At 38.9% G+C, this 136,790-nt stretch overlaps 1 protein-coding gene across 11 annotated transcripts; it reads left to right on the forward strand.

Moving 5' to 3' along the window:
- The first annotated feature begins 11,474 nt into the window (after nt 1–11,474).
- On the forward strand, nt 11,475–112,828 carry pcbp4 (poly(rC) binding protein 4). Of its 11 annotated transcripts, none has more exons than XM_079808400.1 (16): nt 11,475–11,600; nt 65,035–65,215; nt 69,763–69,786; nt 75,470–75,502; nt 79,536–79,652; nt 86,996–87,127; nt 88,751–88,879; nt 90,143–90,217; nt 95,235–95,306; nt 99,555–99,602; nt 100,559–100,600; nt 100,794–100,872; nt 101,471–101,548; nt 102,335–102,390; nt 108,754–108,923; nt 110,366–112,827. In XM_079808400.1, the coding sequence occupies exons 2-16, from the start codon at nt 65,108–65,110 to the stop codon at nt 110,472–110,474; spliced, it is 1,272 nt and encodes a 423-aa protein (XP_079664526.1). In that variant the 5' UTR covers nt 11,475–11,600; nt 65,035–65,107; the 3' UTR covers nt 110,475–112,827. The 11 variants fall into 11 exon arrangements, with proteins under 11 accessions (XP_079664526.1, XP_079664525.1, XP_079664529.1 ...); XM_079808399.1 differs by having other exon boundaries at nt 110,632–112,827; XM_079808403.1 differs by lacking the exon at nt 99,555–99,602 and having other exon boundaries at nt 110,632–112,828.
- The last annotated feature ends 23,962 nt before the right edge of the window (nt 112,829–136,790 follow it).

Below are 136,790 nucleotides of genomic sequence, written 5' to 3' on the forward strand. Positions count from 1 at the left end.
AAAACGTCAAACGACTTCTTTAATTATGTGATATTTTTTTCTTCATCTCATTCAGAAATGTAGCTACGTATTTTTCACTGCAAGTGTTCAGTGTCACAGTAGTTGCGATGTGTGATGGTCAAATCGGTATTCTTGCAACGATTTTTCATCGCTAAGATGGTCCAAAGGGTTCTCCCTATTATATCTCCCTAAAATTATTCTTGGCACATAATGATCTTCAGCTGGTTCCATAAATTCAGCCATGTCATCTTATTTTTGTCCGCGTTACTCTTAAGGTTACGATTTCCAAACCTTAAGTTATACTTAGGGAAATGACTGTTAAGGGGGTTTATGCAACACAAAAAACAGCATTTAAGAGGAATTCTAAGTGTTTATGACGTTTCACTTAAAGAAACCCTTAAGCAACACAAGGGTTTTTTTCTGCAACACCCTTAGGTTTAAGGGAAACATAAGGGCGAACTTAAGGGAAAATTACACTTAAGGTGCTTTATGCAACCGGGCACAGGCTCAGTCAGGGTGCCAGTTCTCCTCTGGCCAATGAACAAACCGTGTATGATTATGATTCAGGCAAACATTACAAGTCAGAAGTCAGATTAGATTGGAACATTCAGAATATTTGTCCAGTTCCATCTAGTTGAAGATCAGAGTCATCACACTGGAGACTGGTTTGTTGAGGATCAGTGCCGCTGGATGTCCTGACGATGAGGCCTTCACAGGGCAGAGTCTAGTTGTCGCTGCAGACACTTCAGGGCTGCGTTGGTCTTGGCTAGGCACAGGTCCACCATCTGATCTGGATACGGCTGACTACAGTAAATCCTCTGAATAAACAGAGAAACTAATATTAGTGTAGACGGCGTTCTTCTTATGATGTAACGAGTACATCAGAGTAAAGCAGTCTAAAACAATCATTTAACTGATTTGAATAATAGACATTGATAATGTTCTATGTGTATGCCATAGTAAAGAGATGTGTTTAGTCTAGATTTAAACTGACAGAGTGTGTCTGCTTTCCGAACAATGCTAGGAAGACTGTTCCAGAGTTTAGGTGCTAAATAGGATTTTGATTTTGATATTCTAGGTATTATCAACTGGCCGGAGTTTTGAGACCACAATAGACGTGATGGAGTATAATGCGTTAAGAGCTTGCTCAAGTACTGGGGAGCTAAACTATTTAGTGCTTTGTAAGTATTAAGCAAGATTTTAAAATGTATACAATGTTTAATAGGGAGCCAATGCAGTGTTGACAGAACCGGACTAATATGGTCATACTTCCTGGTTCTAGTAAGAACTCGACCAGCTGGAGTTTGTTTATTAAGCGAGCAGAGCAACCACCGAGTAGAGCATTACAATAATCTAGCCTTGAGGTCATGAACGCATGAACTAACTGTTCAGCATTTTGCATTGAGAGCATATGTCGTAGTTTAAATATATTTTTAAGATGGAAGAATGCGTTTCATTAGTATCAGTCTCTTGCATCATTCGGAAGGAATTTTGGCCTGCTCTTCTTTACAGCGTTGCTTTAGTTCATTGAGGTTTGTGGGCATTTGCTCATGCACAGTTCTCTTAAGGTCCCACCTCAACACTTCAGTTGAGTTAAGGTCTGGACTTTGACTGGGCCATTACAACACCATGATTATTTTCTTTTTCAGCCATTCTGGTGTAGATTTGCTGGTGTGCTTGGAATCATTGTCCTGTTGCATGACCCAATATCGGCCAAGCTTTAGCTGTCGGACAAATGGTCTCACATTTGACTCTAGAATACTTTGGTATACAGAGGAGTTCATGGTCGACTGCAAGGTGCCCAGGTCCTGTGGCTGCAAAACAAGCCCAAATCATCACCCCTCCATCAGTGTGATGGACAGTTGGTATGAGGTGTTTGTGCTGATATGCTCTTTTGGTTTTCACCAAATATGGTGCTGTGTATTGTGCCCATACATACATCTCACTTTGGTCTTGTCTGTCTATACGACATTGTTCCAGAAGTCTTGAGGTTTGTTCAGATGCAACTTTGCAAACCTAAGCCATGTGTTATTTTTAGAGAGAAGTAGCTTTCTCCTGGCAACCCATCCAAACAGCCTCTGAGCATTGTACGGTCTGACCTTGGGGTGAATTTGCTGGGACGTCCACTCCTGGGACTGTCTTGAATGTTTTCCACTTGTGAATAATCTTCCTCACTGTAGTAGAATAATGGACTTCAAATTGTTGTATAACCCTTCCCAGATTGATGGCAGTACCAATTGCTTCTCTAAGATCATTGTTGATGTCTTTCCTCCTTGGCATTGTGTTAACACTCACCTGAATGCTCCAGACCAGCAAACTGCCAAAACTTCTGCTTTTATAGAGGTGATCACACTTGCTTATGATCAATTAATCAAAGACATTTGATTAGCGCCTGACTGCTACTTAATTTCTATGGAAGCAATAAGGGTGTACTAGCTTGTCACTAGAGATGCACCAATACTAAGTTTCTCAGCTGATAGCCAATTATTCAGAATGATATCAGTAGTTTGATTTTTCTTATGGGAAGGAAACCCCTCCCAATTCAGGGCTCGACATTAACGCTTGTCCGCTTGTCCGGGACAAGTGGATTTTTTGAAGGGGCAAGTGAAAGAGAATTTTACTTGCCCGACGGACAAGTAGCCTGATAAAACGTCATTAACAAAAATACTTAGGGAATCACCCAAATGCAAGAATGATTCTGCATTCATTACTGTAAGTGGCGATTGACAGTAAATGATAATAATGTATAACTGACGGTAACTAACGTTGCACTGTTGACAATGGCGCAGCCTCTTGAGGAGAAATCGAGACAAATGTGCGCCGCTCACACAGAGAAACTCAGTTAACACACTGCCGTAAAAATGTAGAAATGTGGAGTGTATTTATATTTATAACATGATACAGTTGCAATGTCACATTACCAAGAGTGCTGTTTTCCTGAATAACATCACGACTGAAAATGACACTGATTTCATATGACAGTTCCATAAACAATTATTAGCATTAAGTCACTTACATTTTAGATGCAATATTGAGTGTTTTTGCTCTATTTCAGCAGCGAAAATAGTTCCAAAAGATCAAAGCGTGTCACAACAACAGCGTGTTAGTGAATGATTCAGCGTTTTGAATGAATCGATAGAATCAAAGATTCAATGAACTTCGTAAACGACTGCCTCATTCTTGAATGAATCAGCGTTTGAACGAATCGACTCAATGACTCACTCATTCAGACGGTCACCTGCTGCCATCTACTGATGGTTTAGTTTCATCTTTCCAACATTTCTTATTTGTATATTCAAAAAATATTTAAAACAATCTCATAACATTATTTAATGCAGTTGTAATTTTTCAGTGTAAATTATTTAATTTGACTGGTAACAGCCAGTGTCGTCTTCTAATTTAATTTATTGATCCAATTTAAGAATATAAAAGGAAATCTGAATCATAGCCTATATTTAATAAGATTAGGGGAAAAATGCCCTTTATAAAAGGTAAAAATTAGTGCTGTCAGTTAAACGCGTTATTAACGGCGTTAACGCAAACCTATTTTAACGGCGTCATTTTTTTTATCGCGAGATTAACGTTCTTTTTGGTCTAACAAACTTTGTAGTTTTTTCACATGCTGTTGCAACAACTAGTAACGTTAGAAAAACTACAACACCACTCCGGATGTAGCTAGACCGGAAACAAAACATCAGGCACGCTGCGGCTGCCCGCACTCGTTTGGGCCATTAAAAGAGTAGACGTGGATGGCAGGCGTGAGACGCCGAAATGAGAAACGTATTAAGCCATGGTTTAACTCAGGGGTCTTCAACTAAAAGTGCTTGTCTTGAGCGCTGCTTTCTGCTCTGATGGTGCGTAGCCTACACACCAGACGCGAATGAAGCGTTTTGCGCGAGTGATTTAAGTCAATGCAAAGACGCAAATAGACATTCTGCGGCGCGGATTAAGCGGTGTGCATGTCGCGTCATTCGCGTCCGGTGTGAGCGCACCATCAGTCTCTTCTTCACTGCATGCTTGACCGCGCGTCTGGGTCTGAACGTAGTAACAGTGAGCATTGCAACGTTAACTGTTTCATTATGTCAAAAGGCTTCGCGGTCCGGATGGACGCATCTCGCGGTCCGGATTCGGACCGGAGTTCACTAGTTGGCGACCCCTGGTTTAACTGCACTATAGGCGGAGTCCTAGTTTACCTTGCATGTGCACTTTGTAATTTTATTTTGTATCACCCTGTTTTGATCCCTTAGAAAGGGCTGTTGAAGGGGCTGTTTGTGCAACAAAGTATTTGTTTCACCCTTTTATTGATGGGCAGTGTTACATTGTGTGAGATTATTTGCTCCAAGTGAGAATGTTGGTGTGAAATCGAACACTAAAGTATGCCAATGTTGTTTTCAATAAAACAAACATTTGAACAAAGCAAGCCGATCCACTTTTCTATGTTGATAAGAGCATTAAAATAAGAAAAAATAATGGGACAAAAAGAAATCAAGGGACATTTAGAATAAATAAAAATGTGCGATTAATTGTGATTAATTGTGAGTTAACTATGACATTAATGCGATTAATCGCGATTAAATATTTTAATCGTTTGACAGCACTAGTAAAAATTAGTGCTGTCAGTTAAACGCGTTATTAACGGCGTTAACGCAAACCTATTTTAACGGCGTCAATTTTTTTATCGCGAGATTAACGTTCTTTTTGGTCTAACAAACTTTGTAGTTTTTTCACATGCTGTTGCAACAACTAGTAACGTTAGAAAAACTACAACACCACTCCGGATGTAGCTAGACCGGAAACAAAACATCAGGCACGCTGCGGCTGCCCGCACTCGTTTGGGCCATTAAAAGAGTAGACGTGGATGGCAAGCGTGAGATGCCGAAATGAGAAACGTATTAAGCCATGGTTTAACTCAGGGGTCTTCAACTAAAAGTGCTTGTCTTGAGCGCAGTGCTTTCTGCTCTGATGGTGCGTAGCCTACACACCAGACGCGAATGAAGCGTTTTGCGCGAGTGATTTAAGTCAATGCAAAGACGCAAATAGACATTCTGCGGCGCGGATTAAGCGGTGTGCATGTCGCGTCATTCGCGTCCGGTGTGAGCGCACCATCAGTCTCTTCTTCACTGCATGCTTGACCGCGCGTCTGGGTCTGAACGTAGTAACAGTGAGCATTGCAACGTTAACTGTTTCATTATGTCAAAAGGCTTCGCGGTCCGGATGGACGCATCTCGCGGTCCGGATTCGGACCGGAGTCCACTAGTTGGCGACCCCTGGTTTAACTGCACTATAGGCGGAGTCCTAGTTTACCTTGCATGTGCACTTTGTAATTTTATTTTGTATCACCCTGTTTTGATCCCTTAGAAAGGGCTGTTGAAGGGGCTGTTTGTGCAACAAAGTATTTGTTTCACCCTTTTATTGATGGGCAGTGTTACATTGTGTGAGATTATTTGCTCCAAGTGAGAATGTTGGTGTGAAATCGAACACTAAAGTATGCCAATGTTGTTTTCAATAAAACAAACATTTGAACAAAGCAAGCCGATCCACTTTTCTATGTTGATAAGAGCATTAAAATAAGAAAAAATAATGGGACAAAAAGAAATCAAGGGACATTTAGAATAAATAAAAATGTGCGATTAATTGTGATTAATTGTGAGTTAACTATGACATTAATGCGATTAATCGCGATTAAATATTTTAATCGTTTGACAGCACTAGTAAAAATATCACAAATATGCATATGTCAAAGCTAATTGAACACTGGTGAGAATATTGCTTCAGAATAAATTTTATTTACAACACACACACACAAAAAAAAAACATTTTTTTTCCGGACAAGCACATTTTTTACTCGGACAAGTGGATGACAGATTTACTTGTCCGAAGGACAAGCACGTGAACATGCGTAATGTCAAGCCCTGCAATTAATGCTGCAAACTATACAGAAAACCCTCTCATTTGGTACACAATAATACTGGTTGCAATTGACAACAAAAGCCGCGTTTCCACCGCAGGAACTTTACCCCGGAACCAGGAACTTTGGGGGGGAACTCGGTGTGTTTCGACCGCAGGAACCAGGGTCTAAATGAAGTTCCGGGTAAATATTTCCCCCTCCAAACGGCCCTGCTTGCGAGGTGGGACTTTTCAAAAGTTCCCGAACTTTCGGGGGTGGGACTTGGGCGCTGAACATGCTGATTGGTTGAGCTCTCGCAGCTATTTTTTTTTTCCACCGCCATATTTACAAGTCTTTTGCGAGGTTCGTTCCGTGGGTTTTGCGTTCAGTAAATATTTTTTTTGCAACAATGGAGTTCAACAAAAAATTCGACCGATGGACCGACGACGAGGTTCAGGCTTTATTGAGCATATAAGCGGAGGAGGACATCCAGCGGGAACTGGAAACGGCGACCCGCAATGAAAAGGTATAACTGAAGATATCGACTCGGTTCCAGTCACACTGGAAAACAGTGCAGAGAGAAGTTGAAGAAATTAGACAAGATTACAAGAAATTAAAGGATCATAACAACCGGAGCGGTTCCGACCGGCGTACCAACAAGTGGCATGACCGCCTGGACGCGTTGCTGGGACACAGACCGTCCTTTTCTGGCGCAGCGGTAACGAAAGACTCGGCTAGTGCGTTGTTGGAAACCATCCAGGAATCCGAGTGGGTTGAAGGTAAATATATCATCTTGGTATCATCTATTAAACTCGTTGCAGTGTTTAAACACGTTGCAGTAACTCTTTTCAACGTGCTTTTCCAGACGTAACGAGTGGCCCTGATGAATCGCAGGCAACGGAGACCAGCGTGTTTTCCCCCGCGGTCACCAGTACGTTATAAAGCTGACAAAAATGTGTATATATTTTAAAACTGATGTGTAATCCTTAATGGTTTTGTTGTTTTTAATTGTAAACTTAAATTGCCCATGATAAAAATTGCACACTGGGCATTGTTCAAGCTGGGCAAACAATTGTTCATTATTTGTAGTGAAAACACTTTAAATAATTAATTGATGGTTTCTATTGTTTCATGGTTGCCTTGTGTATTAATTTCCATGTGTTTCTGTGTAATTTTCTACTTAGGGAAAAGGAAAAGGGACTGTGACTTTCTTGATGCACTGAGGGACATGGATCGGATGCTAACCGGGCTGTCCTGCAGCATGGACAAGAACAGCCTGACCAATATATGCAGCTGTTACTGGATAGCCAGGCCGAGGAGAGATGAGGAGGCAAGAGCTGGCATTCCACCAGTCAGAAGCGGAAGAAAGCAGACGGCAGCAGAGGGACAGTTTGTCCAGTTGTTCAAGAAGTAGCCACAATGACCAGCCGCTTGAATGAAGCATTTGCACTACCACATTTGTACTTTATATATTGTACGTGTTGGCACAGCTCTTGGAAAGGTTACTGAAAAATACACTTTTTTTATATTGTTGTTTTCACATTTTATATTTTCATTTTATTGTTCTAGTAATTTATTTGTCTTTGCACACTTTTATTTTAATTTTGTAAGAACTAATCTGTCTAAAATAAAGTCAAATGTGTAAAATGTCACTGTGTCTTTAATTTCCACATTTTAACTATATAACCACATTCTAATTGTATTCATATAGTGTAGGAAGCAAATAAAAGGGCTGCTGCTCGCAAGTCTTTCTGAATATGCACATAAACATATCTAGAAAACCCAAATATTATATTTTTAAATGTATAACTATGTGAATGTAGTATAATAACTTATAACCACAACTTAAGTGAAGCCATAAGTGTGGTCCTGCTTCATTTCAAATTTGAGGAAGAAGTCTCTAAAATTATGCATTTAATGAAGCATATTGTAATACTAGTCATGTGGTTTATTTATTTTTTTGTGAATGTTAAGAGATGTTATTGTGATAAAAAAATAAAATACTTGCAGTCTAGTACCTAATCTTTCAACTGCTTAATTCAGTCTATTGTTTTCATTCAATTAACTTTTCACACATCTGTCATGAATGACTGAAACCTCATTATCCTTTTATAGAAAATGTTTTGTTTTGGAATTGAGCTATTACAACACATTCAGATTTTGGATTGCCCATCATCCCATTTTGCATTAAAATGGTCAAACCAGGTGAAAGTGCACGTTTAAATAAGCAGTGTTGGTAATGTGTTTACATAATCAGCAAAAGCAGCGCTGCTTGCATCACCTACACTTGTTATTGTTGCAGACAGCTTCGCGCAAAAGTGATTACTGTCCGTCGGTGACTGGGAGGAGCAGCCGCGCGCATTCCCACGTCACCGGACTAATTTGCCTAATCTCCCCGGTACTTTAGACCGCGGTGGAAACGCAGATTGTAGCAGATCTGGGGGAGAAAAAGTTCCTGGGAAAAAAGTTCCTGGTACAAATAGTTCCGGGTAATTTCGGTGGAAACGCGGCTAAAGGTATTATATTAAACTGCTATTTATTTTCAGATATAAAAGGCTAATTACACCCAAATAAAAAACTGAAATGTTTGTATACAACGCAAATGGACATATACTATATTGCCAAAAGTTGTGGGACACCTGCCTTTAAATGCACAAAAACTTTAATGACATCACATTCTTAATCCTATGGTTTAATATGGAGTTAGCCCAACCACCCTTTGCAGCTATTATAGCTTCAACTCTTCTGGGAAGGCTTTCCACAAGGTTTAGGGGTGTGTTTATGGGAATTTTCGACCATTCTTCTAGAAGCGCATTTGTGAGGTCAGGCATATTAGACGAGAATGCCGGGCTCGCCGTCTCCGCTCTAATTCATCCCAAAGGTGTTTTATCGGGTTGAGGTCAGGACTCTGTGCAGGCCAGTCAAGTTCCTCCACACCAAACTCGCTCATCCATGCCTCAATCATGCCTTTCACTGGAAGTAACGCTAGTACCACGCTTGAATTCACTAAGCTCCTGAGAGCGACCCATTCTTTCACAAATGTTTGTAGAAGCAGTCTGCATGCCGAGGTGCTTGATTTTATCCACTTTTGGCCATGGAAGTGATTGGAACACCTGAATTCAATGATTTGGAGGGGTGTCCCAATACTTTTGGCAATATAGAGTACCATTTGATATTCATGCATGTTTTTTGAGATATTATATTAAATAAAGATATATTAAAGTGGAAGAGATGACTTGCACTGCCGCTGAAATGAGGCACTACAGCGTTCTGTCACGTCACATTTAGGAGCATCAAAACGGCATTTATCGTTTGAATTTCATGATAAAATGGACAGAATTCGAAAGATCACAATTTGTTTCTTTTTATTAGTAACAACGCACAAATCAATTATTGGATGAGAGACGCGCTACAAATAATATTTTAATATAGGGAAAAACGTCTGACCTGGAAACCCTGGCTTGAGCTACGGGTGATTCATAGGGTCAAATAGAGCCTGATTTTATGTAGGGTTTTTTTTTTTCGCTATTGTAGCGTTAACATGCCCTAAATTCAACATGAGACATTTTCACACACAGTATGAGTTGCAGTCAGACTCTTTTTTTTCTGCACCCTTTTGATTGACTACCTTCAGGATCATCGGCTGTTTTTAAACAATTGGCCGATTTTAAGACCTGCCAAGGACCAGATGATTTCTTATTATGTCCTGATACATAAAACCATAGAATTCAATAGGGTGTCCTTTCTTTTTCACATGACTCTATATTCATTGAGCTTCTCTTTAGCGGCACAAATATGGCAGCAGACTTCTGTGATCATTAGTAATCAACAGGAAGTCACGTCTAGTGTTTAAATCCTCTCTCTCTGGCTGAAATGAAAGATTTCTGTGACTCAGAGTGGCCCTCCGCTGCTCGTTACAAGGCCGCAGAATATTGAGAAAGGCAGCTTCAGGCTCCCGCTGACTTTATATCATTTTTACAGCAGGAAAATTAATTAAAACACCCAGAGACTAAAGACTGCCAGTAACACATAAGATAGCAAGAGACTGTCTGTCTCTCTGTCTACAATCACCTGTGGGGAGAAAGTGGAGTTACGTGACATGACCAAAGCAAGTTCAAAATTACAGGTACATCTATTTGATTATGGGTATTAATGTGTTTTGAGTTTGCACTTTAATATAAGAAGTAATTTACATTTTAATAAAATCAAACTTTTGACAAAAAATCTCGCTAGATTTATCTTTATTTGACCTAGTCAATTTATTTGCATTGCACCAAAGACTAAAATTAAGTTGAATTAAATTCTTTGAAAATTATTTATCATGTAGCTGGGCCTGTGCAGTTCATAATAATAATAATAATAATAATAATACATTTTAGTGTTGGTATACAGACAATGTATTGTCACTAGATGGCAGTATTTCTCAGGACATGCCAGTTTGCCCTGTTTACCATAAATTTATTCATTCATCTATTTATTGTTGATCAATATAATGCATAATGCAGTGTCTTCAGTCTGGATTGTAAGCAGCTGAACTGATGAGTCTGTCCACAGTAGCCAAATGGATTTCATTGTGCAAATGGATTTTATAATGTCTATAAAATCAGGGCTACTCTGCAAGCAAATGAGCTGTAAAGTTGATCAACTCGATCACAAAATGAGATGACTTTCATTATCATATTTTTACCATAAAAATAAAGTTAACCATCGTATGTCCTTAATTTAAATCAATAGCACTATGAATAACATTAACAATTACATTATAAAATGCTTAATTACATGATAAAATAGTGGTTAATGTACATCCAAATAAGCACGTTCTGAAGCTGCAATATTTTTCAATGCACTTGAACCACCATTTTGAGGTGTGTTAAGTTAAGTCAGTAATTAAGTTATTTAAAAATGTTGATACTTGGGTTACAAACTAAATACATCTATAAATGCAATTGACCATACCAAGTTTTTTGTTCTTCTTTCATTACATTTCCCGATTTATGATGCAGGAACTTGGATGATTTGAATCAAGTGTTTGTATGGATTTGTTTCTTCTTCTGTCAATGACAAAATGTCAAATCAAATGCTCATGCAGAATCAGAATCACCCCCAACCCCCCTTAGCCCTTCACTGTATAATCAATTTGCAATGTATCGTCTAATATAATTCGTATGGATTAAAATCTCTTTCGAACGGAATCGAATGATTTGTTTTCAGAGAAATGTCGAATCAATCCCCGTGAGGGATCGAATCGAATCTTTTCACTCGGGCACTGTGGAATCGAATATTTCTCATTCTGTCACTGTCAAAAGACTTCATAATAACTTGACCACTTGCGCGAAGGATAGTCAAATATTATATATGTCGAGAAATTTTTTGTTGTTGTATGAAATAACCGAGTGGTCGAATAGACGAAACCAACGCAGTGGGTTTTGCCCTCGGCATATGGTTGTGCATTGTTGTTCTTTTTAACCCTCGTTTGTCTTTTGTAATTGGATAGGATGGTCCTATCTCCTTTAGCCCCCCCCCTCCTCTCTCTCTCTCTCTCTCTCTCTCTCTCTCTCTCTCTCTCTCTCTCTCTCTCTCTCTCTCTGACATCGGGGTTTTCTCTCTTACAGTAAGCGCCTGCCACTGACAATGTGGACATCAGCGGGGAATATATAGTGTATCATCTAAATTCGCGTCGTGTTCACAGCGCATTCAACTTCATTATTACCAGGTAAGACGAAATGATGCTGTAAGATACCTTTTTATGTATCCATATCGTATCTGTATGGTTTTTGGTTAATGCATCCGATCCGGTCAGAAGTGAGAGATGGTTCGGACTCGCGCTGGTATCCCGTAGGAAACCGCTGCTGTTGTTATGGCAATAAAAGCGGAGCGCGTTGCGTATGCCGGTGTGTTTCAGCACTAGTTAATACAAGTTGAACCACTAACCGATCGGAACGGTGAAGTTTACAGTTTTATGAACGTTTAATGGAACAATAACTCGCAGCTGTCTGAATATAACACTTAAAAGCATAACGAGTGCAATATATTGCGTCTGTAAAAGGGGGGACCAAGTTGACTTGTGAATTTAGATTTGTTAATCTGATTTAAAAAGAGCTGAACCAACCCAACCATGAGTGATTGAAATCTCCTCTACACTTTTGGTTGTAGACTTGTTTAGATCATCATTGATTCAATTCATTATTTAATACAGAGGTTAAAAAGTTAAATGTCTTCATTTGGCACCAGGCTTTTGGTTCTGGAGCCTTAATAAACATGTGTGGTTTGGATGATATGTCTGTGCTCTGGACTGAAGTTCATAGATACAAATAATGTCCGGATGCCAGGGGTTTGGGTGATCACTCTTCTGATTTGAATCTGATTTGATTTTAGATGCTGTAATTGATTTTGTTGACCGGGAGCCGAACCCTCGCAATTAGTGCAAATACCAATTAGCTTGGGCCAGTGACTGAATGACTGGGCATCTTTGTAATTGAACTTATCTAGGAGGGTGTAGGCCTATTGGCTGTTTGTGCTCCAGAAATGGCAGCAATCCTCCAACTTAGGCTTGGAACTAATTTTCATATGGAATTCTCAATCGGTGTCTAATCAAACAGATTTTTTTTCTTGTACAGAATACAGTCTTTATTATTCTGTCATTCACATACTGTAAAGACTAACTAGACCACTTCTACTATCATGCACATATCAGGGCGAGCGATTGAATGACTTGGCATGATTGTAATTGAAACCATGTAGAGAATATATTGGTTGTTTGGTCCACAAAATGCTGCTGTTTCTGATTCAACAGGCCTTGAATGAATCTTTGTTTGGAATCAAATTGGTTTTGCACCGTCATTGTCAAAATCAGAATTAAGTCTTTAAGCCTTAAGCCTTAGTGAATCACTGTCTGTTTTATCTATCTATCTATCTATCTATCTATCTATCTATCTATCTATCTATCTATCTATCTATCTATCTATCTATCTATCTATCTATCTATCTATCTATCTATCGTTCTATCGTTCTATCGTTCTATCTATCGTTCTATCGTTCTATCGTTCTTTTGTTCTATCTGCCTGTCCGTCTGTCCACATTATATAATGCATTTCTAAATATTAAGCCATTTGTAGAATTGGCTTAATACAGTCGCTTAGTTGTTTTAATTGTTCTCCATCACCCAGAAATTAAGTAAAAGCTTGACTGCACCAGCTGAACTGACGTAGAATGAAAAACCTCATTGTGTTCATGGCATTTTCTCTGCTAAACTGTTTGGCATGTGAGCAGCTAATTCTTGTTCTCCGAATCACTGAATAGAGATCTTTGTTGCCGTTCTTTTGCCTCTCCGTACAAACTAGCTTTGAAGTTAACTTTGGATATTAATAGGGTGTACTGGGACATGTTCGTAGCTCTGTCCTTATTGCCTGTTGAAGAACATTTCCCAGAGATGTCCTTCAAAATATGTGCATATGATTCCAACCTCAAAGTGCCTCAAAGCTATCTATCTATCTATCTATCTATCTATCTATCTATCTATCTATCTATCTATCTATCTATCTATCTATCTATCTATCTATCTATCTATCTATCTATCTATCTATCTATCTATCTATCTATCTATCTATCTATCTATCTATCTATCTATCTATCTATCTTTTTCTACTTCAGAATTTCACATTTAATTCAGTGTTACTTTCTGTTTCTTTGTAATTGTTTGTGGAATTTACTAGCAATTTCTGAGTGAAAATTGTTTCTACACCATTTTTTTAAGTGTACTCTTAAAAATGAAGGTTCTTTATTGGCACTGATGGTTCCTCGAATAAACTTTAACATCCATGGAACCTTTCCATTCCACAAAAGGTTCTTTATAGTGGAAAAATGTTCTTTAGGTCCTGTTTACACTAGTGTATTTTCATTTTAAAACACATAACTTTTTGCTACAGTTATGCCTCCAGAGTTTTTGACACTTGAAAACAGAGACTTTTGGATATGCTGCAGACCCTGTTTTAGTTAGAAAACTCTGGGGTTGCATTTCAGTGTAAACAAACCAAAACTGAGCATTTTGAAAACGAAGGTGTGGCTGCCTACATTCGCTCCCTGATTGGGTCTTCTGAATCATTGCATATCCTTCCGAGTCGTCAAACCCCTATCATTTATTTGACCATTACGCTATCAGAACATGACAATAACAGACCAGCCTCGACGAGCGTGTAAACAATAACATGGAGTCAGAACTGCAAGCTATTATTATTAGAGCAATCGGCAACAATCGGCAACTGTTTACACTGCGCACATGCCCAGTGTGCATGAATGGTCATGTGACATGGTCGTGTAGTGTGGATGGAGATCTTTTCTAATGCATAAACGCCAGTACACTGTAAACCCTAATAAGCTGACAAAACTTAACAGATTTGATCAACATTTTTAATAATTTTTTTAAGCTTAAGAAAAATTTAAGTAAGCAGAACTTGCATATATTTATTTTGTACTAAGAACTAATTGTTCTTAACATTAAATATTTGAGTAAACTAATTCATTCATTCATTTAACTTAAAATTATCATGTAATCTCAATTTAAATATTTTTAGTAGAGGAAACTTGGCTAGCTTTAACTATCCAATTCAGTAAATGCTAAAATCCCAGGCCAGTTTGAGTTTAATTTTAAGTTTGTCTAAAAGAAAATAAACCAGTTCATAAAACTCAAAACAATAAAACAATTCAGATTACTTAAAAAGTGTCAGTTTTGTGAACTCAGTAGTAAAAGAAAGTTCTAAAAACTTAAAAAAGGGAATTTGATTGAACTAATTTGTTTAATTTAAGTTTACTCTATTCAAACCAATTAAATATTTTGAGCATTTTTGAGTTAAGGGTTTACAGTGTATGGACAAGGATTGTTTTTATTTTCAGAAGCTGTGTTAAAACGAAAACACACTAGATTCTGTTCTTCACATTACAAAAAATATGGTTCTTTTAAGAACTGTTGACTTAAAGGTTCTTTGGGGAACCAAGAAATGGTTCTTCTATGGCATCAACCCACCTTTATTTTTACCTCGAAATGTCTATTACAAAATAAGAGGTAGCGATGTAATTGTTGTCATTACATTTTTGACAAATCTGCACCAAAGCACATTAGTTTTGGCTCTTTGATTAAGTCCCTTGTCAACTCAATACCCCTCAAACTGATATTCCCTCAAAGCGAGTTTATAGGAAAACAAATTGCTTCTCTGGTTGAGGAAATGAGAGGCAAAAAAGTGATGAATGACTTAAGGAGAAAAAAGAGGGTGAAGTGTAAACATCCTTCTGAAACAAAGTTGAAGAGCAGATCTCCGAGACCTCGTTGAAGTTCACCATGTACGAGGCATCTAACACACAATGGCATTACGGTCCCGCTTCAGTTTGCCGTGGCAGACAGGCGATTAACTGCAGTTTAATCTGCACGAGGCCTTATTCTCCTCAACATTCTGATCTACGACACTATTTTTAGCCCCACAAAACAACCCAGCTTCCCCAACCCCCTAAAAACACTGCAGGCGTCTGTGAGGAATCCAGCATTTAAGATAAGAGCGCAGGCTCTGCGTGAGGATGTTAAGTTTTTCAGCATGACATGCATGTGATTCATGCAAATTCTCCCTTGTCTTTACTGTTTATTTGTTTCGAGTGAGTTTGGGGTAGTTTAGCATGGCGCGTGGTGCATCACGAGGTCCTCAGGCAGTTGATCATACATGGATTCTCTGTTTAAAAAAAGATCGGAGAAGATAATGACTGCTAGTGCAAGTACATCGGTGTCTACAAACCTGGCCCTTGCCCTGCAATGTGACTTCTGACTGTCAAAACTATTATGACTTTTAGTTGAAGGCACGTTTTGTCATTATTTGCTCACCCTGGTGTCCTTCCAAACCCTTATGACTTTCTTTCATCTTTGGAACATGAAAGGAGACATTTTGATTATTTCCCAAAAATCATCATGGAGGAAATTGTTTCTATATCCAATTACTTGATGCTTTTATTAGAGTAGCCAAAAGAGCTTTTATTTCTCTCTGGCTGATTTTCAAATCAATGACTATATCTATAAACTACTGTAACAATTTTAACAAAAAATATACTTCTCTTTTACGTACACTACTTTATAAAATAATACAAATTTGTCATAACTAACTATAATTAATTTATTAGTTACTTTAAGTAATAATAAGTAAATTAAAGAAAAATTCTTTTTTTAGTCACACTTGACCAAAGAACCAAAAAATACATCAATATCAGTTTTCGATCAATATAAGAGATGTTTTTAATGTACTTGTTACAGCCTGTATTGCCTGTATATTGTTCAATATTGTATATTTTCTGCCTATTTCCTCCTTTCCGCCTAATTTTACATTTAAAACAACAATTATTTTTCATGTAAATCATTATACATCAAGCACTGACTTAATTTGTCGTAGTATCAAAGCATTAATTTTATTTATATTATGGGTCTAATTATGTTTTATTTACCTTATGCTATATATTTTTTGAGAAAATATTTGATTTCATATCAGCCATTTATTGATTATCGGCAATGACATGAAAATAATTATTGACTCAGTATCAGAGTTATTTTTATTTATTTATTTTAATAGCTGTGCATCCATAGTTAGTTATTCATTCATTCATTCATTAATTCATTCATTCATTCACGACAGTCACTGTGCTGCCATATTGAAAAGAGCAGCATGAACATTCTTCAAAAATTCTCCTTTTGTGTTTCACAGAAAAAAATAACAATATACAGGTTTGGAATGGATTGAGGGTAAATAAATAATGACAGAACTGTATTTTGGGTGAGCTACCTCTTTAAGTAAAGAAAAAGCTCCTCATTGACAACTGTCATATGAGGTTAACAAATTTGATCCATTGACTCTCGCAGAAAGAGAAGAAACTTGCTGTCACAGTGCTTTTGGTGCTGATGCCATGTTCCACCACACTATAGCAGTTCCTCCAGCTAAATTTGTTAACTTGCATGAGTATATTTTTCCTGTCTGGTACATTTATAGGTAATGCTATGACTTTTATTTTTGACAGACAGGATTTTCAAGACTGTTTTTCATCTTGTTGGGCCATATCTCTTTTTGTACAATACAAAGCTTTATTTGATATTTTAGATCTTGCTGTATTTTATTTTATTTTATAAGATTATGGACTGTTATACATTTTATTGGAGTAAGAAAATGCTATTTCTGTCATTCTACTTGCCTATTATTGTTAAATTTACTAACAATTTCTTTTTTTTTTCTTGAGTTAAAGTTATTCCTACAGCATTTTCTTATTCAGTATGGTATCATCTTAAGGCTGTCTTAGACTTGGTTGCAATTCTTTTTTTTAAAACTAACAATTGTACAATCCCAACACAAATATATTCTAGGAATGTTTTTTGCTAACATTCTCATTAAGTGTTAACAAACTTTTGTGTTAGACGTGATTAATCGATTTGACAGCACTACATTTATACGTATAAATAACGTTTCGAGAACATAATTAAAGACCACATAACTTTGAACGAACGTTCTATTAACGTTACTTGAAGAACTTTGAGAGAACCTTGCTAGAACGTTAGCTAAAGTTGACTGTTCCATGTTAGCTGAGATGGTTTCAGGCAAAAAGGGTTGAAAACAATGGACATTAATTTGAAACACATACCATATCTCACTATTTTGCCAACGTATATCGGCAAGGTTGTTGCTTTTGTCTAGAGACTGTATCTAAACTTAGAAGATTCTCCGTTGTGCATGTTGTTTGACACTCATATCTGCTTCAGTCGAAGTTTTCTCCCATCAATGTCACAACACCACCCCCCCTTCTCGCCCACTGTCAATGTTGTGCTTCCAACTTTTTCAGAGCATCTTTGATATATTTCTTTGGAAGAGAGGTGTTGCAATTTAGAGCTCTGAGAATTTTTAGATCAAGACGTGCTTTTCTCTATCTCTCCAATTCCCATCGGTATCAAAGCCAGCTGGCAAGGTTGCAATCAAAAAGCTGAAAATGACTTTCGGAAAACGCGACGCGTTTGACCTGCTCATGAAAAGTGAGGTAGCATTGTCGTTTTGATAAAAGAACGCATAGATATTTGCGGTTTACTGCTATTGATAACGACTGTTAGAGTTAGCGAGGATTGTGTAATTGTTCAGTCAGTTTATACAGGCCTCTTCTGAATAATTTCCAACAGAATGCTCCGTTCATAGATAGAGAATACATATATTGTTTCATGTGTTCTAGCAGGCAGAATGCGCAGAACGCAGCCCACTCTTCCGAACAAGCTTCCCCTTATTTTCCTGCTTTCTGAGAGATTGAGGTCATTGTTAATTGAAACACAGACACATGTTAATTAGTGTGAGATATTTTTCCCCTGAATCTCTCCAACTAACGATGTCCTTCAATTAATTACTGGGTGCATGTCTCTGCTGCAAGCTAGTGCTAGTCAAGAGAAAAATAAATTAAAGGAATGGTTCAGCCACAAATGAACATTTGCTCACCCTCATGCCGTTTCCCAGATGACTTTCTTTTTTCCATGGAGCACAAAAGATGTTTAGCAGAATGTTCGCGCTGCTCTTTTCCATACAATGAAAGCAGTGACCACAGAATGTTACAGAAGGTTTATATGTACTTCTGCATATTCACACCCAATGCCATTTGGTGTTGTTGATATGTTGATACCTTATGCAACCCAGTGAGTGAAGTTAATTCAAATAATGATTCATTTAGATCTGTTCCTCACACAAAGCTTACTCACAGTCATATGAACTACTGTTATGATACTTTTATGGCCCCTTTTGTCATTTTTACAGAAGTGTTGTTACTGTAAACTAAAATTAAAACTATTAAAAATAGTTTTTGTTAAAATGTTAAAAATATAAATATTATATTAAAAACAAAAAAACTACTAAAACGCTATAATTAAAAAATGACTGTTAATGCATAAGAGCAGCCTGAACATTCTACTAAACATCTCCTTTTGTTTTCTATAGAGAGGCATATTTATTCATTTTTATATTAAGGATACACCTATATTAAAATTCTAGCCAACACTGATAAGCCGATCATTTATTTTCCCTGGCAACCACCCAGAATACCCTAGCAATCACATAGAAACACCCTAGCAACCACCTAAGTGCCCTAACAACTGCATAGCAACACCCTAGCAACCACCTAAGTACCCTAGCAACCACATAGCAACACCCTTGCAACCACTTAGAATACCCTAGTAATTGCATACCAAATAATTTAAGAGACTTAAAACCTTCAAACTTTGAGCTTTTAAAACATATAAAAAATAAAAAAAATAATAAACTTCAAGGTTTTAAAACGGCTTCATGATTTTTTAAAACACTCTCTCTTTCTCGACTATTTCAGACTTTTATAACATATAAATATTGTATGAAAAAACTTTAAAATGACAAGATGAATGACTTAAAAATTCATCTTTAGCACATAAAAATTTAACTAAAATTAAAATTAAAATATAAAAATAAAAGTTAATTCAAACTGTTATAGGTATACTATAATAGTATATAAATAATGCAAAAAAAAAAAAAAAACTATTCCATAGAGACGTATTTATTATTTTATATTAGGATAACCAATAGGCTACTGATATGCTGATAATTTATACCCCTAGCAACCATCCCAATTAATTACTTCAAACTTTCAAGCTAGGCTTTCTCAAGCCAACATCAAAGTTTGTTCATAAACTTTACTCATCAAGTTTCCATATTGTGAACTATAACTAATGAATACGGATATTCTATACTGTTTTGTCTAAATAAATAAAAAATAAACACTAAAAGCTAAAATCAGTTGTTTTAAAGTGAATGTAGGCATTGTGTACATTGTTTTTAAAGATTTTCTAATGATTACATTTAACTTTAATACTAATTATAATACAATAATTACCCTCTAAAAATGCTGGGTTGTTTCAACCCATGTTTGTGTCAAATATGGACAAAACCAACCTTTGTTTTTAATTTTAAAATTATTGTCCATATTTAACTCAAACATGGGTTGAAACAACCCAGCATTTGCATATTTCTTAGTATATATTTGTGTAATGGATATGATGTTATTGCATTTGATTTATTAGTGTTTTATTAGTGTAAATGTTCAATAAAATATCCAATAATGATAAATTACAAATATCAGCCTAAATGCTATATTGTGCATCCCTATTATTTATTATATAAGTTAAAATGTATTCATTTTATAGTCAATTAAATGCCTTAAGTAAAATAAATTATTTAGTTGAATTGTTAGTACTGGCATCAACTTAAATGTTGACCTGAGAGAAATAAAAATAAAAGCTCACTAGGATACTCTAAAGCTTAAGTAATTAATTTCAGACCAGGAGGATTTCCTGACGACTAACGAGTTTTTCCATGGTGTTTTTTTGGGAATATAATCAATCTGACATGTGTATCAAACACCTGTTTTCCCCAAACAGAATGGCTGCCACCTTCCATTTTAATCAGCCACAGGAAAACTGCCGTGTGCTTGACATAGCTCTTATCCACCCCAAAAAAACAAGAAGGAATCTATCGCCACTCCGCAGAGAGATCACCCCCAAGTAATATTTATGAGATGCACTATCCACCTCCTACAGGCGCAAATGCTGTCCTTTCCGGAAAGGCATGCGTGTACCTGAGTGTTGTGGGCGCCTTCCCATGGCATGTTGCCTTTACATTAAGAGAAACGCTCTACTACAATGCTATTTTCTGAAGTAGTACTTAAGAGAAGGGGAGGGACCTCTGGATTTTCCGCCGCTCGTTGGGAGTCTTGATAGTGGGAAAGAGGGGTGAAAAAAAAGATTGTTCATTTGAAAGCACTCTGTATCCTCAGAGGGACAGCAAAGCACATAGGGAAGAGTTGAAATCCTCCATTAGAGTGAAAGGTTACAGGCTAATAACTGACTGCGGAAATAGGATAGGAGAATGAACGCTTTTTGGCATTCAAGCTAAGTGAAAATTGTGTCTTGCAAACATGAGCATATAGCGGAAGGTCTTGCCTGTAATAGCAGGATGTTAGTGGACATCAACTCAAAATTGACCTTATTTATTAATGTGTTCCTGATCCCATTGTGATTTATTTGGAGCATCATGTCAGGAAAAACATGTCTTTGCAACATTTCATCACCATTGTTCTGCATGCCTATGATATAACAAGGTCTAGATTATTTTGCAGGACCATAATATTTTTAGTGCTGGCAAATCAATTAATCGCGATTAATCGCATCTAACATAAAATATATATACACATATGTTAGGGGTGTAACGGTACACGTATTCGTACCGAACCGTTTTGGTACAGGGCTCTCGGTTCGGTGCGCGTGTGTACCGAACGGTTACGAATGCAATCTTTAACAGTTAACAGTCGGCTTGTTTTATGCGCGGAACACACTTCAGTCCTAGTTCCCACACGAACATTAAGTATTCAGTCCATTTTATCATGAAATTCAAACGATAAATGCTGTTTTGGCGCTCTTTAATGTGACGACTGATCACTGTAGACACGTCAGCTCAAGCGGCCGCGGAGCGCGCGTCTGCGTGTGAACGCGATCATCTGTGAACGCGATCATCTCTTCCTAAAGAATAAACATGAATTAATATCTTAAGGTATGTTGAGGATACATTAACACTGAAACGTATCATATGTGGTGTCATCGCTCAATCAGTGTTTCAACCGCGGAAAGACGTCAATATTAAAACAGCTTGTAAACAATGTCATGTTGCATCACATTTACATCAGGCAGTCAATCTGTGTCCACGGCTGTTAGTTCACTGGAGAAATCAACTATTTCGCTAAATATATGCACTATATTAGCCTATATATTCATTATATTCTACTTAACCTGTTAGTGATGTCTTGATTATTTCATGTATGTTTAAATAAACCTGTCATGAAAATGACACTCACTAAATTATTATATTTCAACAACGAATTGGAGAAAAAAACATAATTTTATAAATTAGATTTAGAAATCAATGCAAAAACAGCCTTATGTGAAGCTTATGAGTGTTGATTATTATACCTAAAAATAAATAGCAACTGAATTTAGGCTAATAGTTTTGGTTCTGTTGTTAACCTTTAATATTAATGTGCAAGTAAGGGCTCCCTATATAGTTTATGCAGCAATATCTTCAATAAACTTTTAGTTATAATTTAATTAATTTAAGGACAGACACTATTTTTTCAGTAAACCACTGTTTAATAAAAATAGGTAAAAAGCAATTTTGTAAAACTGCTGTACCGAACCCGTACCGAACCGTGACTTCAAAACCGAGGTACGTACCGAACCGTCAGTTTTGTGTACCGTTACACCCCTAATATATATATATATATATACTATAATATATATATACATATAATATAATATATTAACATAATATTATTGATAATAAAATACAAAAATATTAATGTATTATTATATTGTTAATAAATCTAACAATATATAAAATATATTTATAATAAATATATAATATCATTAATATTAACAGACATGGTCACAATGAGCCGTTTTTGTATGGAAAAAGTTGCATGATTTTTTTAAAAATTCTGCCCTTGTGCACACAGGAAAAAATAGATACATACTGGTTTGACATGAAGGTAAATAAAATGACAAAAAATTTATTTTGGGCAGTGTACTCTATATAATATGCAGACCTCTTGTTCGATTGTCCATTGCAAATGTGAATGACAGGTCGAATTACTCCGAGCGACCGAAGCGAAAGACGTCGCAATCGAGCAGCCATGGAAGAAGCTCTTCCGCGTAATCAAGTTGTACAAGAGCATGCTCCACTAATTCACATCTAATGCAGAATTTTAAAGTAAGATCTAGGTCAAATAGTATGTCTCATTGAGAGAAAGAAAACTTCCAGCCTGCCTTTTATTTGAAATGAGTCAGCCCCCCCCCCCCAACATGCATTATTCGGCTTCTCCCGCTCAAGCATGGGTGCACAATTATGTCAAGCAATGCCTTGGCTTGAACAAGCGCCTGAATGATTCACTTGGTCGTAAAGAAAATCGCAGAAGCACTCAACTACTTTATTATTTAAAACCCATCATATGCTCATTTCCGAGACTTGAGCTCTGCCGCATCTCCTGGGTTTAGATGAGGTGGATTTGTTTGTGTAATCCCTGTCGACCCTCATTGGTATAGTCGACACAGGAAATGTAGATGTTCGTGTCCTGTGAATACAACCAATCCTAGGAAATTGTCACCTATCTCATGTCCTAAGCGTGGAACCCCAGGTGATTTTAGGAAAATGTCAAGTTTTTCTTCTCACAAGCTGGGTGGGTTGGCATCATGAATGAGTTCAAACTGATATGACAAACACACGCTCGACAATTTCCCTTGATTGTTGGATGTTGAAGGCATATGTAATGATGTGAAAAGATCTGTGAGCAGTGAAAACTGGAAAGCTTTTTAATGGAATTTGAATGGTATCATGTTAAAAAAAATATTTGTAATAATATGGTGGTCTTTGAAGATAACCATATTTAAAGACAGTCAGTAATAAAATAAGTCATCAAATTACGAGAAGTAGCACAAATAAATATAATGGAACAAACATATACAACTGAAATAAACAGTTCTTTTCAGGTTTTTCATGTAGGTCTAAACTAGATTGTCAGGTACAAAAATAGTAACCAAATGTTAAATAACGCGATCCTCAACATTAATTTAAAACAGCATGTAAATCAAAACTGCCTAATGTTACTGAATGAAATGTCGACCCAGGACAAGCTCTAGGACTGTGAAGTTTTAGGGGTGTTGATGGATTTGCTCTGAATCTCATCCGGATGTAACTTTAGTATTTTACAAAAATGTGATTTTCTCAGCTTTATGCTCAAAATGTTAGCCTAGAAATCTAGACGCACCCTAGCGGCAGAAAATGTATTTTGCCGCGAGTGTAGTCTAGCAACTCTCGGTAGACCTGAGAGCTGGAAAAACCAAACTCTGGTCAGGCCAATCACAGCGTGAGTAGAGTCGGTGGGCGGTCTTAACATAATGACGGCACGTCACATCACGGCAGAGTTGCGGAGGTTCTGCGTGCTACTCGTAAACAAAGAAGCTGATGAACAGCGGTCTTTTGAATCGGCTTTGGCCGCGACTCTGAAAGACTTGGAGTTAAGCTTTTCTTTGAGAAAAGAACAAAGAACGGCACTGAAGTAATTCTTAAGAAAAGAAAATATGTTTGAAGTTTTGCCTACCGGATACGGCGAAAGTCTATCAACTAACGTTAGCTCGGCTTCACTTTCTTCTTTGCTCTGGTTGGTTGTGGCACTCATGGTGCTATCCAATTGCATGCAGAGGGAATTTGAAAGACAACCGTTTATCCCGCCCCTCGGATTGAGCCCTGTCAATGGTGAGTTTCCAGACCCAACATCTTGATGTTGGTCTGGCTTGTCAGGCTATCAAAATGTAGCTTTTTTTCATGAAACTTTGGATTTTTGAAAAATAATTCATGAAGTTAGAATAAACTCTGTTCTTTCTTTTGATATATTTGCATGTTCAGATATTCTGTGGGTCATGAAACTTGTGAAAATGACTAAAAACGCTGGCGGTGACTGGCAAATTTCATGTTTACGTTCACTTAAGACATAACCGACTATGTTTAAGACGGTATTCGACAAGACTGATATTTTGACATAATTTTGTGCGAATATTCGCGCGCTGTGAGACGCGTGGGCACGCTTAGGATGTGTGCTGCTGTGCTTTGTGAGAACCAAACTGACTGATAGACACTTTCTCGTCTATGTACGCTTGAATATTTAAATTGGCCAGGCTTAAAAATGCGCACATTATTAACTTCATTATTAACCAAAACCACACTGCGTTTCCACTGTCGGGCCAGAAGCTCCGCACTGCTTCACTAAAACCCGCCCATAACACGCCTCTCTGGAACAACATCACACAAACCCATCATCTCATCAACAAATGGAAGTTTGATCAGAAAACGAATTAGACAGAAACCACTGGAAACAGAGATAGCAAAACCAACATGATAAAACGTCCGTTTGTTGGAATTTTTGTTGTTTACTTAAAGATTAAACCCAAGCATCGATGTTTTACCACAGTTTTACAGTAATAAGTGATACATTGATCATAATAAATTATTTTGTCAAAATCACATTAGTCATATAAATAAAGTGGTATTTTGCGTTATTTCACCAAAGAAAGGGGACACACGTACTTACTGAGTCATGTCTGTTTATTTGTAGAAATAGGACAGTTTATCACATTTAGAAAGAACAATCACTTCTGTATATTTTCCAACAAAAATACAACCTGAGGAGCTTTAGCTCTCTCTCCAGTGACAGTACTTATACAGTTATATTTTCAGTCAGAGAAACAGAGGAAGCTCCCGAAAACCGGAGTTGCTTTTTTATGATATGCGTAGCTAAATATGGATATCAGACAGTCCGGTATAAAGAGACAAGTTGCACTGATGATAAAATATAAATAAAATATAGATAAAATAAATACACTATTGTGATTTATGATATGTGAGATTTCTTCAAGCGGTCGTATTTACCATGTTTACTATGGTAATGGTTTTAGCGCAAATAGTCTTTTGCATCACTATTTCTGCCTTATACGGTGATCTGAATCCACATCGGATCACAAACAAAAGTTTTTCAAACACTTGCTGCTGCCTGAAAGTGAGTTTTGATCTGAAATAATTTTAAGTCTTTAATGTTGATAGCTGCTATATGAAATAATCCGCGCCCACGGTGCTGCCGTCTCCAGTCTCAGATAAACTCTGCCTTTGTTCATAACCACTCCTCAAGCCTGAGCTGGCCCGCTTTGGACCAAGGTATTCTGTGGGCCAAAAAACCCTGGCCGGTGGTCCCGATCAAGCCCCAGAAAGTGGAAACACGCACTAGCACGCCCGCTTTTGGCCTGACAGTGGAAACGCGGCTATTTTTGACTGTAATGACACATTATTTTTGTCAAATAATTGACCAAATTAATTGGGGTGCAGGCCGCCCCCCAAAACAATGGTAGGGGAAAGACTGTATGCCATTGTACATCCAGAGTACTTTTTATAAGTGATGGTACTCCAAGGTTTTGCCATGGTACAAAGAATATGGTATTACCATCCTAACATATCTTTTGTATTATCTTTTGGTATCTTTTGTATTTCCTGACTTGCAGAGTTAAATATTCCCATCATCATTTTATACGCATATACCAATTTCTTCGTTAGTTCTTGCTATGAACATGACTGATACCTCAAATCATGTAGTCTAAAAGTTCAGACTTTGGGATTTTTGTCTAGCAGACAAAAAAGCAGAGGAAAAACCTTGTCCAAAAAAGATTTGCATTGAAGGAAGGCCTCGAGCCATATCTGGGGACCATATTTGGGGTGCGCCTTTGAATTGCACCAGTAAGCATCTACCAGCAACCAACCAGAATACCTTAGCAACAGTGGAGCAAGCATCCAGAATGCACTGTGGCAGCGAGTTTTGCACAGAAAATGCAACAATTTTGTTAGTTTAACAGCATGGTTTATTTTTTCACCTTTATCTTTATGTGTTTTGCCCAACAACAACTGTCTGGCGTCTCTCCAGAAAGCAAGAAAAATACACCCTTGTTTGTGAAACAGTTTCCCCTAAGTCAAATAAATAACAATGGTGAAGGAGCTGCCATAATGGAAGCTCACATGTCATGAGGAATGCTCCTAAGGCGGCGCGAGAGGGGGTTGTTATGCTGTGTGGGCGCATGCATGCACGTCTTTATCCTCGAACACGTCAGAATGATTCATACGATGACAGAGCAGCCACTGTGCTGGCCCCGCCATCGCTTCCCGCTCACAAGTGGCTGCTTTGTGCCTTCGTCAACCTCGGTACAGAGAGATGGCAGGACACGACGAGCAGGACCAATTCAGCAAGAGATGCCCACTCTCTGGATTTGACCTATCCAAAACCGACGAGGAGGAGAGGGAGCGAGGTTAGGCAGCAATGGGGAGTCTTGCCAAGTCGACAGGCAGCATCCATTCCCATCCTGAATTTAATATCCTAATGCGCTCTTGGAATCGCAGATCTAATAAGATGGAGAGGGAGGGAAGGAGGGAGGGAGAGAAAGAGGGTGGCCCTTTTCAATAATGAAAACTGGGCAGAAATCTCTCAAGCAGTGAGAGAGAGCGAGAGAGGCCTACCATAAATTACAGAGTCAGGAAGTGACATGCACGTCTCCAAAAGCTCTTGGAAATGCCAATATCTGGACTTATTTGTAGTGCAAAGATGCGGCTGTTGCAATACCGAGCAGTAAAAGGGCTTTGCAGTGTGGAAAATTCAAGACTGAAGCATTGCTGACTGTGAACCCCAATCCAGCCAGTGTGAAAGAAACAGCCGACTGCTTAACTATATCTCCCTCTCCATCACCCTTTCTTTAGTCCTACCTTTTCGTAGAGTTCAAGGTTTTGATTATTGCTCCACAGCACATATTTGTCCATTTAAAAACACATTTTGGACTGTTGTAGCCAAGACCAGCTTATTCTGAGAAGGGTGTGTCAGAGTAAAGACTGGGCCAGATTTACTAAACAGGGCAAATTAGCGTGAGAGCGCAATCCCAAAAAAGCGGAGTGGAAACTTATGCACATAATCTACTGACGACGTACAAATTAAAGAACACGGACACAGCCGGATCATTTCCATAAGGACCAATGTGATCTACCAAGAGCAGCGCAAATCAGTGCCTGGTTTAAGACATGCTTTTTTTAGGCAGTTAATAATGGCACAAACACCAGTAAATTGACGAGCACAAACCTTTAAATCACCTTGCATGATTAATTTAAATACTCTCCTCCTATACATTTTGTGTCTGAAAGGGAAACTCCTACAAATGCATGCAATAAGGTCAGCCACAAAAACAGCCTTTTCAGTCCTGAAAAGGGTCGAGTCCGAGACCAAGACTTGAATCGGATCAAGTCTATGTCGATATTGAGACCAGAACAGGGTTGAGTCCGAGTTGAGACGAGGCCTGAAGAGGGTCGAGTCCAAGTTGAGATGAGACCTGTAGAGGGTCAAGTCACAGTCTTTATTGAGACCAGAAGAGGGTCAAGTACGAGTTGAGACGAGACCTGAAGAGGGTCATGTCACAGTCTTTATTGAGACCAGAAGAGAGTCAAGTCCAAGTTGAGACGAGACTTGAATCGGGTCAAGTCTAAGTCTTTATTTTGACCAGAAGAGGGTCAAGTCCAAGTTGAGACGAGACCTGAAGAGGGTCAAGTCACAGTCTTTATTGAGACCAGAAGAGAGTCAAGTCCGAGTTGAGACAAGACTTGAATCAGGTCAAGTCTGAGTCTTTATTGAGACCAGAAGAGGGTCAAGTCCAAGTTGAGACGAGACCTGAACAGGGTCAAGTCAGAGTCGATATTGAGACCAGAAAAGGGTTGAGTCCGAGTAAAGACATAGACCAGAAGAGGGTTGAGTCAGAGTCCAAAGTGAAAACTCTATCACATGAGTCCAGTCTTGAGCACTACAACACTGATTTTTAAGGTCATCAGAATTTCTTTCTGTTTTGGGAAATATAAAGTGGTTTGGAGGATAAATTATATTGATGGCCAATCAAATGCCCTCTAAAATTTGAATGGCCCTCCCCATAATATCACTTGTCATATATTAGCATTAGCAGTTAGCAATCAGGTATAAATGTGGTGTAAACTAAACTTCAGTAGTCATGTTATTCCTTCTGTAGGAAAGAAAAATCACAAATGATATCTCTTTTATATTACAATTGTTTCTTTTAGATAGCAGAGCGATTAAATGTTGAGCTAATTTCTTCTGTTGGAACACGAAAAATTGATTTTGAAAAACATCTCTGCTTGTATTTGTCCATACAATAAAAGTACAAAAAAAGTGTTTTTTAACTATTGTTTGTACAGAAACAGTTGAAACATTCTTCGAAATATCATCTTTTATGTGCCACAGTAGAAAGTCATACAGGTTTGGAATGACATGGTGAGTAAATTATGTATTAAGACTGTAAACATGGTCAATTTTCAATATAAAGTTGGTTTAAAAGAACATAATTAGGAACTAATACCACTCCTGAGCTATAAAGGAACAGCCTTTGAGCAATAAAATCTTTTTTCGGCTTATTGCGCTCCTTATTCTTTCTCTCTCTCCCGATCACCTCCTTGTTTTCTCTTGAATATAAATGTCTGCGCTGGTAATTACTGCACAGATCTCTCTGTTATGTAGCGCAGAGGATGTGGTGTCAGTATGAATTAGGGATGAGACAGCCCTGCAGCTGACGTCTGCACTCGTTTTGAAGATATAATCATCCACCCTCGTGGCTCCACCAGCTCTCACTTCCGTCCCCACCTTCTCTTTATGCTAAAACAAGCTAATCGCTATTATTAGCCCGCTAGGTTTCAGCAAAATAAATCGATTAGGCTGACCTAGTTGATTTGAGGTTTATAAACAGGACGAGGTTTAGTGTCTCCCATGCTGGTGGGATGATAAGATGGTTGTGATGCTCCAGCTTAGCTTTAGCAGCAGGTATCTAGTCGTTCCAGGATCAAGGCCGTACCCTGTACAGTCCATGGAAATAGTCTAATTCTCTATCTGATTCTCGGAAATAGTGTAAATCTCACTACTAGTCAGACACAAGCATGTGATCCAGTTGACAGAACGGGACAGTTATATCCTCATTACGCCCAGTTGTCTCTAGCTTTGTCTCTCTTTTAGTGACATTTTGGTGATGCATAGTAGCAGGTCGGAAGGTTTATAAGGGAGATTTGCTAACAACATCATTACAGCATTTCTGCAATGTAGACAAACAAAGCGTAAGGATATAGGACACAAACAAAATTACTTCTCAGGATTTAAAAAAAATAAAATAAATGCCTGCTAGGCGATGTGACTGCATGGGTTTTCATGCAGCATTGATTGCTTTGTGAGAGGCAAACAGTGCCAGTATAACTCTGAGTAAAGGAGTTGGTACACTTGCATTTGAGCATGCACTTTTATTTTTACACACTATTCGCTCCAGTGTTTGTGTTCCTCTGCGGCATGCAGCATTTTTTTTAACTCGGCACTGAGCTGCTTATCATTCTAGAGGCTGGTTACCTCTCACTGGCTTTGATCAAACCCTGTTTCTAGACACCCCTCCGCTCCGCCTTTACTCGGCTTGCCATGAAAGAACCTGACGCCCATTACCTCTGCATCTATCCCAGAAATCCTCTCTGCTATTTCCTGATGGCCTATGGGGGGTTTTGATGGAATGTCATAGGTTGTTATGAGTGGGTGAGAAGTGCCAAGCTCTCAGAGGTTCCCCCAGCCCTGTCCTCCCACCCCGCACTAAGCCGTTTGTTGCTGGCGTGACGGTAGCAACCACTAACCGTTGCTAAAAGTGGCCCGCTTTTCCTAGCACTGGCTAATCTCACTTTGTTTTGTCCAAGCTCCTAGTTTCCACAAAGCTTGCACTTAAATAACAGCGCTGGCTTTTAAGAGTCGGGCCAGGCCGAGGTGGAGGGAATTACGGAGGTGAGAACGGCGCACGCTTCATCGCTGTAGATAAATCGACGCCGTTCAGTCGCGACACGATGTGGCCTGCTAAATGTATTCATTCACTTATAATGGAAGACAGGATCTTAATCATTCAACGCTAGAGTGTTTTTGTTTGTGGCTAGGTTTTTTTTTCTTCTTTCTGTCTGCCGAGTGCCTAAAATATTTAACAAGTCTTGTTCTATTTTTGGATGGAAGCTCATTCTCCCCCACTGTGTGTGTTCCTTTTTTTTTTCTCTTTTCTAACCATGATACAACGACTTCTGAAATTCAGTTGGATGCCGTTTTTAGCTTTGCCAAGAATCAGCAGAGAGTATGGCTTCAGGATATCACAGTATTTACCTGCCGAGAGTTGAAATGTGTTACTTGGTAGAGATTCGGCTATAAAATTTATACCACAGTATTTCAGTGACGCTATTCTAAAACTCTTCTAGTCAAGATGAAAAACACCAACTAGAGCTTATTATCTGATAATGGTGGTTTGTTTGTGAATCTTTTTTTTAGCAAATATTTTAAAAAGTTATTGTCGTCTTTGTTTGTTTGTTTTTTTTGTCTGTTTGATTGATTGATTGATTTTTAGATTTTTTATTATTATTATTATTATTATGTAATAGTGTAAAATGATTAGAAATACAAACAAACATTTATTTGTTTATCATGTGATTTATTGTTAACTAATAATACTAATACTAATAATCTAAAATATATACAATACAAATAAAAAATTATGGAGTTTTACATTATAAAAATAATAATAATAACAATACAATTATATAAATAAATATAACTAAGAACAAATTAGTAATAATAATAATAATAGTTTTTATGATATAAAATATATAAAACAAAAAAAATAAGAATTTTTGGATGATGTGGATAATAATAATAATATTAATGATAATGTAACTAACAATTATTAATTATTATTATTATTATTTAAAAAATAAATAACACAATAAATATACTATAATACAATCTATGTATGTATTATGTAATGGTGTAAAAAAATGTATAAAAATACAAATAAAATATTTATTTGTTTATCATGTGATTCATTTTTAATTTTTTTTAAAGTAATTATAATAAAAGTAATGATAATTAGCAGTCTAAAATATAAAAATAGCAGTAGTAGTAATAATAATAATGATAGTTTATTATTTATTATAATAATAATAATAATAATAATAACAAGTTTTAAAATAGCTCCATAAATACGCAAATAAATAACAACTAATTATTATTATTATTATTATTATTATTAGTTTAAAATAAATAACACACTAAAAAAATAATAGTAATAAGTCTAAAAATAAAACACTATAAATAGCAGTACTAATAATATTTGTTTATTATTATTATTATTATTATTATTATTATTATTATTATTATTATTATTATTATTATTATGTTTAAAAATTGCAATAAATAAATAATTAGTATTTTGATTATTATTAGTAGAAGTTTAACAATGAATTACACAATAATAATAACAATAATAATAAAAACATGAAAATATTTTTTAGCATTTTAACATTAGTGCATCTCCAAATCATATCACAAATTTGACAATTGCACTAGATAGCTAGACTTTTTTCAGGGAATATATTTTGAATAATTTTTCTTAGCAAATTTCTTGTTTAAGTTAAAAACCTCACTAAATTCTGTTTCATTTATTTTATTTATTTTTGGTCTTACCACCAGTATATGGAGGCCAAAACAACTTGATTTCCACAGTGGCTGGTTCTTTGAAGATATTCTTCATGCAAATTGAAGAAGTTGGCAGGTGTCACCATTCACTAAGGACACGTAGGCTATGAGAGTGCATGTTAATCACTTTCAATGCATCCTAGATCTGTCTGTTTTCACCTTTTTCTTCCTTCCTCCCCTCCCCTCCTCTCCCTGCTGTGCATCTGTCCATCACAATGACAGACAGATGGGATGCGCCCTGGAAAAAAAAAAATCTACATGGAAATCTGCTGTTGTGACAGACAGAAAGACCAAAGTCCTGTATTTGTAGACAAATCTTACCTAGAAAAGGCTAATCTGGGAGCAGATTCTGTTCGTAATGCTCTTAGCCTCTGTGCCCCGACCAATCAGAACATATCCGAGTACAGTTTGTCTCTGGTATGATTTCCCACAGGGCAAAAGGTTGGATGCACGTTGGCTCGCTGTCAGTTGTCCACATGGGATTTAATGTGAAGTCATTACTTCTTGAAGGACTGTCGTAAGTCTTGACGGATGTCATGAGTATTAATTGAAAGGTTTGAAGTGTCATTCTCAATATCAATGATGAATGCTAAACACTAATTAACATTTGGTTATCGGTTGGCGACACCAGCATAGCAGCCAGAACCCAAAATATGCTGTTGACCAGCCACGGTAGGCATCCCTAATATTCAGAACTGCTTGTCTTTTCTAATTACCTTCACTACATGTCTTAAAGCACGTCACCCAACTGTAATAAGGTTTATGGCGACACATTCGCAGGTCCTACAAACCAATCCTCTTGGTTGCATATCACCTCAAGCGTGACCACCAAACATGCTGTCTGGGATTAGACTCAAAGGTCATATGTCCCAGTAAGCGTGCCATTTATGGGGAGATGAAAGCGAGCGGTTTGAGGAATAGCTTTGAATACCTGCCATGACATGTGCCTCTCCACTGAAGAGCAGCATGTAGGATTTTCCTCATGTCTCAAGTACACAAGTGGCTTCAAATGAGGTTTTTCCACACATGGCTTCCCAGAGCCAAACACAAAAGACCTTGTTGTAGCTGTGAGATGGTTTCTCATTAGAGAGCTGGCTGCTTTTATCCAGTTCTCTGACTTTAGCCCTAGCGCTAAGATGTTGTACATTTTAAGATTACCGCCGTGATAGATTATACGACTGGCGGTCGAGACATTTTAGATTGCTTGCTGCTTAGTGTCCTAGTTTATTTTACTTACAAAAGTCAAAACAAGACCTCCAGACTTTTGTGCGGGTTAAAACCAGTGCTGGGCAGATAACTTGCACATTGTAGTCTCCTACAGTTTACAGATTACATGACGAAAATTGTAGTTAGTAACGTAATCTAGATCACTCAGTTCAGGTAATTGATTCTGACTACTTTTAGATTACTTTTAGTTTACTTTCAGACTTTTGACCAAGTCAATAATTAGTTAAGGTCACTGGATTTGATAAAGACAGTGTTTCACAGCTATATATCAGCAATGTTTAGTAACTTTCATAATTATTAATCTCATTCATGGTATAAATGATCATTTTGTCCCTAAATTTAGAAGCATCACTTATTTATTTACATGAAATTCATTTACTTGGCCATTCTTTTTTGTGAATAATAGTCAAAATTAAATGGAATGAAATTGAATAAGAATAAAATAATAAAAATTCTGAAAAATGTACTGCCATTGTGTGAATATGTAATCATGTAATCCATAAAAAAGTAACAGTAATCTGATAATGAGCATTTTAAAATGTAATATAATCCAGTTACAAGTACTACATTTTTGAAATCTGATTAAGTAATCCAGATTACATGTAATCAGTTACTACCCAGCATGGGTTAAAACATTGTTTTCTAGTAAGCAACCCATTAAATAGAGCATTTTCGCTTTTCTAAAGACAGCGGCTCATGAGAGTAACTTGTGGGACAGGAACTGAAGGTCACAGCCCAGACTGGCAGAATCAGACAGATGACAGACGTGACGTTGGAATCATGCATATCAATTATTTTTATTTATTGTTTTTGCCTGACTCTTGGAGTTGCCAAATTTGGGTGCCCGTTTTAGACCGCTGGCATTCCGGGCAAGGTAAGCGCCCCACATTTAACCACCGCTTCTGCTGTTTTATTGCTGTGGCTTCACTCCAGCATAAATGAATAGGTGTTGCAGTGCATTGCTCTGTCTCTGCTCAGCACAATGTGTACATTTTTGTTTAAAGAATGTTGAAAGAGGAATAACCATAACATAAGTTAAGTATAGAGAAAATATACACAAATATACATGCATGCCGTGAGTGAGTGAATGAAGTGAGTGAGTGAAGTGTGTGAGTGGGCGAGTGAGAGTGAAATGTGTGAGTGAGTGAATTTGTGAGTGAGTGAGTGAGTGAGTGAGTAAGAGGGAAAAGGCTAGGTGAGTGAGTGAGTGAGTGAGTGGGTGAATGAGAGTGAAAAGGCTGGGTGAGTGAGTGGGCGAGTGAGAGTGAAAAGGCAGGGTCATTGAGTGAGTGGGTGTAAGAGTGAGTCTGAGTGAGTGTGTGAGTGAAAATGAGTGAGTGAGTGAGTGAGTGAAAGGGAATGAAATGAGAGAGTGTTATTATTATTAGTATTGAGCCGTTTAGCAGTGTCCTGTGATGTGATATACACAGAGAGTGAAATGAGTGAGTGGGTGGGTGGGTGAAGAGAGTAAGTGAGTGAGTGAGTGGGCGAGTGAGAGTGAAATGTGTGGGTGAGTGAGTGAGTGAGTGGGCGAGTGAGAGTGAAATGGCTGGGTGAGTGAGTGGGTAAATAAGTGAGTGAGTGTGAGTGAGTAAAATAAATGAGAGTGAAATGTGTGAGAGAGTGAGTGGGTGAGTGAGTGGGCGGGCGAGTGATTGGGGGAGTGAGTGGGCGAGTGAGAGTGAAATGTGTGAATGAGTGAGTGGGCAAGTGAGAGTGAAATGTGTGAGTGAGTGGGTGAGAGGGTGGGTGGGTGAGTGAGTGAGTGAGTGAGTGAGTGAGTGAGTGAGTGAGTGAGTGGGTGAGTGGGCGAGTGTGAGTGAAATGTGTGAATGAGTGAGTGGGCAAGTGAGAGTGAAATGTGTGAGTGAGTGGGTGAGAGAGTGGGTGGGTGAGTGAGTGAGTGAGTGAGTGAGTGAGTGAGTGAGTGAGTGAGTGGGTGGGTGAGTGAGTGAGTGAGTGAGTGAGTGAGTGAGTGAGTGGGTGGGTGAGTGAGTGAGTGAGTGAGTGGGCGAGTGGGTGAGTGAGTGAGTGAGTGAGTGAGTGAGTGAGTGAGTGAGTGAGTGAGTGAGTGGGTGAGTGAGTGAGTGAGTGAGTGAGTGGGTGGGTGAGTGGGTGAGTGAGTGAGTGAGTGAGTGAGTGAGTGAGTGAGTGAGTGAGTGGGTGGGTGAGTGAGTGAGTGAGTGAGTGAGTGAGTGAGTGAGTGAGTGAGTGGGCGAGTGGGTGAGTGAGTGAGTGAGTGAGTGAGTGGGTGAGTGGGTGAGTGAGTGAGTGAGTGAGTGAGTGGGTGGGTGAGTGAGTGAGTGAGTGAGTGAGTGAGTGGGCGAGTGTGAGTGAAATGTGTGAATGAGTGAGTGGGCAAGTGAGAGTGAAATGTGTGGGTGGGTGAGTGAGTGGGTGAGTGAGTGGGCGAGTGTGAGTGAAATGGCTGGGTGAGTGAGTGGGTGAATAAGTGAGTGAGTGGGTGAATAAGTGAGTGAGTGAAATGTTTGAGAGTGAGTGAGTTTTAAAACTGTATTTGTCGTGCTGCAAATTTGCAATAAATAGGCATTTAAGTTAAACAAATGAAGGAAAGGGTCTTTAAAAATATATGTTACATATATTAATATATATATATATATATATATATATATATATATATATATATATATATATATATATATATATATATATATATATATATATATATATATAACAATTTCTCTTTTTAAAACATACAATTTTGAAGATAAATGCAAAAAATCTCTTCTCAATGGCAATTCCCAGTAATAATAGTTAGACAGTAATGAGAATGGGGTGTGATAGAAAAAAGTGCTTAATGGTGCTTAAATAGGCCCATAATTTTCTATATTTTATCAAATTCCTTCCTTTTGATTTTTGGGATGAAATAAAATGGGTTGTTAAAAGGTTTAGAGAGATTCGGTTAAGCAACAGCTCCTCTGTGTGACACCAAATTCAAATAGAACAAAATGAAGACAATAAAATACAGTCGCTCCTCTGGCTGCATATTCTGAAGAGAGGGATCTTGACATCCGTGCACCTGCATTTTTAATTTCCACCCTGACCACTCCACAGGGCTCTAGTTCCTCCACGAGAGATCAGTCAGAGCCAGATGGAGATGTCTTTTCCCGCAAGTCATATATTACTCTTTCATTCCCCTATCTCTCTCTGTCATGAAGCAAAGTACTTTACTGAAGACGTCTCCTGCCAGTGCTCCGCCATCACAGGGTCTCAGGCAAGCCGAAGTGCTTCAAATGTAAAAATAGCATGACGTACTGTCTGCCGATTGGCAAAAAATGCTTTGTTAGCCGTCTCACTCTTTAGTGACTGGTAAAACACAGGAGCCAAAAAAACAGAGAATTGCAGATGTAATTGAATGAAGAATCACTCGGCTCAAATTATGGCCAATTTAGACGCAAGGACAAAACGTACATGTCCGTAATGTGTCCTCATTACATTTTCTGGTTAGTGAAGCCATTCAGAGATCAGGTGACGGACAAATCAAGGGAAAGCAGAAAGAAAGAAAGGGCCCAGGACTCTGGTTTACATTTTGCTAAGGCACTATTTGCTCATACTTGCGTTGGGATTTGAACATTTGGACAATAAATTAAAACAAAAAAGATGTAAAATCCCATAAATTTATGGTTTAAGTTTTAATAAGTGGTATTTTATATTAATTAAGAGACTACATTAAATATTTGGTAACATTTTAATTATATGCATCAAGTATTGCATTTCTTATTTCCAAAAAAGTTCCTCAAAAGTACGAAAGGAACCGTTAAGGATCTTAAGATCATGAATTAAAAAGAACAAAAATTCTAATTTATTTTTTGCACTCTTCACATCCTCTACCTTTAATCCTATGCAAAGTTTATTTCACTAAAATGATCAGAGTCAAAGTTCAGTAAAGGATTAGTTTATCAGTTACGCTGAGATTATCGGGAGCGAGCCACTGTAGAAAAATCTTTCTTTCTTTATTTTTGAACTCTTTGAAAGTCTTATCCCAATCCACCGGAGTTCTTTATCCATTCTTATCCTGCTCTTAACCTTTGAATCTCGACAGACTGTCATCAGGCATCTCTGCAGGTTACAAAGCGCCCTGACAGGACTATGTGACGACTATTACAGATGAGAAACGCCATGCTTCTAATTTACACATTTATCTTGCTTAGGGATATTCTGAAATCTGTATGCTAATTAACAGGTTTATCTTTCCGCCCAAGTCTCACAGTGTCCCGTTATAAAAGATTCCAAAACGCCTTCTGGCACTTTCAGCGAGTACCGGTACAGTTTGATGTCATGTTACATTTTTGTAAAGCATTAGAGGCACAAGATGTATTTTTTGCTTTTGTTGTGACATCTGTTTTATTAGATGTTAGATACTATTGTCTACAGTTAACCCATTACGAGTAATAATAATAATAATAATAATAATAATAATAATAATGAGAACAAGAACATAAGAAATGTCCCAAATTTGTAAACACTGGCAAACATTAAAAACCATTTGTTTGTTTGTTTTAGATATAAAAACTATTGTCTTCCCTGTTATTTACAACACTGTTACTCATTCTAATAGCAGTATTTTATTTATACATCTGTTTATAAATTCATACCTGCAAATGTATGTATTTATTTATTCATAATATTAATAATAATAATGAAAGAAGAATATTAAAACATAAGAAATGTCCAAAATTTGGTTTGCAAAAAACTGCAAACCACATTTATTTATTTATTCATTTATATTTAGATAAAATGTTGTCTTCCCTGCTATTTACAACTCTGTTACTTATTCTAATAGCAGTATTTTATTTATACATCTGTTTATTCAGCAGTAATTTTATTAATTAATTAATAATTATTATAATAGCAAAACATAAGAAATGTCCCAAATTTGTAAACAGGTTTGCAAAAAACTGCAAACCACATTTATTTATTTACTTATTTATTTATTTATTATAAACTATTGACTTCCCTGTTATTTACAACTGTTACTCATTCTAATAGCAGCATTTTATTTTATTTATACAACTGTTTATAAATGTATATCTGTAATTGTATTTCAATAATAATAATAATAATAATAATAATGAGAACATTAGAACATAAGAAATGTCCCAAATTTGTAAACAGGTTCGCAAAACGGCAAACAATATTTATTTATTTATTTAGATAAACTGTTGTCTTCCCTGCTATATTTACAACACTGTTACTCATTCTAATAGCAGTATTTTATGTATACATCTGTTTATAAATGTATATCTTTAATTTTATTTCTTTAATAATACACATACTGTAAAATAAAGTGCAACCAATAATAAAGTATTATTAATTAGTATTATTATCATTATTACCATTGCTTGAATGTACACACAACATTTTAAACTGTATTTAGAAATGTATTTCCAGTTTTGTTAACAGAGTTGCAAAAATTGCAATGAACATAAATACAAAAGTAGAAATGTAATTATCTAATTAGAGAAAATATTCTATAATAATTTGTTTGGCTTACAAACTCCAAGAATTAAAATTTCATATATTTAATGTATTATATTCAAGATATTTTATCTCATTTTATACCCTAGGACTTCTGCTCTCTGTGATCCTTTTGTCTTCTCTACAGTATCAAGTCTATATTTAAACACCATGTCATTTATTTTATCCTTTGCATGTTTATGGGAAGAAAAAAAATATATCCATGCCAGTTCCCGTAAGCAAGCAGCAAGTAATGTGAGTATCCATAACCTGAACCGCCTGACAATTCTAAAACTATTGATCATTGGGCTCGACACCCCCATCCCAGCATCTCTAGTGGGTTCTCGGGTTTCTTGCATCATCGTCATTGTGTGGAACCAGAGTAAAGCGACAGATTGATAGAACGACCTTCAACCCAGACAGAGGTCAAAGGTCCAAATAGGCGTTTCTCCTAAATGACAGGCCATATATAGTCATTATGCCTTAAGGTCAGAGCTGGAACAAGGACTAGAGAAGGATGAACATACTCAACTGTATAAGTGAATAAATGAAAACAAGGGAGGTAAGAAATTCATTTTCTATAGTTTAAGAGAGTGTAAGGTAAAACATGCTTAAGTTTTTGTGTATCAAGGGACTCCAATTACAACTGCAAGATATTTTTTATTATCACATTTGAAAGTACCTGTATTTTTGTCCTACTTTTTAATTCTATATCTTTAGCCATAAAAAAAACAGAACATAAGTTATGCCTTTAAAAAAAAAATGAATTCAGTGGAGGGAAAAAAAACATTAAGCTAGAAATAGCCTGTAGTATTTTACAGAAGGGTAAGAAACAAATGCACGCAAAATAATTCCCAACAGGACTGCATCGCATATATTTTTAGATGCGCTTTCGCTATGATGTGTCTGTCGGCAATGTAACCGAATGTATCCAGAAAATTGGTTGTAATCTGAGAGAATCTGCAGCATATGTAGGGTTCTCGCCTGAGGGGCTAATGTGTCCCGTGAGAACAAAGTGGTCCCCGCTGCAGAGCGCCCATTTACTCTTGCATGAAGAGGATTTTAACTGATGATTGCTCGATCTGAAGAGGGCTGTGTTGGTAGCGAGCCTTGAAAACTCAGTTTAGATGCTTGGCCTTGTAAGGTTGGATTTCATCAGTGAAAAGCACATTATCACTCTTAGGTCAAAAATATAATTTGCACAAGTATCCAAATGTGAGATAAATGTTCTAAAAACATTATCCATATAAAACAGCAATTTACAGATAAATTATTATTAAATTATTTACTTACGGTTTGTGATGCAGCTGCTGTCAGATCCAATACAGTTGCTGCTTCATCTTTCAGGAAAAGTTTCTTTGCAAACTCTCCATTTTACAAAAAAATGCTCAGAACAAACATATAATCCTCCAAAGCGATCCAGTATAGCACACCGGTCTAGCAAATTTTGGGAAGCAAGAAAATTTCCTTTACATCGAAGCATCTGCGCTCACATATTTGCATTGGTTGTGTTTATGGCCCTGTTTATGCCCATTATAGCGCTACTTGCAACAATAAACGTACTTGTTTGGGTTCACAAATCGCGTTCAGACAACACAAAAGTAGCATGAAATCGAGCTTATGTCTAGAAGAATCTGCTTTCACGTACATGCATTGAGTGTGTTATGAATCGTGCTGTAGCACTTTCCAGAAAACAATATTGCATAAAATCGAGTTTACGTAGCTAGAAGCAATGCACGTTTACATACTTTGAGTATGTTTCTGTACCGGTTCACTCTAATGCCAGCTAGCATACGATCATGCTAAGAAAGCATGCTTTTGCTATGCTATTATAACCCTTCTGGTTTTACTCATCCTTTTGAGCCAAAGTTTCCGCAATGGGAGACAAGTGCACTAACAAGGACGCTAAAGGCCGCAGTCGCTGATTTGTCTCTTGAGGCCACTGGAGTAAGCAGTCCTTCCAGAAAAATGCGGCTTTTTTTTGTGATTGTTGCGGGCAAAAATCCTTGATTATGCGGCACGTTTTCTTAAAAAATGCGATGAAAAATGCGGGATATTTATGCAATTTTATGCGATAAAATTGCAGGAACTTGCAAAAACTGCGGTTTGATGAGAAAGAGAAAAAAAAGCACTACATCACAGAAAGTGCTGGAATATTTAAGTTCTCATCTTGTTTTATTGAAGACCTTAATAATGGCTCAAATTTACAAAACATTTAGTCAGTCAAGTTCTGTAGCTTTACAAAAGGAATATGCTACAACTTCTGAAAAAATTAATAAATAACTTCCTGTTTTACAGATGTCGCTATACAAAACAGACACTTGAGTGCTTCCAATGCACAAAGTGCAATCTCTTAAAGGGTTAGTTCACCTAAAAATGAAAATTCTGTCATTAATGACTTCCCTTTATGTTGTTGGACACAAATTAAGATATTTTTGTTGAATTCCGATGGCTCAGAAAGGCCTCCATTGGCACAATGTACACTCTCAAGACCCATAAAAGGTAGCCAACTAAAGACGTCGTTACAAAGTCCATCTCACTACAGTGGTTCTACAATAACTTTATGAAGCGACGATAATAGTTATTGTGTGCAAAAAAAACTAAATAACGACTTATATAGTGATGACTGATTTCAAAACACAGCATCATGATGCTATGAATCATCGAGTCGATTCATGATTCGGATCGCGTGTCAAACTGCTGAAATACGTGACTTTGGCGATCCAACCCACTGAATCGACTCATTGATTCATAACGCTTCAAACCGCTGAATCAACTCATTGATTCATAACGCTTCAAACCGCTGAATCGACTCATTGATTCATAACGCTTCAAAGCTTCATGATGCTGTGTTTTGAAATCAGTCAGCACACAGGGAAACTGCTTTGCTCTTTTGCTGTTATTTTTGTTGGCCAATGGGAGTTTGTGCTTCATCATGGTTTCACCGGTATCTATGGTTTCTCCACGGGGTTTGAAGCTTTTCGATGACGTTCGCGTCGGGTAATCACGTCACTTCAAAACGTTCCCATGGCAATAGGCGGAAATGGCGGCTCTTGTGTGAAGTAAACGAAAATTTTTCAACTTTCTGCTAATATATATGACTTTTTTTGCAACGAAAATGCGGGGATTATGAAATCATGATAGCCCCGCATATTTTGCACGCGGAAATAGGCAATTTATGCGGCGAAAGTGCGGCGTATTTGAAAAAATGCGGCCCCCGCATGAATATGCGGACTTTGGCTGATTATGCGTTAAATCACGCGATCGCATAATCGCGTTTTTCTGGAGGGACTGAGTAAGGTTTACACGCACAGCTCTTACTGGCCTGCGCAACATTATGAATTGTACTAAACGCAAATGAAAAAATGGCATTGAAATTACCTGTGTTTTGTAAAGAGCGAAAACCGAACAATGCATCTTTGATCTTTTCTAATAAACAGGCCTTTTAAATGACCCTTTAAATGGGCTTGGGAGGGAATTTATCTGGGAAGTGAGAGGAAATGATGACTCTGATCTTAACGGGATTCTGTATTGCTGTAGTGTGTTCTACAATTAGTCTTCTGAGCTCATCGATTAAAGTCCACTATCTAGCAAGAGACGAGACGTGCAGATCCTTTGTGGGTGTTTTTACCCAGAGGGGCCGTCCTGATTGCTGTCCAGATGTCCATTACTTTAATTGAGAGTAAGGAACAGCAGACTGCCAACTTGAGAGGGAAAGAGATGAGACAGGAAGAGGTAACTTGCAGGGATGAGAAGCTATTCCTGGTCAAAACATTCCACTTAGCCTTTGTTCTAAGTGGTAGAACCTAGAAGAGTCTTCCTGTTGGTGCATTAATGTCTCCTCTGTCTATAAAATTGTAATGAGATCTCTCTTCTTCTCTGGCCTAAACATTTGTTTGAGAGCCATACTTTGTGTTCCCTGTTGAATTGTGTGCAATAAGACCATATATTAGAATAAATGGGGCCTCTTTTAATTGTATGTTGACTTTAAACCATTTTGCTATGACATTCAGTCATGTACAGCTGTGAAGTTCACATGTTGTTAGATGAGCTCAGAAGTGGTCACCGTCCACCGAGGCTCTCTTCATTCCAGTGTCATTTAGAATGACAAAAGGGGTATTTTTATGTGACATTGTAGCTCTCACAGGGACTGTAGTCTGGGTTGTGGAGACGCAGAGCTTAGACAAAGCCTTGTATTTGTTTTGAAAGGTTTCTATTTTCCATCCTTTTCATACCAGTGTTTTAGATATTTCTGGGTTCATAATTGTGTCTATAGTTTTTATTTTACACCAGTTGCTTGTTTAGAGGATATGAGAGTATTTGTCTTAACTGCATTTTAACTGTGGTTTGTTCTTCTAACATTTATGTGATTTAAGCGTTGTGATTAAAAGGAAAATCTTAAATGAATTAGTACAAAATTTGGCAGTATTGTTAGGAATAAACCATAGGCGTTTTATCAGCCATTTTTTCCTTAGCAAATAAATTGTGCCCCCTTAATTAACTCGCAAATTAATCCGCTCAAGACTTTCATATTTTGAGCATTTTTTTCCTGATTAATAGTCAAAGTAAACGTGGGATTACTGGTTCTAATAATTATAATGTCCAATATAATAGATGATTTTAATCAAGGAAAATAAAATGTGAGACAAACCTCCATGACCAAAGGCAGTAACATGCCATCACTGAATATCACAGCAGCACTTTAACTGGAGTAGCAATGCAACACAGAGCAATTTTTGTTTTAGGGCCTGGCGACTGATTTACGGTGGTTATTTTGGGCCGTAAAACAACAGGTGATATAAACAATGAGCTTTATCCATGTGCAACCACTACAACCTGGCAGGGTTTGCATTGAATTTAGCCAAAATTATGTTTTAATGTTTAAAAAGCTGTTACATGAACTCACACTGTGTAAATGCACAAATTAGTCATTGGAGTGGACGTAAAATTAAAATGTTTATGAACGGTATTATTGAATCTAATATTAAATAATAATAATACTTTTTACATTATTAGTACTACTATTAATGTAAAATATAAGTATTATTATTATTACCAATCTCTAGACTGAAACACTGAACAGCCAAGAAACTGAAAATATACTTCTGCCGTCTCAGCACAGAACCAACAGATGGCTAAATTGTCTTGACTCATTGTCTTGGTGGATGGCAGCAGAAACAGGAAGCACAGCATTATATTATCCCTTGTAAGATGGAATTAGCACAATGGCCGTGGAAAGCTTGAGGATCCTTCAAATCATGGGGGGTAAAAAAAAATCAATAGGTGCTGTATGGGTTAATGTGGCAGATGTGTGTTACGTAGAAGAGTTTGAATGCTATCTGGACAGCTTAGCCTAAGGTAAGCTGGATGGGGGCCAGACTGTGTTCTAGTACACAACGGACCCCCTGGAGAGGAAGACAGAGCGTTCACTCAGTAGAAGAAACATGGACTGACATGCTCTCGCCGTCCAGACACGGACGGCTGAGCTCAGCGCTAGTCACTCACGTCAACATCGCGACACGTTTTTATTTTTAACAACACTGGAATGTAACAATGTAAATTAGGATTTTATACCAAATAATGTGTAAATTAACAAGGGCTAACACCACGTGAACTTCTTAACAAGACGCCCATGCGCTAAAGCATGCAGCCCAGCACTACTCCACGCTTCTGTGAGGACCAAATTTACCTGATTCGTCGGCACTGATAATTGCTGACAAAACCAACAGTGGATCCAGGCCTTGCACACATATAGCGGTCAGCGCTTTCTATTCTTTGGGACAGACGAAGGGAGACATTTACTAATGAGAGCAGGCCATTCAGCCTGTCAGACGCCTCGATCACACACACATACATGCGCATTGACTGTAACAGAGCTGTAAATCACAATTAAAATGACATGGCTTAACAAGCCTGCCTGCCTTCCCTGTTTCTTTGCCCGTCATAGCATAAACCCCCAGAATTACGATTATATAATTAGATAATTTGTCCCTTCACCTAATTGGCACTGTGTTGCAGTGGGTTGTTATGCTGCTCCTCATTTAGGACTAATATTTTGTTGTTATACTAATAAGATAAAGATGCGTAAATGTCATCTGTGCATTTATTAAATCGCAACGGGATCCAGGATATTAGTATATGGATATTGCAACCTGGGTTTACCATTTGTCATCTGAAGGAATAATGAGATTGGTCTGTGATGATACATTCATTTGCGACGTTATTTAAAGAGGATTTTTAATCAGACGGATCTGTTTGTAATGTATTTATTTATATGTCACCAAAGGAATCTTTCTGAACACCAGGAGCGCAAGATTCGGTGGTGCGCAAGGTTTTAAAGCAGTAATTTTGTTTATCTGAAGAAAGCTTTTGGGAGAATCAAATTGCCTGGTTTTGATGGATTACAGTCGGTCTTTGTGCCTGCTTTGTAATGCAAATAAATCAAAAGGCCATCTCTGTCTCATTAATGCACACACACACACTTGCTCATTGTACGTGCAAGCTCAAGTAGCATGCTTGTTGCATCATGTTTATGCATTGATTCGTTGTAAAGATCTCTGAATTTGCCTTCTTTAAAGGTGAAGGTGCGTAATACCTACATTGCTAGTGTCACTACAGTGAAAAACAGCAAAAAAATTAGGGTTTTCAAACTGAAATACTCTCTGTCTGTTATTGGTCTGTCAAATCGTTAGCCCCGCCCCAGATTCACCCCATTGGTTGAGTCAAATCTGCAGTTGTCGGGCTACTCAGACAAAAAGAGAAAGGTTTTGAAAGCATCACAGAGGCAGAACTTTAACTTTATATTGTCTGAAAACATGGAAGAAATGAATACCTCACTTTTAAGATGAACATTTAATGGCATGACACTGCAAATGAAAGGACAATGCTTGAATGAAGATTATAGGAAAGATAATTGTGTGGCAAAAATAGCAACCATTTGCTTCTTTTGCCATAAGGTTTGATAATTAAAGGAGATTAGGTTAAATTAGTTATCAAAATGGCTTTATAGAGTAAAAAGATCTCTGTATTATGGAGGGATTAAATGGTAAGGAAGCGGGTTACCCAAAACAGGGCCGAATGTAACCTTTAACATCTGTGACATTTTATCAGTCGGGGCAATTATCATCACCTCCATGTGACTAAACATTAATCAGCCTGGCTTATCTTTGAACAAAATTGAGAAATAAACAGCGGCAAGCCAACATGTACACTGAACGGATCATTAGCAGCGTAAGTTTTGCAACTTGTTTTTCATTTCTCATTTGGTTTTAATAGTTCTTGGGTCTCTTATGACACAGTTTGACAGTATGATGGGGCAGGAGGTCAGTGCTCTTACAGAGTGTTAGGGCATGGAGAGCAGGCTGCTTTGCTCCCTGCGGACCTCATTAAAACCTTGAGGAGAAGTGGTGTGAGTCTGACCACTGTTCAACTGAAGAGCAGTGCTTGGTTGAAGTTAAAGTGCCCAGGCCTTCAAAGAAGCGTTGGGAACTTCAAATATTAGAGGGGAAGGTTATGAATTTCTTGTGTTCTTTCATTGTCACCACTGTGGTTCAGCTTAGGATGTAGGCAGAGTGTCTTTAAACTGCTTCATTCAATTACAACTTTGTGAAGATAATTCTTAGAACAACATTCCTATCAACCAATGGGATTAGTCTTTTTACAAGTAGGGGCTTGAACCCCTGTGAATCAGAGTCAAAATCAGTATTGATTGTGGAGGGAGGGTTTGGGATATGATTAGGCACAGGGTTGTCTACAACTAGGGCCCTTTTTACACCTGGTATTAAGATGCGGTTTGTTCGATCGGACCACAAGTAGACGAGGGAGACACATACCCGTTTACATCTGGTGTTTTAATCAGTCTCTTTTGTCCACTTTCAGCCATGTCTGTCCTGATTTCGTCTATGGGTTGGTAAATGTATGGGCTTTTTCAGATCTTTTGATCTAACGGTCGAAATAAGCTCACAAGATTTACATATGAATGCACCGAAGACGATGCAAAAACTCTGAGAGCTTTCGTTTCTGCTCTGACAGCCCCAAGACCAAACCGAACGCGGTGAGAACATTGGACTTGGTATGTTTTCCGTCTTCAAACCAAACTCGGGGCTTCAGCCTACAAAGTTTAAATCCTGTCTGGCTAGCACGCTTCCCATAATGTTTAGGTCAGTAGGCGGAGAGTAGGTGGTCTTTTGTGGCTGTTTGAACACATGACCACATGAGCATTTACACTACGAAAGCAATCAGGTCGAATGTGTTTTCAACTACTTTGAACAAGCTCAAAATGTCTTAGACCCTGTTTACACCCGTATTTATCACCGTCCACATGTGATCCGATCAACCAAACAGGGCCCAGGACTGCCATGTATCCATTGCATGTAGTAGACCCAACCGTTTGACTAATTTAGGGTTTTACTTGGTCGTTTTTTAAAATGCCAAATACAGTTTCACAGTTTGCATGTCTTTTTTTGTTAAAATATGAAGAAAATGTCTTGATTTTTATTTACTAAGAAATTATACTAGAAGAGTATGCCAAGCTACTTAAGCTTGAATCAAGAATTTGTTTTTTTTTCCCTTTAAGATGTCACGTAGTGTTGTTTTTGGCGGCCTGTTTTCATTTTAGTTTTAGTCTAGTCTTTGTGTCAAGCAGTCATTTTAGTTTTTATTAGTTTTAGTCATAGTCATACTCTTTTTAGTCTAGTCAAGTTTTAGTCGACTAAAAGTCTGAGCATTTTAGTCTTATTTTAGTCAGAATTATCTATGACTATTTTCGTCTAGTTTTAGTCGACCAAAACTAATGACATTTTAGTCAAGTTTTAGTCAATGAAAATTGTATTTTAGTCTCTTTTTAGTAATGCAATTCTATTTAACCCAGTCAATATAGTATAAGTACGTATTATAGACAAAACCAAAATCTTCTTTTAGCCAAACCCATTTCAAACAAGGTTATCTTATTATATTATTGTTACCTTATAGACTCAAGAATACATCCATTCCAGACACGGAAGACGCTCTGATTTGAAGTTACAACATATTTATTTTACCAACTAAACAAGTACACACACATACATTTAAATAAAATAAATAAAAACATTAAGATGTCTCTTAAGGTTTGTGGTGTTTTTTCCTGTGATTTTTGTGGCCACATTTCTCCCCATCTATTTCCACAACACCCGTTTTATTTTCCACTTTAATGTAATAAAAGTTTTTCCAAATGTCTTAATAAGAATAAATGCATATTTAATTTAATAGGAAAATAATATCCAAATTATTATTTAATTATTTATGTTTAAAATTAGACCCACATTATAGTTAAAATGTTTTTCTGTCTTGTATTTTATCTCAAAATAAAGGATGCAATTTTATTCCACATGGAAATTAGTGGAAATAAGTGAATATAGCCTCTTATTCGCTTATGAGGTATTCATAATGCTGCGGTTATTTTAACATATATAATTGCTGCCGTTATAACGGCACATTTCAAATGTTTACGTGCTTTTCTTTCTTTCTTTGTTTGAGCGGTGATGAAATATCTTGCTCTTGTAAATACTTGCCAATATTTCAGTAATACAAGTCTAGATCTTTAAAATGCATCAAAATAACAGCGAAGCACAACCGCACGGTGCTCTGCAGTGGCCAAAAAGGATATAAACCGTGAATTCTGAAGTGATTGAAAACTCAGAGATGTGGATTCAGACGGCACCACACGACCTTGGTGTTTGTCAAACAGTAATTCAGTTAGGTAATTCGGCCGGAGATTTTTACACGGGTGGTGGGAGAAAAACACTGATATTCTGCATTAAGACGACAATAAAATCACTGACTAGCTCCTGTAAATAATGAAGACACCTTACGACCGCAGGACAAACAATTACCGTCCGAATAGGGCTTACGAACCCCAACTGGCCGGCCATCGGACCCGTTCACTCACCGGAGACGCCGCGCGAGTGGGATTTGAAGAGAGTGATGTGGCCTGCGTCTGCGCAGTGAGACCTGATGCAGCCCCTGATTGAGACGCACAGAAATACTGCAAAATAAAAACACGACTTTTCGTCTCGTCTCATTTTCGTCAACGAAAATGAAGAGACATTTTAGCATAGTTTTTATTTTGTGAACCACATTTAGTCTCGTTTTTAATCGTCATCGTCACATGACCAGCATTTACGTTGCGTCTCGTCTCGTTTTCGTCACGTTATAAAGGTTCGTTGACGAAGATATTTAGTCATACTTTTCGTTGACGAAAACAACACTAATGTCACGACAGTTGTCTCAGACTGGCAATTTTGACTTCATAATTAAGAAATAGAGCATTACTTAATTGATTCAGGAATGTTAGTCAAAAGGATGTTGATCCAGCAATAGGTCCTACTTGGCAACATCCAATTATGCACTTTGAATAATTAAAAATTTGGTTATTGGTGGAATTTGTACAGTTGTGTGTAGTAAAAGCAAGACATGTTTTCACAAGGGAAATGCATTGAGTCCTGTCGCCTGTACTCTAATTTGAGCAGTCTGTCTGGATCCCTCAGGGGTCCAGCTGTCCAGCATGGAACAGCTGAGGAGCTTCCCAAAGATCAGAGGCACACGCCCGAACCGCTCTGCTTGTGCAGCTGACAAAAGCCCTACCCCGACACTCCGCCCAGCCGCACTCAGTTTGCTTTGTGCAACAGTCCTGGAATCCACCCCTGTGTGAAGGGTGGGTGGCACGCCGTGTTGTTTTAGCACCATGCTCCAATGGCTCAGGCGTCAAGTCCCTAAACCTACCACATATCTGTCATTGGAAGGGCTGGCTGACACAGGCCTCTAATGGCACAGATATCACAAGCCACCCCTCGGAAAAAAGAGAAGCCGAAGCCATGACGGCATCTGAAGGCGTCAGTTGCAAGTTAATTCAAATGGAAGATGCATTGCAGTGCTTGTATATTATGTATTTGGGGCAGTTTGTGTCAGGAAGCCTGGGGTTGGCTCATCAAGAGCGAAGTTTCCCATAATCTCTGTGTAGGGCAAGAAACAAGATAGGAGTGCTCTCAAGTCTGCTTTCGGAAACAGTCTGGAATAAGTGCCGGATTCATTTGACAATTTCTCTTTCACAGTAGCAATCACAAGCTTATGCAGTATGGCTCTGGTCAAGAGGAAGCACTTACGGATGTCCAACTAATGGCAAATTACCCACCCCTCGTGGTCTCAGTGTAGTTTCACTGAAAGCAAATGGGAACTCTGAAAATCCAATAACTCCTTTAAGTTGCTTCTCTGGTCCTTTCTTTCCAATTTCCGTTGTATTTACACCACCATCCTTTGGTATGCGAGTAATCCTTTGCCACTTCAGAACCGGGGTCAGATATAGAAAATGAGAAAACAAGCCGGGGTAATTTTCCTCTGCCAATATTCTCGGTCGGTGACCTTCACCCAGACTCAAGTGGAGGAGGCCAGCCAAGTGGCAGTCAAGGAACCGAGGGGTAAGAAATGAAAGATAAGAAACGCCAAGTGGAAATGGAGTTTCTTGCCGGATACACCAAACCCATCGGCACAGCCTCAGGAAGGATAAATAACTCTGCTGCCTTTTCGGAGCATCTAATTAAATCAAAATGGGGCAGTTTCAGGTTATTGCCTACACTCATTAAGTACCTACCCAATCCTTGTACTTCAAGCTTTGCTTGGAGTCTGAGATCACTGAACAAATTTAATTCAGCACTGCCACTCAGCTGGAGCCTTTTGCACAAAATGAGAAAAAATTATGAGTAGAATTGCATTGGGAAATCGCTGATACCTTCATATGCTAGGCACAGCGGTTGGATTAGTGGTCATGTGTTTGACTTTGTTAACTACTTCTATTATGTGCAAAATTACAATTTTATTTCAGGGTTTAAGTGCTCCACTTGCAACAAGAGAGTATGCCGGCCTCAACAATTTCACAACCAGCCAATTTGGAGTTATTCATACAGTTTCATTTCTGCTTTAAAACAAGATATAGACCATCTTAATAATCAAATATGGACTATATTATAGATGCATGCTCATATCGTTCTGTAATTTTAATGACCAAACGATGTGTATTAGATTAGAAAGGCCATGACGGCACACTCCACACTCACCACATGGGCTACTCTCACTCACATTATAATCCGCCATCTGACTGATTGAATCACGACTTGAGCTTGATCCGTGCTAACCCTGTAATTCCACAGCCAGGATACTGAGAGGTAATTTAAGGTGGCGGCACTATCCATGTAGTCTCTTTGAACCCTGTCCCTTTCTGACCGTTTCTCGTTTTTAGGAGTGATCCTAAAGGATAAAATCTAAGGACAATAAACATGTCATTAGCATACACTATTAGTTTAAATGGCTAACTAAAGCTTTAGATTTCATGTGGTAAAAATCTGTTTATTTTATAGTTCATGAAATGAATAGGCTGATTTAATCCAAGAAAATGTGTCGACTTTGAGACCCTTGGGAGTTAAATGCAAAAGTGAATGTAATTTACGTGTTGGAACTATCCAAGAAAAAGTATTCCTGCCTATTTCTTGTTTGTACAAGAGGTCCTGCTACAAGAAACCTATCACCTACCTGCTGACAAAAACAACTAATACTAGCCTAGGCTGCACTCCAATTTGGGTTGTTTTCAACCCAAGGGCTGGGTAAATACATGACAGAACACATGTTGGGTTAATTTTACCCAGCAAATTGGGTTGTTTATTTAACCCAGCATAATTTATTATTTTTTACTTGTTTACGTATTAACTTAAATCCTCTAAACTTTTTGAAAATACTCCACACAATCACTGGTTTGCATGATCATTCCTTTATTTTTGTTCATATTTTACAATATAGCATATTTTATATCATTTTTAATACATATTGCCTAAATTTAAGCTACTTTAACAAATATTAGAAGTAAACATTAAGTAATTCAATCGTAATCGAACAGTCTCTGCTGTCCCATTTCCTCTGTAACGGCACTGGATCTCGTGCCAGATCTTGTATCATCTTCAGCGGGGGAACTTCTAACTTCAGACCGCCGTCCTGCGTTTCACTCGTAGCCGAAATATGCGGTGACTGACTCCATAACCTGTCCATAAACAATCAGTGTACAGTTCTGAGAACATATTTCAACATCATAAGTATTTATATTCTTTTTCTTTTTGAATAATAAAAAAAGGTGACTCACATCGCGCTCCTGTATGCTGCTTTGCATATAATTAAACGATATACAGAACAATGACGAATTTATAGATAAGATAAAATGCGCACAAACCTGTATTTTACCGAAGACATGCAACAATTTGACGGAGCTGTACTGCTCTCTCCTGAAGATTTTGCAAAAAGCCCACGATAAATAACTCAACCCCTGGGTTGTTACGTCTGACCCAGGGTTACACAAAAACTACCCAAACACTGAAAAAATAACCCAATATTTTTTAGAGTGTGGTTGGTTGGTCTTAGCTGGTTTAAGCTGGTCTTCCAGTCTGGCTAAGCTGGTGTTCTGCTGGTTTTAGCTGGTCTCCCAGCTTGACCAGCTAAGACCAGCCTCGTCAGCTAAAAAAGTGTTCAAAACCCCTCTAAAACCAGCCTGGGAGACCAGCTTAAACCAGCCAACCAGCTTAGGCTGGTTTTAGCTGGGGGGGAGGGGGGGGGGTTCAGCAGGGAGAGGCAAGATATTAACAAGAAAATGCAAATAGGATGAGAATCAGACACACAAACAATAAACAAAAGCAGCAATCTTGTTTTTAGCATTAAGCTAACTTGATAAAACCTTGTATATAAAAAGCAATGAAAAGCACAGGGCCACAGTCAGACACACATGAGCAGTAATGAACAAACCATTAACCCTATTGTTAGCATTAGGATTTAAGCTAGGTAGTTTGCTAAAGCTTTAGATTTTACATGGCGAACATTGTTTATTTGTCATTTCCACAATAAATGCAAAGAGAGTGTCTTCAAGTGCAATAGGCTAGATAATAATTGTGTCCCACATGACATACTATACACTATGAACTTTAAATATGCACTATGTATGTACCCTTGAAGTATTTGAATTGGGACACGCACCATGTAATTTATGTGGCGGCACTAATCACACAGTCTTTCTGGCTATTTTTCTTTTTTACGAGAGACTCTTGACAGAAGAAGCCCATCAGAGGTAAAATCTAATACAAAGCTATATAAATAGGATGACAATCGGACACACAATCTATAAGCAAAGAATGCATATGTCATTCGCAGTAGCATCTAAGCTAGCTTAATAGCTAGCAGCTTTAGATGTTGTGGTAAAGGTTTTGTGTCTTGTACAGCTTATGCAGTACATGGTTAGGCTACATTTGTGCAGGAAAAATGTCCCTAAATGCAATAAGAGGCTGTAAAGGAAGTAGAGGTCATTCTGGCGCAGACAATCAATAGTATCAGATCCACATTAGAAAACAGTCCTTGTAAAACTACACGGGTTTAATTTAGAATGATATGACATTATCCCTATGAACTTGTCCTTTTATTTATGTGCTGTAGCTGAAGTACGTTGATCATGCCTTTCCAGTGCTGAGATTCAAATGTTTGGTGCCCATCATTTGAATATTACCCAGCATTCTGTTTCTCTTTGTCCTTGTGCAAACAGCAGTTCAGATTCTATGCTGTTGTTCACTGATCTGAGGTCAGGAGTATGTTTGCTGCTACTCTTCTACCACATGTTTTTGTTGTTCGGTGTTTTTCTTTTGTGGAGGCTGATTCCAGATCAGCACTCTATGGAAAACTCAGCGTGGCTGTGATCTCATGAGTCATGTCACCTTTGGCACAGATTTTCTCACTGTCTTCTTCTTGCTGTAGGTTAGTGAATGTTTTAGATGGGGATGCTCATTTATACATAATTAGCAGCTGCATTTTAATCCAAATTATAAAGGGGGGATTTCAAAAGCTATATATATATATATATATATATATATATATATATATTATATATATATATATATATATATTTACACATGCACACATGCACACACACACACACACACACATATATATATATATATATATATATATACAATTATTAATATAGATTTGTATTAATGTTGTTGTTATTATTATTATTATTAGTAGTAGTAGTATTAACATTAATACCATTAATAATAATATAACAGCAATTTAATACAGCCATTTAATATAACTTAAAATTTATTTAATAACACTTAAAAACTATTATCATATTATATAGTATATTTAATAAAATATTATATTTATATTGTATTAAATACAGTTATTATTTGCTATTAATAATTGTAATATATTTTTTTTATAAATGAATATATATATATATATATATATATATATATATATATATATATATATATATATATATATATATATACATACAGTGTGTGTGTATATATATATATATATATATATATATATATATATATATATATATATATATATATTAGTTTAGTATAATTATTAATGTAAATTTGTATTAATGTTGGTATCATCAGCATCATATTATTAATATTAATATACTACTACTAAAAAATATTGATTTATTAATATTGTATTGTTTATAAATTGTATTTTAAGTATTATTATATAATTATATATATAATTGTGTGTGTGTGTGTGTGTGTGTATATATATATATAAATATATATATATATATATATATAATACAAAAATATTTATATAAACAATTATAAATCAATTATAAATAAAAATAAATAATTATATGCATTATTATAATATAATTATTACATTAATTATTACATGTAGTTATTATTATTACTATTATTATTAAAATGGATGTTTGTATGGTGCTTTAACTTTTTGGGATTGTATAGAAATAAGCTGCTCAAAAATATTATGAAGTTGAGTATATAATGACATTATGTAAATTTTTCAACTATTCCTTTAGCAATTTTCTCAATCGAGTGTGACATTTTCATTTGGTGTGTCTGTATTCACAGTTGCATCTTCCTTTTGATTTTTCCTCTGTGGACTTCTGCACATTTGCCCCTTGTGGCGTGGAGGTGCCGTCAGCCGCATGCAGGATTCCTCCTCCGGTCTGAATCCCTTTGCCGAGTTGTTTTCAGACCTGTCACATAAATCTCTGACGGCCGGAGCCCCTCAGCGGCCAAGGTCACCAACGCGGTTTAGCTGTCAGTCATCCGGCAGAGCTGCGTCCACAAAGCAACATTACCCTGTGCTGCACACTCAGCTCTATGCCGGGAACGAGAGCGAGGGACATGAAGACACGGAACGAGAGAGCAAATACTATCGCAGCGACAAAAGTACTGTCACTTCAGTTTGCGTTTAAAGTCAACTCGCCACAGCGCAGTAATTATGCTAAGTCTTTGACAGTATAATCGCTCTCGGCTTCTTGATAACGTGGTGTTATCTTTACCTCAGGGGCTTGCGAAGGCATTTATTGACCTTTTAAGTTGTTGTAGTGGCACGAGCTGTCAGCGAGGAAATTGATTCAGAAAAGATAGCAATCAGAAAATCATGAGAAATTCATCCTTAACTCACCCGCTCTCTGCCGTCAGTTGCGGCAATTATTGTAACAAAGCGTAATAACGTACGATTGTGATGCAACAGTCACAAAAGAAATCAGTCTAAATTGAGTCTGACTGCTTTGTACTTAAGCACGTGCACTCCAGAGTGGAGAACTCGGCTTCTTTCGAGAGCTCTTCAACGCCCCTGCTATCCCACTCAGCATAATTATAGTGATCATGAGCGCAGGATGAGTGATGGAAGGAGAGGGAGGGCGAGACGTGAGGATGGATGCAGTGGGTGGAGGGAGGAAAGGCGAAACTGCATGATCTTGTTTTGTCTTTGTGTTCTGGCAAGGCCCTGTCAAAGCTGAGACGTGCTACCCTACACTCCGGCGATTTATATAGTTTGAATACTGCTCTCTGCAAGATATATGAGGGGAAAAGGATATGTTCGGTGTGATTTTTCTTTTTAATAACTTATTTTGAGGCAAATCCATTTCGCTTACATTGGCAATCTGTTCCAATCTACCTCTGATTGGATCTTGTTTGTGCGTAAAAGGCAAAAAACATTTGAGATTAGATATTTGGTGTTCACGTTCATTGACACTGATTTTTGGTTATATTTGTGTCAGATAATTCAGATGGATGACAGATAAGAGCAATATACAAACAATATTAAAAATCCATTAAATAAACAAATCAGTGAGGGTAGTTTTTTTTTATTTTTTTATATTTTTTTTATTGAAAACATAAGTGTGTATTGATGTATTTTTCATGTATTTATTTATTATCTTGTTTGTGTAAACGGCAAAAAACATTTGAGATTAGATATTTGGCATTCACATTTATAATTGGCACTGAGTTTTGGTTATATATTTGTCAGATTTTTAATAATTCAGATGGATGACAGATAAGAGCAATATACAAACATTATATAAAAAATCCATTAAATAAACATTATACATAAAATCAATGAGGGTAGTTTTAAGTTATTTTTTTATTTTTTATTTAATACATAAGTGTGTATTTATGTATTTTTTGTGGGTTTTTTTATTAAGGAATTTCCCACTGGTTGGATGTTCCATGTGTGTAAATGGCAAAACACATTTGAGATTATATATTTGGCATTCACATTCATAATTGGCACACATTTTTGATTATATATTTGTGTCAGATATACAGATGGGTGAGAGATAAGAGCAATATACAAACAACATATTAAAAATCCATTAAATTAACATAATACATAAAATCAGTGAGTGTATTTTTTAGTTAATTTAATACATAAGTGTGTATTGATGTATTTTTTCATATTTATTTATTTATTTCCACTTGTTTTGTTTTTTTCTATACAATTTTACTCCCACTGATTGGATGTTCCATGTGCGTAAATGGCAAACAAATTTGAGATTAGATATTTGGCATTCACTTTCATAATTGGGACACTTACGGAATATGCATATTTATTTTTATTTTTAATTCAGGATGTTTTGTATAATTCAGATATGGGATGGATAACAGATCAGGGTTATATACAAGCATTGCATTAAAAATACATGAAATAAAGATACATATAAGCTGCAGATCAGTGAGAGCAGTTTGTATGTATTTTTTATATTTTTTTATTTAATACATAAGTGTGTGCTAATGTATTTTTTATATATGTATTTATTTTTTATTAAGTATTTTCGCTTGGTTTTTTCCCCTATGCATTCATGATCTCCGAACAAATTTTTTAATTAATGAAACATTTTTTAGGATTTTTTTAGGATCTGCAAATGAAAACTAGCTGCAGTATAAAAATAAAACAGTTGAATGTTATATATATATATATATATATATATATATATATATATATATATATATATATATATATATATATATATATATATATATATATATTACACTATCTGCATGCATTTTAATGCTTCAGACTCAAATTAAATGTTTTTGCAATGGGGAATATTATTTACCCAAGGCCTGCTGGCTCATTGTTGTCCAGAGCTTTTAAACAGCTTCTTTTCATATCGTCAAAGCGATTCACCCAACAATAACATTAACTCAGCCCTTGTGTGATGTTAATAAGGCGTCCAGTCCAAGGACAGCACAGCGTTTATGGAGACGGAAGCTTGTCTGTGTGATTTGGTGGAGTGATGGCGATATTGGCTAACAACCCTTGGGACAAGGGTGAATCAGTCATCTGTGGGTCACTGGGAAAAAGAGGAAGGGGGATCTAAAGAATGGTTTTAACCCCGTCTTACAAGTATTCGAAATCAGTTCCATAATTCATGTACACTGAGACGAAGTGTCATTGGGTTTAATAGAAATTCTGTTGTGTGGGCTGATGGACGTCCGAGAAAGTCCTTCAAATTTGAGATTAATCCAGCTCGTTTCTACAACCGTCGAGGGTACAGTGTATGAGCTCAGTTTATCTCAAACCAGGTCTGGATGAAAAATCCCAGAGGAGCAGTTTATTGCTAAGACTACTTTTATAGCTTTGTTGTAGCTTGAGATACATAATGCAGTTAAAGTAAAGGTGCAGTCACTTTAGTGAAATTTCGTAGGCCACTTCTAAATAGTGGTCGACTGATCTTGGAGAGATGTTGTTTGTATGTCTATGTGGTGTTTATAATTCCATGCCATTTCATGCATTCTGACTTTTTTACACTGGTAAAGAGTGGATTCTCATGCTTAACATGGCCACACAAAAAAGAAGAAGAAGTTGGACGTATGACGGAGTATTTCTGTGCCAAATACACTCCTTCAGGATTCAAAAGAGTCTCGTAAAGTTTTTTTTCGAGTATGGCCCTGTATGTCATCATAAAGGGTGGAATTCCTTGTATGGGCACTTCTCCCGGATGAGCGTGTTCGCACACCAACCAGAGTGAGAGCAAGAGCGGCCCATCAACGAGCTTCGTTCGGGTTATGGGAGCCGTCGGCAGCGCTGAGAAAGATAACCTGATTCAGCTTCCCAAATAACCCAGCGTTAAGGAAACAGTGGATGCAGTTTGTTTTTCCAGAGCAAGTGTTCTGCAAGTGTGTTTGTTTGTTCCCGGTCATGAGTGAAACTGCATCAAATGTCTGTGTTTTGTTGGCAATCTGCGCGTAAGTGCATATAATGTAAACAACACAAACGTATAGTGAATCGAAAGTTATCCAGGGTATAATGCCATGATGTATTGTGTGTGTGTGTGTATGCTCGAGACTCTTTAGCTCCGCTCACTGCACGTCTCCACGAGCTCTGCTGTTTTCGGAAACAATCGGTACAGCGTATCTGTCTTTTATAAATATGATAAAACTACGGAGGATGCAATACTACTCTATAGGTACTCAAGATTAACATGAGATTGGCAGAAACTATCTGTATTGTATAAAGCGCTATATAAATAAAGGTGACTTGTCTTGACAATGCAGAATGAAATCATTCCCAAGTGTTCATCAAGGCCCTAGTGATCATTAAGGCCTGTCTGGGGCACCCCTTCCATTCTCGGTTTGGTGGTTTCCTGTAACAGCTCTTGTATTCACGGAATGCGCCATTATGAATGTTGACGGGGTGAGGAGGAGGGGGGTAGCAAGCTGTGGGACAAGCACGCAGTGAACCGACACATTAGCGTGTACGGCCTTGACTGGCAGGGTGTGTATTTGAGCTGCGTGTCAAACATGGAAGAAGAGAGAGAGAGCGAAAGAGCGAACCAGACCAATGCAAATAGCAGCGCTCTGTTGTGACCTAGAACGCCTCCCTGCATACAGATGCTTTGAATGAATCCTGAGTTTGTGTTCATATCCAAACCATCCCAGCATGAGGGCAGGTGCTCCTTAATGTCAGTGCAGGAGCGTGTATCGATCTCAAGCTGTGCTCTGAAATGCACTCAAATCTTGTGCATTTGGGATACTAGCTCACGGCATGTGGTCAATATTACATGTTACATTTATGTAAGGACACATAAGGGATTCTGTTTTTAATGTTTAGACATGCTTATCATGATAATCTTTAACTTGGGGTACCATGTAAATACCATGGTATTGCTGATAGTATTACCTTATGGTATCATCAATTGCTGTATTTGCATGTTAAAGGATATTCGGTTAAACTTTTTTTTTAAGGTGACATAGTTACATTGTACTTACTCAAATAAGTACTTGTTATAGAGTTAGGGTTTGGTTTAGGGTCAGTTACTTGCAATTATGCATAATTTACATGTAGTAACGTGTAACTATGTCACCTTAAAATAAAGCATTACTGGAAATTCTAATATTAATGAGAATTTGGTCTTATTCTGATTATGTAAGCATCATGTAAATGCATTAGTTTGATCGCTATAACTAGATTAAGCCAACATTCCAGTTTCTAAAATCCAAATAACATGTATATATTTTTTTGTTTTAATCAGAATTTGGTCATATTCTAGTTATGTAAACATCATGTAAATGCATTAGCGTGATCGCTATAATCAGATTAAGCCAACATTCCGGATTCTAGAGTTCAAGTAACACAAGTAACATCAGAATTTTTGGCCATGCAAACACCTTATTCAGAAAATCCATCATAAATTATTTTTCAAATCTGTGTCCAAACAAAGATAAATCTGGGTGATAATAAAGAGCTAAAAACTTCAGATATTGAAGAAATTAATATTTGATTTAAGGTGTGGCCACATTAGCGAAATTTTCCCAAATTTCAGTTTACAAAAAAGGTCATTTTTATATTATCAATAGTGTAGCGTTGCATTAAGCACCATTCACACGTTTTCAAATCATGCAGCTCTCTGTTGGTCAACACGGTAAATCTGCGCATGGCAAAACTGTTGTGAAATTTTCCGCCCTCACTCGAAATCCACGATTGCAAGGATTTATATTTAAATGAGTGAAAAAAACTGCACCTTTACAAACATTAAAACTAACTTCTTGACTTACATTTTGTAATTCATTGAACTTGTACGCATTATTATTATGGACATAAATAAGAGTTTATTTTAGAAATAATCTACCGGTAGTATCTGTGAGGCATGTTTATAGAATATAAAACACTGCTTTAATTGACTGTGGCCAGTCTTGACAATCCATATTTTCACACACTACAGGGCGGTGAAGCATCATTTAGCACTGCCAATTAGTCTTCGTTAGATGTGGCATTGTATTACACATAAAGAGAAGAGAGATTTACAGGTGATTAGAATTAATTAGATGGGAGATTGTGTTCCAACAGAAATATTGCCACAGGTTCTTAGATATACAGGTGTAAATAATCCTACAGTAGAAAGATAAAAAGGAGGCTGCATAAACATCCTTGTTGGTCCAGGAACAACATTTCTGGCTTCATTTTAGGTTTAGGACTGTGGTTTAGTGCTTGTGGGTGGATGGGGGAAGTGAACACCCAAAAGGGCCTTTGCCAAAGTCATAGAACATTTTAGTTAGATTGGCTTTTACACTTTGATGTTATTGATTATTGGCTTACAGGGAGCTTTAACAGTCAGCACTGCATTTTTTATTCAAACAAGTTCAGGCAGTTTTAATACCTACCAACATAATTTGCATATCTCTCTTGGTTGAATTTCTTGGTTAAATAGGTAGGAACACAGACTATTTAAAAGTTGACATCTGTAGAAGCAGCCAATTCATTTCCAAGATCTGATTTGAAAAACGTACAATGGGACAAATGTATTCCTGATTACATTCTGCTCCTTCATGTTCATGTTTTCTGCTACAGTAAGTGAGTTACCACAGCTTTGATAAACATATCTTAGTAAAATGTTTAGCATATTGACTTTAGTTGTTATCATTTCCTTCTGAGTGATTATGGTTAGGTTTATGATATGATTAGAGGCCTGTGATTTCCAAAATACGGACTGCATCACAGAATCCATTCATAAAAATTGAATTTATTGTATAACATGGAATGTTGTAGAATTTGGCAAAATTTTTAATTAATAAATCAAACATAGGGCTGTTTACTTAATCACGGTATGGAGGGTATGTGGATGTTAAACTACAAAATGGCTGCTATTTAAATATGAAGTCTCTCTGAATGAGCAGTGCAGTTTCGTCTTCTACACATTCTACACATTTCGTCTTCTACACATCATCTTCTAGCACGCTAGCTAGTTGTGTTTTCAGTGTCTGTTGTCTCTATACATAAGGGCATGAACTTCAAATCCAAAGCTAAAAAAGACAACTATCGTTAGATACACACAGATACAAACTACAACCTGCCAAAATAAAAGTCTGGTTTAACTTAAAGAAATTATGACAGACATATTGTATAGTAGAATGTACTCTACTCTAGGGCCAAGTGTTGTGAATTAGCTTTTACTAAAAACGCTATGATGCATAAATCAGATGAATGTTCAAGTCTTTTGTATCTGTCCCTATCCAAATAAACAAATAAATTAAATTTATTATTTTGTACGAATAAAATTAATACTTTTTTTTAAACAATTATTTGAAGGAATATCACACACTATCAACATTTTTCACCCAGGTTTTAATTTGAACAGCAAACCTGTGCTGTACTTTGTTTGTCAAAAAATAAAAGGAATTGTTAAAATGTCATTTGATTACATTAAAAAAAGTTGTATTATTGATTTCCACAATTTTTGATACTAAATTTGTACTAAATCATAAAACACTGAATTCAGTAAAAATAAAATCGACAACAGAATTTCTGGAGAAAAAAAAGAAAACATTTCATAGAGCAATATTGTTAAACTTTAAAAAAAATATGAATACAGTATTAAGTTTTAGTATTAAGATTTTTGTTGATTAGACAAATTGATTTAAACCATCAAAACAGAATAGAAATAGAAAGCATAGAATTTGGAATTTTTTATCAAATAAAAAAATAAAACAAATGTCATATTAGTGTTATTTTAGTGTTCCATTTTAGTTAGTTTTTGTTTTAATAAAAATTGCAAAAATACACTCTTTAAATAAAAATGAGGATTGTTGCCTTGGAACAAAATGTAATTTTAATTTTATATAAAATACAATTTTCACAAATTGTTTCACAAATAATGTCAATAACCCTGTTCCATAGGGTTCATTTTAGGCCTTTAGGAGTTGCTTAAACAGTAATGCTGTGTCAGGACCAACAGAAAATCTGGAAACACATTCAACTTGGCAAAATCCCGGTGACCACAGGTGCAAACCAGTGGGCACATTCTCTCTCCTTTTCATCTCGCTGTCTCTTCTTCTAATTGGTTGGTGGATCGCCTTGGGGGAAGAGAAGAAAACGAGACAGGCACAAGTAGCGATCGCTTTACACTAATGACATGCATACGCCAGCACCTCCCGTGGACATGACTATCCAAATGACACACTGCCAAACTTCTACACAACCAGCTGACAGCTTCATAGATGCCTCTCCTGTGCTTTTGCTTTGCTTTTTGGATTTCTGACCTACTTTTTTGGAGCCCCGACTGACGTCGAATTCTTGGATGTCTTCCGATGTTATCTGAAAACACACACCCACACCTGTAATTGAGCGGCCACAACAGCAGCAGCTTTAATTAACCTGTCGGCAGATTTCAGAAAACTGCAACGTGGGTGAATCTGGGTGGTGTTACGATGAGCAGATGTTGGAGAATCTGATTCTAAGGATCATCAACTGCTCAACCAAAATTTGCCATTAGCATGCTGTGATGTCGCTGTTTTAGCACTCGTGACGTCTGATGTAGCAATTCCTCTGAGAGCAGAGAGCTTATTTCATTCACCCTAAAGCTTCAACAACACTTGCCAATCAAGTGTTAAATTATAACTCATGCAGTTTAATTTTGGGAACGTTTAGAAGCTGACGGAAATTTTTGAGTGCTAAGTAAGCTTGATTCTGATCCCTCAGGAGATTACAAGCAAAACATTTTGCAATGCTTTTTCTTTCTTTCTTTCTCAACATCAACTCTTTTTTTCTATCATTACATTTTGTGGCGAACACACCACATGACATTTTGCAACCTGAAATAACCTTGCCTTGTCATTAAAAAAAAAGGTTTAAAAAAAAGTCATAAGGCTCTATAATATTATTTATTTTATTTTTTATTTATTTTGTTATTCATAGTGTTGGTTGGATCCCATGACTTTAATGGTCGCACCACATGACTGATTTCCTTCCTCCAAAAATCAGCTCTCTTGTTGATATGTGTGATTCTGGGATTGTAGAATGCTTATAAAATTATTATGGCTAATTTGATATAACTTCAGATTTGCTATCTTGAATATCTGCCTCTGCTCTTTACACCACACTGCCTAAAAAAAGCCATCAGATTGTCTCAATAGAGCCTGTGGTTTTTCTTTCATGTAGAGGCATGGGTGCACAAAACCTGCAATTTCCTGTATCAAAAAGAAAGAAATTGCTGAAATGAGCTTTACCTCTTACTTCACTTCTGGGCCGTCACCAAAAACCGTGGAGCATGTAGTGGGGATACTTTCAACAAGCACTTGCAGTCATCCTCTCCTGCTTTGTGAGATTGGCTAAATTGGTGATACTGACTTTGGTGCGACTGTAACAGAACACCTCTGTCATCATTCAGCTGCTGAGGCATTGTTGGATTCACTTGTCATGGTTGTCCTCACTTAACTGAATACTTTGCACATAAGAGCAGATGGCATGGCTATTACAGATCGTCTTATTTACCACTGTGAGACACACAGACTCCCGTCAAGGCAAACAGAAACCAACACCGGTTTGAATCTAGTTTGGGGTCGTTTCCCAATCCCACCCATCCATTCTAGTCCCAATGAAGGCAAAATGGCCATAAATATAGAAGTAGTTGACATTTTTGCAACACGTTAAATAAAACAGAAGTATAATTTTGTTCCAGTGTTAAAGTGCCCCTATTATACTTTTTAAATATTACCTTTCATGCAGTGTGTAATATAAAAGGTCAAAGATCAAAGTCCACAGCAAATAAAGTTGTCTCCTAAAAGAAAGAATTGATTCTTATCTGCCAAAATGAGTCGTAAGTAATTTCAGTCTCACTTCCTGTTACATACATACGTAACACTATAACAAATCCGTGATCAACATTTACTTTGACCCTCAAACACTGTAGTTGTAGCTGAGGCCTGGAAGAGTTTGGTTCGTGTTGTTGATGTCGAGAAGATGCGGTTTTCTGCGTTGCGAATCCACTTTGCATGCACTTCCAAAAGGATGAGGACTCACGCAGGAATTGATATGGAAAAAAATATGCCATTGTTACTGTTTGTATCACTAATACAGATATGGTAATGGATATTTTGTTTCCGGCACACGCAGTAAGCAGTAGACCAATCACAACTGTCCTATCGGAGCAGAGTAGGCCAATCACAACAGACTGGGTCATCTGACCAATTTGAGCAGAGTAGACCAATCACAACAGACTGAGCCATCTGACCAATCAGAGCAGAGTAGACCAATCACAACAGACTGGGTCATCTGACCAATCAGTGCAAAGTAGACCAATCAAAACAGACTGGGTCATCTGACCAATCAGAGCAGAGTAGACCAATCACAACAGACTGGGCCATCTGACCAATCAGAGCAGAGTAGACCAATCAAAACAAACTGTGCCGTCTGACCAATACCTTTTCAAATTCTTTGAGAAATTAGGTGGTGTGCAATCCATATTATGAGAAAATGAAAGTGTATTTTGACCAATGATGCATGTAAATCTATTGTAGGAGACTCCAGAACAAAATGTGCAATATTTAAAGTAGCATAATAAGGGCACTAAGTTATTTAGGTTTTTGATGTTATTGATGTTTTGTGTGTTGTCGTTCCAGAGTGGTGAGTGGAAGGAGAGAGTCCTGCTTCCCCCCCCTCCCTGCCCATTCCATCATACGTAGAGCATCTTTCATGCGTCTCCCTGGGTCTGAATCCCACGTCAGGATGAACTGTGAGCAGGATTTTGGAGATGGAGGCATGAACGTCACTCTAACTCTCCGGCTGCTCATGCACGGCAAGGTAAACACACATAGACACCACAAACATTTAGTATTTTCAGTGAAAAAAGACACTGGGGAGTAGGAACCCGACATCGACATGTACATTTCAAAACTGCTTTGACCCAAAACTTCTTAGGAAAACATCTTAGACTCAGTGTCAGTAGACTAGTTTCACACCTACTCTCACTGGCTGAACCTGTTAATACAGAGATGTTTTAATACAATCTCTGATTTACCTCAGCATGCAGATATATCGGGAACAGAGAGTTTGTTTGCGCAAATCAGCTTTTTGAACTGAGTTTCAATTAATCTGATAAAAATAATGAACTGTTTGTTTGCATAATATATCACTGTTTATTACTGTGTTTTGATATATTGGTGCAAGTAAATGTATTACATATTAACCTTTTTGATTAATGATAGCTAATTTGATAACTCTTCCATGTGTTGGTTTAGTGAAAAACAGTGTGAGAATCATGCCCTTATTATTTGCAACTAGATTCTTCGACGTATTTTACTTACCAAATGTTTTTAAGCTACTTGAATTTAAGTTCTTAGTAAACAAATGGTTGTAGATTTCATTGCCATGTCATTACAATGTTGTCAACATGTTCATTTAACTGTCAGCCAGATGCCAGTGACAGATTTCCCGCCACGTGCCTAAAACTCCTTTCTCATTTGCATATCTCTAAAAAGGAACGAGTCATTAAAAACAGTCATGAAAAACCAATGAGAACCTAATGAACCATTAATAAACTGCCACATTTATATGATTTATGTGCCAATTTATGTTACCTTAATTCTCCATCAACAGATTGCGATTTGATCTTTCAATGAGGATAAACAGAGATCCTTCAAGACTTAAATGATGCCTTACATCTTGGCACTTTAAAACGCATCCTTGCTGAAAACTTTTCTAGGAGCATTCGTACATGATGTCACAGCTTAATAAACTTTTTTTCTGTGCTCTAGCCAGTTATAACACTTCACAAACTAAAAGCAACCCAACCCAATCTCAGGAGAAAACATAACTGTTTTATGAGGTACCGATTTTGTTGGAATTCATAGAATAGATTTGTACAGAAAAGTATGATTTTTGGAAAAGAAGTAAACACTCTCAAAAATTAAGGTTCTTTATTGGCATTGACAGTTTCATGAAATCCATGGAATCTTTCCATTTCACAAGTCGTCTTATAGTGGAAAAAAAGTTCTTTAGATTAAAATGTTCTTCACAATAAGAAAAATGTGGTTTTAAGAGTGCATGAAGGTCCAGCCGTATATACCTAACTGGCAGTGGGTCGTAACCAAAAGATCGTACGTATGAATTAGATTATACACATTTATACGAATTTGCCACCAATTCACCAAAACTTAAAATAGCTACAAATTGCGGTTGTGTTGAGCCACCTGTCAATCGTTCCTAAAATATTTTCACAGTCTTGCTGATTTTTATGTCCATTTGATATGCATACTTATAGGTTAAGGGTGTTTTCACACTTGGTCCTTTTCAATGGTCTGATTGTGGTTTGTGTGATTTTGGCCCATATGTGTGAACACTCTAAACGATCTCAGACCCCTTTAAAGCGAACTGAACCGAGACCATCTCAGGAGGTGGTCTGGGCACGGTTTGCTTTCAGCCAACAGTACGGTTCGCTAAAAATGTCCGTTGTGAACACAAGAAGTCCGGGCTAACTTGATTTTTCCGTTTGCGAATTCCAATGTAGTTTGGTTATGAAGGCATCCTTACAAATCGGCTGTTTATCATGGCTGCTTTTTCTGGTAGATCTCTGCAAATTATTTGTTCACAATGTACATTGTAATTTCAACCGCTTCCAAACCGTTAGACACGGCTGTGCGCTTGCCAGTTTAAAAGGGTTTTTCGAGCCAGCTGTCACAGCGCATGTACTAAACAAAATTATCTTCAGCATCTTATTGCGTTTAAAGTGTTTAAAACACACAAGGTTCACATAAACAGTTGGTTTTGTCTTAGGTGAATGAAACAAATCGTGTATGTGTGTCAGTAGGCTATATTGGATCCGTGCATTATTGTAGTTCTTAAAGTGACAGCAGCTGAATATAAGAATCTGTAGAATCAGTATGTTTTATTCATACAGTGGAGAATATACAGTTTTATTTTTTCATTTGATTATTACATTTCTTACTTGAATGCAGTTTTAGGTATACTTACTCTACCTGAAAATTGAAAGCAGTTTAATTTGCATCTTTCTTTTATTGTATTTGTCCTATTGTTTTTTCTATGCTGATGTTATCATTGCCTTCTGCAATAAAAAAAAAAATATTCAAGGAAAAAAAACTTACAAAGGTGGATGTGTGATAAGTGCAAGAATATGGAAGTAGTATTGCAACAAAATGTATATGTTTGTGCAAATGATAAACTTAGAGTTAAGCTCATTCAACAGCATTTGAAGCAATGTCCTTTTACAACAGCATATAAATAATAATATTTACAAACAAATACCTTGGTTGGGAACATATAATGTAAGTGAATGGGATCAAATTGTGAAGGCCATAGGGTCAGCCATCAAACACTGAACTGGACTAGATCCAAAAGCAACGGTATGAACACAAAGAGGTTTGAGACCACAGTCCTTCTTAAGTCCTCTTTCAGGGACTGGGACAGTGTGAACGTAAATAGAACTGGGTCCTTTTTCACTCGGCTCACCTCTTGGTCCACTTAAAGGGATCCCCTGGTGTTAAGACTTGTATGGCTTAATATAACATAAATTTTGTCTGATAAACCCATGAAAGATCTACGTTATATAAAAAATCCATGATATATTTGGACAATGGGCGGCGCCATTTTGTTTGCATTCTAGGTGGATGACGTAGAATGGTTGCACTCGCCAATCAACTGGCGCTACCCGTAGCTATTTTTACTACAACACAACTTGAGTTAAACAAAACCAAATAATTGTTTTTTAAACAATTTAAAACACACTCAAACACATGTGCACACAAATACACACACACACACACACACGCCAACCAAAAGATCGGCATGCGCGCACACACACACACACACACTTGTCACCTGGTTACGATTCGGCAGGCTAGCACTCTCCCGGCTGAATCAGAAATCGCCCCCTAAACCCTCATTCACTATTCCCTACTTTTGTCCAGTAATACAGTTCACTTGAAGGAGTGAATGAAAACGAGTGCATGAAGTCGGACAGCCGCTGTGTGTACATCGGCTGTACACTCGTTTTTGCGGTGCAATGTGGAATTGAATGAGTGCACTCGGACATGTCCACTATGGTTTCGTGCACCACTACAAATGGCTGTCCTCTCAAATAGTGCCCAATTTAAGGGTATGGGGGGCGATTCAGCCCCTGTTGTGGAGACTGACAAGGGCAGCCCATAACACATCTCGATTGAGACAGAGCAGTCTGTTAGATGTGTTTGTGTGTGTGCACGCTCGCCGATCTGTTTGTGTTTGTGAGTTTGTGGGCACGTGTGTTTGAGTGTTTTAAATGCAATTAAAAAGCAATTAATTGGTTTTGTTTAACTCTGAAACATTTTTCGAGTTGTGTTGTGATAAAAATAGCTACGGGTAGCGCCAGTTGATTGCGGAGTGCAACCATTCTACGTCATCGATTGTCTAACCATTCTACGCCCATTGTCCAAATATATAATGGATTTTTTAAATAACGTGGATCTTTCATGGGTTTTCTACTACATATTTCAGTAAGAGACATCATTTATATTAGATTAAGCCATACAAGTCTTAAAGGGTTAGTTCACCCAAAAATGAAAATAATGTAATTTATTACTCACCCTTATGCCGTTCCACACCCGTAAGACCTCCGTTCATCTTCGGAACACAAATTAAGATATTTTTGTTGAAATCCAAAGGCTCAGTGAGGCCTGCATAGTCAGCAATATAATAGCCGTTCACTGCCATTATAGAGCTTGGAAGAGCCAGGATATTTATTAATATAACTCTGATTGTGTTCATCAAAAAGAAGAAAGTCATATACACCTAGGATGGCTTTAGGGTGAGTAAATCTTGGGCTAATTTTAATTTTAAAGGGAACTAATCCTTTAATGACAGAATAAATTTTTTTGGGTAAACTATCCCTTTAACTAAAGTCGATATGAAATCAATGCATATTTTGAGAAGTTAATCAGTGCATGTTATTATAAAGAAGAAAAGTCTGGCTTTTTAATATTTAATCAAAATAAAATGTAATTAAAACATGCTCAACCTTTAAAATGACTTTGGCTCACATCACCACATTGACAACTTTCACAATCCAATCCGTTTCCCAATGGATTAAACCAAGTTTTGTTCTTAGATATCACACTTTTTGGTAACATAAATCAAATGGGTGTTGAACACCATTTTGTGTTGACTTTAAACCTTAGAAGGGACATTTAAAAGGTACTTCTGAAGCCTGGAAGGCCCTGGTCTAATATGATTCCACGTGATCCCGAGTGCACAGATACTCCAGACCCAGCCTACCTCATCAAAACCCACAGACAGATAAGCGAGGAGTGAGCTCGGTAATCAATAAGCTGACATTTGCTTTGTTTCTCTTTTCACAGGAGGTTGGCAGCATCATAGGCAAGGTGAGCGAATCTCTTTGTTCCCGTTGTCCCTGCTGTTGACTTATTAGATTTGGTGGATGCTTCTTGATATTTTTGTCACTATTGGGTTTGTTTTTTTCCTCTGTATTAGATTGTTCTTGCAATCTTTCTCACAAACCCTTTAGGTTACAATCCAAAAGCCCAGATTAGAAACCTACAGAATGTATCACTACAAGACTTGATGATTCCAAACAAATGGATTGTTAAATGCGACAAGTCGTGCATCATGTGTATTAATGATCTGGATATATTACAATGTTAAATTCTACTGCTAGCTCTGTTTATCCCCAGAGCGAGTGCAATTGTCTAAACATGGCACAATCTCTCGTAGAAAGGCCCAATGTAGATGTCACAATGATTAGTAAACAGTGTGTCAGCTACTGATGAGATGATTTTTATGGGATTTTTTTCCCTACTTCGGCCAACTCTAGGTCCTGGAGCTACAAAACACATACACGGACAAATACACACAGTTGCTGGCATTTCTTTGTCTCTATAAATGAATCTCTAGTGGGACAAAGCTCTCTTCAGAACTGGCCTGCTAATAGGTCTCTGGGCCTTTCCCAGAGTTTGGCCTCAGGACCAGAGCCAGACAGAAGGATACAGACCGGTCTGAGCTCCACAGGGGTCTCCGTTGCTGCAAATATGTCTTCTCGAAAAACACAGTGCACTCTTTTGTCTGGCACGAAAAGAATCGAAAAGTAAACAAATTATGCTGCAATGTCCTAAAAGTGGTATCCTTCAGATTACACATCCAAACAACAAATCAAGAGCAAGCTTGGCAGCACTTCTTGTTGCAGGGATCTCATCGACCAATGAAATAGAGCTTAGCTGCAACAAGTGGTGCCAAAACATACTCTAACGTAAATATGTGAATGCAAATGTCCTTGCCACGCAAATTCGAATTCATATTGTGTTCTGACACTTTTGAGAAGGCAGCAAAACAGTGCTGCCACAAATGGCATTATATCTTTATAGGTAGCTAACTAAATCCTAAAGCGTTGATAATGTTGATCGCCCCCTTGAGTAAATGTTCCTTGTTAGGCAAACTTGATGTTTAATTTTCAGCTTTGCCACAAGGGATGCTATGGTTGTCGTTAGTGTAAATTATGTTCTACTACAGCCAGTTTTTTATTTCAGATCTACTACTATTATGCCAGAACAACAGTTTACAGATAATTTGGTTGAGTAAGTTTGCTAAAAATTAAACCATCTGTTTATAGATAGCTAACTGAATCATAACATGTTGATGACTTGGGTAAATGTTTCTTTGATCCGCAAACTCGATTTCATATTGCGTTCTGACACTTTTGGAAATGCAGTGAAACAATATATCGAGTTTGAAAATGAAATTTACGCGATAAGTTACACAGTGTTACCACAAAGGGTGCTATAGTTGTCGTTAGCTTAATTTATATTCTACTTAAGTCCGTTTTTTTTATTTCAGATCAATTACTATCATGGCAGAACAAAGCACATAAGCATGGAGTTCCACCCCTAAACAATAACCATCAGGGGTGTAACCAGATTGTACGAAAACTTACAAATGAGTTTGTTTGAATTTATATGAATTTGCCAGCATTTCGGTAAAACGAACAATAGTTACAAATTGCGAGTAAACGTTCCTTGCTACTCAAACTCGATTTCATATTGCGTTCTGACACTTTTGGAAATGCAGCGAAACTAAAATTTGTGTTTTTTTTTTTTTTTTCGCGTTGCCACAAGGGCCGCTATAGTTGTCGCTAGCTTAATTTATATTCTACTCTTGTGAGTTTTTGATTTCAGATCAACTACTATCATGAACAACAGTTTAAAGATCATTTGGCTGAGCAAGTTTGCTAAAGTTAGTTAATCCATCAACATGTTTATAGGTAGCTAACTCAATCATAATACATTGATAACGCTATTGGCCCCTTAAATAAATGTTCCCTAATACGCAAACTCGTTTTCATATTGCGTTTTGACATTTTTGGACATGCAAAATCGAGTTTGCGTAACTTAATGTGTGCATTTAATTTACCACAAGGGGCACTAGAGTCGTCATTAGCTTGATTTATATATGAATTTAGCCAAAACGAACAATAGCTACAGATTGCGAGTAAACTTTCCTTGCTACACAAACTCAATTACATATTGTGTTGTGACACTTTTGGAAACAGCGAAAACAAAAATTGAGTTAGTGTAGCTCATCAAGTGTGTTTCATTTTCAGCGTTGCCACAAGGGGCGCTATAGTTGTCATTAGCCTAAATGATATTCTACTACAGTGAGTTTTTGATTTCAGATCAACTACCATCATGGCAGAACAACAGTTTAATCTGTCAACAACCATTAAGCGTGTTTATAGCTAGCTAGCTGAATCATAACACATTGATGCCTCCATTGCCCCTTGAGTACTGAGGTTATGTGCTGTTTCAGTTCGTTGGCCAGGCATTCATGTCTGCATTTAAACACTTGTGTAGAGTATCTTTCTGGCTGTAGTTCCAAGTACTGGCAAATTTCCTAAATCAAAGTGTAACATTGCTGAATCAAAAAGAAAAAGTTAAAAAGCCCTCATCTGTTTGATGCATTTATTTATGCCACAGTTAGTAATTTCATTGGGCTAATTAAAATAGTATGTTCTCTCATTGCTGATTGAAATCATATGCAGCTGTCCCAAGGCTTTTGGGTGACATTTATGGAAGGATGATCATGTAATGCTTAATCACGTTCCAGTTTAAGATCAGCTAAATGATGACTTTGTCATCTGTTGTCTTCTTTTTCCCTCTCTTGTTTTTTCTCTGAAGCATAGTAAATAAATGAAGGCCTGTGGTGTATATCTCCTCACTGTGAAATCAATATACCAAGGCTTGGTTTCCCGGACATACATTAAACACAGTTCTAGACTAATTCTCTGCCGTTATCGGTGGTTCTCCATCACAAATCTTCATTGGAGATATTCGTGGGGGAGGGCTATCTAGAGTCGATTACTATTCATAATGTGTCTTCAGGAGAAAGAAATGAAGGTGAATTGCGTATTATAAGGATACAGAGAGCTCGACCATAGTGGACAATGTTTTATTTGCTGTGAATAAAAACAAGGCCTCCAATGATAGATGTACAGTCATTCAGTGGGCATTGTTTTTGTTCATGCTAGCTTCTTTGTTTGTAAACCATTTTTGCATAAACCATTGCAATGAATTGAAATTTTGAAATTAATTAGGTATGCATGGAAACTGATTTTTAAATTGATAAATTACTGTAATCATAGATTTTGCCTTCTGATGCATTTCTAAAATTCTGAATTTAGTTGACAAAAATACATTTTAGTTAACAATAATGTTCAAAATTATGAAAAACTTAGTTAGATTTTATTATCATTGAGATACTTTTATAGTTTATATTAATAGTTTGAACATTTTTTTTACTATTTGTAAAAATTTACTAATTTTTGTGTACAGTTTTGTTAAAGTTCTTGTAATTGTGTTGTTTGTCTATATATATATAGTTTTTAGTGCTGTCAAATTGATTAATCACTATTAATCACATCTAAAATAAAAGTTTGTGTTTACATAATATATGTGTGTGCATTGTGTATGGTTATATAAATACACACGCATGTATATATTTAAGAAACGTGATATATACACATATATTATGTAAACATACATTTTTATTTTAGATGCGATTAATCGCGATTAATTTATTTGACAGCACTAATCTTTTGATATGTGTATACAGTTAATGTATAGTTATTTTAGTACATCATGCTAAACTAAACATCCTGCTAAGCAGGAGTTTGGTCCGCATTGCCGGCAGTAAGTCAGACTTGTTCCCGGTGCATGTTGGACTCCGGCAGGGCTGCCCTTTGTCGCCGGTTCTGTTCATAATTTTTATGGACAGAATTTCTAGGCGCAGCCAAGGGCCGGAGGGTGTCAGGTTTGGGGACCACACGGTTTCGTCTCTGCTCTTTGCGGATGACGTTGTCGTGTTGGCCCCTTCTAACCAGGACCTTCAGCATGCATTGGGACGGTTTGCAGCCGAGTGTGAAGCGGCTGGGATGGGGATCAGCACCTCCAAATCCGAGGCCATGGTCCTCAGTCGGAAAAGGGTGGCTTGCCCACTCCAGGTTGGTGGAGAGTTCCTGCCCCAAGTGGAGGAGTTTAAGTATCTAGGGGTCTTGTTCACGAGTGAGGGGAGGATGGAACGGGAGATTGACAGACGGATCGGTGCAGCTTCTGCAGTAATGCGGTCGATGTACCGGTCTGTCGTGGTGAAGAAAGAGCTAAGCCGTAAGGCGAAGCTCTCGATTTACCGGTCAATCTACGTTCCTACTCTCACCTATGGTCATGAGCTTTGGGTCATGACCGAAAGGACAAGATCCCGGATACAGGCGGCCGAAATGAGCTTTCTCCGCAGGGTGGCTGGGCGCTCCCTTAGAGATAGGGTGAGGAGCTCAGTCACTCGGGAGGAACTCGGAGTAGAGCCGCTGCTCCTCCACATCGAGAGGGGACAGCTGAGGTGGCTCGGGCATCTGTTCCGGATGCCTCCTGAACGCCTTCCCGGGAAGGTGTTTCGGGCATGTCCAACCGGGAGGAGGCCCCGGGGAAGACCGAGGACACGCTGGAGGGACTATGTCTCCCGGCTGGCCTTGGAACGCCTCGGTGTCCCCCCGGAAGAGCTAGAGGAAGTGTCTAGGGAGAGGGAAGTCTGGGCATCTCGGCTTAGACTGCTGCCCCCGCGACCCGGCCCCGGATAAGCGGAAGAAGATGGATGGATGGATGGATGCTAAACTAATTGAAAATGATAATTTTTCCCTGGCAACTATAGCTGAAATAAGATTATTTGAAATATTATAAATGTATAGTTTATTTTATTTCAGATAACATTTATTTCAAAACGTAACATTTTTGTCATTAATTTTGTTATATAAATTTCATTGACCAAAAAATCAACACACAAGTACGCAACTGTACGACATTTTGTAACAAACTGTACTTATCTTCTTCCACATCCTTGCTTTTGTTCAATTCAAATTAAATATGGTGTCAGCCAGTCAGTGTTTAGGTTATATTTAGCTTATTAAATAAGCATATGCAAACACTGCTACATGTATCATAGTTTGAAGTTTTAAAGAACTTTGTGGCATGCAATTTTTATTGGCATTAAGTGTAGATTTATAAGAAAGGTGATCCTAAAACATCTCATCTGAAATGTCAATTTCCCTAATAGATTAAAGTCCCACTTCACCTCTGTTATGACATATCCAATCATCCTTTTAGCCCATCTAAAGACAATGAAACGCCAGTCAAGCGTGATAAAGCAGATCTTCGGATCTGCAGTCATGACTATGCCGCACACGTTAGCTTCTGTGTCTGAGATAGCGAGACACTATCTGAGGCTATCTAAGTGATTCATGGACTATTGATTCCCTAGTCAGTCCAATTGCAGAGCCTTCGATTGGAAAACCTGTTCCCCTGAGGCCAATGCATGCAGATGCCATATTGCTGTGTAGCGAAGCAGAATTGATATTAATTTCAGCTATCTGTTCAACTAGTCAAACTCACTTTATCCTCCACTATAAGCCGTAGTGAAAGACAGTCACTCTGGGAAAACAACATATCACGCAAACAAACATGAGAGAAAAGCAATGAGTTCTTTATTATCTTCTTTTTTCTCCCCCTACAGAAAGGAGAGACGGTGAAAAGGATACGAGAGGAGGTAAGCCACATGCTACTCATAGATGTTGTCTTTCTCAGCTTCCCTGCATGCAGAACAGACGGCATTCCTTTGAAGCTAGCATGGAATTCTACACATAAATGTAGTTTCATGCTGGAAAAAAAAAAGACACAGAAACGCCCTTTTTCCAACATACGTCCACAAAACAGTTGATGTCCGCCACATTAAAGCTGAAAGACTGCATAAGACATGAATATTTAAACAAAGCCTATCATCTCAAGGACGCATGACAGCGCACACGCTGCGAACACAAATTCATTAGTTTAATATGAATGCGTTGGTATTTTCAAGGTAGCTGCTAATAACAATAGCTTCCAGATAAAGATTGAAGTGGGTTACCAGGGAGAAAAACCCAGGCGTGGGTGAGCATGTCCCTCCAAGAATAATAAAAACAAAATCTGACACTGATGATCAGTTGAAATTCTTCATGGGCTAATGGAAACACACAGAGTCTCTTATTCTCTTGCTCGCTTGCACCCTTATCTAATGTTTTTTAGCTCTCTAACAACATAAAATGACAAAAAGACTGCTTTTTTTCAACCTAATTAATGGTTTGAGGGTGGCAAATGTGAATGCAAGCCTGCACATGAGGCATTTTTTAATTCATTAGTTGGGACACCACAGGGGTCAATCCTGGGCCCGATAGATGTCATAAACAGAAGATATTGCAATTGGGTGTTTTTCTCTGCTGTTCGGTGCTATTATTAGGAATAGGAATTGCTCTTCCTGAAAAAAGTTTGTCACCCGCCCCATGTCACACTAATTCCAAATTATTTTCTTTCTTCTGTTGAATGCAAAAGGAGACATTTTGAAGAATGTTCACACTGTTTTATTCCATACAACAAAAACATATAGTTACCTGGGACTTTAAGGGGCCTATCATACACCCGGCGCAATGCGATGCCAGATGCGACACAAGTGTTTTTTGCTAGTTTCAGCCCGACGCAAACAAGGAAAACGAGGTGTGTTCAAACGCATTTTTGACACGTTGCTATTTTGAGGAACTGAAAACGACTGCTCCATTGACCTACAAAAGCCTGGTCTAAAGACAATAGTGCAGTATTTTTTGTGTTATTTAAAGGGCGGGTTAGTAATATGCGCCTATAGGTGGGTCCACAACGCGCATACACTCTGCTTATTACACACACAGGGATGTGGCCCTTTTGGACCATGCGCCTGGTGCGCCAACCGTGTTTTTCATCGTTAAACTAGCAAAACTGGATTCGGGACACGCCCTAAGTGCACCTGCGCCATGCACTCAGATCGTTAAAATAGGGCCCTATAGCTCACAAAAAGCACATGAAAAGTGCACTATAACACAAATCTTCTGAAGAAACAAGTTTGGAATGACATGAGGGTGAGTAAAAGATGACAAAACTGTTTTTGTGGTAAACATTCCAACAATATATTACTACCCACAGCTCTGGAAAAACATAAGAGACCACTTAACATAGATTTTTCAATGTTAAGTGGTCTCTTATTTTTTTCCAGAGCTGTATTTTCTAGAAATTAAGTCATACCTGAACTATACTTTAAGTCGCACTGGGTCAAAATTGCATTGTTGATAGAGAGAAAAAAACCATCAACAACATATTATTACATTCAGAAATAAAGCAAAAATACCGGCAAATAAAGTAAAACATTTACAAACATTATTAACACTGTAAACATTTGTTTTAGGTCCCCTTGCTACAAATCAAATCCTTCAAATGTAACTGTATTCGGAACAGAACAGGAATGAAAAATATAAAACAAACATAAATTCTAGTGAACAACAATTATTATAAATGCCAAGCCTAAACAAATTGATTTAAAGCGAAACTAAAACACAACCGTCATTTGGGAAATGCACCACACAAATCATCTGGCTTAAATCCAAATGCATGTTTTGCGTGCTAAACGTTAATTGCATTATATACTGTTATGTGATTAATTTTTTTTTTTATTATAACTACAGTAAACTTGGTTTATTACTGCATACATTTAGTAATGATATAAATATCTATACATTTGATAAATTATAATAATATATACTGTAGATTCTATATAAAATATGTAAATTATACCGTCGATAAACTCAGCGGCATTTGCATGCATTTGTGCATGATTGATAGAGAGATCAGTGTAAGTGAAGCTGACAGTCAGAGCTCTGCAGGAAAATGAATCACTCCGCCCAGTCCAGATCTCTGCTGGAGAGCCACACTTTTGGACTGAACACACCTAACATAAGGCCTATGTGGGCAGAACTAGTTTCCCTGAGGAGGTCAGGTGAATTTGTGTTTCTTAACCCTATTCGGACAATAAATTGTTTCTTGTGGGGTCATAAGTTATTTTCATCATTGACAGGGGCTAGTCAGCGATGTTATTGCAGTCTGAATCCAGAATGTCAGTGTTTTTCTCCCACCACCCGCGTAAAAATCCCCGTCCGAATTACCTACTGTTTTTTGACAAACACCAAGGTCGTGTGGTAATTTAATTGCCATCCGAATCCACATCTCTGAGTTTTCAAGAATATATAACTTCAAAATTCACTGTTTATATCCTTTTTGACCACTGCAGAGCACCGTACAGTTGTGCTTCGCTGTAATTTGGATGCATTTTACAGATCTAGACTTTTATTACTGAAATGCTGGCAAGTATTTACAAGAGCAATATATTTCATCACCGCTCAAAAAATAAAAATAAAAGCACGTAAACATTTGAAATGGGCCATTATTTACTTATATTGTATGTTAAGATAACCAAGCAGCATTATGTTTACCTCATGTAAATAAGAGGCTGTATTAACTTATTTCCGCTCATTTCCATGTGGAATAAAATTACATCCTTTATTTTGAGATGAAATACAAGACACACTAACTATTTTAACTATAATGTGCGTCTACATATCTTCCTATTTTTAAACAGATTTAAATAGTTAAATAATAATTAGGATATTATTTTCCTATTATTAAATTAAATATGCATTTATTCTTATTATACCAAGCATATGACATTTTATTTACAGCATACAATCGTGTTATTGACCACGTGAGCAGTGTGTTCCCAGGTGCGCAGGATCACAAAACTCGCTCCTCCACCGTGAATAAATCACCATGCAAATTTATTTTTACGGACTTCCACATGAGAAACAATTACCGTCCGAATAGGGCTATAGACGTACTTTGAGTCTAATCCCATTCTGATTGAACACACCTGTGTTTTTCTCACACAAAAATACAGGAAAAATGGCCTACTATTTTCTTGAGCATCCACTGAGAAATCTAATGTTGTCTGGATAGGAATGTGTTGTGGTATATAATTTTTTCACAGCGTTGAATACCGAAACTAAAACACATTTTTTTGCTGCGTTGCCTAGTGCAGCTTCATTATGGATTAAGATGTTTTTGCCATCTTGCAGTGTAAAATAACAGTTGGTTGGTGATTCAAGTACTGCCGGGATCCCACCTGATGCAGAAAGGAAATACATTATTATAATTTTTTTTATGTGCTTAAATACCATTGCAAAATTGCACAAAACTTTTCAAAGGCACATAATTTGAAGGCCCCCCTTTAAACACACACACACACACACACACACACACACACACACACACACACACACACACACACACACACACACACACACACACACACACACACACACACACACACCTTCTGCATATTTCATTTTAGAGTTTAAAAAAAATGCAAGGCCACTGCAGGTGACTACAGCTCTGGAAAAAAATAAGAGACCACTTAACATTGATTTCTCAATGTTAAGTGGTCTCTTATTTTTTTCCAGAGCTGTATGCATTTGAGCAGAACTTTTATTTTTTGAAGTTGTTAGTAAAAGTTTTGCAAGACAATGCAATTTCAGTCTTTGTACTTAGGAATTTTAAGTTTAATTCAATGTGTTACTTGCCAATTATTTGTGAAATTTCTACTAATTTATGAGTGAAAATTGTTTCTACACCATTTTTTTTCAGTGTACATCCCATTTAATTGATGTGCTTTTACTATTCCATCCATACAGAGCAGTGCACGTATCAACATCTCAGAAGGCTCGTGCCCAGAGAGAATCATCACCATCACGGGTGCCACAGAATGTGTGTTTAGAGCCTTCACTATGATCACAATCAAACTGGAAGAGGTAAGTACAAGAAAACTGCTCTTGCATATACAATCACACAGATCAATAACCATAAAATATAACATATACATGCATATACATTTACTCACCTTCATGTCGTTCCAAACCTGTAAGACATTCGTTCATCTTCAGAACACAAATTAAGATCTTTTTAAAGAAACTAAGATATTTCTGTCCCTTCATTGACCGCTATGCAACTACCACTTTGACGCTTCAAAAAACTTCATAAGTGATTGTAAAACTAATCCACATGAATTGAGCGGTTTAGTCAGAAGTGACTTGATCGCTTTATTTGATGAATATTTTGAACTTAGGCTTTTATTCACATATAAACATTCATAAACTCACACATCAGATGTAGTAAATGGAAGCTCAAGCATGTTCGCTTGATGTGCGAGAACCGCTTGATTTTGCAGCACGTTTGAGCTTCCAAAAGAACCAATGAAGTTCATTCTCGTGTTATGCAGCACGTTTGAGCTTTCTAAAGAACCAATGAGGTTCATTCTCGTGTTACGCAGCACGTTTGAGCTTCAGCAAGAACCAATGAGGTTCATTCTCGTGTTATGCAGCACATTTGCGCTTCATCAAGAACCAATGAGGTTCATTCTCGTGTTACGCAGCACGTTTGAGCTTTCGCAAGGACCAGTGAGGTTCATTCTTGTGTTACGCAACACGTTTGAGCTTTTGCAAGGACCAATGAGGTTAATTCTCGTGTGACGCAACACGTTTGAGTTTCCGCAATAATTAAGTAGGTTAATTCTTGTGAGTCAAAGCAAGTACAGTTGAGCTTCTGTTTATGTGTGTTGATCAATGTTTATATGTGAATAAAAGCCTAAGTTCAAAATATTCATCAAATAAAGCGATCAAGTCTCTTCAGAAAATGTGGACTAATTAACTCAATTCATATGGATTCGTTTTGCGATCACTTTATGAATTTTCTGAAGCATCAAAGTGGTAGTTGCGTAGATAGTCAATGAATCTCTGATTTCATTATAACAATATATTAATTTGTGTTTCAAAGAACGACATGAGGGTGAGTAAATAATGACAATTTTATTTTTTGGGTGAACTATTCCTTTAATAAAAACATGGATATGTTCATCTTAATGTACTTGATGCTATGTAAAATTTACTTTGTTGCATCACCAACAGTCTCTGCACATAACTGACTTCCGCTGAAAATGGATGATTTACGGTCGATTTGCAGCAATAAAGCTGTCAGGATTAACTCCTTTGAACTCCGTGTTTGAATTTCAGCAATTTTGAGACATGGTTTGTAAGAACAGCTGGATGAAACAGTCGTGGGTAGTTTTCATATATCGTCAGTCGGTCCCATAGCAGTGGGGTGCCTATCTGTTGTAGGATAGCCTCAGAAATGTAATTTGAACCCCTACACGTTACATTCCCCTGGTGATGCCAGTGAACGATTGCTGAAAAGAGACATACAGCTCTCTGGAAAAAAAGAAAGAAAAAAAAAAACGTGCTAGATGTCCTAGAATGCGATGGGACTTTGAAAATTGAAGCTGATGTGTGTCATATACTTCACAACTGTCTTGCCTGACAGCAACATTAACTCAACCAATGGCATGAGTTTGGGGGCTGGATCTGTTTTGCAGAGCAATGGCAGTATTACCTCTATCCCCACCATTGACTAGATTTTCCATAATTTATGAGACAACTCTTCCCGCCATTGACAAGTCTTTCCGGCAATCCGCCCGTTTTGGTTATAAAGATTTATCTTGAACTCTGTCAATAAAACTAGCAAGCATAAACCATAATTAAACAATAATGAATCAATTAAAAAGGAATTTATACCTGTATGTTGTTACGATGGATCAGCGGTTTAGAAAATTGATTAATGACTGATTCAGCTGTGGACGCCATCTTCTGGCGAGACACCAGTGCATTATGGGTATTCTCTAGCCGTTGAGTGTACATCGGCTGTACACTCGTTATTGCGGTACATTATGTGGAATTGAATGAGTGCACTCGATACAGCCAAACCAAAATGTATTCAGACACCTTCGACATTTCACATTATCACAGTTTTTTCGCAATAGTTTAGAAAATGGTATTAAAATATGACAAGAACTGTTAAACTGAAGAGGTGACAAAAAGAGTTAAAATGTGTCAGGACAAATTCAGCTTGATAATGTCAGATAACTTTGATAGAAAGGTACGTAATGGATTACAATCAACCAATCAGCTGTCAGCTGTTAAATTTAAGTAGGCAATTAGATAATACCAATTTAGGTCAACCAATGACCAAGCAATACTTAATTTTGTTCAGTCTGTAGTGTAAAAGGTCACATTAGCAATTAAAGAAAAAACACTTAAGCAAAAACATGGTCAGGTCAAAGTGTCTGAATAATTTTGGTCCTAATTTTTTTATCAATTTTACTGATAATCCACTGTATGAAGGATTTTGGGGTATATCACAGCTTAATTATTTTGCTACCCTCACTTACATTAATTAACTATAGTGTCCTACCTGAAAACACACAGTCGTTAATAGAAACATACACATAGATGAGTCACACATTCATATTTCATTTTATTAATAGCATGGGTTATATAACTGCTAGTCAATGAGGTGTGTCTGTCTGCCTGAAGCATGTCAGCTCTACACCCACCAAGTAATAATGAATCTTCTCACTCCTGCTAAATCCATTATGTATTTGATATCCTTTCATAGCAGGCAGAGAGCCATTCATTAAACATCTGTTAGGAATCTCCCTCTCCGTCCGCTGCACAAGACCGTCTCCGTATCCATAACCGAAGAGTCACCATAGAAACCTCTGAGGTTCGGTTTTGCAGAGAATATCATGCGCATTACTGGTTGAAATTTTACAAGAATCTCTGTTGAGGTCTGGCCCGGCTTTGATCCAGAATGTTTTCGCCTGCTCTTGCCGTCAGCTGAGAACACAGATGACATCTAAAAGCCATGTCTCAAAGAGTTTTGGAAGATATATGACAGAATAGACTGATAACTGCGGGTCTTGGGTAGAAGACTGTGAAAGTCTTCAAAAATATATGTCATGATATACTGGATCCTATTCACTAATAATTGCACGTGGTTGTTGTGGCCAAACATCTCCGCAAGGTCATTCCATGAAATTGTGTATTTGATTTGTGGTACTACAACAACAGAAGCCACATGAATGGCACTAAACAACAAAATAATTAAATTCCTTGCTCTGCATCAGAAATAGTTTCAACCTGGTCACCGTGATTTTGCCAAGTAAAACCTCATGCGATTATCGCGCGGGTTTAACGCTTCGTGACTAAACAAAGGGTACCAATGTGAGTGTGCTCACCAGTGCGCAAAACGACAGGCATAAAAGCATAATTTTTTTAAATAAATGCCTCACATTGATACCTAAGAAGATGACGAAGAGGAAGTAAGTAGACGAAGAAGAAGATGCAAAGAGGCAAGATGAATGTAGAGCTGGTCTCTTTGGTGTCTGAACACAAAGAACTTTATGACAAACTACAAAAATTACAAAAATCTCAATGAGAGGGAGTTATTAGGAATTGGAGGAATTGCAAATCAAATAGGATTCGATGGTGAGTTTCATTTCACTTAAGACATTTTTCAATAAACTGCATCTGTCAGGGAGTGAATTTGCACGTTCACTGGGCGCATCGCCAGTGAAAATCGCTTGTATATGAAAAAACACCTTGAAAAACGCTGCCGATAAGCACACGCGATAATCGTCCGGTGTGCATGTTCCTGGGTCAACATATTTTGTTTATCTTGGAACAACATTCCTGTCCGAAAACATAGTCCTACCCTTAAACCTAACCTTACCCATAACTTATCCTAAAATCAGAGGGAAATGATAGGTGAATAACGCTGATGTAGAAGCACCTAAACCTGGTTGTTAGCCTAAACTTGACATAAACGGTAAACTTGTCCCTCAAATCTGATTGGTTGATTGGAATCAACAAAGATGTTGATCCAGGAACATGTTGTACCTGGTGAAATCACATTCGCCCTTTTGATCCCGAGTTGATGTTGCATATGCGTTAGATTGCAGCTTTTGTCATAAATTCTCATACATTTTGTGCCAGGACCCGCGGCGCTTACTCAACAGATAATATGCAAATAAGACAGACTCAATCTGCTGAGCGTAATATCTAAATTGATATTTTATTATGGAGGGTTGTTAAATGAGACAAGAGGGATGACCAATAAAGGGTTTGTGTGACGTCCTACATTAAGAATGAATCCGGAGATTTAGTCACCGTTATTAAGATTGAGGCATATTAATATCACTACTAATTCTGCAGAGAAAAGACTCTGAGAAAGCCACAAAGAAGGACAAGATAGAATATAATTTCGATATTCCTTCCCTAAAACTCCACGGCATCGACAAGAAAAGATTCACGGTTTTCTTTTTTCCACCTCTCCTTCGCTCTCTGGAGGTTTCAGGGCAAAACGTTGAAAGAACACAACAACAGCGTCTCTAAAGCCCTAGCGCTGATGGAAACACTAAACAGAGAAGAAAAAGACTCGCTAGCTCTACTTTCCGAGACGCCACTCGAGGTGTATTCATTCAGCTCACGTAGGTGAGGTCTGGGTTGATGGGCAGAGAGACAGAACACGCTATTTACATTTCAAACTCGGCAAGATTCCTGCTCCCCCCTAATTGATTGCAGCAGCAGTGGGCCACGATTCGGGCTGATATTTATTACCTGGTTTAATTAAAGAGAGAGCCTCTGTATCTGCACTAGCTGAGTAATGGACATTGAAGCTGATTTCTTGTAGTGGCAGGTATATGAGATTGGAACTCTCTGCATAAAGGGATAGCTTACCTAATGCCCGGTACACATTGTACGATTTTGGGCTGTTCCAGTTGAAAGATGACCAATCGAGTCCAATTCTGTGGTCGTGGCTCCTAAGCGGTGGTCCTAAGTCGTACAGTGAGAGCTTCAAAGATGGCCTTGCGACCAAGGATAGTCTGCAATAATTCAGCATGATCATCTCACTGTGTTTGCTGCTACAACCTGCGTCTATTGACTAGTTAATAAAAGTGCGACATGAAATGGCATATTGATCAACGCGACATGGCACTAAAACTTAAAACTACTTACCTCAAGCTCTATTTGCAAAATTAGCATTTCAAGTTGGCCTCTTTTCCCTAGCAATGACTGCGTCCATATTCTCCTCGTTCGCTTCCTCCTCTCTTTTCAGCGCACATAAAAAACACAATTGCCAAAGTGCGATTCATCTTGATTTATTTGTTTACTAGCGCATACAGATGATGTTTTATTCTTCTATACTAACTTGCGTCATAGCCTACGATTCAAAAGGCGTCCCAATTTTATTAGATCCATGTCGTACAGTGTGATTTGTAATGATCTTATAGGATTACCAAAATCACAGACTGTAGCAGGCATTAAAAATATATTTTGGCATTCTGGATGTTAGATTAAATGATGGTTATGTCATTTAAATCTTCATGCAGCTGTTTTTTTCTTAGAATGACTTTGTGACCACATGTAAAGCTCTAAAAGGGACCAAACAACACAAAACATGCTGGTTCAAATTGGTTCAATCAGCAAATTTCTGAAAAATCAAAATGTGCTTATTGACTAGGTTTTTTAAATGTAGCCCACCTTACAAATACAAGTCACACCTTGATAGAGACAAGTGCGGATGACAGGAGGGTAAATATCATTTAATTTGGTCATAAAAATCAATAGGTGTCTTCAACGGCGGTGCAACTGTGTTCAGTCGGCTATAACCTTTTGTTAGCGGGGACATCGATCTGCAAACTCTGAATAGAGAAATTGATTAAAGTGGCTTTGGTAAAGAACGTTTCATCAGATTGCAATCAAAAGCCACGAAGGGTCAGTGATGCACAATGACATTCTCAAACCTTGGAAGAAAGAATGTACGTTAACGATCCTTGTGAATTATGAATACATCCTTCAAATGGGAATCTCCAGATAACCCATGGCGTGCCTTGAATCTAGTTGAAGTACACCAGGATTTTTTTCTACTGGTCAGACAAGTGGTTTAAATTTTTACTTGCCATGCCAATTTTTTTACTGGCCCCAAAAAAGAGTAATGAATAAATAAAATAAAATAGTTTAATTGTTTTTGACCTATGTAACTTTGTATTCTAATTAATGAGATGATGAAACCAAAATTTTAGATACCAGTGAAATGTCACAATTCTCAGCTCGAATTTTGGTAGCGCAGCAAACATTTAAAAAAAGTAATTAAATAAACAGTACTTTGAGTTTTTCAGGTGGGTCGAACAATAGTGTTTAGGTACAGAAATTGAATAAAGTAATCAAATGTAAAATAACTGCATAAATAAAATGTAGATTAATCCGTATTAATGTTACAAAAGATATTCAATTAAGGGTGTCTTCACATTTGTAGTTCGGTTCGGTTTGTTTTTTGGCCCAAAAATTATTTAGTCCTGGTTCACTTTGCTTTCAGCATTATGTCCTTTTTAGGGTTGCATCTTGGGACATCATGTCCCGTTTTTGGTTCGTTTAGATGTCTTTGGGCCTTGTTTGTGATCATGTTTCTGTCGAACTGCACCAGAGTTCGTTTGGAAGCTTTTCAGGGGTTTCGGTCCACTTGTTTGGTGCGCACCAGGGTTTGGATGGCTGCGTTCACACGTATTTAAATGAACCGCACAAACATTCGCACAAGGGTTTGTTTTAATCGAATCAAACCTGACAAGTGTGAACACACCCTAAAAGCTGATGAACATTAACAATATAGACAGCAGCAGGTATATTAGGCTGCCTGTCACTTTAAGACTGAATGCACAATTAAACACCATTGACAATCCCTTCAATTGTCCTGAGCCTCTTTCACACTGGCCCAGAGCCATCAGGCAATCCTTATTGTTGATCCCAAAGTATGTTGTCCCCTGTTCACAACCAAATCTCTTAACTCTTACCTGAACTAAGTAACAAATAACTGGTGCTGCTAGTTTACAGTCAAATTTTAGATACAGTGAAACAGCTGGCGGCAACTATTTTGTGTTTGCAAAAGGCCAATATTGCACTTTGATCCCATCTGGAAAATCCAGGTTAAGCTGGTAGCAGCAGTCGTGGTAGAAGAAGCATATCACACGGCTAGTTCCCTCTGGGAGTAACCTGGGGTTTAGTCTCTTGTTCAAAGGGGAATAATGGTGATAGATCGATGGATCACTGCTTGCAGGTTCAAACCTGAAACGTTCTAGTTACCCGACCAGATCTTTATCCATGGTTCTAAATCACCCTGCATCACATTTGCTCTTTTGAAAGATCCTATAAAGGCCACACCACAACTTTCAGTTAACACGTCATCCGTTCTATGTTTGGCCCTCAAGGACTTGGCTGCTCTTGTGGCGAATGGCACAGTCACCAGTAAGCCTCCAGTCACGCTGCGGCTGGTCATCCCGGCCAGCCAGTGTGGTTCCCTCATCGGCAAGGGCGGCTCCAAAATCAAAGAGATTAGAGAGGTGAGTGCTTTTCCATATCCCTGTCTTTCTTTTTTCTGCCCTAGGATGTCCATGTTAGGACGGCTTGCGCTGTTGCATATTTCATGGGTTTGGATGCCAGTAAAAGCCCATTTATTTTACATTTATGGTCTCTGGGCTGTCAAGATGGTATGAGGTAATGGTGAATGGTCTGTCACGCTAAATTTGGAGTGCTCCGTAATGCAGTTGCAGGGGGTGTGGGCAAGGGGAAGGTTGTTGGAGTTAGGCGCATATCAAGTGCGTTGAACTAATCAAAGCAAGAGAGTACGTTTTAAAATGGGGTATGTTTGGTTGGTTGTTGAAGGCTTTCAAGTTAGCAGCACCAAGTAAACAGTGGAGCTCAATATTTTAGCCCTTTCCTCTCATTCATGGAATTTGGTTAAGCAATTCTTAGGCCGTATTCACACTGCAGGTCTTGATGGCCAGTTCTGATTAGTTGACTATATCCGACTATATATATGACTATTAGTTGGCTATTAACTAGTAGCTTATCAGCATGCATATTACTAGGATATTGGCTGTTTATTAGTACTTATAAAGCACATATTCCGACCCAAATAACTAAACGCTACAAAAACCACCTTACTAACTATTAATAAGCAGTAAATTTGGAGTTTATTGAGGCAAAAATCGTAGTTAATAGTGAATAGATGTTCCCCATACTAAAGTGTTACCCTAACATCTTCTTTTAAAAGTGACCTATATCCGATATCTGCATTTACATTATAAACTTGGTGAAACAACCCAAGGTAGACGTACTGACCCGGAAAATATTAGGCCGAAATGGAAGTAAAAACGTGATTTGCAATGGACGAAATGACAACACAAGCTTTTGCTTTCCGCACCAAGGTCAGCAAAACATTGGGTTGAGCCTTCGTCCTCCAGTGTGCAATTGAAAAGAGTCATATAATCGCGGTTGTTGGCCACATGAGTCGACATTATTCGGCACTGCCACTTTTTTAATGACGTACAACTCGCATTGACAGGAATATCCGATCTTTCCGCTTATATGGCAGATGCAAATTCCTATCAGAATTATTTCCACATTTGAATGAGGCCTGAAGAACATCGGAATCCACGGAATCCTTTTTCCTGTTTACACGTTCATGCGTCATATCCGATCTGTGCAACATGGGAGGAAAAATTCAGAATTGGGTCACTTTAATGTAATGCAAATCCAGCCTTAGATTCAAGTGTTTTTCCCTACCTGACTACAGTATCTGTGGTTTTGATTATGTATGTGTATGTTTTAACCTAGCAGTACTTTGGGAAAACAATTGTTAGAAGTTAGCCAAATCTGCCAAAGCTGCTAGGGGACATCTTCAATAACAAAGAGCCATCGTATTGCCTTAAAGTTAAGAGTTTGGATTAGTCCTCATTATATTACCTAGGTCACTCAGGGATGTCCAAACCTGCTCCTAGAGGATTGCCAACCCTAAATAAAGACACCTGAACTTAAACATTCTTATCAAGGTCTTAAGGATTACTGAAACTTTCAGACAGGTGTGTGGGAGCTAAACTCTGCATGAAGCTTACCCTCCAGGAGCAAGATGGGACACCTGACCTATGTAAAACAGTGTACTAATGATCTGTTCTTCCTGGCAGAAAACAGGGGCTCAGGTACAGGTGGCAGGAGATCTGCTCCCTAACTCCACAGAGAGAGGAGTGACGATATCTGGCAGTCAGGACGCCATCATCCAGTGTGTCAAGCTCATCTGCACTGTAATACTGGAGGTAATTTGACTCAGAGCAAATCCATTTAGCTTCATTAACACATTTTTTATCCATGCATTAGTCTTGAAAAACTGCTGTGGATGACTATTGTGTGATATTCTTAATCTGCAAGACTTCAAAGGCTTCTGTACTTCAAAGACGGCATACTGGTTTTCAGTTGAAGCTTTAGTGGCATTGAAAAGAATGGATAGCCTAAACAGATATTTTTATTGCTTTTTGCAGCTGTCAAATACTTTTTTCAAAGATACTTGATCTAACTAACTGCACGTTAAAAATCATTACAGTAATGATTATTGAATGTGTTCTCTCAGATCTCCCACAGCATGAAATGCATTTCCTCTCAAATGGTTTTCTTTTGCACATAAATGTTTCTGAAAAAAGATTTTAGTGTTTTTGTTCAGTGGGATTGTTCTGCATGCGTCCTGGTCGTTCTGTTTAATTTTTAATGGACCGGATGAGGGGCAGATTGTTGACTGCTACACTGCCCATTTTAGGAATCCTCAAATGTCTGCCCGCTCCAGGATGCAAATTATGCAAAGTCACCCAATGAATATTTAAAAAGATTCTTTTTGTTTGGTGGAGCAAGCATGGGGGATGTGCCTCACTGGGTTTTCATCCCTTTAGCTTTATTCTGACCTCTTGTATTTTGGCATTTTAATCAAATGACCTCGTATGAGCAGATATAGTTAGTTAACGGTATAGTTATCTGTTGTTGTTTTTTTGTGTAATATGTGTTGTAAAATATTCTTCAGGCCTAGATGACACCTTGTCTTAAAGGGCCAAGGGTGTTTTAACAGTCATATTGTAAATGATTTTAATCTTTTTTTAAGTTATAATCTGGGTTTGAACAACAGGCTCGTAGAGTAGCAACAGTGACGCTCCCCAAAAAAATAAAAAAATAAAAATAAATCCCCTGGTGCATTTTCTGCATTGCAAGTTTTCCATCCGAGGATATCATGAGCAAGCATTAATTGCATTCTGAAATAATGGCCAAATGACTTCCTGTGAGAGGATAATGGTATGCTTTTAAGTGATCCAATGAAGAGCTGATCAATAAATGCTGCATTTATTAAAGTGTCAGCATTTCCAGTTATTAAGATAATAAGACCAAATGACTCTGCAAATGCCTTAGGTAAGAGAACCCTTGATTTTTTCAAGACTGTTTAGCGCCACTGCCGAATCGGCCGAGAGTGGTTGGATATTATAAGTGAATCTGTAAGGTCCTGAGCTAAAGTTAATAATTGATTTATTTTATGTTTGCAGTCTCCTCCAAAGGGTGCTACAATTCCGTACCGCCCCAGTCCTGCTCCAGGTGCAGTTCTTCTAGCTGGAAATCAGGTAAAAATACACATCAACATGACAAAACGTGGTTCTTTCATCAACAATACTAAGTGTCCCACTTTTCTTCTCATAAATATACGCAAAACCTAAAGGTGCACTACGAAAGATTTTTTTGTATTATTCAAATGAACAAAAATTGATTTGAGCAAGTACATAAAAATTGCCCCAATTCACAATGAATCTTATAATAATGAAATATAATTTGAACTGTCGGGTCAGATTTTGCAGGAAATCATTTGTCTTTGTGTGGTTATCACATAAATTTATTTTAAAACAACCGTTTTCAATGAGTCAAAGCAACAGTGGAAGACTCAAATACTCAAAATATATTATTTATGTAAATGTTGACATTCGCTGTGATAAAATGAGCGCCTGTAACCCGGTAAACCTCAATCCATCATATCCTCAGTTGAAGTCCCACTCATGTGAAAGGGAGCATTCTTTGATCGCTTTCTATATATAATTTAATCTCAGTTGAAATATATGCTTATTTTCATGCTACTAAGAGAAATAATGTGAAGTTGACCGTTCAGTCACTGCCACTCACTGGCTTGATTTACTGATGTATAAACAGCAATAAGTGATTTTGAGACAAAGAACGTCTGACTATGCATGAATCATATCAGAAAAGATTAACAGTTACTTATATGTTGTAGCATATCTTACTGCAAGTCTTTTTTCAAAGCCTGCACCAAAATTGTGACTGATTTACCAAAGAATCCACAGTGAAATGTACCGAACAAGCAAATAATGCTCTACTGAGGCTCTGTTTACACCTGGTTAAGATGCATTTTGGTTGATCGGATCATAAGTGGACGACGCTAAATACAGGTGTAAATGGGGTCTAAGATGTTTTGAGCTTATCCACTTTCAGAGGTAGTAGAAGACTGCATTAGAACGGATTGCTTTCGTAGTGTAAACGCTCATGACATTTAAACCTGGTGTTTTAATCCGTCTCTTTTGTCTCCTTTCAACAACTTCTGTCCTGATTTCTTCGAGGGGAGGGTCTATGGGCGGGTAAATGTATGTGTTTTTTCAGATCTTTCAATCTAATGGACAAAATAAGCTCACGCAATTTACATATGAACGCGAAAGGAGATGACAGAAAAACAAATTGTGGTCGAATGCATCCGAACAACCACAAAGGACCTCTGTGAAGTCTACTCTCTGCCTACTGACCTAACACATAAACATTATGAAAATTGCGCTTGACAGAAGGGATTTAAGTTTGGTTTGTAGACGTAAAACGTACCAAGCACAATGTTCTCTCATCATTCCTGATTTCTAACACACGCTCAGTGCGTTCGGCGTTGTCTTGCGGCTGTAAGGGTAGAAACGAAAGCTCCTGATCTTCGTAGGTTTTTCCGATCTCCTGTTGCGTTCATATGTAAATTGCGTGAGCTTATTTTGTCCATTAGATTGAAAGATCTGAAATAAACATACATTTACCCGCCCTTAGACCATCCCCTCGAAGAAATCAGGACAGAAGGGGTTGAAAGTGGACAAAAGAGACGGATTAAAACGCCAGGTTTAAAGAGGAATGTGTCCCTCATCTACTTGTGATCCGATCAACCAAAACGCATCTTAATACCAGGTGTAAGCAGGGCCTGAGACATTCACATAGTTGAAAATAAAAAAGTTTTGAGTTCTGAAACTTACAGGATGTTTTTATAGTTCAATGAGCATGTCAAAATATCAAGGAAAATTTGATTTATTAATTCATGACCCCTTTAAGCTTCAACTGCTAAAGGGCAAATCTTCCGTAGTGCACCCCTTAATAAGTGTTAAAGGGTTAGTTCACCCAAAAATTAAAGTTCAGTCATTAATTATATCGTTTCAAACACGTAAAATACCTTTGTTTATCTTTGGAACACAAATTAAGATATTTTTGATGAAATCGGCAAGCTTTCTGACCCCTCCATAGACAGCAATTTAATTACCACTTTCAAGGTCCAGAAAGGTAGTAAAAACATTGTTAAAATAGTCCATGTGACTCCAGTGGTTCAACCTTAATTTTATGAAGTGACAAAAATAATTTTTTTGTGCAAAAAACAAACAAAAATAACGACTTTATTCAGCAATCTCTTCTCGCCTGTAGTGTAAGCAGTGCAACACTTCCGAGTTCTACGGCAGAACGGAGGCTCAACATTGGCCAGCTCCTGCGTCAGCATCACACGCATGCAATGTGGTGCTCACGTGAACCGCTTCGGCCAATGATAAGCCAGCATTCTGCCGTAGCGCTTCGAAAGTGCTGCACTGTATTTACTACGTCAATAGCGTAGGAGACTGACAAAGACGAGAAGAGATTGTTGAATAAAGTCGTAATTTTTGGGGGGTTTTGCTTTTAGAGACACATGGACTATTATGTCTTTCCTACCTTTCTGGGCCTTAAAAGAGGCAATTACAGTGCTGTCTATGGAGGGGTCAGAGAGCTCTCGGATTTCATCAAAATCGTATTTCATCTTAGTTTGTGTTCTGAAGATGAACAAAGGTCTTGTGGGTTTGGAAGGACATGAGGGTGAGTAATTAATGACAGAATTTTCATTTTTGGGTGAACTAACCCTTTAAAGGAATAGTTCACTCAAAAAACACTTTTCATAATTTACTCACCCTCATGTAGTTTGAGACCTATATGACTTTTTCCATCTGTGGAACATAGTTGAAATGTTGAATATCCCAGAGCTTCTTTTTTACAGAGTAATGAAAGTGAATAGGTTGTCAAGCAACAAAATGACAAACCAATTACAAAAGTGGTCCACAAATCGTGTACTACATTCCAAGTCAAATTCAATTTTGGGGGCGAAACTATATTCCTTCAAGGCCTTGTTCTCGCTGCACACAAATCTGATTTGTTTTTCAAATCCAGTCTTCAGGACTGACTGACATTTTGCAAGGGATGAAATTGGAGTCCATTTGTTCAGACAGTGTAGTCAATGTCTGCTACTGCTACATCACTTGTGACAGTCACGGCATAGGTGTGATCATGATGCCAATATACATGCTTCTTCTACAGAAGAAATTAGCAAGTTGTCATTGTGGATGTCTATTATGGCTTCTCACTATGGTGTAGAACTTATGGGGCATTACAGTATGAATGAAGTCTAGTCTACAAAAAAAAAAGATTTTTGATGCCTGTGTGAACAAGGCCTAATTGTCTCAAATATAATTAATGGGATTGTATAATGGGGTTGAGCAGATCAAAAAACATAAAACCCACCTGTAAATATGCTGTGTGAACAGAAAATACTTTATATTCATTTGATTCTTAATATAGTAGAGTTTAATAAAGCCCCACACAGCTGACAGCATGCTGCCACTATTTCCTTTAATAAAACAAGTCTGTCCATCAATGAAGGATGTTGGTGGGGGGCAGTCTATGTTTATGAAATATTTCTGAAGCTTGTTTGTTGTGTGTGTATTATTAATGTCATGGTGTGAATTATGTAAACAAAGTATTGCAAAAATATATAAAGGCATCTAGTTTAGTTCCATTTGTTAGTTTATACGCTTATAAATGTGTCATGTTCGAATTTAAACCTGTGACTAATCTCATCTAATACATTCTGCAAAAAAACTCAATAGAACTTATTCAGTGTGAATGGCATATGTAATTTAATGCAAACGAAAGCGAGGCTGAGGGATGGAAGTATATTCAATGCGTAACCTCATATGTGTAACAAAAGCTGAACAAATTTGTGTGCAAATACGTCGTAAAACTATTCGGCTACATGTTATTTTAGGGTGTCTTTGTTATACATTAATTAAACATTTAAAAGGATTGTTCACACAAAAATGAAAATTAGCCCATGATTTACTCACCCTCAAGCCATCCTAGGTGTAAAAGGCATTCTTCTTTCAGACGAATACAATCGGAGTTATATCAAAAGTTGAATATGGAAGGTGTTCCGCCGGAAGCTTGACATTTTACTTTATAACGTGTTAAACATGGATATTTTTCTTACACAAACCCATCGATTCACTTCAGAAGGCCTTTATTAACCCCCCTTAGCCGTGTGGAGTACTTTTATAATGGATGGATGCACTTTTTTGGACTACAAATTTTGGGCTCCCATTCACTAAAGCTTGGATTAGCCAGGACATTTTTTAATATAACTCCGATTGTATTCGTCTGGACGAAGAATGTCATATACACCTAGGATGGCTTGAGTGTGAGTAAGTTATGGGATAATTTTAATTTCTAGGTGAACTATCCCTTTAAATACTGATAAATATTAGTTAACAACATGAACTTACTAAATGTTAGGGGTTGGTGTATAGGGTTAGTTGCATGCAATTATGCATAATCTACTTATTACTATAGTAAGTACATGGAATGTGTAACAAGGACACTGTAAAATAAAGTGTTACCAACTATTCCTTACTAAGCTGTCAGATTTAATTGAATAGCAATTGAACAAACCGTGCTTCCATCCCTCACAGCCATGTTTTCACCCCTATCAAATGAAGTATGCCGTCTACCCGGACTAAGGGCTATTGTTTCACTCTTTAATCTATCGTTTTGCCTGTTATTCACTTCACATAATTTTCTAACATGTCTCCAGAAGAGAGTAGAGAGGCCGTTATGTTTATTCATGTTGACACGGCTATTCATCATCAACACTCCTATGCATGAATAACAGTAGCATTAAGATCAATCAGGCTCATGAATATTCCTCACCATTAAAAGCGCTTTTGGAGTCATTCGCCAATGGTGTAATTAATCGCAGTGGTTGAAACTTTGACGTGCTTACTTATGATACATCGCCTGTTGGATATATTTATATGTGTCTGTCATAAAAAGAGCAAGATTAATGTGTAATAATGAAATTAATGTTCATTGCTTCATATCAGAGAATATCTTTTTTCCCCTTATTAACACCTTTCTTTCTTTATTTATATCACGCTTGGTAATTGCCGCTGATGTACATGCGAAATATGCATATTCGTAAGACTGAGTAATGACATGCGAATGAAGCCTTGGTTTGTGTCTCTGTCCCCTATTTGCCTTTTTAAGGTTTTCGAAACGTCAGAGTTTGCGTCTCACCCGCTTTTCTCAGTGGCTCAGGGAGGGCTGGATCTGCAACAAGTGAGTATTATTTATCCATGACGGATAATATAGGGAGCCATGCTTCCCACTCTTTCTTTATTTGCACTCTTTCACTCCTGCATGGAGATGGGAATCCTGTTCCCCTCTGTCCTTCCTCTTGCCGCATGTTGCAGCCAGTGTCCTCCCCACTTGAGCAAGGGAGCGAGACATTACAGAAATGACTGTTTTTAAAGACATAAGATTGATTTTCTACATGACGTTCCATTTGGGCATGGCTTTACCCTTTTTGCTGAGAATTGTGTTTTGACTTGATTTTGTAAAGTTGTGTAAACTTTAAAGGTATCAAATAAACGGTGTTCCCCAAGGCTATGTCTTCGATCCTATTGCATTTATCAAATTTAAGATTCAGTATTTAAAGGGTTAGTTCACCCAAAAATGAAAATTCTGTCATTAATTACTCACACTCATGTCGTTCCCAACCCGTTCCTAAGACCTTAGTTTTTCCTCGGGACACAAATTAAGATATTTCTGATGAAATCCGAGAGCTCTCTGACCCTACATAGACAGCAATTTAATTAACACTTTCAAGGCCCAGAAAGGTCAGAAAGACATCATTAAAATAGTCCATGTGACTCCACCTTTGGTGGTTCAACCTTTATTTAATCAAGCGACGAAAATACTATTTGTGCGAAAAAAACAAACATCATTTTTATTCAACAATTTTGTTGTAGCCTGTGTCAGTCTCCTACGCAGTTCACATTGTAAACAGTGCAGCCCTGGAGATCTACGGCAGCCGATGGGTTTCACGTGAGCACCACGACGCATGCGCAGGATACAATGTAAACTGCATAGGAGATTGGCACAGGCCAGAATAAAATTGTTGAATAAAATTAGTCATCATCCTCCAGAAAAAATATCACACTTTAAGATGTGTTTATCACTGGCGTTTCTGTTTGAAATAAACATCTATTCTTGATGTTTTACAGTTACAGGATTCTCTGCCATTGTGGGAAGTTTATTTGAGGACACTATGATGGTGTGAATGACTGTTAATCTCTCCATTTAACGTTGAGGTCTTTTAGGCAGACGATTATCAGTGTATATGCGCATGTTTTACTATGAAGATTAACAGGAACAGTTGATAGCATCACCCATCCCCAAGTCAGCAGTGAAACATACTGATGAAAGAGTGTTTATCATGGCCTAGAGACACGAAATATCAAGGCCAAAACTGTTAAGCGCATGTTATCCTCAAAAATTATAGTTGGAAATCTACGGTTTTCTTTCTTCTGTGAAACCCAAAAGGAGATGTTTAGCAGAATGCTGATTTTATGCTCTCAAACCTTTGTTTAAAAAAAAAAATGTAGGAACCAGTGACAATTTTTCAAATTTTTTGTTAGCATAACGGATATGTCAATTTTGAATATGCAGATGCTTGAGGTTGAGAACTATGGCAGAAAACATTTTCAGTAAAACAAACACAAAAAAAGAGTTGTAAACAACTGCATAAATAACGCAGAAATCCTGTGTGTTTTGAAGGTGAAATTAACGATGACAGAATTTTCATTTTTGGGTGAACTATTCCTTTAAGTGTCAGCCTCCTCTGACTAATGCTGATGTGAAGGCTAAAAAGGGGAACCATGTGACCTTCCAATACACACACTCTACTCGAGAGCTGTAAGGACGAGGTGTCAGGCCCGAGCAGTGACATTCTCTTAAACGAGCAGAGATAAATGCTGTCTGCCAGGAGACGGGACTGACAACATCACCACGGCTCTCGCTAATGAAGGCCCCACGTATGTGTGTGTGTGCATAAGGATTACGCAGCGTTAAGTGGCTCAGCTAGGCGATTAATGCTTTTCTACATTATTTACGAGCGTTCTGAGCTCAGAGAACAGGCAGGGAAGAAATAATAAGGCAATGACTAAAATTATGGATGCTCCGCCTCCTTTTTCGCTACCTTAAATCCTTCCCTGGTAAGCACATGCATGTTGCCAAGCCTCTGCAAGCATTGTGTTACATATTAAAGTGTTAGTTATTCTTTTGAGACTAAAATGTCTGACTCTAAAGGCCTGTTCACACCAAGAACGATAACTATATTAGCGTCCACACCAGCGGACGATATCATTCTGTTTCTGCTGGAGCTAGTTTCTTGGGACCAGTTTAGGACCAGTACTTGACCATCTTAAACCAGCTCGAACCAGCTGCCATGCTTCAAAACATACCTAACCAGCATATGCTGTTTTTTTTTCAACAGGGCTGTCAGTGTTTTTATAGTTCATCAGCTGGATTTAAATCCTTCTGAAAGTGATTCCAACCATATCAATTCTCTGTGCTGTTATCATTATAGCTGTGGTGTGAACTCTGCTATTCTTTAATATTGAGAACAAATTTTAGAATTATCCACCTTATTCCTACGCTTTGCGTGAATTATGGGTGTAACTTCCGTTAAGCTTTAAACAATCAGTGAAAGGCTCGCTCTTTGAGTTTGAACGCAATAATACCTCACCCTTCAACCATCAAACATTAAAAGGACATTTAAAAGTGTAAAAGCATCAACAAGGTATTTCCAACAGACCATGAATTACCCCAAAAGCACGATTCTTTCCACAGCAATAACGGACGGGTTAAATATCACTGTAGTAATATCTGTATTATGTAACAAACCTTTTTCATTAAGGCAACGTATATTAACTTCAGCATTGCGTGATGCTATTTCAAAGTGAATTGCTTTTAGCTGTTAAAACAAACCCGAAAAGATATGTGAGGATTTGAGGAGAAAAACCAGATTCTGCGTGCATTCCAGTTAATTGTTATTGCGATATATTGTCAATTAAATCGGGAGAACAGACCACAAATGTGTAGTATATGTTGTCCTTTTTCATACTGTTAAAGCGGAATGCAAAGGGGGAAAATAAAATAATCATGAGGAACAGAATACAGCAACTGAAAAGAGCTCTTGTCATAGTTATACCATCGACTATACTCATTACATACTTTCAACTCGTTAAAATACCAAGCGTTGCGTTATTCTCATGTCTGAAAATAAAACATGAAGAAAAATTGACAGCTCATTCAGTCAAACTGACGGATCAGCTTTATTTGCTGCGCAACCTTAAGATTTGAAATTACTTGTTTCAGTCTTTTTGAATGAAAGTTCCCCAAACAGGAAGTGGCACTCATAATTCAAAACGCAGTAGGCTCATCAGGAATAAGGTGGATATCTTTACCGTTATCTTTATAGTTATCGTCCTTGCTGTGAACGTGCCTTAACTCCTCCTAGAGCTTTAACTCTACAACCTCAAAACTCGGCTCAGACTTTCAGACTGTTAGGACTTACGTTGCTATATCTTTTCTTACTGATCGGACTTAAGGTATTCCTAAAAATGACTATTAAAACTCGGGAAAATCCCATAGAGTAACATTGACGGAGTGTTTAAATGAGCCAAGACTGTTCAAACTCCAACTGTCAAAAATTCAAGTCTAAACACACTGAAGACCACTAGACATTAGATCTATCTATCTATCATCTGTCCATCCATCCGTCTGCCTGTCTGTCTGTCTGTCCGTCCGTCTGGCTATCTATCATCTGTCCATCCATCTGGCTATCTATCATCCATCCATCCATCCATCCATCCATCGTTTTTTCTGCTAGATTGCCATTAAAACTTTAAGCTTCAAAACTACTTTAATCTTCAAACCTCAAGATTTTGAAACTACTTCAAAGCCAACTTCAGTTTGTCTTGACAAACTTTTTATATAGTTATTATTATTTACTCACCCTCATTTTGTTTCAAACTTGTATGAGGGCTGTCAAGCTTCAGAAAGAATTAAAATTACCAATAAAGGCCAGGATAACTTTGTGTAGGAAATAGGCCAAAATTGAAGTCATTGTTTACTCGTGACGCCGCAATGCAACAGTAGCAACAGTTATTTTCTTCCGTATTGTGAAGTTCATCCAAGTGTAATAGATTGTCAAAAAACAAACAAAAAAAAGAATCAAATGTTATGACATTTTGATTTAGAAATGACGATGCCAAATGAAACGTATGCACAGATGAACTGTTCAAAGTAGGATCATGCATTTACAAAATATATATAGGGTGAATTTTCACTTCATACTGACTTTAATATTCTCCTCCACTCTCAAATCTCATTTGCTTTCAAATGACACGTCCAGATGCGTTGTCTAGGTTGAACTTAAATTGCTGTCTATCCTGGCACAAAGCTGTTGTGTGACTTCAGAAGACATGAAATACAGTGCACTTTTTGTTTTTGTTTTTTTAGCTGGACCATCTGACCGTCAAAACCCCTTTTTGTGCTCCATGGAAACAAGCAAGTCATATTTTAAACATTTTAAGCACAAATTGAAAAGGAGGCTAAACAATAAAGATAGCTAAACAAAATGGGAGAATATCAGGGACATTGAAGGGTAGGGGTGGCAGTCACGTAGCAGATTCTGAGCTCACCTCCGGAGACGAGCTAAATCCGTCATGACAAAGAAGGGTCATGTCCCCCACCCCCCCAAAAAAAAACTGTTTTCCTTGAGAGCTGTGACCAATCATTTTCATTAACTTCGCTGCCAGAGACACAAACTAGGACTGCCATTTCTGCATCACTGATCTTTTTATTTTATTTTCCATTTTATCCTCCCTTGGTTTCTCTCTCTTCCACGTGTTTAAACTTTTAAACAGGCTTATGCAAGAGAACCGCTGGGACTAGCACGTAGCGTTCTCTGTAGCTTTTGCGTCTGGCTATTTGGCTTCTCATTCTCTTTGATGCAGAAGCCTTGATTCAAGATCTTCTAGTTTCACATCTTGTCCCCTTTATACAGTTTTTGAAATATGAGAGTGGGTGTGGTGGGGGCAGAGAGACCCCCTAGTTCTCCCCCTAACTCATCCGCCTTGATGAACAACCATATGAAAAGTATGAACATGTTAAGTAGCCAATCATAATATTTCAATTATATTGAAGTCAATGTCAACATGAAATGGCATGTGTAACCCATCTATTATTTATTGTATATTCTGTGAAAGAAAATAATGTTGAGTGAAATGTTTAATATTTTAGTAAATTCTGAAAGACAGGAGAAGCACAAACAACCACATTAATGATTAGGATCAGAGAGAGAAAAACATTTCTTTTTATTTGAAGAAATTCAGAAAAAAATACAAAACACTTCTGCTACAGAATGACCTTGTTGCCAGTGTTGTAGTTTAAGTAATTATGAAGATCTTTAAAAAATAATGATTGAAAAAGATGTTTAACACTCGTCACTATGTCTTTTCCAGGCTTATACTGTACAAAACCAATATGGCATTCCACACTCAGAGGTAAGAAACTTTAGAGAGAATTTCTGAAAACCACCCTCAAAATGCATAACTTTCATTAGTTGAGTGTCCTTTTGTGTTTTACACTTGTGAATGAACTATATGATTCAGTTCTCAGCTGTTTCTTCTGATAAGCATAATAAAACCTTTTCATTAAATGAAGTGACATTTCCTTTCCGTTTTTCTTTTATCTCAGTTGGCCAAGTTGCACCAGTTGTCCATGCAGCAGGGTCTTGCCCCCATGGCTCAGCCCACGGCCACCCAAGTTATGCCCGGTATGTTTTGCCAATTCAAGTCTATTTGAAGAGTAAGATAAGGGTTGTGGTGGGTTATTATGGGTTAGACAGTGGCTTAGACTTGTCGCCATCTTACGCACACATGTAGGACTCCCTTTTTTCAAGGTTCACATGAATTAGTAATTTGAGCAAGTGATCTGACTCCGTTTCAAGGCCAGGGACAGTGTGAATGAAAAGAGAAGTAGCTTTCTTTTTCCAGAAATGTGTAGTATACTGAAGTGGTCTAAACGTCTTATAAATAGAACTCAAGTGCGAAAAAAACACCTTATATTTATCCAGAGTCTAAATCTCTACATACAGCGATTGTGGTTGTGACACAGTTCTACCAGAGAACTAAAGCTTAAGTACAAGTAGATTCAAACAGACCTCCCAAAAACCCATAGGCCACCCAGGTTCAAGGTAATACACCTGAGCTCCATGGAGCATATGGCACATGCAGATTACAGCTGCAAAAATGGAGCCAAATTTTACAAGGCTCCACAGTCAGCTCCTGAGGCTTCTCAGAGCTGTGATAAATGTCCAGCTAAAGCTCTCCTTTTCTTGTTCCCTTTCTTTTTTTTGTCTTGCTCACAACCAGACCATCAATTATACAGCCACGCCAAGTTTTTCAGTGATGTCTTTCAAGCTGGCTGGAGATTCCCAACATTTGCGAAAGGTTTGTTGTGTAGGCCCTCTTAAAGCCGACAGACTGTTGAACATTATGTAAATAAGCACTTTCGGTGCAAATGTGAGAATCAAAAAGCCCCTCCTTCAAGGAATTGAGGGGTCGAAATAAATGCAATAGTTGCCCCCCACCGCTAAAACTACAAGAGCACATCCTATCATGTTATGGCTGGGGAATTCGATTATGTCGGGGGTAAAAAGCTCATCAGTCAAGGCAATGTTTCAGTCTATTAAATAGGCCCCTGTTGGGCTGGGAGGCACTGCTGGGTCTGGGCCTCCTGCTGAGACAGGAAGTAAAGGCAAAGAGAAACAGGCTAGCTTTGTGCACGTCATTAGCGGTTAGGTGATAGCATCCAGCTAACAGATAGGAGACCACTTAAAATAATATTCTGGGTTCAATACAAGTTAATCTCTCCCGTGAATTTGTGGCACAGTGCAGATCCACAGAAGATCATTTTGGGTCAGAAACAGGCCTTATTTCTGCACCACTCGCTACACCAACCAAAAGTAAATACCTGCTAAACAGGTACTCTGGTGCTATGTTAGTCCAATCAAACAGATTGCAATTATAATTACAATGAACACACAAAAGGGTAAAGGGGGGATGGAGAGGGGAGAAAAGAACTTGTCCTGAGGTTAATCTTATCCACATAAGTTTAGAGGAGCTTCCAATTTAGTAGAACTAAACAATGAAAAAAAAGAAAGGGAAAAAAGAAAGCAAACAAACTACGGTGAATTATCCTATGGTTTGTTAACTTGGAACCTGTTCCTCTTCCAGCAGGCATTGAGTCCAGTTCCCAGACAGCATCACAAGAACTTCTCATTCCAAATGACGTAAGTAAAAGTTATTTTTGCAAGTATCGCATTGCTCAAGACATCAACACTTTTTCTTTTGTAATAATGCTTAATTATGGTTAAGTCTTACATGAAGACTTTATTAAGATTTGAGAATGGACAGATAAGCGTTTTAGACATTAGAAAAAGCCTGTTCTTTGTATTTTTGAGAGCACCTCTCAGGGTACACTTTGGCCTGAAACTCTTTATTTCAAACACATCGACTTGAGTGTTTTTATCTGTCCACCCGCTGGCCTGCCAAAAGAGCTTCACAAGATCCAGTTCAATCCTGTCATGGCGTCTGACATGCTTAGCACTCCTCTGCTGTCAAAACAGAGACGGTAAATAAAGCCAGACCCTTTTGTCAGAGCTCTAGGTTGCACCCCGGGGGCCAACGGGACGTTCCCTTCATGCCTGCTGACCAGGGCTCCCTCTCGCCTCCACGTCTCTCTGAGATCACAGGATTAATCAACTGCCGAAGGGCCCAGCTGTGGACTCGATACATATTTTCAACTCCCATTGTTTTGTTATATTAAGGCCTCATGCCTGACTCGTAATAATCTACTTGTACCTAATAAATGTAGACGTTTTTGAATAAAACCAGGACTGTTCACATAGGACATGTACTTGTATTCTATGACTTTTTTCCATTATCTCACTGTTTTCAGTGTCTCTCACAAGTAAAAAAAAAAACATTTACTTTTAAAATACATGTTTTGAGACCTGTCTTGTTCCACGCTGTTGTACTTTGTTAAACTTTTTTTTGAACACAAGTATGTGCCCGATGTGAACAACTCCTTATACTGTCTCAGTAAATGTAGAATTAACCAACTCATAGAATCAGAATGCGACCTCTGACAATATTTAAATATTTAAATATATATATATATATATATATATATATATATATATATATATACACACACACACACAGTGGTGGACAAAATTATTAGAACACTTGGCATCTGGGAGTCGTCTTATTGGGCCTGGATTTATTTTCCAAGAGGACAATGACCCAAAACATTATTCTAACTATTGCCGCATAGTGATGGAAGGAATCTACTGGAACATCGAAAATGATGGATTGGCCTCCTCAAAGTCCAGACCTCAACCCCATCGAGCACATTTGGGCAAGTCGGAAAATAACAGATCTATTGTACATTCAAAGGAAAGCCTTCAGTTGCAGAAGGTATGGGATAACATTAGTGTTGAAATTCTCAGAGGAAATATATTGACACTATGCCAGAGAGATGTGCTGCTGTAATTGCTGCAATTTTTAAAGTTAAAAGTGGATAAAAACAGTACGACTTACTTCATCTGATATTTGATGGTCAGAGAACCATGTTTCAGGAGCATTATGAATGAAATCATGTTTTGGAAGCAAAAAAAGGTAAATATTTTCGGATCTGTCAGGTGTTCTAATAATTTTGGCCACCACTGTGTATATGAATAAATGAATATTAATTGTATTTATTTTTTCCAATGAGAAAAGCAAGTGAACATTAATGCTGCTTCTTGTAAATATTACTGATTGCACAATTATTCTTTGTACAGTTGTGGTCAAAATAATAGCAGTCCAACATCATTAACCAGATCAATCACTGTTTTTGGTAGAAATTATATTTCTACATGGCAAATAGAGTAATAGAAAACCAACAGAACCAACAGTCATGACATGCATGCTGCTTATTTTGTGTATTTTAATTATTAATTCAAAATAATAGCAGTGTGGAGTTCAATTAGTGATCAATTAGAAGTTATTCATTCTGTGAAAAAAACTGGTGTCAAACAATTGGCCCTTATTTAAGAACGAAGTTGTACTGTGCATTTCTCTCTGTAAATCTGAGTAAAATGGGTCGTTCCAGACATTGTTCAGAAGAAGCATACCTTGATTAAAAAGTTGATTAGAGTGGGGAAAACAAAGAAGTGCAGGCTGCTCAGCAAAAATTATATCAAATGCTTTACAATGGCAACCAAAACCAGAAAGAAAACAGAAAACTACCATTCAAATGGATCGAAGAATAGCCAAAATGGCAAAGACTCAGCCAATGATCAGCTCCAGGGAGATCAAAGAAAGTCTAAAGTTACCTGTGAGTACTGTAACAATTAGAAGACGTCTATGTGAAGTCAAGCTATCGGCAAGAAGCCCCCGCAAAGTCCCATTGTTGAAAAAACGACACGTGCTGAAAGGTTACAATTTGCCAAAGAACACATTGACTGGCCTAAAGAGAAATGGCGCAATATTTTGTGGATTGATGAAAGCAAGATCATTCTTTTTGGGTCTAGGGGCCGCAGACAGTTTGTCAGACGATCCCCACATACTGAATTCAAGCCACAGTACACTGTGAAGACAGTGAAGCATGGTGGCGCAAGCATCATGATATGGGGATGTTTCTCATACTGTGGTGTTAGGCCTATTTATCGCATTCCAGGGATCATGGATCAGTTTGAGTACATCAAAATACTTAAAGAGGTCATGTTGCCTTATGCCGAAGAGGAAATGCCCTTGAAATGGGTGTTTCAACAAGACAACGACCCCAAACACACCAGTAAGCGAGCAGCATCTTGGTTCAAGACCAACAAGATTAACGTTATGGAGTGGTCAGCCCAATCACTGGACCTTAATCCAACAGAAAACTTGTGGGGCGACATCAAAAATACTGTTTCTGAGGCAAAACCAAGAAATGCAGAGGAATTGTGGTATGTAGTGCAATCGTCCTGGGCTGGAATACCTGTTCACAGTAGGGATGGGTCGCGATTTTCGAATATTCGATTAGTTATTTAATTATAGAATATCGAATAGTATGTGCGATTATCGTCCAAAAAAAATCCCCATGTTGTCGGTGCTGATGTGGTGCTGACGCGTTCATGTAACCAGAGGCGCTGGCAATAACGCTCCTAAAAGCTGCCAGTCAGCTCTCAGGGTGTTTTATACTGGACATGTTTGCTGCGGTCCGAGTCTGATTGTTCCCTCCGCCTCCGCAGTGTTGGTCTGGTTTCACACTCAACTTGAACCCTGGTGCGTTTGCATCACAAACGTGCACGGGTGTGATAGAAAACAGAACGCGGGTCAATATATTGGGCTTTTTTCAATTAATTTGGTGCTATTATGTGCAGCTAAGTAAACGACACTTGGGTTTACCATATGTGTGTCGCTTGAAGGCGGCTTTGAGTCTTGCAAACAGACTCTTTTGAGGAGACGGTGAATTGCCATTCATTTGCTGCCCTGATTGCACTCTATGCGCTAATACACTGCAGGCTCGCTCTCGCGATCGTATCTCAGCTAAATCATCAACACTATCATCTCTTACGTGTATGTTATTGAACTAATGACATTGTAATCGGCTAAAATGCATGCGCTGGTTAATTTCTTCCACAACAAGTGCGCACGTACCCGAGTGTTGTTTGCACATTCACGTGAATCACGGCTCAGCTCCGAGAGCAACCGAACTCCGGTTGTGTGTTCTCGGAGTCGGTACCTCAGTGCACACCAAGCTCTGTAGGTAAGCTTTCACATTAGCAATTTTTCATGCTAACCGTGCCCCATTCCGAACTAAAATGCCAGAGTAAAAACGCCCTGAGACAACAGAAGAATAACACATCGTCTCACGCGCACGCTGTAGACTTGTGGCATTTATCAGGTAACTTGGGGCGATGTCACATTACAGTCATATGTTTCAGCATGTTACAATAATATGGCTTGAGTTGATATAGCCTATTCCCTAATGAATTAAACAGTTTGTTATCATACAGATTGAGAGTGTGAATGGTCTCTCTCCCTCTCTCTCTCTGTTTATGTGTGTAGCTTATACATGCGTACATGCGTGCATGCGGGGGAGGAGTTGCGATTTTCGAATAAAACTCGAATAATTCCCAGCGATCTTCGAATATAATTTTTGCTTGAAATGCCCATCCCTAGTTCACAGGTGCCAGAAGTTGGTCGACTCCATGCAACACAGATGTGAAGCAGTTCTCAGAAACCGTAGTTATACAACTAAATATTACAAGACAAGAAAGCTAAATCTTCAAGCATTTTTCAGTTATAGAGTAAATATTTGACTTTGTAAAGAAAAATGCAGACACTGCTATTTTTTTAACAGCCTAATATTCCATTTTCCTAACTTTCCGTAAAGTAATGTTGCATCTGCATTTTGAGCTTTACTCACTTTTTTAAACACACTGTGCTATTATAACAACTGTATATCCTCAGCATTTAAAAAAATATTTTAGGCATACAAGCCAACCTGTATATTTAAACAAGTTAGATTTTTTTACACTTACATAGTGTATCAGCATTTTTGATTTCTTGTGCAGCTGCAAAGGCAGACAAATTGAGTGGATGCATTATCTAGAGTGATTCCGTACAAGTGAAGTCATTGACTACCTTGAACAGAAAGAGAGTCAGCTCTTATCAAATTGACACTAGCTTCAAATAAAACTAGACTTACTGAGTGCATTCATTAGGTTCTTAACCTCAACATACATGATAAACTTCAAAGCAACTTCACCCATTTCTCCAATCAAGGGCTAATTTAGTATGCTTGTACATTCATATTCCTGCATAAAGCAGGGTGATGGAAAGCATGTATTATTGAAATTCCCTCACAGCGATGAATTTCCAAGGCAAGGCGACATCAAACAGACATCAAACGGCTGGCAGACTAAGTTGTTTATCATTCGCAATCAGGTTTCTCTCTATAGAGGAGCAGTTTCTCCGTGGTGAACCATCCCCCCTAAATCTCCTGAAACATGCTACAATTAGATTGGGATCGGATCAGTGCTCGAGAGCACAGCAGTGGCAGCGGATGCAGCTGGGTCAGAACTCTACCTGTTCAAAGATTGCCCTGTTAGAGGTGGACGAGCTCATCAGTGACACCAGCTTTTGCTGGCGGGAGATGTGTTCTCGCTTCTCAGACTTCCAAAACTAAGGCCTAAGAAGTGGATTCACCTAAAATAGGCCTGGCTAGGTTATATATACCCGTCTCTTGCTTTAGACAGATTTGAGCCATAGATTGCACCTTGAGTTCAGTGGATACAAAGAAATCGATAAAACACAAAGTTTTTTGTTTGGTAAACTTGAAGGTTGGAGGAGGTCATGTGGGTGACGGTTGAAGGTTGGAGGAGGTCATGTGGGTGACGGCACTTTGTTTACTTATCCTATTGCTTGCTTGATGTATAATTTATAGATTTCTAAAAATGAAGGATGTCAGTGGGCAAATATGTGGAGCAGTGCAAAGGACATGCTGGAATCCTCGATGTCAGGGCGGCAGCGAGACCTGGCGGTCGACTGCAAGCACTTAGCCACAATCAGCTGAGCCATTAATAGCCCCTGGGCACCAGGGAGAGCGGTGTGACAAATCAGGAGCTTTGACGTCCACATGACTCGTGAGGAAAGGAATGCTTTGTGGAGCAATTCTTGCCCACATAATCCAACTCACACTCAAAGTGAGGGTTGGGGGCTGGGATGCAGGGTGGACAAAAGACAAGCTGTCAGTCATTTGAATGATAAACTGTTTACTCATCCCAGTTGGGGTCACTCCACTTTATCATTGTCCAGGCTTGACACCAAGCCCTGAGGTCACCCAACCCCCTTGGTCCCTTTCCTTCAAGCTGTGGACACCTTCCACAGAAGTTACAGGAACCACTGTACAAATCATCTGGATCCATACAATGAGTTATTGGGGAGCTGCACACCCTCAACTTTAAACAAAAAACTTGACAGTAGGATGAATTAGTTCACCACCACCTGTTGTTGGTTTAAACTGACTGTCTGGATTCACAGAACTATTAGCAGATGCTTGTTACAGATACAATGCCATGCACAGACACAGCCTTGTCATCTTAGGTCCAGATGAACAAACACATAAACCAGCACCTCAGAGCCAGCAATGATGACATGCACACAAAGAGAGATTGAAGTCTTTGTCAAGGGACACATTAGATACGGGCATGAAGGTGCAAACATTGTCCTTGAAATCAATAGTTACTTAACCCCACAGATGGGCTGTATGTCATGTTTTATGAATTTCAGGATTGCAGTTGATCAAGTGACAGGGGTATTATCCTTTGTTTAAAAATGGTCATGTTGTCAATGTTTATTTTGTTGCAATTGTGTACCATGAGCTATAGTATCCAATCCAACTCATGGAGGGCCACTGTTCTGCAGAGTTTAGCTCCAACCCGAATTAAACACACTTGAACCAGGATTTCAAGAAACCTCCAGGCATGTGTGTTTTGGAGCTAATCTCTGCAGGACTTTGGTCCACCAGAAGTAGGACTGGACACCCTTTTCTTGGAAATTGTGTCATGGAATAGCTGTTTAAATCTATTATTGATCTAATGAGTCTTGCACTTTGCTTTCAGCTGATTGGTTCAATAATCGGCAGGCAGGGTACAAAAATCAACGAGATCCGCCAAGTGTCAGGGGCTCAGATCAAGATCGGCAGTCAACTGGACAGCACTAGTGACCGACACGTCACCATCACAGGCTCCCCAATCAGCATCAACTTGGCCCAGTATCTAATCACATCCTGGTAAGCACTGGAAGCCATCCCATCATAACAGATTCAGGGTGTTTGTACTTGACCACTCCATGTGTTTAGGTGGCATACTTTACACCATAATGCTCTAGACCCTGAAGTAGGAGACCCTGACAAAACCTCTGGGAATATTCAATCAGGGGTCTTTCCAGTCCATAGTTGCTGGCCAAAAAAGAAGCACTCTTGAGCAGAGGCATTGCACAACTACAAAGCAAGAAGATGTGGTGGAAAGAAGCCAGGCTGAGGGATTAATTGGCCAAGTTTCAAGCCAGAAGCTTGTTAGAGCTTAAAGGCAGAGCACATTTTGGCCGCCTCATAGACAGACTGTAATTTTCTCCCATGAGATCTATGCGTTTGCAATTTGATCAAATGTTGTGTCAGGCAAGAAAGAAGTAAATTCCTGACAGCTCGGTTCCTCGGCAAAGACTTTTTCGTCAATGTTGAGGCAAAATATTTATTTGCTAATGTAACAATTAATACCCAGGCAAATGAAAATGATCGTTGTATACTGATAATGTCAGTTCAATTAACATGAGGTAGAATTAGCAAAACACACATAAACAATTCAAACCACAAGAAAAATGTTATAGTTCAAACCAGTTATTCTGTTAACTGGAGCATATGCATTAATGAATACTAATGGAAAAAAAAACTACTCCAAATTAGTGGCTTCTTTAACAATCTGATTGCCTTTTTCTCTATTTTCTGTATAGGCAAGCAAAGAAATTAAGATTTCTAACAGATGCAGTGTCATGTACAAAGTTATATATTAATTCTTCTAGCATATTATGACTCAGTAAGTCAACAAGAGAGCAATAATTGGGTCTTGAATAAAATATTTATGCTCGTCTCAGGTGTGTTCAACAAGCAGACCGGTGCAGAATGTCAAACTCACTCTGAGAAGCCCCTCATTATTTTATTTGAAATATGTTCCTCAGGCTTCCTGCATGGAAAAAATTACTATTTTGGTTTGAAGATATTTTGGGAAAGCTTTTGTTGTTTTGCTTCTGTCTTAATATTATTGATTTCTCATCAGTTGAATTCCTATCAGTTTGGTTTTTGCCAATCTCGTAGCAACCCATGGCACTCTATCGTCAGAATATTTCCTTAACGAGTCAGCTCCATCGAGCCATTAAAAATCCAACATGATTATTCATGTCCTAGAAGAAGTCTGGAGACGTCACCCCCAATCAGTGTCACTCTAAGAATACTTCCTACGAGACAGACGACTCGTTTCAATGCATTGCATCAGAACGTTCTGCATATTGAACACACCCCCTACTTGATAATGGGAAATCAGTTCTACGCCCTCGAAATACAGAGCACGTTTGATTACATGCATTTGCAATGAGTACCATGTTGACAAATGCATCTTTTTGATAAAAGATAAAGGAAATGCTACTGATATTGAAATCATTTTGTTTCTTTTCCCAAAGCCCCTACCCAAGCCATCACCCTGAATTAAACAGCTCCTTTCCCATGAGTGCCAAGGTCCCCCCTCAAATAATCTGTTGCAACCACCAGCAAAACACACCTCTCTTATGATTTTTTTGTTTCTGTTTTTTGATTATTTTTTTTTATCTCTCTCAATTTTTGTTTAACATGTCTTTTATTTAACCTTCTAACCCTTCTCCATCCGGCTCCCCTCCCTTGTCCCTCCACCCTCCTCTCCTCCACCTCCTTCCTTCCCTCCCTCGTACAGTTTAGAGACCGCCAAATCCACTGCCCAGTCCTCCTCCATGTCGACCCCTGTAGACCTCAACATGAGCTTCACCCAGACTGCTCCCCCTGCATCGTCCTCTGCCGCAGCCCTGGCAGCGATGGGCGGCCTGCCCCACGCTCCAATCTTGGGCGCCCCCTATACCCTCCCCCTCTCCAGCCTCCTGGGAATCAAATCCGTCCCCTTCCTGGCACTCTCGGCCCCTGCTGCCACAGCTGCTGCTGCCGCCGCCGCCGCCGCTGCTGCCCCTGCCCACGGCACCTTGGCTTCCTACACCGCCAAGATCTCTTCCGCCAATGGCATCAAGAAACCAGAGCGACAGAAGTTTGCGCCCTACTGAAGTTCGCCAGTACCTCCTTTGTTTCCGAGACAACAACCGGAGAGGAATACTTTAAGGGTTTTTCTCTTCTAGCCTGATGTAGCTGTGTAGAAACAGATGGTACCAATTTGTTTTCTTTTTGGTTAAGTAGCTTGTCCTGAAAAACGGTAGGAAAATAATGGCATAAATTTCAAGGTTTTTCGTTTTTTTTCTCAATGTTTTTGGCTGAGGTAGCCGCTAAAGCCATAGACTATTCCTAATCTCCTCTTTTCCCGAAATCTTTACACACGTTTATTGTCTGCTCTTATTTATTGATAACAACAAAATATTCCCGCAAAGAGTTTATAACGTAGAACACTGTTGACTGATGCTAATCTCTTATGTATCAGCTTTTATACAATGATGTCTGTGAATGCTTCTGTATACAACTTCCTGATTTTTTTAGAAATCTTTAAATGATGTATTAAAACAAAAATATGAAAAAAAGGAAATGTTTTTAAAAATGACAACAGATCTAAACCTTGCTTTTGTGTTACATTTTTACGTTCTGTTCACATTCGTTTTGAAATGTTATTTATTTTATTTATTGTGCGGAGTGTTTCTTTTACAGTCAATGTTTGTTTTCTGTAACGGCTGCAGAAATTTCTTCCATTCGATCATGGTTACATACGTCCTGAAAAAGACACATGTCTGAGTAACCTCGAACAAGATGTTAGTTTAAGTAGTGGGTTTCTTTACTTTACATGGGAAGCAAATGGTGCCACGGTGATTTCTGGTAGAATTAAAAATCCAAATACGAAACAGCTAGCAAATTCGTTTCAAAACTTGGCTAGCCATGGCTGAGTATGATGAACATTATTGTTTCAGGGGGGTTCTTTCACCATTTCTAATGGCATAACATGACTACTATGCATGGTGACTGCCCTTGTCGGAACCTAATGCTGCATGTTGACTTGGCCCCTCACACGTACACACTAGCAAAGATAGCTAACGCGTAGGTCTCATTGTTGATGGCGTTAAAAATAGGCAGTGCTGCAGAAGAGCAATATTCATCTGAAAGTACTAAAATATATACATATAGCAGATCTACACATAAACATGCTTCAAGTGTAGCTTCAGTAATCATTATGCTCAATCACAGAGTATATTACGTGGACTGATTTTGTTTTTCTTTTCTTTTTTTAAATATAGAAATAATCACACTTATTTTTCTAAAACTAGAGTCCTAAAAATTGAACGTGACCACTCACACAATTCATTCATGTGGTAGATGTAGTATAACCTTGACTCGTGTTTGTCATTTTTTTCTTTATCGTAACGTTCTTTTTTTTGTTTGTTTAGATCTTCTCAAACGTCTGTCCCATACTCATTTGCATGAATTTAACTTGGCGTCTATGCAAAACATCTCGGGGGCGGTTCAGTGAGGTATCCTATGTCATGCTTCATAGATGGCCCTAAATAAACCACCGTTGGGAAAGGGCTATCGGCAAAGACGGAATCCAAGACAAGGACAATGATGCTCTCAAATTTATGAACCATGCTATGTATAATATACAGTATATACATAAATATATGTGTTATATTATATTCATATTTCCCATTCCAAAGCCTAACACATAACCACCCTTTCACACACTATACGAAATGACACCGTGTGGCTTTGATACGCACTGTCACATTTCACAGTGATAATTCCACGATAGCCGGTTTGAAAACTGTTCAGATGCTTGAATTATCGGAAGTCTGGTTTTTGGATTCACACGAGGTTTCGTTTGTCAGCCTTGGCATAAATGCAACTCTTGTTTTAGTTTTATTCATCAATGCCATACAAATGAATAAAAACAATACTGTATTAACGTAATCCAGTCTCTTTTGTTCTTTTTCAGCTGCGTGAAATGGAACAGCATTAACATTAATAGCTAAGTGTGTGCATGCTGGTATAGTCACAGTGACTAACAATGCACGGTCTGGTTTTTTATTATAGTTATTTTTTTGTAATTTAAAACTTTAGACCTCAAATAAACAAGAAATTAAAACTATGCCCTATGGTACAATGTGTGTTTTATTAAAGCAATAATCCACTCACGGCCATTACATTGCAGTGATTTTATCATGGGTAAGGGGTATTTGCCCCTTAACTATGGTAAAATCAGCCCACTGTATAACCTCCAGTGCCATGTTTCTTGTATAAATCAGTAACAGTAATATCAAGACAGGAATATTCATTTTCTTTATATTCATTAAAGACTGGAGTGATGTACAGTACCAAACCAACCAGCTCTGAGAATCTTAAAACTTTGCTTTGAAAGATTGGGAATGACATTAAACTTAAAATATATCGTTTTAATACGAAGCAATTTACCATAGTTTCTGATACAGTTGTAAGTTAAATATAAAATAGAAATTCACCTATTCTATTTTCTAAATGCATGTTTTAGATCTTATTGTGAACAATTAATGGCCACTTTACAATAAGGTTTCATTTGTTAACATTAGTTAACATGGACTAAGAATTATTCAGCATTTATTCATCTTAGTTAATATTCATTTCTTATACATTAAAATCAAAAGTTGTAATTGTTAACATTAGTTAATTCACTGTGAATTAACTTGGACTAACAAATGAACAGTTGTATTTTTATCAACTAATTTTAACAAAGACTAATACACACTGTAAGAAATGTATTGTTCATTATTAATGTTAGTTAATATATTAACTGATGTTAACAAATGAGACCTTATTGTAAAGTGTTACCCAATTAATCCATGTATGCATTTCATTTAAAAAAAAAAAAATTGAACAGAGAAACGACAAGACTTCTCTCTGGGGATGTATGCTGGACTCCTACAATCGTTTGATCAGCTTAAACCCGCCCCTTTCTTACAATCAACTGCAAGCTTGCATTCAGGGGTGCGTTTAGCAGCGTAAAGCTTGGTTCGTTTTCTCGAGGTGGCAAGAAAAGAACAAAGATCATTCTGGCCCGGATATTCCATACTTCATGAGAAAAGCATGTGCCGAACAGGTGCCGAATTTCCGCATTAACCCCGGCCACTTTAAATTTCTGACCAATCACACAGTTCTAGGACACCCACAAGAAAAAAGGTCTGCATAGATGATTTGTCGAGAACAAGCTGCGAGAACTCCCAAACCAGGGAAGCCCTGGGAGCGAGAACTTTTTCCTCTGTTCTTGCGGAGTATGTAATGGCCTTAACTCGCTGCTTTACTACTATAGTATATGATGTATCGTTGAAGAAATCAACTAGCTAGTCGCGAAACCGTACTGTCACAAATTTGTCATTCAACCACATTGGTTAATGATGTTAGGTGGTGGTGTAATATCTTCTTTCAATTAATCTGTTTTAAGTTTGAATTAATACCATATTTTTTGCTATACATTACAGATCACTAATTCTCATTTTTCTCAGTAATTTTGCTTTATTTCCAGATTCAACCACAGGCTCGTTCTTATGTACAAGGGCACATACGCACATGTGCTCTGTTCCAAAAACGGTGCTTTAAATCTCAACAAACTAAAAGACGTAAATGACATTTGTATATATTCGAAATAAAATATATAGATTGTACAGAATGTCAGCTGGATTATTATACTCAATATAAGGATTTATTAAGTCCATGTGTCATAAAAACAAGAAACTAAGCTTCTAACCACAGTTTGAGAGCTGTCGTTCAGACCACACTACTTTGTGATGCTGTTTGCGAATGTTTGCTGGAACTATGGTTGAGAAAAACAGACTTGTTGAACTATGCTGATAACAACGGAACTGCCGATCATAATTGACTAATGATGCTTTCGGGAAACACACCCCTGATTTGCCTTCATCCAATCAACAACCGACGGACAGAACCAAATTCCCGCCCACATATTTTTCATTTTCCGATAATCTGTTACACCATATTGTACATCACAATACGGAAGAAAAGATCAGGCGCTGCTTCCATTACACCGTACACACTGTAAAAAATCCAACACACAAAAATGTAGACTAATGATTATGTTTTAGTTAACTGGACAATTAAATGCAAAAAAGTTGGCTTAACCAGTGAAAAGTTGGTTCAACAATCATTGGACCAACCTAGTATTAATTGTAAATTCGATTTGTAAATGCAAGTTAACAATGCATTCTGGGTGCATAATGCAAAACTCCCAGAATGCATTGCGGCATGAAGCATGTCACCATTGTTGAGATTCATTGGCTGATTCTTGATGTCTGTGGGAGTAAATCTAACAGGAGGTCAAAGTGCTTAGTGTACAATCGGTTTTAAACCTTATTCAGCTTTTCTGATTAAAACCGTCCTGGCTCTTTTCTAGAATCAGAATAAAACAAAGCTAATAGTATATTGCTCATATTAAACTCAGTCATAAAATCAGTGAATTAAGCCACTACACAATGATTATATTTGTATCATTGAGCAGCCGACAGCATCTGATTGCGTTTTCTCTTGCTTTTCTTGCCATAGCAAACTCAGTTACAGCAGCCAGAGAAACACTAACATTAAAAAGTCGTCAAACTGCCAAACGAAAGAAAACACTGATTACAATGATGGTGACAAACTAAAACTATTTTCAACACAAAATCAAAAAACGATAAAAACTCAATCAGCTGAACAAAAGATTCAATTGGGAGATGTGACCTTACTCAGTTAATTGAGTTAAGTGAACTACTTTGTTTAAAAGTTGAGTAAACTCAAAAAAGCTGTGCAGCAAGTTGCCTTGCAATTTCAAGTTGTCAACTTTTCTTTTTTTACAGTGCATTTTATGCAAAATATTTAGATATATTCAAAAGGTAAGTAATTTGAGACCATTACATCTAGAATGCTTCATGAAAGAGGACAATCACCAATGATTTAGTTTGATGCAGTTTAACTTAGTTTATCACTAGCAATTTGACTATTACATTTTTTTGTGTGTTTAATAGTGTTGAAATTGATTGTACAGAAGAATATACTATTGTTGTCATCGATATTGAAATATCTAAAAGGGGGGATGGGGGGGGTAACACACACAGTTTCAGACAATCTCATATTAATCTTGTGTACCTATAGAGTAGTATCGCATCCTTTATATGTCTGAAGAGTCTTTAGTTTTATCACATTTATAAAAGACATATGCTGTACTGATTCTTTCCGAAAACAGCCGAGCTCATGGAGGAGGGCAGTGGGCGGAGCTAAAGAGAGCATGCACACACACATGCACAATACATTCATGCATTATCCTCCCTGGATAACTTTCTACACACTATATGTTTGTGTTGTTGAAATTATATGCACTTATGCGCCGATTGCCACCAAAACACAGACATTTAATGCAGTTTCACTCACCGCTTGCGGTTTCGACTCGTGACCGGGAACAAACAAACACACTTGCAGATCTCCGTTGCTGCTCCAGAAAGACACACTGCATCCACTGTTTCCTTAACCCTGGGTTATTTGGGAAGCTGAACAAGTCTTCCCTCACAACCAGAAACACAATTCTTTAGTGACATTGTTGATTTCGTGGTCTAAAAACCTTTTAAGTGCCCATACAAGCAATTCCCTTTATGACCTCACACAGGCCCATACTCAAAAAAACCTTTCCGAAATGTATTCGAATCCCGAAGGAGTGTATTTGGCACAGAAATACTCCGTCATGCGGCCAACTTGTTTTTTATCATTTTACACATGCCCGCAGGTTTCGCGCTCACACCAAAAGTGTGCGCAACACAGATCTATAAGTGGCATGCACATAAAACGCGATCGTCTCTGAGCTCCGCCATTACTTCCGGAGAGTGAGGTCAAATTTGATCGTGGTTATAGATATATCGATAGTAGATGCCTCATTCTACTGATCCGTGCAGTCGCTAATGAGGAATCTACGTATACATCTATGACCACGATCAAATTTGACCACACTCTCCGGAAGTAATGGCGGAGCTCAGAGACGATCGCGATCCTCTGTTAAGAGGTAAAATAATAGCAAAAATACTGCTCGGTTTCTCGCAGAAACTGATCGTTTCGCTAGATAAGACCCTTATTCATCGTCTGGTATCGTAAAAAGCCCTTTGAAGCTCCACTGAAACTGTCATTTGGACCTTGAACCGTTTGGGTCCCACTGAAGTCCATTATATGGAGAAAAACCCTGGACTGTTTTCATCCAAAACCTTAATTTCTTTTCGACTGCAGAAAGAAAGACATGGACATCTTGGATGACATGGGGGTGAGTAAATTATCAGCAAAAGTTTATTTAAAAGTGAACTAATCCTTTAAAGCCATGTTTATTTCAATTGTCTCTTTATTCTATTGTATTTATTTGTGCCATCGTTGACCATATGTTCAACGATTAAGCCTCTCTGTCTTGTGTGTTATTACAACAAAATTATCAACAAATTATGACATAACTAATTATCTGTATGGTGGTGGCAGTTTTCCATGTGGTGTCGAAAATGGTACAGAAAATCAATATATTTCAATGTATCGTATCGAAGATGGAAATTCCAGTATTGTGACAACACTAGAATATATAATCACTAATCCCACGCTATATCTATCATGAAAGGTTAATATGCTATTGTTAAAAAAGTCTTCAAATCAGCCTCTCTTAGCATTCATTATGCAGTATTAATGTGAACACAATGTCATTAGAAGATTTGTCTGTCAACATTGATGTTACGTTTTTACAAGGTTAGCATCCTCTGAAAAGCTAATTAAAAAGCCATTGCGCAGTGGGCCGTTAAAATAAGCAGTCTAAAATAAGACATCCCACTTTGTTTAAACAAGTCTCTGTTGTGTCACTCAGTGCAGACTGTGTATTTTCATTTGTGAGGAAAGGCCCCTTGAGAGTAGTACAGCTGAATCTCAACAGAGATTGCCGAAATTCATCTGTATAATAAACAAACTCAGCTATAATAACATGCTGACACATCAGCCACCCCTCTATCTTACTATCCCAGCGCAACCTGGGCTGAGAGTGCCGCCCATGGCGGTTTGCCATCACGCCACTAAATGCAACGACGCCACAGATGAAAGCAGTCTATGAATAAAGCTTACACCTCACAGCAGCTGCTCAAACACAAACAAATTCTTACAGGCGGGGTTTTCTGTCCCGAACGGGTGGGGGTGTGCATAATGACAGCCTAAACACAGTCTACATCTTTCACAAAGGAACTCGCTGATGCCCACACATGACAATCCGTGACATCTCGCGCAAGAAAAACCCACCAGGTTTGGTGTCCTCCATTGATGTCCACGGTCTGGGACGCACAGTTTTCAAGAGCAATTATGCAACGCTAACCTCCTACAGCCAGTGAGTGGAATAATACTTGCAATTTACCAACAATTAAAGACAATCTGGAGACAAAGCGGTTTGAAACGGAAGCCGTAATTATGTGGGGATGGCCATTTGGCTGTGGTGGGAACTAACACCAGTGGGTTTGGCATACGAATAAAAGCACATGCTCTGTGCCATGTACTTGGTGAAAAAACATGAAAATTGGAATTGAATTCACAGGAAACAGCTCAGCCCATTAAAAAGAACCTAGAGTGTATTTTTAGCCTAAAGCTATCCAGAATGATTTAGGGCCATTGTGACCTTCCCTAGAGGCAATGCGAAAGCCTGTAAAATATTTTGAAACTGAAAACAGCGACTTTGCCATTTCCTGTTAAAGGGTTAGTTCACCCAAAAATGAAAATAATGTAATTTATTACTCACCCTCATGTCGTTCCACACCCGTAAGACCTCCGTTCATCTTCGGAACACAAATGAAGATATTTTTGTTGAAATCTGAAGGCTCAGTTAGGCCTCCATAGGGAGCAAAGCAATTTACACTATCAAGATCCATTAATGTTGCCTTGGCAATAAACTGAAATAAGTTTATGTTTTTACTAAAACATTTACAAAAAAATATCAAATAGAAGCTAGACTCCGAATATTAACTATAATGGAGTGACCGTTCCTATACAGGGAGTGCAGAATTATTAGGCACGTTGATTTTCTGATCATATTTTTTTTCCAGGCACATTTGACCAATTCCAAACCACAGTAATCCTAATAACTACTATTGATTTAGTATTTAATAATGTATAAGTGATATATAATTGTTCATGAAGGCTGGAAATGAAAATCACCTTATATTCAGGTGTGCAGAATTATTAGGCATGTTTTCTTTTACAGATAAATTGAGCCAAAAAAGAGATTTAACTCAGACTGAAAAGTCAAAAAGTATTAAATGCCCATGAGAAGGATGCAATACTAATGCACCAGCACCACATCCTCTAGTACCACTGTTTGAAGAATTCATCTTCCAGAATCTGGCAGTACGTTTTGGGAGTTCATTTTTAGTCCATCTCTGCAAAACGGACTTCAGGATGGACTAAAATGAACTCCCAAAACGTACTGCCAGATTCTGGAAGATGAATTCTTCAAACAGTGGTACTAGAGGATGTGGTGCTGGTCCTTCAAGAGTCACTCTCAACCTATCTGTCCATAAAGCCTATAAAAAAACCTTCTTCATGTATTTTACAACACTTCAGCTTATGATTCTTATCTAGTGGGGGTCATTTTTTAGGATTCTTTACCTAACTGAAGTCTCTGAGATCCTGACACCTTGCACTTCTGGAGACTCCAGGTAGGTTGCAGCTCTGGAAAATGGTGGCGCTGGAGACTAAAGGGTTCCTGATGGTTTCACCCTTAATTCTTCACCTTAATTCTTAATTATTTTGCAGTTAATAGGTGTCTTTTCTTCACCATCTGTTTTTGTCAGATCCTGCTGACCCAACAAGCATTTCACTGTCCAATGGTCACGCCTTAACTGCAATGTCTAGTATTGCATTAGTATTGCATCCTTCTCATGGGCATTTAATACTTTTTGACTTTTCAGTCTGAGTTAAATCTCTTTTTTGGCTCAATTTATCTGTAAAAGAAAACATGCCTAATAATTCTGCACACCTGAATATAAGGTGATTTTCATTTCCAGCCTTCATGAACAATTATATATCACTTATACATTATTAAATACTAAATCAATAGTAGTTATTAGGATTACTGTGGTTTGGAATTGGTCAAATGTGCCTGGAAAAAAAATATGATCAGAAAATCAACGTGCCTAATAATTCTGCACTCCCTGTACTGACACCCCTGTTGAAATGATTTCTGTGACTAATACATGTACATACAATAAAACATTGATGTCCTTCACATTAGAGTGACTTTTGCCTTCAATTCTAAACACACAGCCATTCATTTGTCCAAGGCCAGGGCAAGAGGCATCATGGGATACACAATTACAAGTCGTTATCCATGTGGTCTTGGTCTGTTTTGAGGTCCAATGAAAAATTAAAGGTTTGAATAACAGCCTCATTCCTCTCAGATCAAAACAGACGATCAAAGGCAACGAGGCCTCGCGTGACCTGTTAATGAGTAATGCATTTTTTGCAGTGTGCTGATGTGATTCAAACAGGTACATGGTGAATAGAAAAGATCAAATCTTGAATGAAGAAGAAAGTGGGATTTATATGACAGACCATGGTTTAATACATTTGAAAAAGACTTTCATTTTCAGTACTTGCAATAATTATTATGTTGGATAATTGCGCACGTGGTTCATGAAACACCAAAGCTGCTTCCGCATTCAAGATATTGTTATCCTGTTGTGTCGTCAAATTGCAACAATGAAATAAGTAAATAAGCTGAATAAACTGTCCTTGATATGAGTCTCTAGACGATTTATTTGACACAATAACTTTAAAGTTGCCATGGAATAAAAATGTACCCCATCTATGTTGTAAATATGTGTTATAGATCTTAATTGTGAACGATTCGTCCATGTAGATGTTTACCGGCCTTACATTATCATAATATGAGATTTATCACACTAGTATTATACTTACTGTGCCCCACATAAATTCTATTGTAAGAGCATTAATTTAAGTGATTTTTGAGAGCTTTTACAGACCAAGAAATCGTTGGATGGTTATTATGGATGATGAGGACTCTGGCTGGAATGTATATGGTAAAACCGGTGCCATTGTTACTGTTCATATCACTGTGTATCATGTGCTGTAAGCTTAGACCAATCACAACAGACTGGGCCATCTGACCAATCAGAGCACAGTAGACCAATTACAACAGACTGAGCCATCTGACCAATCAGAGCAGAGAAGAGCCGTCACAACAGAATGGGCCATCTGACCAATCAGAGCAGAGTAGACCAATCACAACAGGCTGGGCCATCTGGTCAATCAGAATAAAGATGGAAAATGTGTATAATTTTGCACAAACATGGTTTATCACTCTACTCTTATAGTTGTAATTCTATAGCCCCACATCAATTCCATTGTAAGAGCATTACTTTAAGTGATTTTTGAAAGCTATTACAGACCAAGAAACATGGTTATTATAGATGATGAGGACTCTGGCTGGAATGTATATGGTAAAACCGGTGCCTTTATTACTGTTCGTATCACCATCTGACCAATCAGAGCAGTGTAGACCCATCACAACAAACTGAGCCATCTGACCAATCAGAGCTGAGTAGACCAATCACAAAAGACTGGGTCATCTGACTAATCAGAGCAGAGTAGACGCATCACAACAGACTGGGCCATCTGACCAATCAGAGCAGAGTAGGCTCTCAGAAAGGAGGGTTAAAGTGAGACTGAATCCATTATCGAACCACTGTGAGAAATAGGTGATGCTGCAACATATGAGAAAGTTAAAGTGTTTTTTAACCTTGGATGCATGTAAACCTATTGTCGGAGACTCCAAAAAAAAATGAAGAGCTTTGAAATAGCATAATAGGAGCACTTTAATAGCAACTGCTAACAAATATGTTCAGCTTTGACTTCCGGCTACAACAGTAAACACTGAACATGGGTTAAGCTATGCTAAAGTGAATGCGGTTTTAACTAAATAGATTTTTCCCCCTCCTAACCATTATTTGGATCCATAAGACGTCGCAAAGGCGCGTGGGTTCGTTCTCAGTCCCTGTAATTACGCGTCTATGAGAGTGAGTCACACTGGCAGATCTGAAACTTATACAGCAATCCTACAATCAGCGACAATGAGGGTTTTCAGCAGAGACAATCTAATGCCAGAGGTCTGTGTGTTAAGCGATTAAACACCGGTCTCGTGAGAGGGGTCTGTCCCTCATGCTTATTCACTACAGTGTGTTGAGCACACAGCCTATTTATCAAGCTATTCATACACGCATCATGTACAAACTGCCTTCCCATTCACTGTATGCAAAACAAACTGAAAGGCAGCACTGAATGACCTGTTTATCAACACAACCCTTCTGAAGAACTAAAGCTTGCTCGGGAGCTCAGAGGAAGAGGCTGAATGACATTTCTTTGTGCCGACACCAACCCCCCCCCTAAACCCCCCAATACTGTAAAACTCCTCACTTCGTATCAAAGGCCTCTGAAGTTTTCTCTCCCAGTGTCCCAGAGGGCCACGCGTGCCCTGATGGTTCAGGAGGACAATAAGAAAACGGGATCAATCACAGGATCTGAAACAGGAGGAGGTGAAGCACCTGGACCCCCGTCACCATCTGCTAGCCTGGAGCTGCTCATCTACGGGGGGAAAAGAGCAGAGAACAACTTTAAAATATACAGCTGCGCTGGTATCTGTATGCACTCAATTATAATTATGAAATATGGGTAGGTATTCGTTTTTGGGAAATCTCAGGCCTTTTAATAAATGAAATCGAAATCAACTTTTGAATGGTAGTGTATCAAAGTCACCACAAAAACCTTAGGCAGCACAATTGATTTCAACATTGATAATAATAATAATAATAATAATAATAATAATAATAATAATAATAATAAATGTTTCTTGAGCATCAAATCAGCATATGAATGAAAGACCATGTGACACTGAAGATGAGTAATGATGCTGAAAATTCAGCTTTGATCACAGGAATAAATTACATTTTGACATATTACAATAGAAAATAATTCTAATAATAATTTACAATATTACCATTTTTTCATGAGCAGAAGAGACTTCTTTCTAAAATATCTTAAATATGTCAAACTTTGTACTGGTAGTGTATTTGTGCATTAGCATGTATTTTTATGTGGGGAGATCAATGTACAATGGCGAATAGAGGGAACAAATATTGAAAGCACTAAGTTCATTCATTCGCCTTTACATAATTGCGGTTAATAACTGCTTTATAGACTGCCAATGCTTGTTAATGAAAACTGCTGTATCATAAGTTCAAACAGTTCCCATCTGACAATCTCCCTGCTGTAAACCATGCTCTTTATTAACATTTACTTCTAATTAGAAATGGGATACATCCACTTCCCCTAAGGCGACTTTAAAAAAAAAGTGTTAGACTGCTGTTATAAAATCTCCAAATGTAAATGGGTTTTCTTCAATTTGATGGTGTCTTAACCGAAGCCTTTGAGAGAATCATATGCATATACAGTATATACAGACTGCTTCTATTAACATTTATGATGGGTCGATCTCAGGAGCTCAGTGAATTCAAGCGTGGTACAGTGATGGGTTGCCATCTGTGCAATAAGTCCATTCGTAAAGTTTCCTCACTACTAAACTACCTTACTAACTATTAATAAGTAGTAATTAGGAGTTTATTGAGGCAAAAGTCGTATTTAAGAGTTTGATTTGCTACATTTTACGATGGCCAAAAGGCACGAACAGCAGGAATGACCCGGTATTGACGCGGTAGTGTGTATATCATTGTGGGCTGCAACATTTTCTTGATACGTTTTTTGAGATTCATCCATCTGCAATGAGAGAGACCACTGTTTAGTCATGTCTCTACAGGGTTGTACTGCCTGTTCTATTGTGCCTGCTTCATGGTTTAAAAATACACCGGCAATCTCATCCGGACAAAACAGTCGACAATTGTTTCTGGGAGATTCCTGCTCCAGTCTCTGCCTTAACTGAGTCGGATTTGCGAGACAGGGCCATAAGCTCCAGACAGCGGTGAGGAGCTTTCTTTATAGTCGTGTAACAATGCCTAAAGCAATATGGTAGGTATGTCATAGATACATGTGGCGGCCAAAAGCCACAACACCACCTGCCTGCTTGACAGAATGCAAAGCCCAGGCTCCAAAGCGGCTCAGCTGACATCATCTGCCAGTCCTTTCGGGACTGCTGGTGATGTTGTGGTTGCACCATATCCTGCAAGCTTTACTAGGAATCCATGTTCATGCCCCTAGCGTGCACATGCGTGGATCAAAGGGTTTACGACAGCTGATTTGGGGTCAGATGTTTGGATCTCTGGAAGATCTGGGGAGGGAGAATAATACTGAGTCAACATCAAGCCTACACATTTATTGCTTTCATAAATATAAAAAAGACAAGAGTAAATGCAATTCCATAGAGGTCTAAGGGAACGTCTACAGCAGGGTTCCTCAAATCCGGCCCAAGAGGGCCGCTGTCCTGCAGAGTTTAGCTCCAACCCTAATCAAAGACACCTGAACAAGCTAATATTTTTCTTCAGGATTACGGTGAGTTTTATCAGGGTTTGGGCTAGGGGTGGCACGGTGTTCATGAAGCTTCGAAGCGTTATGAATCAGTGAGTCGAATCATGATTCGGATCGCGTGTCAAACCGCCAAACTGCTGAAATTTGGCGATCCAAACTGCTGATTCGACTCACTGATTCGTAACGCTTCGAAGCTTCATGATGCCGTGTTTTGAAATCGCTATATAAGTCGTTATTTACGTTTTTTTGCGCAAAAACTATTCTCGGCAATCTATTCTCATAAAGTTATTGTAGAACCACTGTAGTGAGATGGACTTTGTAACGACGTCTTTAGTACCTTTTAAGGGTCTTGAGAGTGAACCGTGCACTGTGCCAATGGAGGCCTTTCAGAGCCATCAGATTTCAACTAAAATATCTTCATTTGTGTTCCGAAGATCAACGGAGGTCTTACGGGTGTCGAACGACATGAGGGTAGGTAATTAATGACAGAATTTTCATTTTTGGGTGAACTAACCCTTTAACATACGGGCACAAGGATACATTGCGCATGTGTCGAACCGTGCGACGCACACACTCCGAACCGAGACAAGCGAACCGAACGGTTCGTTTTTTTTCCATGTACCGTGCCACCCCTAGTTTGGGCTAAACCAGGGATGGGCAACTTCAGTTCTTGAGTGTTACTGTCCTGTAGAGTTTAGCTCCAACTCTGATAAAAACTCACCTGCCTGTAGCTTTCTAGTAATCCTGAAGACATTGATTAGCTTGTTCAGTTATGTTTTATTAGGGTTCCCTAATTTCAGCAGGGAACTCTAATAAAAACACACTGGTTGGCTGGTCTTAGTTGGTTTAAGCTGGAAGTAGCTGGGGATAAAACAGCTAAAACCAGCCTAAGCTGGTTGGCTTGTTTTAGCTGGTCTTCCAGCCTGACCAAGGTGGTTTTCAGCTGGTTTTAGCTGGTCTCCCAGCTTGACCAGCTAAGTCCAACCTGGTCAGCTAAAAAAGTGTTTAAATGTTGATTCAATTAAAATATATTTATTATTTATTTTATTGTCATCTCACACATGGATCTGCATTCAATTAATTAGCATCAAACAAAAATAATTTTTTAAAGATTACTGATTAAACGAAAAGATTGCAAAACCACCAAATAGGTGATGTGCACTAAGTAGGTTATGTTAATCGCCATTAAACAAAAGAAGAAGAGGAAGTAGAATGGCACGCTTTTTCTTAGCGTCTGTTTCCATGGTGAATCGTCGATTCGTCGCTCTGTTGAGAATGCCTTGTGTGTTAACCAGGAACATACTCTGAGTTGGCTGAACTTACTCCCAGACACGTTTTTGGAACCTGCATACCTTGAGTAAGCAAGGTTTGGGTTAATCAACCGAAAGTTCAAGGTATATGTGACGGTAAGTTAACCTTGCTTTCTGGAATACCCCACAGGACTGAATTTGCCCATCCCACAGACTGATCTCATGAAATAGCGTATGTATGACACGCCAGTTCGTATGCCATTTAGGCGTGCTATCAAGACGCATAATCGCTTTTTAGCGTGTTTATCAACGCCGTTTCATTCTATCCCCCTACACTGCCCCTACCCCTAAACCTACCCAACACACACATACACACACACACACTGCCCCTACCCCTAAACCTACCCATCACAAGAAACATTCTGCATTTTTACATTTTCAAAAAAAACATCATTTAGTATGTTTATAAATCCATTTACATTCACGCGGAATCACACGGCATTGACATACACGCGGAGATGATGGTTCGTTTCGGCGTACACATACACGCGGAATGACACGGCGTAGACATACACGCAGATAGCTCAAAATGCGTACAGATAACACGCCATTTGGCTTTAGAAAGTGCTGTGTATGTTTACGCAAAGTCATGATGTCATGTTGCATCCCAGAACTTAACTTTTCAGGCCGGTGCCCGATTTGAGGAACCTGGTCTACCCTAATTCAGATACATTTGAAACTGCATCTTTTTTCTCTACATTTTGGCCTTCCGTCCACAATGAGACAAATTTGAAAACGCTATAGTGTGGAAACAGGTTTATTTGAAAATGCTGATGCATGTTTAGTCATGTGACGCATATAGGCCTGGGCCCGGATTCATAAAGAATCTTAATGCAAAGAGTAGCTCCTAGTGACAAAATTCTAAGAAAATTCTTAGAAATGTGGCCGTGTACTCTTAAAATGTACTAAAAAATCCTAGTAAAGAAAAAAGTAATTCAGAAAGCATCTTAACCCTTAAAAGAGGTCTTAAGGTCAAATTTGTTAGGAGCACGGACGAGGACTTTTAAGAGGCTTAAGAGTTTCTTTAGCAGCGGAGAAAATGGCAGAAACACGAAGAGGGAGAAGAAATGTGTTGCAGACAATGGGTGACAGTGACTTAATAAGACGCTATAGATTAGATCGTGCAGGGATCATGTTTGTTGCATTAAAATCAACTTTCAAACCACCAGTTAAATAGACATGCCAGCAATCAGTGTAATTGGAAAGAGTTGAACAATGTTTATAATTCAAAGCCAATCAAATACCTTATAGGAAATTAACAGCATGGTAAATAATAAAAGGATTTACATATATATAATGTGTGTGTGTGTGTGTGACCCTATACTTAAAAGCACTCCTTTTTTACCATTTTTGGACAACCAATCAATCACAGTCTTCAAAAGACTGTCATGCGTAGCAACGGGTTAGCCCCGCCTCTTCACTAAGATAAAAGTTTTTGTATTTTCCTTGCTCAGAGTTGCTCTCAGATCGGTCCTGAATAGCTCTTAAGCTAAGACTCCTACGTAAAAGTTTTTAAGCTAAATTAGGACTTTTAAGGACTCTTAGAATCTTTATGAATACGGGCCCTGGTTTCACAAACAGGGCTTAGATTAAGCCAGGATAAGGTATATTTTCGCATTTAAGTAGCTTTTATAAATGTGCCTTAGGGGAAAAAAAACATTGCTGGTGCGCATCTTAAGACAAAAACAATGGCACTGACATCTTTTAAGATATATCAGTGCAAGTCGCTTTCAGTTAAAACTGGGTAATGGATATCTATGTTTATACCGGTATGTGCTATTCAATTTCTCAGTATTGCTAACAATGTTACTTTGAACAATCTTCATATTACAGGGTTTCTGCAGGTTTAATGAAGGTAAATGTAAGACCTGTTTAAGACCAATTTTAAAGAAAATGTAAGGAATAAATTGAAGGGAACATGACACGTCAATATGTTCTCTAAATGTAAATGTCTAGGAAGCAGACAATGAGTTGTATTAGCAACACTGCAAAGTTTGAAAATACAATGTCTAACAGATCTCCATAACTTTTTAACTCATTTTACAAAAAAATTGTTTAAAGTTTTGAGATAAGAAATCTTATGAAAGGGATATTATGATTAAAAGAAGAACAATATCTGCCAATGGGTTCATAAAAATCAACTTACTTCAAAAGTTATTTTCATACCCACTGACAGATATTTGTTCTTGTTTTAAGCATAAACTCACTTAATTTTGTTCAATTTATCAGAAGACTTGATTTCTTCATTTTGCATGTCAAGTAAATGTATCTTGATTTAAGGATTTGTACTGGAAAACAAAAATTCTAGATATATATATATTTTTTTTTTGCAATTCCTGCAATTTAATTTTGTAATTGAATTTAGGGCTCTATTTTATTTATGAATTTTTTGTTTCATAGTTTATTCTGTATTCATTTTTCTGGGCTCTGTTTTAATGTTTAAATTAAATTGTATTAATCAAAAAGCATGTCTAATTAATTGAAACAATGAAACAATTTAACAGCAGTTTATTAAAAGTTAAACAATATTTTTTTATGTTTTATCTCTTCTCAAATTCTGTCTTTTACTTTTATTCAATTTTTATGAATGGATTCTGCGATTCCGTCCATATTTTCTGCATCGCAGAAATCATGGGGCCCTAATTTAATGCCATGATATTGAATTCAAGTGTATTATATTCCTGCAAAGATGACAGAAATTTGACTTGCAATTGCTGTCCTGTGGCAAAAATTGAGAGCAATTGCGTTTTAGACCATACATGGAATGACAACTGAGTACATACCAATAAGTGGTAAAATATTTTGCTAACAAGATGATCGTGCAAAAAAAAAGAAAAATAAAATAACTCAATTACGTCTGGTCCCTCTGTATCATCTCAGTGAGCTTTTACGTAAACAGCAGAACCTGATTTCACCAAGTAAAACAAGTTCCTGGATCAAAATCCTCCAGGACGTTGAACAACATTCCAAACAACCAATCAAATTTGAGGGACAAGTGTAAAGTTTATGTGAAGTTTAGGCTAACAGTGATAGGTGCTTCTACATCAGTGTTATCCACCTGTCATTTCCCTCTGATTTTAGGGATAATTTATGGGCAGGGTTAGGTTTAGAACTACATTTTCGGACAGGAATGTTGTTCCTGGATTAACAAAATATGTTGACCCAAGAATGTGTCAAAATTGGCAAGATCAGGATTTGCACGCAATGACATTAAAGATGAGTTTAGCATTTTGCGACGTTTCAGAAAGTTTTGGAAAATGCTAGTGTGGACGGAGAGTGTTTTGAAACGAAAATGCTGTTTTCAAATGTATCCGGATTAATGTAGACGTAGCCAAAGCTGCAATAGAAAGCAACAGTCGGGTTCCAAAAGTAAAAACTCCATTCATTTTCTCATGTTTTTTAACGACAACACACAAACCATTTAAGACTACAAAGCCCCCATTATTTCATTATAATCATGTTTAACAGTGGAATTCCTGGTGAAAAACTACATTACCCATGATGCAGTACAGAAAATTACACCAGAGTCAAAACACGTTCTAAATTAGCTCTTTAGCTCGACCCACTCCCATGAAGCACTGTGAATGGCGTAATCAAGTCGATCTCCCAACGCTCTCAAAATACTGAAATGTTTGTGTATAAAATGTTTTATACATGTAATCAATGTTTGTAAATGAGTAGTTTTGTATTTCTTCATTTTAAATTTGATTATGCTTTTTGCAATGCTTCATGGGATTGTAGTTCTTTCCCCCATCAAAGCCGTTAAGTACAGTTCCCTTTCGTTCAGTCACTACGACGTACGTTAGTGACTAACGAATGGGGGTTTCGCTTAGAAGCCAATCATCTTCATCGTATTCAACAGCGCCCAATGGCAGTGCCAATGCCATGGGCATGCGGAATTTGCATGCGTAACTCCGCCCCACCTCGTGGGTATATAAGGAAGTACGCTGCGAACATCGCATTATGTTTCTGCTTTGGAGCCAAGAGGATCTCTTCACTCCTACAAGCCTGATCTGAGTCATCGACAGCTTTCGAGACGAGCAGCTTTCCAGAGGCGTTGGTGTTACGGCGCGTTCCAGTGATCATCATACTGCCTGCCTGCTGATCTGCGCAGTGGTCCGCTAGACAGCTGGTGTGTGGTCCCTGGGCGCTTCGGCGTTCTCTGCGAGGCTTCCTCTCATAAAAGAGCTTACACGTGACGCGTCCTTTTCAGGATGTCTCGTCCGTGTACTTCTGGGTGTGGTCGGTTGCTTTCCTCTTCTGATGGGCACGAACACTGTCTGATATGTTTGGGCTTTCAGCATGCTCAGACAGCGTTCGCGGATGAGTCATGTTCTCACTGCGGGAACATGACCATCGCAATGTTGCGGTCAAGACTCCATGACCTTCGTACTGAAGTGAGAGTCCCCTCTACCACACCCCGATCTACTGAGTCCCAGAGGCCCAGTACTTCGGCTGGTGGTCAGGGTGACTTGACGGTTACGGTGTGGAACAAAGCCCCGACGCTCATGCCTCGGGCCACACCCCCGTCTTGCACATTGCAACCCGCGAGTGTTCAGATGCAGATCGCGGGGCCGGCTCCGGCCCCCCCGCGCATCTCATTTGGCGCTCCAGAGGAGGATGCGATGTCGATCACCGCATCACAAGGTGGGCTCGAGTCCTCTGGAGATGATGACTCGGCTGTGCTGCCGCCCTCGGGCGTGCCAGCATTGCCCGAGTCAGATCCAGAGCTGACAGCCATGTTGTCTCGGGCAGCCGCGAGTTTAGGGATCGAGTGGAACCCTCCACCCTGTCCCGAACGCTCAAGGCTCGATGATTGGTTTTTGGGGGCTCGCGCTGACACCCGTCAGTCCTTGCCCTCAATACCTTTCTTTCCCGAGCTGCATGAGGAACTCACGCGGTCCTGGAAGTCCCCGTTGTCTTCCCGTGACCGTTCACTGACTTCCTCCGCCTTCTCCGTCCTCGATGGGGCGGCAGCTAAAGGGTACACTGGGGTCCCTCCAGTTGAACGTTCTGTTGCGATGCAACTGTGTCCTCAGAGCGCTTCAACCTGGCGTGGTGATCCTAAGCACCCCTCCAAAGCCTGTCGATTCACATCAACCTTGGTGTCGAAATCGCACAGAGCCGCGGGGCAGGCTGCCGCTTCGCTGCATGCCATGGCGATCCTCCAGGTCTACCAGGCCAGGATCCTCAAGGACATGCACGAGGGTGGAGTTGATCCGGGGCTCTTAAATGAGCTGCGTGCCGCCACCGACCTCGCTCTCCGGGCGACGAAGGTGACCGCACGCTCCCTGGGTCAAGTGATGTCCACAAATGTGGTCCAGGAGCGTCACCTGTGGCTGAACCTGGCCGATATGCGGGACACCGAGCGAACCCGGTTCCTCGATGCCCCCATATCCCAGGCCGGCCTCTTCGGCGGGGCGGTTGAGGACTTCGCCCAACAGTTCTCAATCGCCCAGAAGCAGACTGAGGCTATTAAGCACGTACTGCCCCGGCGGCCAGCTGCTGCCTCCACCCCGCCGCCGGCGCAGTCAACTCAGTCTGCTCCACGCCGAGGACGCCCTCCTAAGGCTCCCGCCCCTCCCACCCGGTCCAAGCAGCAGCCTTCACCCGGGCCGGGTCGCGGAGGAAGCCGTAGGAAGGCGTCCAAGTCCCCTCAGGCCGCCCCGCGCCCCGCTAAACGCCAGGCCAAGCGGCGCTCCTGAGACGGACGGCTCAGGGATGGGAAATTCTTTCAAGGAGATGGTAGCAGGACCACTCCTTCCCCCGGTGGAGGGCCGGGGGAGAATCCTTTGTTCAGCTGCTGGCCCCCGGGTCAGCAGCACCCTATGTTGGTCAAAGAAAGAATTAACACTCCCATCCCTGAGCCCACAGAGTCCGGTGATGACGGTGCGCGCCACCCACGGGTCCCGCCACTCGCATCCCACTCTGTCGCCAGCCTCCTGGCAGAGCAGACCCCAGTGGAACGCTGGTCCTTCCCTGGTCTCCTCTGTCAGGACGCAGCTGTCAACCGTGCCCCCGCACCGGGACGCCCCACAGCCTCCCATGTCCGGGCCGGTGACGCTGCATCGCTGCAAGCCCACACCGGGTACGTCTGTACACCGTATGACCCCGCTGGTGCAGTTTCTGGATGTCTGGCTTCAGCTTCCAGGGCTGTCCCGCTGGGTCGAGCGGACCGTCAGGCGCGGCTATGCGATTCAGTTCGCACGGGTTCCTCCCTGCTTCCAGGGAGTCCGTTCCACCATGATCGGGGCCAACGCCCCCGTCATGCGAGCGGAGATTGCCACCCTACTGGCGAAGGGTGCGATCGAACCTGTCCCTCCAGCCGAGATGAATTGCGGGTTTTACAGCCCGTACTTCATTGTACCCAAAAAGACCGGTGGGCTACGGCCAATCCTGGACCTGCGCATCCTGAACCGTTACCTTCACCGGTTTCCGTTCAAGATGTTGACAGCGAAACGCCTTTTCGAATGCGTTCGTCCACACGATTGGTTTGCAGCGATCGACCTGAAGGACGCCTACTTCCATGTCTCCATTTTGCCTCGACACAGACCGTTCCTACGGTTTGCTTTCGAGGGGCGGGCATATCAGTACGCAGTTCTACCATTCGGGCTATCTCTGTCCCCTCGCGTCTTTACGAAGATTGCCGAGGCAGCCCTTGCGCCCCTTCGGCAGCACGGGGTCCGCATCCTGAACTACCTCGACGACTGGCTCATACTGGGTCCCTCTCGAGAGCAGGTTTGCGGACACAGAGATCTGGTGCTCCATCACCTAGCCCGTCTGGGCCTTCGGGTCAACTGGGAGAAGAGCAAACTTTGCCCCGCGCAGAGGATCTCTTTTCTCGGTATGGATATCGACTCGGTCGCCATGTGCGCGCAGCTTTCGAGCGAGCGCGCGCAGTCTCTGCTGACTGCCCTTCGACAAGTCGAGGGCCAGAGTGCGGTTCCACTGAAACATTTTCAGAGGCTCCTGGGGCATATGGCATCTGCAGCCGCGGTAACGCCGCTCGGATTGCTTCATATGAGACCGCTTCAGCACTGGCTACGCGATCGAGTCCCGAGATGGGCATGGCGGTCTGGCACGCTCCGGGTACTAGTGACTCGGGCCTGCTTACAGACACTCACCCCGTGGTCGAACCTCAAGTTTCTACGGACCGGAGTGTCCTTAGAACGAGCTTCCAGGCATGTTGTTGTGACGACAGATGCATCATCCACGGGCTGGGGTGCCATGTGCAATGGACAAGCAGCCGCGGGCTCCTGGACAGGACCCCAGCGCCTTCTGCATGTCAATTGCCTCGAGTTACTGGCTGTACGGTTCGCCCTGCACCGCTTCCGAGCGTTGCTGAAGGGTCAACATGTGCTAGTCAGGACAGACAACACGGCCGTAGTAGCGTACATCAACCACCAGGGCGGTCTACGCTCCCACCGTATGTCTCAACTCGCCCGCCATCTCGTTTTGTGGAGTCAGAAGCGCCTGAGGTCCCTTCGTGCTGTCCACATCCCTGGAGACCTGAACTGTGCAGCCGACGAGCTGTCACGGTTTCAGCCTCTCCCCGGAGAGTAGAGACTCCACCCCCAGACGATCCAGCTGATATGGGAACGGTTCGGCGACGCACAGGTAGATCTGTTTGCCTCCCAGGACTCTTCCCATTGCTCCCTGTATTATTCCCTGACCGAGGGCACCCTCGGCACGGATGCACTGGCGCACAGCTGGCCGTCCGGGCTACGCAAGTATGCGTTTCCCCCAGTGAGCCTTCTTGCACGGGTACTGTGCAAGATCAGGGAGGACAAGGAGCAGGTCGTCTTGGTCGCCCCGCTTTGGCACGGCCAGACCTGGTTCCCAGAACTCTTACTCCTTGCGACAGCCCCTCCCTGGCCTATCCCTCTGAGACCAGACCTTCTGACTCAGAGACGGGGCACCTTTTGGCACCCGCGTCCAGCGTTCTGGAAGCTCCACGTGTGGCTTCTGGACGGGACACGGCAGGTTTGAGTAGCCTTCCACCTGCGGTGGTCGCTACCATCACTTCCGCTAGAGCTGAGTCTACACGACGTCTCTACGCGTTGAAGTGGAACCTCTTCGTCACATGGTGCTCTTCCCGCCAAGAAGACCCCTGGAAATGCCCGATCGGGTCCGTGCTATCGTTTCTCCAGGAGGGGGTGGAGCGAAGGCTGTCTCCCTCCACCCTGAAAGTGTACGTGGCCGCAATATCTGCCTACCACGATCTCCTGGGAGACAAAAAGGTAAGTCAGCACGACCTGGTCATCAGGTTCCTGAGGGGAGCGAGGAGACTGAATCCTCCTCGCTCTCCTCTCGTTCCCTCTTGGGACCTCTCAGTAGTCTTAAGTGCTCTGCAGAGGCCTCCCTTTGAGCCTTTGCGGTCGGCCGAGATTAAGTTCTTGTCTATGAAGACGGCTCTGCTGACCGCATTGGCCTCGCTTAAGAGGGTCGGGGACCTGCAAGCATTTTCGGTTGACGAAGCGTGCCTTGAGTTCGGGCCGGCTAACTCTCACGTGATCCTGAGACCCCGGCCCGGATATGTGCCCAAGGTTCCTACCACTCCGTTCCGAGATCAGGTGGTGAACCTGCAAGCGCTGCCTTTGGAGGAGGCAGACCCAGCCTTGGCATTGCTCTGTCCAGTACGCGCTCTCCGCGCCTACGTAGACATGACGCAGTGTTTCAGGACCTCAGACCAGCTCTTTGTCTGTTATGGTGGAGAGCGGAAGGGAAGTGCTCTCTCAAAGCAGAGTTTGTCTCACTGGGTGGTGGACACCATTGTTTTGGCTTACCAGCAGCAAGGTCGACCATGTCCCCTTGGTGTGAGGGCACACTCCACCCGGAGTGTGGCCTCCTCTTGGGCTCTAGCGCATGGCGCCTCGCTAACAGACATCTGCAGAGCTGCAGGCTGGGCGACACCCAACACATTCGCCAGATTCTACAATCTCCGAGTGGAGCCAGTGTCCGACTTTGTACTCGCCCCCCCGAGGGGCCGGTAATGGACCACGCTCAGGTGTCTTCGCTTGCTCGCCATTCCACTCCCATGACTGGATACGTGCGATATTTTCCTCAGGTGAGCTCCCCGAGAGCCCTGAGCTCCTCCAGCACTGTCGACGCCGACATCAGTTCAGTCTGCCCTTTCGAGCCCAGACCCTCATGTCCGGCCAGGTGCTCCGTGTGCATGGTTCCCCTCCGGCGACCCCCACACGAGTATTCCCACCGTAAGCCTCCTCAGTGAGCAGGTGTCTTTCCCTTGGCAAGTCCCTGCCACCCCTAGGGTTAAAAATCCACCTTCGGCTGGTACCCTAGAGATCTTCCATATGCAACCCTCAGCGGGTCATATGTGTATTCTCTAAGTCCTCCCTACGGTAGGCATCTTGGCATTCCCTCACTGGGATATGCTTCCCAGTGTACCTTGGTAATCCTGTGATAAGTGGGAGTCCTAGGGCCTTAAGTGGCGGGATCTCACACTTACGCAGGGCACTGGATGACAGCTGAGTGGCGCTGTTTTACAGGTTCCCCCATTCGTTAGTCACTAACGTACGTCGTAGTGACTGAACGAAAGGGAACGTCCGGTTACGTATGTAACCCTCGTTCCCTGAGGAGGGAACGGAGACGTACGTTTCCTTAGCCACGTCAGCTGTGCTGCCTGGAACGCGAGGAGTTCAGTCTTGGCTCCTGCAGCAGTAACATAATGCGATGTTCGCAGCGTACTTCCTTATATACCCACGAGGTGGGGCGGAGTTACGCATGCAAATTCCGCATGCCCATGGCATTGGCACTGCCATTGGGCGCTGTTGAATACGATGAAGATGATTGGCTTCTAAGCGAAACCCCCATTCGTTAGTCACTAACGTACGTCTCCGTTCCCTCCTCAGGGAACGAGGGTTACATACGTAACCGGACGTTTTGTACCTTTGTCTTTTTAAATGTGTTTGAAAATCGGACAAAGTTTGTAGTGCTGGCTTGTAGCTGATTGGGTTGGTTCATGGCTTATAACTCTTTAACAAAGACTATTTTATAAACCCTGTGGCAAAAATGAATGGAAAAAAAATACTTCCAGGACCAGCACCGCTGAAAAAGGGGGCGGGCACTGTTGCACTCTATAATGGCTTGCAGGCCCCATGTGTCACTAATGGCTGAACTCTATATGGTCTCGTTCATGTGTGTTCTGACCAAAGGTCCATAAAGATAAAGAAAACTACATCACCAGATCCGGTCAACTCATCAGCCCAGCTGAGAAGCAGTGGGGCCATGTTTCATTGATTTTCCTTGCTTTAATGGATTTCATTGGACCTCTCATGATTCCGCATTAATATTTAATTACTTGTGTCTTCCATTTCCTGAGCTATAAGAGCACCAGGCTAGCTTACAGTGAAGTGCTCTGGGTCGATGCACTGCTACCAGCCAAACCCCCGAAAACACCCAATTCCTGTCTACGCCCAGGGGATGAAATTTGTGATTCGAAACGACAAAAAGGGCAAAAAGGAATTAGGTAAAGACATTAGCCAACAGCGTGCAAAAACATGCTAGCACAACCCTGACTTACAGTGGGATTCACATGCTTGTGCTTGTAAATAAATAACCTTGTGCGCCTTGAGATTTCAGTTGCAGGGGGTACATGCTTCATGTGAATATTTGAACATGTAGCGTTGTTACCCGAGCAAGGTTATTTTGTTTGGTTTGAATTGTTTTTCTGCCAAACGATCCATGCTGTACCTGAAAGAACAGATGTTGCCTTTTCAGTTAGAAAAAAATCAACAACACAACTCGCAGTTGCGTTTTATATTATATTACTGGGTTGAGGTGAATTGTGGATGTTAATGTATTCAAGTGCAATAGCGCCAACTAAAGCGATCAGACATATACAGGTCAAACAGGCTGCTGGCTCAGCACACCAAGGAAAGATGCTTTCTTAAAAATCCTTTCAAGTGCTGCTTCAAAGAATCCATCAATGTCTCACAAAAAAAAAAAAGTTTAGTGTTGAAAATTCAGTCCATCCAACTAAATCGTCTAAAAGAGCTTAGAGCATTTTGTTTAAAGATCTTTTGAATGTGTG

This window comes from Gobio gobio, assembly GCF_949357685.1.
Source record: "Gobio gobio genome assembly, chromosome: 24".
Classification (NCBI taxonomy): Eukaryota; Metazoa; Chordata; class Actinopteri; order Cypriniformes; family Gobionidae; genus Gobio; species Gobio gobio.

What these genes read in the sequence shown, in the direction of transcription:
- pcbp4 (XM_079808399.1), top strand. Translation starts at nt 65,108, where the DNA reads ATGCGTCTCCCTGGGTCTGAATCCCACGTCAGGATGAACTGTGAGCAG. An exon ending in TCACAATCAAACTGGAAGAG is followed by an intron (nt 79,653 to 86,995) that starts GTAAGTACAAGA and finishes TTGGCCCTCAAG; the next exon opens with GACTTGGCTGCTCTTGTGGC. An exon ending in GAGGGCTGGATCTGCAACAA is followed by an intron (nt 95,307 to 99,554) that starts GTGAGTATTATT and finishes TTGTTTTTTTAG; the next exon opens with CTGGACCATCTGACCGTCAA.